The sequence below is a fragment of the Tachysurus vachellii genome, chromosome 4, assembly GCF_030014155.1.
Source record: "Tachysurus vachellii isolate PV-2020 chromosome 4, HZAU_Pvac_v1, whole genome shotgun sequence".
Classification (NCBI taxonomy): domain Eukaryota; kingdom Metazoa; phylum Chordata; class Actinopteri; order Siluriformes; family Bagridae; genus Tachysurus; species Tachysurus vachellii.
The window spans coordinates 15,349,358-15,464,458 of NC_083463.1; the positions used below are offsets into that span (position 1 = coordinate 15,349,358).

General features: G+C 37.7%; 7 protein-coding genes and 2 long non-coding RNA genes across 13 annotated transcripts; all 9 read right to left on the reverse strand.

Moving 5' to 3' along the window:
- Positions 1-384: 384 nt before the first annotated feature.
- LOC132843952 (G-protein coupled receptor 22-like) lies at positions 385-17,384 on the reverse strand. Its single transcript, XM_060867095.1, has 2 exons — positions 16,917-17,384; positions 385-2,172 (listed from the first exon to the last, which is right to left on the reverse strand). Exon 2 carries the CDS (start codon positions 2,036-2,038, stop codon positions 569-571), a length of 1,470 nt encoding a protein of 489 aa, XP_060723078.1. The 5' UTR covers positions 2,039-2,172; positions 16,917-17,384; the 3' UTR covers positions 385-568.
- A 4,869-nt stretch (positions 17,385-22,253) lies between these two features.
- Positions 22,254-26,564, reverse strand: cidec (cell death inducing DFFA like effector c). 2 transcript variants are annotated; one of them, XM_060867988.1, is made up of 6 exons: positions 26,386-26,564; positions 25,741-25,843; positions 25,430-25,571; positions 24,520-24,669; positions 23,311-23,501; positions 22,254-22,722 (listed from the first exon to the last, which is right to left on the reverse strand). In XM_060867988.1, the coding sequence occupies exons 2-6, from the start codon at positions 25,788-25,790 to the stop codon at positions 22,533-22,535; spliced, it is 723 nt and encodes a 240-aa protein (XP_060723971.1). In that variant the 5' UTR covers positions 25,791-25,843; positions 26,386-26,564; the 3' UTR covers positions 22,254-22,532. The 2 variants fall into 2 exon arrangements, with proteins under 2 accessions (XP_060723971.1, XP_060723970.1); XM_060867987.1 differs by having other exon boundaries at positions 26,376-26,563.
- Positions 26,565-32,214: 5,650 nt separating this feature from the next.
- On the reverse strand, positions 32,215-33,610 carry LOC132843953 (urocortin-3-like). The gene is made up of 2 exons (XM_060867096.1): positions 33,402-33,610; positions 32,215-32,937 (listed from the first exon to the last, which is right to left on the reverse strand). The coding sequence occupies exon 2, from the start codon at positions 32,908-32,910 to the stop codon at positions 32,521-32,523; it is 390 nt and encodes a 129-aa protein (XP_060723079.1). The 5' UTR covers positions 32,911-32,937; positions 33,402-33,610; the 3' UTR covers positions 32,215-32,520.
- A 3,784-nt stretch (positions 33,611-37,394) lies between these two features.
- On the reverse strand, positions 37,395-43,244 carry LOC132844495 (cytochrome b-c1 complex subunit 1, mitochondrial). Its single transcript, XM_060867989.1, has 13 exons — positions 43,094-43,244; positions 42,027-42,167; positions 41,786-41,872; positions 41,575-41,704; positions 40,946-41,144; positions 40,772-40,851; positions 39,953-40,068; positions 39,666-39,809; positions 39,340-39,500; positions 38,744-38,829; positions 38,163-38,251; positions 38,012-38,087; positions 37,395-37,904 (listed from the first exon to the last, which is right to left on the reverse strand). The coding sequence occupies exons 1-13, from the start codon at positions 43,154-43,156 to the stop codon at positions 37,840-37,842; spliced, it is 1,437 nt and encodes a 478-aa protein (XP_060723972.1). The 5' UTR covers positions 43,157-43,244; the 3' UTR covers positions 37,395-37,839.
- A 1,903-nt stretch (positions 43,245-45,147) lies between these two features.
- On the reverse strand, positions 45,148-49,491 carry LOC132843955 (uncharacterized). The gene is made up of 3 exons (XR_009648320.1): positions 49,441-49,491; positions 46,298-46,465; positions 45,148-46,058 (listed from the first exon to the last, which is right to left on the reverse strand). It is a non-coding gene; the product is annotated as an uncharacterized LOC132843955 (long non-coding RNA).
- Positions 49,492-51,019: 1,528 nt separating this feature from the next.
- On the reverse strand, positions 51,020-51,894 carry LOC132843954 (uncharacterized). Its single transcript, XR_009648319.1, has 2 exons — positions 51,474-51,894; positions 51,020-51,224 (listed from the first exon to the last, which is right to left on the reverse strand). It is a non-coding gene; the product is annotated as an uncharacterized LOC132843954 (long non-coding RNA).
- Positions 51,895-55,282: 3,388 nt separating this feature from the next.
- rbm38 (RNA binding motif protein 38) lies at positions 55,283-63,179 on the reverse strand. 2 transcript variants are annotated; one of them, XR_009648347.1, is made up of 5 exons: positions 62,704-63,179; positions 61,209-61,332; positions 60,998-61,052; positions 58,705-58,814; positions 56,987-57,113 (listed from the first exon to the last, which is right to left on the reverse strand). XR_009648347.1 is itself a non-coding variant. In XM_060867990.1 (4 exons), the coding sequence occupies exons 1-4, from the start codon at positions 62,914-62,916 to the stop codon at positions 56,792-56,794; spliced, it is 714 nt and encodes a 237-aa protein (XP_060723973.1). In that variant the 5' UTR covers positions 62,917-63,179; the 3' UTR covers positions 55,283-56,791. The 2 variants fall into 2 exon arrangements, 1 of the variants encoding a protein (XP_060723973.1); XM_060867990.1 differs by lacking the exon at positions 58,705-58,814 and having other exon boundaries at positions 55,283-57,113.
- A 2,138-nt stretch (positions 63,180-65,317) lies between these two features.
- On the reverse strand, positions 65,318-72,282 carry rae1 (ribonucleic acid export 1). 2 transcript variants are annotated; one of them, XM_060867992.1, is made up of 13 exons: positions 72,174-72,197; positions 71,474-71,585; positions 69,870-69,974; positions 69,668-69,760; positions 68,616-68,702; positions 68,314-68,400; positions 68,043-68,114; positions 67,646-67,753; positions 67,253-67,359; positions 67,087-67,162; positions 66,620-66,814; positions 66,333-66,418; positions 65,318-65,728 (listed from the first exon to the last, which is right to left on the reverse strand). In XM_060867992.1, coding segments are annotated over exons 2-13 (1,107 nt in total). In that variant the 5' UTR covers positions 71,564-71,585; positions 72,174-72,197; the 3' UTR covers positions 65,318-65,727. The 2 variants fall into 2 exon arrangements, with proteins under 2 accessions (XP_060723975.1, XP_060723974.1); XM_060867991.1 differs by lacking the exon at positions 65,318-65,728 and having other exon boundaries at positions 66,329-66,418; positions 72,174-72,282.
- Positions 72,283-75,763: 3,481 nt separating this feature from the next.
- LOC132844498 (potassium voltage-gated channel subfamily B member 1-like) lies at positions 75,764-114,487 on the reverse strand. 2 transcript variants are annotated; one of them, XM_060867994.1, is made up of 3 exons: positions 114,183-114,487; positions 112,682-113,510; positions 75,764-80,285 (listed from the first exon to the last, which is right to left on the reverse strand). In XM_060867994.1, exons 2-3 carry the CDS (start codon positions 113,234-113,236, stop codon positions 78,384-78,386), a joined length of 2,457 nt encoding a protein of 818 aa, XP_060723977.1. In that variant the 5' UTR covers positions 113,237-113,510; positions 114,183-114,487; the 3' UTR covers positions 75,764-78,383. The 2 variants fall into 2 exon arrangements, with proteins under 2 accessions (XP_060723977.1, XP_060723978.1); XM_060867995.1 differs by having other exon boundaries at positions 112,682-113,337; positions 114,183-114,239.
- Positions 114,488-115,101: the final 614 nt, after the last annotated feature.

The following is a 115,101-nucleotide window of genomic DNA, read 5'->3' on the forward strand; positions in this document are numbered from 1 at the left end:
ACAAATAAGCTGCTTAATTGGCACACCTGTGCCATTCTCCATTTGACTGCAAGTTGCAAATATTGCAGATTAGCTTATTACTGACTATTATACAATTCTGTAAAATATCTTATGATATGCACAGTTATGCCTAAATAAATAAAATTCATATTGCACAATTTCAGTTTGTATATTACAGTATATTACATAAACAAACAAACAAACAAACAAACAAATAAATAAATAGGTACTGGTGTTTGCAATAAAAAGGTATACTACAAATTAAATCAAGTGTAAAATAGATCTTTCAGTAATATTCCAGCTTATTGTTAAAAGTTTGACATTTAAAATAATGCTTTCAATATGAGCAAAATGATAAATACGTGAACATTGTTAACACTGTAAATCTGCACAAACTTGCAAAGAACCCACTGATTATTAGTCCACTGATTGTGTTCATTGTGACCTCTTTATTTAATAGGGGCAGCCCACTTTAAACTCTGCCTAATAAGGTCACAACACAATTTCTTTTCTTGATGTTCTGTCATTACTGGACGAATATACGAACCAATGTTCTTGATGCTTGATTTTAAAGTGGTTCTGTTAGACACCGATCTGTAGCATCACTGCCTTCTAAACGAAACTTACGTCCCTGTCTTGGCTCTACCCAGGAATTGTGGATGACAGTTCCACCTGGGGAAGGGTCCACTTGTAGCAAGGACACCACCCTCTTCTTTACTTTGGCCCTGAGAGCCCGGCGGAGCTTCTGCCTTGTGAAGGCATACAGCATTGGATGAGATATGGTGGTGCCATAGGCCATGGCCAAAAACCACAGCCGCACTCGAACAAGAGCATCACTGGGACCTAGAGACAGGATGAGAATGTTTGCCACAGATATAGGTGCCCAACAGCCTAAGAAGCTGCATATAATAATGAGGGACATCCTAAAGACCCGTCGCTGACGCTCTCGCCTATCTCTGTGCCGCCTTACTGCTCTGCGAAGAGCAATGATAGCTGAAACCGAAGCCTGAACACCTACGGCTGGAGCAGGTGGTGTCACAGTGCTGGCACTAACCAGTGGGGTGGAGGACAGAGGTGGAGGTGAGGTTGCTGTTGGGGTTGGAACTGGAGAGGAGATAAGCGGAGGATGTGTCAGTTGCTTGGTCTGGTTAGTTGCTTGGGCTCCTCCCTCAATATCTGCTGAGCCCCCCTTTTTTTTCTGTCTCCTCTTTCGCACTCTACAGGTTGTTCCGCTACGACGCTGACTTCTCCTCATATGCGATCCAATACGAATGTTGAGTGCTCGAAGAATTCTTGAATAAGTAAAGAGCATGACCACTACTGTTACAAAGAAAATGGGCACCTGCAGTATGATGTGGTAGTACATTCCGAGGGCTGAGTAATAACCTTGTCCTCCCACACAAAGTAGTGTCCTGTTACGCCAAACTGGTGCCAAGGTGCTGCTCGCCAACCCATTCTCTGGCTCTGATGAGAAAAAGTCCACCTCTATGAATGGGATAAAGAAAACTGCAAGAGACACGGCCCATACAGCAGCCAACAGGAGCGCTGCCCATCGTGGAGTGAGGAACCGGTTAGCAGGCCGCACAGAGATGTCATAGCGATCCAAACTGATGACTAGTACATTAATGGCTGTGGAGATGCTTGCAAATGTGACACAAGCTTCATGGAAGCAGCAGATAAGTTCCAGGTTGCGACCCGTCGGCAGCAGCACAACAACAATTGTTAATGGCACACAGAGCACACACACAACAATGTCTAGGACATGTAGGTTGACCGTTACCATGTTACTCACAGAATCGACCAGGCTGGACTGGGAGCAGTAAAGCACTAGCACTGTCAGGTTACTGCTAAAGCCCAGCACCAGCTCCAGTAAGAGAAAGCAGGTAAGTGACACCTGGAAACCGACAGGATATGGCATGTGCCACCCAGTGTCAACACTTTCTCCTATTGGCCCTTCCACCCTGGTGATGCTACCCATCGTACCAGCCCCATCACTTGTCTCCAGCTGGAGCTGCTGAGTGTAACTCTCTGTCCCCATCTTGTCTGGGTGCTGACCTCATGCACTTTGACAAGTCCTGTCGCCCCTCAGGCAGGACCATGATGGCTGGCCAACAGCATAATGGGATCTCGTTGCCAGAGCGCCATGCAGTCAACAAGGAAGGGAAGGGAGTTCTAGAATAATAAAACACAAGAGATTTAGGCAGATGAACCACATCACATGCTGACAATGAGCAGCTATGCAGTTAACCCTGATCATGAAGGATGAGCTGAGAAAAAAAATCCCTAATTAATGTAATTCTTGTACTTTAGAGTGAGAAGTCTGATTAGCAGTTTTGTTTCCTGTCTGTAAAAGAACTGCTGCTGTGTCAGGATATAATCTTCACACTAGCAATCTATTCTCTCTGGGTTTTTCTCTATTATTCTCCCTTGGTTATCAAAGAAAGATTTGTGCTGATGTTAGTGTGCACAAGTGTAGCCTTACAAAAACAGACACAGCCTCATTACTGTATTACTGAATTGCTCTGAATGCACATAATTGCTGAGGTATCCATAAATTTTGGTATTTTTCTACTTTTCTATAGAGATGATATAGTGTTCATGTCTTGCAGTGCTACACTGACAATTCCCCATCTGCTACACATGGCGCTGCCATTCAAACTGCTACACACCTACAGAATAATGAGTATCAGATGTTGCAGCTTATGGGGAAAGGTTGCCAAATTTATTGCCAAACTTTCATCCCATGCTGCCTTTAACTGCAGAGACAAGCTAAATGATGCAAAAATATGAAATATGTAAATAGAATGTGACATGCTTTGGAATATTGAAGCATCGCATTGCATAAATGTAATATATATGTAATGTCACAGACCCAGACTGTTAAAAAGCTATATAAAAAGCTGTATTAACATGAATATTAATGCACCTTCATCGTATACAATATAATAGCATCATATATAAAAGCTCAACATTTGGAACAACACATTTTTATTTCTTTGACTAATAATAGTACCAAAAGCAGAAGACTCCTGTGCAACACTAAAAGTACAAACAGTAATAGTTATATGATTTAAAGCTCATATGTGACACAGGCCTACATAAGATAAGCTATAAAATCAAGTACAAGTTTTAAAAAATATACCTTCATTTTAGACAACTGTTTAAATGTATATAATAAAATTTATATATGGTGGTTCTCACAAATGTACATAGATTTACATATATATTTTTATTTTGAAAAAATCTATATTATATATTTTGTAGATATATTCTATATCTATAACAAATATATTTTTATTAAAACATCACACACAAATTACATTATTAACAACTAAGCACAATCTGTTATGCACTTTAAAATGCTTTATCTGTTCATGAATAGTAGTAAATATGAGACAGTAGGTGAACCGAACATCCAATGTGTGAATAAAATGTCTCAGTTGCGCCAATAACACAAAGTTGCTAAAGGATTCAGCATCTTGTGTCATTATTGTTATTTCATTTAAAGAGTCTGCAAAATGACATCCTATGAACCACAAAGAGTCACTTGCCAATGCTCCAAACTAATGTTTTGTACTTATATATGCATGAACCAAATAAACATTTTCTTAGACTGATAGCCTACTATTCACTCCTATTATCGTTGCCATAGCAACAGGGCTAGGGGGTGATCTTAACACCAGGCCAGATGTGGCTGAATGTTGCTAATGTGTTCTGCTTTTATTGTTTGTATCATATTACCAAAGTATCATTGCATGGGTAAAAAGGATTAAAAACAGTTTAACTCTGGTAGCCTCAGAACAATAAATATAAAGTATTCCTTTCTTCAGATGCAGCAGGACAGAGCAAATAAGTCAATAATAATGCAGTACAAGTGGGCTGAATAATGGAGAAATAATATAGTTGTATAGAGAAAATGTGAGGGAAAAAAATGTGCTTGCTGAGAGATATGGTTTTTCAATCTCTTGTTTTGCCTCTTATCCCCCTCTTTACCCCATCCTCATCTGTCTCTCACTTGGTTCCTTATTCCCATTCTCCCTGTATCCTTTCCTGTTTCTCTGCCTCTCTGGCTCCTTTCTTCTCATCACCAGTTGATCCTCTCCTCTCTCCCAGCTTGCAGTGCAGATTTTTAAGCTGGCTGAGAGCGTGAGTGGACTGCCTGATGTTTGCTGTGTCAGAGATGAGGATGCAGAGACAATAACTGACAAGAAAATGGGCCTGGTGTTTTGTTTTCTCACTTCTATTATGATGAGGCCAGTGACAAAGCACATTTGATGGGTTAAGTGTAGACATCTCCATTATTGATGCATTCTGACAGCGGAATTGGCTTTGTGATTCTTGGTCTCAAAACAGGACAATATGAAGGAAAGCTGGGGGGAGAAAGGGGGCTGGTGGTTAGAGACATCCTGAAAATGATGTGATGGCAATCTCATTTTACAGGTAAACATGTAGCTCCAGGAGTAAAAATGCTTCTGTGGTTTTCTCACTCAGACTGATGGCACAGAGCTCCCAAAGGCCATACTCTCTTCCCCTTCCTTAATCTGTTCTGTTGTGATAAAGCAGCATTATCGTCAGAGCCACAGTGTAGGTCAGACCCAAATCGAGCCAGCCAACCTACTCCAGACCATCTGGATAAAGATACAATTTGCAATACAACACAAGCCAATGATTTGCCAAAGGGAGAGTGGTTAAGTGTTGAAATTGCAAGGTTAATTGCAGTGGGTGTTTAAATGTTAGACAAATCATAGCTTAGGGGCAGGACCTACTACAGACCTCAACTGATAAAACACCCAGGCTTGTAGTAATGTAGGTCTGTGTATTTACATCAGTGAAGTAAAAGTAAACACTCAGAGACAGAGAGGTGAAGTTAGAGAGGTTCTTTCTGAGGGATAAGAATAACAGAATTAATCCCATAAGTGAGTTCGCAAGATTACGCTCGAAGCATATTAGAAAACTGTTTACACATTGTCTAATTTGTGGCTATAGCCTCAAGCTCTGTTTCCTGTGAAAAGTTTAAGGTATAAATCACTGCCACTTTTATTCCACACGGTGCTTACAAATGAGAGACAAGCAGGCATTGATTTTCTGATGGCTTAAAGTCTGTGACTATGAGAGAATCCAATCTTAGCTTCCTCCGATTACCCCCACCCCCGTCTCAAATTAGTACATATAAAAGGTGACTATGTATATATATATATATATATATATATATATATATATATATATATATATATATATATATATATAGATAGATAGATAGATAGATAGATAGATATATATAGATATAGATATATATATAGATATATATATATAGATATAGATATTGCGTTTATAATTTTGTTCAGTGTATATATAGATATAAGACTCAAAGATCTAAGACTTTTTCTATGTACACAAAAGGCCTATTTTTCTCAAATATTGTTCACAAATCTGTCTAAATCTGTGTTAGTGAGCACTTCTCCTTTGCCATAATCCATCCACCTCACAGGTGTGGCATATCAAGATGCTGATTAGACAGCATGATTATTGCACAGGTGTGCCTTAGGCTGGCCACAATAAAAGGCCACTCCAAAATGTGCAGTTTTTATCACAAAGCACAATGCCACGGATGTCGCAAGTTTTAATGGAGCATGCAATATTCCTGCTGACCGCAGGAATGTCCACCAGAGCTGTTGCCCGTGAATTGTATGTTCATTTCTCTACCATAAGCCGTCTACAAAGGCGTTTCAGATAATTTAGCAGTACATCCAACTGGCCTCACAACCGCAGACCACCTTTAATAACACTAGCCCAGGACCTCCACATCCAGCATCTTCACCTCCAAGATCGTTTGAGACCAGCCACCCGGATAGCGTCTGCAACAATCGGTTTGCATAACCAAAGAATTTCTGCACAAACTGTCATCTGCATGCTCATCGTCCTCATCGGGGTCTCGACCTGACTGCAGTTCGTCATCGTAAACAAATTCATTGGGCAAATGTTCACATTCGATGGCTTCTGGCACTTTGGAGAAGTCACTTCACGGATGAATCCCAGTTTTCACTGTACAGGGCAGATGGCAGACAGCATGTATGGCGTCATGTGGGTGAGCGGTTCGCGGATGTCAGCGTTGTGGATCGAGTGGCCCATGGGTGGTGGTAAGGTTATAGTATGGGCAGGCGTATGTTATGGACAATGAAAACAGGTGCATTTTATTGATGGCATTTTGAATGCACAGAGTTACCTTGACAAGATCCATCAACTTCGCACAGCCATTAAAGAGGAGTGGACCAATATTCCACAGGCCAAAATCAACAACCTGTTCAACTCTATAGTTTTCTGACCCCCCAGACCCCCAATACAGTAAAACTGCACATTTTAGAGTGGTCTTTTATTGTGGCCAGCCTAAGGCACACCTGGGCAATAATCATGCTGTCTAATCAGCATCTTAATATGCCACACCTGTGAGGTGGATGGATTATCTTAGCAAAGGAGAAGTGCTCACTAACACAGATTTAGTCAGATTTGTGAACAATATTTGAGAGAAATAGGCTTTTTGTGTACATAGAAAAAGTATATATATATATATATATATATATATATATATATATATATATATATATATATATATATATATATATATATATATATATATATATATACTTATACTTATATACAGACACACACACACACACACTATATATGTGGGATGTGGTAGCCTAGTGGTTAAGGTGTTGGACTACCAATCGGAAGGTTGTGAGTTTGATTCCTACGTCCACCGAGCTGCCACTGCTGGGGCCCTTGAGCAAGGCCCTTAACCTTCAGTTGTATAAAACTGAGATAAAATGTAAGTCGCTGTCGATAAGGGCATCTTCTAAATGGTGTAAATGTAATGTGTGTATATATATAATAAAATACTGAGCTAGACATTTTAGTTACATTTTTCACCAAGTTACGAGAGAGAGAGAGAGAGAGAGAGAGAGAGCTATTTGTTACTTGGTGAAAAATGTAACTAAAATATCACTTAGCCACAATATCACTGTTGTTCTGTTTCTAAATTCTAATGGATCCATCCACAATTCTCCCCTACCTGCCAGAGGGAGCCATCGCCTGAGTTTTGACCACTTCCGAGTCACACTTGCACTGCCGGTATAATGTACAATTAACACAGCTTATACATTGTCATTATGTGAGGTACTGTTAGTTTGCCTATCATACCAAGCTGTTCCATCATCTTTGCATCTGTTTTTCTGTTTGCTCTTTTGGATTGTGATTTTGGCTTCGCACCGTGGACTGATTATCTTTGGTTTTTGGAAATTGCCTGTTTTCCTATGTTAGATATTTCTTTCTGCTTTGGATTGTTTGCCACTTTGTGTATCCTAATAAAAACCCTAATAGATTCCGCTGCCTTTCTGTCTACTTACATATGTCCACAGAATACTGCCAATGTCACCAGCCAATCCAGCAAATTTATTGCAGCTGCAGGCCATTTTCAACCATTATAGTGAGCTCCTTGTGCCCTACAAAGGACATATGACAGTGTTGCAGGCCACCAATGTCCACCTCACCCAGATATCTTAGACTGACCCTCCCTACAGAGCAGACCCTACACAGATGGAAAAGTTGATGACTCCTCCAACAGGTGTCGTGGGTTTTATCAGCAGTGCAACATATTCTTCACCCATCAGCCTGAGACATACTGGGTTGAGGCCACCAAGTGTACATTTCTGATCACCCTGCTCAGCAGGAAAGTCTTGGACTGGGCCACTGCAGTATGGGACAATGATACCCAAGTGCAAACCTCTTTCACCAATTTTTCTCAGTCGCTCAAAGTGGTATTTGAATACCCTGCCAGAGGGACGGACATTTCCGTACAGTTGTTGCAAACAAGGCATCCACCAATTACACCGTGAAGTTCCACATCCTTGCCAAAGAGGGTGGAATAAAATGGCCCTACAGGCGGTTTTCAGTGAAGGACTGAACCCTAGCCTTTAGCCTGAGATAGCGTTCAAGGATGAGGCGCAGTCACTGTCTCAATACATCACCCAGGTGGTCCGTTTAGACAATCTACTGCGCAACCAAAACCCTGAGACTGTCTGGGAACCAAGACGTACCAAGCAGGGGCCGGGGCTCCGGAAACTATGCAGTTGAGAAGAACAAGGTCCCAACAGCACCACCTTCTGAGACAGCTGTGTTTCTACTGTGGCCAAGCGGGACACAGATGCGCCTCATGCCCAGAGAATCATAGCCAATGCTTGCTACTACTGGTCTGTGTGTGCTTTTCTATCTGGGTTTGTTCTGTCTCAGCCCTAGTGGACCCTGGCTCACCCATAAATCTACTGGTTGACGGATTTCATATCCCCACTGTGCCATGTACCGCTTACCTGAGAATTACTGCTTAAAAACTGTGTGACTGTCTACATAGATGATATCTTGATCAATTCCAAAACTTTCAAACTTCATGTGACCCAGCACGTTTTAATCTAACTCAAATAGCACCATCTCTCAAGGCAGAGAAGTGTAAATTTCACAAAATCACAATCTTCTTCCTTGGATAAATCATCAACAACCTAAAAGTCGAGATGAATATGGACAATGTGTGGGCTGTCACGAACTGAGCTCCTCTGACCACGGTCAAGGAACTGCAAAGGTTTCTCAGGTTTGCTAACGTCTACAGGCAATTACAGTATGTTAGTGGCCCCCCTTACGATAGGAGCTAGCATCTCTCAAAGGAATGGAAGCCCCAGCACACTGTTTCCTTGTGCCTTTTATTCTCAGAAACTAACCAGTGCATAAGCTAATTATGATGTGAGGAGACAGAGAGCTACTAGCCATCCAGGAAGCCTTTGTGGAATGGCGACACTGGCATTAGGACGCCACATGCCCTTTCCAAGTAATCACTATACACCCTAACCTGGAATGTATCAAAAAGTGGTCCTTATTTTTATTTATTTAAATTCACAGTCACCAGGTTTTAAAAACAGTAATGCGGACGCTCTCTCTTGCTGTGATGGCACCATGCACCTTCTGCGTACCCCAGAACCCATTTTACAATCTTCGGCGATTATCATGACAAAATGCTGGGATTTAATAGAAAAAATCTTAGAGGCCCAACTGACTAAGGCTCCACCATTAGAGTGTCCACCCACCAAGCAGTACGTCCCCACAAAACTTGGTCAATTAACTATTTAGTGGGTCCATAGTTCCTCAAGCCAAAGGCCCTCTTCAACCATGTGTTCTGAGACTATGGCCTCCCTAAGAACATCGTATCTAACCATGGGACTAAGTTGACCTCCAGAGTATGGAATTTTGACCACTTCCATGCCACACATGAACTTCTGGTAGAACAATTACGCAATTACGCAAAGTACTTTTAGCTTGTCTACCATATCAAGCTGTTCCATTGTCTTCTATGCCCATGTTTCTCTGTGTTCTGATCATTTCCTGTTTATCAGTTTTGCTCTGTTGGATTGTGTTTTTGGCCTTGTTTGCATCTTTGAATGAGTTTTGCTTTGGACTGTTTGCTACTCTGTGTTTCCTAATGAATCCACTAATGGATTCAGCAGCCTTCCGTCTACTTCATCACAATTGTTCATGTGATGCATAAATTTGCTCTTTAGGAATATGCTAAATACAGCACAGAATATGTAAGTATACTTACAGTATAATGGTCACATTAAATAGCATAAAATAAGAGATGCTATTATAAACACACTATTATAAACTTAAATGTTAGGTTAGGTTAAATGTAACCCCAGCATAAAATTATGTAAAATAAATAAACAGCTTTGGGAGAGCGGTCAGTGACCTTACTTAGGGCATTATAATGGATCTTACTTTGAACATTGTTCTCAATTACTTTGTAAGTCCTACATTATTCATATGATCTGGTTTCTACCTTCTTTATGTGTGTCAAGCTACTAAACTCTTTGACTGGGCATAAGTATATAATTGCTTAGTATCTAAACTTAGACATGCACTGCTAAAGGCTCTAAATTCTTTATTAATTCTGACACAGCCAAGCCTTTTACCAGCAAATGGAAACTGGATATACAGCGACAGCAATGTTTTGTCGATTGTGGTCTTGTTGATAAGGCTGCTTGTGTGTGTGTGTGTGTGTGTGTGTGTGTGTGCGTGTGTGTGTGTAGGTGTGTGTGAGAGGCCCAGGTGCTGTTTCTGCTAACATGGACTTCTTAATGAAGTCCCAAGGTGTGTAGGTACACTTTAGGCCAAATGTACACTAAATGCCAAAAGCAAACTGCAATTATTTAAAAAGTTTTAAAACATGCTTTACAGTTAGACTTCTAACAACCAACACAGCACATGTTGACTGACATCTAATCAAGGTGAAATCAAGTGTTTAGCTCACAACATTTCTGAATTTCTCATCAATAGAATATGCTGTAGGGTAGGAATGGATTTAGCAAAAAGATGTTAGGATACACAAGTAACACACCTGACAAAACTTCACAAATCGAAAGCTCGGGCTATTTTTTAAAGATTTTGTAAGATTTAATCTCATATTTTTCTTTTCTTTTTTAAAGTTAGTGTTACTTCCAAATCTTTGGCCTGTAGTGTAGGAGAGTCTTATTTTAGATACCAATTTTAAATACCTCTTCTTTTCCATTCCTAGTACAAATGTTTCACTGCAAATCTCACCATAACCACTTACAGAATGAGTCACATCATTTATTTCACTTCAAGCAGTCATGTTCAAGTCCAAGACTCGATGACACAGATGACTAAAGCCTCTAGAAAAAGACTAATTATCTCTCTGACATATGTAGTACAGGGGCATATGTGGTGTGTTGTGTTTTATATTACACTGACTTCATTTTAAAGATACAATGCAATTGCCTGAGATGCAGTCTCTGTTTCTGTGCTGTTGTGTCAGGGCAGTAAAGAGTCTTTAACAGTGCACACAAAAAACCTACTAAGAGCAAACTGAATGTTTTATACTCAAATCACAAGTGAAATTTTCCCTTTATTCCCTTCCCGTTTTTTTTAAAACGATATCCACTTTAATGAGATGTTAAGAGAATTATGGCTTTTTGATGCACTGTGAGCTTGCCTCCTCATAAAAGAATGACCTCCCTCCTCTCAAACTGCCTGAGAAAGCTGATCATTCTGACATGCTGTGTTTTACAATGTCTATTTTGTTCACTTAACCAGATGGTGAAGGAGCTACAGACATGTCTAACGCAGTCTTTAGACACATGTAAATTAAAAAGTAGCACTGGGACCTCAGCTTCCTGAAAGACACAGTCTCATTAAAGGTTTCTTAGAATTCTTAATCGTTTTCTTCACACACACATTCTTCACAATTAATATCCACTGACTGCAAAAGAGCATGATAAAAAAGAAAGCTTGATTCTTCTCCTGAATGTAATGATATTTTAATTAAGAAACAGATGTACATTCATTATGATACAACAAAATGTGTCGTGTTTTCAAATTATAGATGAAACACTGGTAATTCTTGCAGTCAGATGCATTCAGGGGCAACAGAACGATAGAATAATAAAGAGTAAGAGGTAAATATATAAAAAAAGTAAGTACAGTGTTATGCTGAACTCATCTGCCCTGTGCTCCTCCATACACCTCCTACTCATAAATCTCTCCCAGAAAGAGAGAACGAGAGATAGAGATGGCAGCCCACACAGACGTGTAGGCACAATATTTCATTACAGCTGAAACTCTCCGCCATAAAACGTGATACCACTCTGCATCCTCGTACAAGAAAATAACAACACCATAAAACACAGTGTTGATGAGGGCAGGCGGGCCAGTATGTCATATTTCTAATTAGGTGCTTTGCCCTAATGACTGATACAACTAAATAATGTCTCAAAGTTCATCATATGTACTAACTATAAAGAATCAAACCAACATCTATCCACAACCAATTATAGAAACAGCACCATAAACATCACCAATTATAGAAACATCACAACAACCACAACAGGATAACTCTGTATGCTAGACTCCTGTTACTGAGCTCTTCTTTCATCAGTGAAACTCAAATGACTGCTTTCACAACAAATTGTGTTCTGGTAGCATTGCCCCTGTAGTCGTACGTGTTATGGCACACTATATCAACCTAATGAGTTATTAAAGTCTACATTCACTGTCAAACCATATGACATATAGACAAGGTGGTGTTTCTTTTATAAAGCTCTGAATGGATTTTATATATGAGGTTTTCTTCACAGCTAAGAAAGAATAAATTTCTGGACATATTTAGAAAGCTTATTGTGTGGCTCAGATCAAATGCATGGCAGATGGCTGATTGCACTCAATTTACTTTCAAGGGAGAGACTGCTATTTTTGGTGTGCTGGATGAAACCAGACAAAACATTGTCCCCTTAAGTCATAACATTTTTCTATTAATGACACCATTTATTTCTTATACAGTGAATAGTGATATGATTTCTTCCCTCCACACTATGCCACAATGCTGATCCCACTGGTGATGTCTAGTGACGGTCAATAAAGTATGGTTATTAATACTTTCAAATCCATACACTTTCCTGTCTGAGTGAAGCCCACAGATAAGATCCGATTTGCCAGTAATGGCCCATTTTTGGAACAGAAATAACAATTCGATGAGACATGAACCCTTGAAAGTGTTCTAGTCATTTCAAGCTTTCTCCGGTCACATTCAGAGAGTGTAGTATGAACTTACATGCAGTGTGGCTTGGAATAGTCATGACCTTTTCATCCACAGTGTGAAAAAAACAGAAAACCCAATTACGCACGTCTGTGCACAGACAAATTCAGTGAGAAAAGCGCATGCTAAAGAAACCTGCTTTTCTTTTCCTGCCACTGAAATAAAGGCAACTAATCATTGTACTGTATTACTATACGATACATCTTCATTATTTACCTCATGAGGATTACAGACAGTAAACACTGAGCAGAACATCAGCAATACTGATAGTGACAGATGACCTGCAGATAATCATTGTATACAAAGGAAAATGTCCTTGGGTACCAAATAGGACATAATCCACATGGTGTTTTTCTAAAACAACCACTCAACAATGTTCTATAATTATCAGACATAGTATAATACCACTTTTTCTGTTCTAATAGCAATACTTATACCTCAATATTAATTAATACTCATACCTATATGAATACAAATATGTTTTCTTTAAAAACTTTCAAATGATAGAAGCTTTCAAAATAATTTTTAAACTGAAGCACTACAAATACATAAAAAGTTCACGAAAATAATTAAACTGCAAAATATAGTGTAAACTGTAAACATAGAAACAGGATAAGTATTGTGTAAAGTATAACATAATCATATAGAATAGCACAATAATTATCCCAATACAAATACTCTTAAGCTTCTTTTTTTTTACATTTACTACATATATACTGTATATATACTTTTATTTATTTCCAATCCAGTTTCAGTCTTCCAATCAAATTGATTATTTATTTTCTGGTAACTGATGTACGATTTTCTGCTGGTATTGGCCTGATACCAATACTGGCTATCGGGTGCCATCTCTGATAATTACAGCTAAATGTGAACATGGAGACAAAATGAATCTTATCAATCAAATGCCCATTTTAACACATGCACTCAAACTCTGCCAGAAAACATTCAGAAAAATGTCTGTAAATCCAACGAGGCCAAGCTTTAACATCGAATCAGTAGGTTTTCTTACATAAAAAAGACAAAAGACATCAGATTGCAACAGCACCCATTGAAGAACACATCAACACAGGTAAGAGGTTTGATGTCTTATCCCTTGCTTTCAGATTATTGAACATCTGACAAGCCACTAGCTGTTTACACAGCGGGCTATTATCATTATCATTAACACACACACACACATACACACACACACACACACACACACACACACACACATACACACAGACACACAGACACAAACACACAGAAAAAGCTGCAACAAGGAACACAGCAGCCAAATATGTGTCTCTCTGTAGTAAGATCATTTCAGCTTATAGCCTTTGGTGAAAACATTCTAAAAAACATTCTTAACTACTGATCTGCACCAGGGAGTATTACATATGAAGACTATTAAAATACAACAAAAGAAACTATGAAATGATAAATTTATAGTCAGTGATGGCGAATTAGTAAGATGTACACAAGCATTTCAATTTCAATTTTAGATGCTGCAGAAATGAATCTCCAACTTTGAGGATCTTAAATACACATTAATAATACAACACTAAGCTTTTGTAGAATTTAAAATAGGAAATAGGTGGTATGCAAAAGCAGAGATTCAGAGAACGCGAGAAAGAGAGATAACGATAAAAAGAGTCTCGGACATGGAGCCATTTGGCTGAAATAATGAAGTTTCTTATCTAGAGAAAGAGGCAATTAGAACACAATTAATCTAATTCATCTCCTGGCAACGGAGTGAGCGAGGTAGCAAGGAAGAGAGAAAGATGATAGGACAGTTTAACAGTAATAGATGTCTCTGTCTGTCAAGAGGTTAACTTCCATTCATATTGGAAGCAGACAAGCAAGCAACCCTGTCATTGAGATTCCACTCCTCTCTCGAATATGCTTTTCACCTCATCATCTTCTGCATAACCCCTTCCCTTTCCTCCACTGCACATATCATTTTATCTGGTGCTAGCCTCCTTTGACTTTCCTTCTCCAACTATCAAGTATTTTGCTCTGTACCCTGGTCTGATTTGCCCTTACACTCCCTAGAACTTTACACCATCTCACATTACTGTATCTCTCTCTCTCTGGAGGTACAGAAGGGATCGCTGCTATTGTTTCATGCAAGTGAAATTGGAAGGAAGGCACAGATTCTTCACCGCAGTATGCAAAAAACAAACAAAAAAAACAGCCAACAAGCAAGTTGTGGAATATTGATGCAGTATCATATGATAGGATGTACAACTGAAACACCAAGGCACATACAGTTTAAAGTGTATATTTTATATTTATAATGCATCACATTAGATCATTCAACAGTTTAAAATTCCATTATCATGGAATGTTAAAATTTCAGATGTGTCTGTCCAGTCTCTTATACTTTCTTACTCCTGTTAACCTTTGTAGTATATTTGTTTTCCTGAGTATATAAAGGGCCAGGAACCTAAGTCTCAGAAATTTATGTGAAGGACATTTGGACTGTGGGCTGAGGAACTATGCATCTGTTCTCTCTGTAATCACACATTCATGCCCCTGGTGATGTATATTTCATTTACAGTGTCAGATGTACAGTCTATAATCATGTTATGTTTTCTCAGATAGATATCATAGATGTTAATATTAATTTCCTTTTTCTCCCTTAATCAAATTCTGATTTTTAAAACTGCATCTTTACTTCTAAGTCACATTGTGAAGTGAACCACTTACATGAAACATTAAGGCTTGTTAACCTTACATTACACTGAAAGTAGGGCTGAGTGATATGATATATTATAGATCTTGTGATAAATCATGCCACAGTACATTTTTCTTGAGGTTGGATATTTTCTGAGCAGATTTTATATTCTTGATCTTTTGTTTTTGAAGTTTAAATAAAAAAAACATTTTAATAGCACATAAATAAAACTTTGTACACTAAATCCTTTTGACCTAAACAGTAACAGGTTCTAATACAGTTGTTGTAAAGTGTTTTCATTTCTTTTCTTTCTTTCTTTTTTTTTTTTTTTTTAGAAATTAATAGGTTTTTGAATTAAAAAAAAGTTTAGATAGATGTTAAATAAAGAATGTTTTCTGATTTATGCTCTTATCACTACTCAAGTCAAGTCAAGTCAAGAAGCTTTTATTGTCATTTCAACCATATATAGCTGTTGCAGTACACAGTGAAATGAGACAACGTTTCTCCAGGATCATGGTGCTACATAAAACAAAGACAGAGCTAAGGACTTAAGTAAGTTAGTCCTAGATACGTAAAGTGCAACTGTGCAACCTGGTGCAAACAGTGCAAGACAAAAGACAAGAAGTGCAGGACAAAGAAAAAAAAAATAAAAGACAATATACAAAACAGCCCAGACCAGTGTAAATACTGTATGTTCTATATTGCATGTGCAGAAATACTGGAACGAACACAGTATTATAGCAGCAGTTACCTGAGATATTGTAAAGTATTGTGCAAAACAGCAAGCGACTGAAATGTGAGGCATCATGTGCAAAGAGCAAAATCTTTGCACATACTATAAATCTTTGTAAACTACATATTATAAAACATATCATATATGATTCATATCATTTACAGAAAAACGCTTCAGGAATTGCGAAATTATATTTTCGTCATATCGCTCATGCCTGATGGAAAACAATGCCAAATTGATTCTATTCTTGTGTTATATCTATCCAGTGAGTACTGGAAGTGTGTGATCAACCGTGTGTCCTATTGAGAGAATTTAAAGCAAATAGAAGCTGTGCAAATAAAAAACCTGTAAAATCTTCATTTGAAAACTTCATTTTTAACATGTCACTGGTTAGATAAGAACTCTCGTTAGTTTAGCAGTATTCAAAGGTTTCTTAGACTCCAACATGCTTTTCGTGCACTGTTTGCTGTATCTGTTGATCTGGATGAATACATCACTGCGCACAAATCATGCAGATACAACAAGCTACTCACTGAGCAGTGGAAACAGACACTACAGTGTAAATATGCGTTGTGAAAAACAAACAAACAAACAAACAAACAAACAAACAAACGTTATCTATGTACAAAAAGGTAAAATAACAATTAAATACAGCTCTTTTGCGGGATGAAAATATTATATTATTAACATTATTATATTATTATAATATATTGACAATTGAGAACATGCACACACACACACAAAAAAAAACAGACACCTGAATTCATGCACTTTTACTCATATAGCATAAATATCAGTTATGCAGGTGTAAGAGGTAAAATGCATGCCCGGTGTATTCCGCAGTGTTGTGTTGACAACTATCCATAACTTACCTCGCGAGCCCAGGAGCCCAGGAGCGGACGGTGTCCGCTACATTCCCGGACAGGTGGCTCTTTATGTGTCGTGAACCTAAAGCGTTAGATTTATCGTATTATTTCAAAGGATGCATCATAGGGTGCCGTATGGCAAGTTTAATAGCTCATCATATTATAAGAATATGATGTGACAGCGTGACATTTCACGTGCAAACGGTCTAAATGTGCGCTGTACGACAGGAGGCTGCAGGTATGCGCGTGCTGTAGGATCGGGAAGACTCTGAAGCACATGCACACTGCGGCGGGAGTAGCGCGCACCGGCTCTGTGGAGTGTGTGTGTGTGTGTGTGTGTGTGTGTACCGACCAATAGAAAGACGGCTGCAGGCACGAGGAGGAGAGGCCGCCCGCCGAGGTAACACTGCTGCCTTCACGTGCTGTCCAAAATGTCGAAAATACAGATTACGAGCCAATTAAAACAGGTCTACAGTGTGCAATTTCATATTACATACTAATTACTATATGAAATGATAGCAACACAATCTTGCCCGAAATCTATAAAAGACTGTCCAATTACACTTGTTCTCCCTTTCAAAATATATGATGAAAATCTTTTAATGATAGACTCAATTAACAATATGAATAACTTCTGTTTATGTCATCAGTTATCACAGCTGCGGAAAAAAGGAGTCACATAAACAGTAACAATCCTCAAGCTCAGGGTAATAATGAGCATTTCCTTTCCATAAATTCATTTTGTTTAATAGCATATTAACATTTGTACCAGTGTTTAAATGTTATGAGTACAGAAGTGTCAGCAGTAGTTTTTCAAAACTTCTGGTGACTTTTATTGAACAATGACAACAAACACAAAACCATAAATAATTCATGGAATTCATCATTTCAAGGCTTTATGTGGCAGCATGTAGTCAATGCAGTCTGTAGCCAGCATTTCAAAGAATCTGACTTCATTTATGCCATTTGGCAGATTTCCTTAAACAGAGCAACTTACATTTCTGTCATTTAATATAACTGAGCAGACTGTTTCAGTGTGTTGTTAAAGAGCCAACCAAGGGCAAGTCTGACCTGCCACTTACATAAACCCACTGACCATAACTAGCTGTAAGCTTATCAAGCTATCTTGATGGTCAACACCTCCCACAATCCCCAATTACATCTTGTTAGCACTGCAATATAGCATAGTGAGTTCTCTTCCCAGGCTATCAACTAATCTTTACTAGGCACACCCAAAACAGTTCTGCTCAAATGACAGAAGAGGCTCAAAGAGAGGAAAAAAAACTGATTATGACTGACAGAATAAATATAGTGGAAAAGAGCAAAAGGTGGTTATTAGTATTCAATTATTCAATTACTGTGGCATGATTTATTCAACTATTGCTTTTTCATAAAACATTACATTTGTTGTTTGGTTTAGACTAACAAGCAACGTTTGCAGTGTCGGCTGGTTTTATAGGTACTGAAATGATTATGTAAAACTGCATTAATACTATTACTATTAATCCTATTAAAACTATATGCATTCAATGCATAGATTCTCTTCTGTGAGAATAAGTGTTATAATAGTATTAATGCAGTGTTACATAATTGTTCAATGCATTAACAATTTACAATGGTGTTAATGATTTTTTTTCTTTTCAGTTCTATTAAAACGTGTACGTTTTACTGTTGTTTTACTCCCAGTGAAAATACAAGAGTGCAGTCTTTCAGCAATCAAACAGACGAGTCATGTCATATTTTATAAACTTCCACAGTGTGAAAGGCAGCAGCTCTTGAATGCAGCACCACACAACCGGAGATGGAGAACTAGAAGGAGGAGCTTCAACACGCACACAAGGTCACACGAGACACCTCAAGGGTGCATGTCTGAGGATTCTTAATTGCTGCAAATCACAATCACAGTATGGTTTAAAGACAGGCTTGTGGCCGTATGATGGCTAATTTTCGGCCTGATGGAACCATTTGTAATGTGCAAAAAAAAAAAAAGCCTATGCTTCAATAACAGGCATTGCAACACCGTCCAATAGAAGACATTATAAACTGAAATGTTCTTATAAATATTATCTACATTTATACTAAAGAGAACATCCATGATACTTGGATATAGTCAGAGTGTTTTTTATAGTTATATTCTTGATACACCAAAACCATTTTTTTTACCCCTGTTTGAAGTAATTCATCCATCTTCAATAAAACCTCTAAGGTGAGGTGGGTATACAGTACTGGATGGTACATCATCCCATTTCAGGCCACCATGCACACATTTATATGCTTATAAAAACCTATGGGCAATTTGTAGTCTGTCCACCTACATGCATGTTTTTGGTTTGCAATGGGAAATCAGGGAGCGTAGAAGAAAAACACGATAAAGAACAGGGTTAGGAGAACATGCAAAACCAGGCACAGTGAGGATTATGAGCTCTAGACTAAACTGGGGATCATGGAATGTCACTGTTGATTTTGTTATTTTAAATCCACCAGCATTACTATTCATGTTATGTTGCTGCAATGGCTGGAAGTGAAACGTGATTAGGTTCTGATTTCTTTTGTCTTGCCATTTTTAATATTAAATTTCTTGGTTTTGCTCTTAGAGCTCTGGGTCATGTTGGATCATGACCTACCATGGCATTTGATAACGATTCTCTTCTGTGAGAATAAGTGTTATTAAATGACATGTTCTATTAAGGCTACCCACAATCCTATTAATGAAAAAACAGAGAAACACATTTGAACTGGATGGAATTGGATGGCAATCTGTCTGCCACATTTCATTTACGCTAGTTCGCCTCTGAGCAGCAAACTGAATTCCTCATGCAGTATTATACAGCCCATTGAGAGGTTAGTCAAGGCTCAAATACATACTCTGACAAGATGAGTTTGTTAGAATATTGTCTGCTTATTGAAAGTCTGGGGACACTTAGCTTTTCAAATTGTTCACAGAAAATATACAGCACATAAACATCCTCTCTAGAATGATTGGCACCCTTCAAAAACATATATAAAAAAATTGTGTTTAACATAATATAAATAACATAAATTGTGTTGTTGTTTTTTTTTTTACAATCTTAAAATAAACAATAGGAAAAACAAAATGATACATATATCTTTGTAATGAGAAAATTCTCATCAGAACTATTTGAAAAGTATTTTCATGCCATTTTAGTTATGCCTTTAACCATGTCCTGATTTCATGGGGTATGAATATGAGGTTACACACATGTAAAATCATCTATTGTCATCTATTGTGCTGTCACAAAATAGACAAGTGGTTATTGAACTACTTAAATCAGGTAATGGATCTAAAAATACATAAACCTAATTAGGGTCATATCCAAACTTTCACATATCTGAAACAGTTGGAAATCTGGTATATTTTTGGCACTTTTATTAGAGCAAGATGGCTATGCAGGAAGCATTTCCTGAGAACATCTCACAAAATGCCACTGCTGAGCTCAGGTGTCATTAGAACTATATTTGGCTTCCTGTATTGTAGGCAGATGACTCAAAAATGAAACTTTTGGTCATGCATATCAGAAACATTTTCAGAGACAGTAGCAGACTGTGTAGCACTTGATACTCAGTGTAAAATATGGGGTTGGATTATTGATGCTTTGGGGCTGTTTTGTGGCTGGTGGTTCAGGGAATATTGTGAAGATTGATGGCATGAAGAATTCTGCTAATTACCAGGACATTTCAGCTCAAAATCTGGTTGTTTTGTGTTGGAAGGGGCTGGTCTACACATGCACACAACCGCAAGACGTTATCCAGGTGTATCCCACTGCTCCTGGTCATTATTCAGTGCTCATAGATCCATAGTTAATAGAAGCGCATATGTAATAAGCAGAGCAACAAGCTAATCAATATAAAGCTCGGAATACATAGGCTACAGGAAGAAGGGAGTAGTAGTAAATTTTAAAATGTTTTTGTGTGTAAATGGATGTGTTCAGCAATGCTTATAGGTGGAAAACATGTACACATATCAACCAGATATAAAACAGATAAAGACATATGAAGGGCAAAAACAAACAAGTAAATGAGCTATAGTGATGACCATATGTAGCTGCCAACCTTGAAAAGAGCTTGGCCACCTTAACTGCCACTCCAACTGTAACCTAAAATCCCACCTCACTATGAGTTTCATTACTCCTGTGTAATTCATGCAGACTTGCAACATATGGTATCTGGTGAATGAAATTTTGAATAACAGCTGAATCATTATAGGTATTTAAAATATAAATCCATTCAGTAATAGCAACTACAGAATAACTATAACCTATGACCTATACAGTGATGGTATTTTGTACACATTTATATTCTGTACATGCAATATTTTCAAAATATAATTAGCCTCCATTTCCTCCAATCCATGTCTAAATGTCAAAAAACCTGGACACACCACTGACATGTGCAAGGATAAAATTATATGGTTAAAAAAAGCACATGCCTGATCCTGGAGCACTTATATTCCACTTTAGCAAACACCTGGCTTGGACATTTCAGAGATTTTAGATCTTGATTAGCTAGATCATGTGCTACAGGGCATTTGAAACCTGGGTACCTCTAGATTGTAGCATAACTTTAAAGCAGCTGCCTGAACTAGAGAGAAATATTACATTAGGGAAATTGAGTATTGGGGCAACACAAGGAATAACTTACTGTCATCTGCTTTAAATACCTCTGCTCCAGAATACAGGAACATTTAAGAAATCTTGTTATCTTTTGATCTCACTAGTCATCTCTTCGCCAGTTTGCCACGAACAAACTGACCAGTTGGTGGTGAGGCTGTGGTTGGAGTGTTGTGCGAGTGAATGGGCATGATTTGGAAAGGACACTGAGTGGTATAGAGTGGTGGGTACAGGATCCAAATGCGTCATCCACTCTCCGTTCTGTGAAAGGGATTATTTCCGTCCCCTCCACTTTACTACCTCCAGCTGTGCCTTTCTACAGTCTCTCTCTCCTTCTCTCCTTCTTTCTTTCTATCTCTCTATATTTCTTCTCTTCTCATTTATCTCTGTTTCTCATGCCCTCCCTTTTCCCCCTTCCTTTCCTAATTCTAATTCTCTCTCTCTCTCTCTCTCTCTCTCTCTCTCTCTCTCTCTCTCTCTCTCTCTCTCTCTCTCTCTATCCTGTCAGGACTTTTCTTGCACTTTCTCTCAGAGGCAATTACAGGCTGATGTGGGATTAGGGAAAGCACCCATTCATTGGTCAATTACAGCCCAGGCCAGTTAGACTTATCATGCTACCCCCTTCTCTCCTTATTCTTTCCTCTTCATGCAACACACACTTACATGCAATTTGAGACTCATATATTCATAACTATACTCTGATAAGAAGTCTGGGTGAAGCTTTAAAACTCAATATTTAATTCAAGGAAAAATACAACAGACACTATTCTTAACAGTTAAAAATAGGAATAAATATTAATAACTCCATTTTTTGGGCAATGTATCTAAAACTAATACGTGCAAATAGCAAAATATAACAAACACAGTAGATTCAGGATTACTTTCATAGCAAAACCTTTGCTCTGAAAGAATGCATGGTGTGTATGCTTCTGTGATTATCGTCCAGTAACATAGGTAAAATAACACCACAATGGTTTCCAAGGCACCCAGATTTCTAGTTAATGTGATCAGCTACTGATTTCTTCCATTGGATGGCCTGAAAGAGTTTGTTTGTCTTTCTGGAAGCAATCAGTTGTGCCTCAGCTTTTTCATCCTCGTCAATAAGATTTTGCATATAGTATGAAGTACCCAGTAAAACGTGACCAGTGGCTTGCATGCTAAACAGAGTCCATCTTAGAGCCTCCCTGTACACACAACAGAAAAAAAGACATCATTGTTAATGGGTGAGCAGAACGACTGTCTGTCTGTTTGTCTGTCTTCTTTTCCCTATTTTGGTTCACTAAAGTACTTTGCAGCATAAACATATTCTTTAGACAACTGAATAAAACTGTACAGAAAATCTCACATGTCTGCAATCCCTTGCTCTTATTTAGTGAACATGTCACATGTTATACATTTGGTTGCTTATATACCTTGATAATTATGCTGTGAAATGCCCTGTGACAATAACATAGAGCAAAGTTTTAGAACTGTTCTACAGTCAAGTCAAGTCAAGAAGATTTTATAATCATTTCAACCGTATACAGCTGGTACAGTACACAGTTAAATGAAACAACTTTCCTCCATGAAAATAGTGCTACATAAAACACAGAACTTCAGCAGACAACACAGAACTAAGTACACTACACAGTACTAAATAATACTGTGTGTGCAATGTGTGTGCAAATGTGTGTAAACATGTCTTCACCTGCAAACAAGTCTACACATGATAAGCGATTACAGTCATGGCCTTGAAACAATCTTTGGCTGTGACATAGAATACATTTTCTCACCTCAACATTCTCTTGGCATGGTAGCACTGCAGGTCATATGACATTGAGTACATCCCATAGAGGGTCATCTGAACATTCAAGCAGCCGATGAATTCCTTTGGGTGGTTTTTGTAAAAGTCAAGAGTCAGTTTGGCCAGGTCTTTCCTACGCTGTGTCCTGCGCTCTGCAGCTTGACCTCCTAATAGACTGCTCTGTAAAGACATCACGGATTTCTGAGTGCCATTTTGCATTAATATTGCAGAGGAGTACTGTGTATTCTACAGTCTAAAACAATGAGGGATTTGGAGCTTGAAGGACAGACCTTCAAAACCATCATAGGTTTCAACATATTTCATGTTGCACATCAACATGTTTGATGTGCAACACATCAGAAGAAAGCCTAGAGCAAAGTAAGAGTGAAAATCCAGTTCTGGAGATGTGTTTGTATTTAACTTTTTTAAGTATATGTCTAAAGTTGATGGATGAATGTAAGTGCAGGGTCAGTTTGCCCCAATCAACCTCCTTCTCCTCTCCTCTCCTCTCCTCTCCTCTCCTCTCCTCTCCTCTCCTCTCCTCTCCTCTCCTCTCCTTTCCTCTCCTCTAGTCTTTTGGTTTGCTACCCTAAAAATTAATCTGATGTTCATTCAAATACAGATTAATGCATTTAAACTAATGGGTGATAGCGAATGATGGACATCAGAGAGAGAAGGAAAAAGCGTACACTAATGTGACAAGCTCAGTGTGACAAGAACCAAGTAAACACGAAGGTTAATGGTATTCAGGTACCGGCAAATCATTACAGACATAATTAAGTGCGCATGTAAATTACCTGCTTTGGACAAACAGCATACAAATTAGAGAAGCTTTAGTACGCTGCCTAAATGGCACTCTTATTAAGACTCGCTGGCCAGACTGAAGCAGAGGAAATTAAATCACTAGTGTTTACCTGTATTGCCACTGGGCTTGTGGCTTTTTCAGTAGTGCAACATACTATAGTGAATAAAATGATTACATGGAATTAATCATCACAGACTAAGAAAGCACATTTGGTACTTTGTATTATGTTTAGTTTCATATTTTTTGTGGTGAAAAAAATTCTATTGCCTAACATAACAGGACATGATGACTGTGTTGACATAAATCTGCTTTTCTAAGCTATTCCCTGTCAACATCTTTACCAAATCATGTTGTAGATTTGTGTGTCAGCATCTGGAAATCCAGGATTAGTACCTGTTGAGGTGTCCACTTTTGTCCTTTCTCCAAGACCATTAGCACAGTGCTGTCCTTGAGAGTCTGGAAGAAGTCCTCTGTGTCCACTCCTGTTCCATCTTCATCCAACACAAGGCCTTCTACGCAGGACACACTGAACACATCCATAGTCTGAGGGTCAAATTGCAAAAGAGTTGCCAGTCAGAGAATATGATTCAGGCATGTCAGAGTTCATAAGTCATTTCCTTGGCAATATTCAAAAGGCCTCCAAAGTCATTACAAACATTCTAATATTCCTCATTTTACAAATAGAAATGTACTGTATAGATGAAATGTCTAAAGACTGAAGGTCGGGAAGTTTATGAACCTGGAATTGCACACTTTAATATTATGTTTTTATTTTTTTAATATTTTATTTTCACAATTTAATCATAGTTGAAGTCTGCTACAGTAGATTAGCATACTTCTTTAAAAAAACATGATAACTAATAAATTACTTAAGGATTTCTGTAATCTTCTTAACAAGTCAATTTTAAATAAATACACTGCAAGGTATTCCATTAAATATCAGTTTTAATCAACAGTAGTGGGTTATTTATAATCTTATTCACATACAGTCTACTCTTTTCCACTCCTGTTTTGATCTCCCTTTTCACCTGTAATCAAGCATGACAAAGTGGTACAGTATAGAAATCATAGTTGAATCAGGACAATGTGAGTACCAAACTTTAAATATTTTGTCTTTTATTATTGCCTTTCTGTGTCTGAATCTGAGTCTTGCTTGTTTCTCTTTGCTTTCATAATTTTCTGCATCTTAGAGATGAATTTTGAGGAGCTGTCAAAGATAGACTATTCAAATGTCCTTCTATTCCTTCCCTTGCTCCCTGTCATCCCCCAGTCCCTCCACCTTTTCCTCCACCCATTTCCTCACCTTGTTCATTAAGTCTCTCAGTCCATCTGCCATAACGCCTTTTTTTAAAGAACGGTCTGAGTTGGTGACCCGGAACGGTCTGGGGCGCGGGTTAAACTTGGGCAGGACAGATGCACTGGCTGCTACACATCTGCTAGATATACTATAAACACACACATGCACATGCACACACACACACACACACACACACACACACACACACATATACACACACAAAGTTGGCTTTTTTAAAAGGAGATAATGCAGTACACATCCTTTAACAATGATAATGAACAGTGGAAATACTGTAAAGACATTGGCAAAACACTCACTTGGAGAGCGAAGGTGAGAACAGATTGAGAGACTTCTTGGCATAATCCATTCTATTCACCCAGCAGATAGTCTGAGTTTGGAAAAGCGACAAACCCTAAATAGCTGAGACAATAGAAAAAGGAGTGAACGATAAACAGAAAGGTGTAAATAGATGTATGAATTCAGCAAGAAAAAAAATGTGATGCCTTTCCCAGCTAGCACAGTTAACAGTTAACGATCCCCAAACAGTATTTCATTTGTCACTGCTCATCTAATCAGAGCAATAAGTAGTTAAATATTGAAGAGTTATAAATATAATGCTCAATAACCTCAATACCTCAACTCATAAAAAAATTAGAAGTGATTTTAGAACTCAGAATTCATAATAAAATTCATAATAAAAGTACATGATTTTTTAAATCACAAATAATTACACAATGTACTAATTTTAATACATGTTTTAAAGTACACCCTTGTATAAACATAATCATAAATTCCCATCACCAAGCAAAATGCAAGGCTATACAATGGACTGACATAGAAATATAAGAAAATATTTGAGTTTTCTGTACAGCCTCATGCCCAGGGTACTGGATCCACAGCACCCCTAATCAGAATAAATCAGTTACTGAAAGTAAGTGAAAGTTTATTTTACCTTGATGTACCTATATATCTGGTCTTTTTTCTTCAGTACCTATCTTCTGAGGTTCCTCTCTTGTGTTGTGTTGCCCAGTCAGATCACTCTGGTCCTGAAATGTCAGTGTATTCTATGTGTATGCTCTCTTTCTAGTGCTGTAATGTCCTTGCGTCACTCATTCTTTGACCTTTGCTCTAGTCTGACAGCAGGGAGGATATGGGTTACAGTTTTGTTAAGCAAGGCTTTGTGCCTCCCACACACCAAACATCATATTATAAGCTGTGTCAGAAGCACCTGATTCACCTGTCACTTATTTCCTATGACACAGAAATGATGGGTTTCAAAGGTGTTAAACTGTATCATTGCTTCCTATTAAAGTAAACAAAAATTAAGGGAACTTCATTTGTATTTTTCCACTTGAGAAACGTGCGCTTTTAAGAGTCAATACAAATATAGAAGCATTTAATATTATATCATATTAAAGTAGGCATTAAGAATCACTGACAACTTTTACAACATTTACTTTCTCAGGGAAAGATATAGCAGTGCTTTCAAAGTTTACAGAGTGTACGAATGTTTAAATGTTTGAAGTTAAGTTAAAATTGAACACTCATAACCTTATTCAATCTTACATATATTTTTAAAAACAATTACTATTACTATTAAAGTAAACAATTACTATTTTTTACCAGTACCAACAAGAGAAATTTATTCAAAAAATACATTTTTACATAATGTAATAAACTTTTAAAAAAGTTACAAGGGTGATCTTGGCATGTAGTCATAATTAGAGGTTGAAGTGTATTTATTTACCAAACTACATCTAAGGGTAATGTAAATGTTAAAAAAAACACGTGGTCCACAACCATAAACCTGTCCATAAAGAGAACATTTCTTCCTCCATTAAGACCAAAGTCTGGTTGTGATGTCATCAGACTGAGAACATAAGGCACCATATACTGTATCCTGACTCCTTATCACGCGTCTTTTATCTGGTGTGTTCTGTAAAGATCTGACCTCATTGTCATGTGACCATTCTTGCAAGTGTAGAGAATTATACTTAAGGTGTGGTCTTCTATCTCCAACCTCATTTTAACACAGAAGCAAGGTTGCATAAATTCAGACAACACGAATTATAAATCTACGCCAATATTCAGGTTCTTATGAAACATATTCCTCAATATTATTTTGCTATATTACATGTAATTAAGCTGTCTGTCAGACTCATGATTGATTAGGACTGGATGGAGAGAGATTACTTAGTTTTGGGGTAATGGGAAGCATACCACATATCAGGGTATAAAGCCACATTGTTGTTTCTTCATCTTCTTGCAGATGACCTCTTAAGTCAGGGCCAATCCTGGCTGATGATTTGTTGCCTGAGGCAATACTTTGGCCTAGTAGAGAGTTTCTTTCTCAACATGTTCTCTACTGCCAGGACTTTTAGCACAGTCTGTAACCATGGATAAATGTTTAAAAAGTCATACACATATACACACATACACTTCTGATGCTATTTTTGTAAGTTTTCAAATGAACTCTCTCGAAATGTGGCTTGTCTGGGCTTACACTATAATTCAAGCTTTAACTTTAACCTCACTGTACAAAACCTATATAATTTAATAAAAGTAAGAATTTTCAAAACAGTTTGCCTATTGATGTTATTGATTCCTTAAAGCACAACCAGGCATGTTGGTTTTATTATTTGTTTTGGAAAAAAAATAATAAAACCAACATGCCTGGTTGTGCTTTACTTAGGTTGTGATGTCTAAGTAAATATATATATATATATATATATATATATATATATATATATATATATATATATATATATATATATATATATATATATACGTATAAATATATATACGTATATATATATATATATATATATATATATATATATATATATATATATATATATATATATATATATATATACGTTGATGCAGTAATAATTGTGTTAAGCAAATTGGGTACATAAAGTTTCCAGTAAATACAGGACATTTCAGACAGAATAACAGCGCTACTGCTCATCCTATGTCTATTTATATGTATTAGCCCACTACCATAAGGGACTGTACAGATATTTGGTCCTCACACAGAGCTAAAAACACACCCCCATACACACCAATCTCCATAAGATGTTAGTAGTATAACAATCTTTTTTTTACTTCAGGCATGCAGCCAAGTAAATTATGCATAGCGCACTGATAATGAGAGATGCAGTATATCTACAGGGATTTGAGGAGAAGATGATGCATTAAGATGACAGTGTCACTCTTATATTATGACCCTCTACCACTTCACACACATACACACACACACACACACACACACACACACACACACACACACACACAAACACACACACAAATAAATAACCTCCAGCTCAATACATTCAGAAAAATTAACCATTAGAAAATAGAAAACAATCAGCCAGCCTATGACAAAAAAGTATATCACGTGACGCATATTAATCACTAACAATCCTTAACATGTGGCGATGTTGATGAGTAACACCAGAGATTGTGATTATGATAAGGTGCAGGTTAGAAGATCTTCAGTAACATCTGTCATTGACAACGGACTCTGTGGCAACCACCTGCTTCAGCTCTAGTGGAACTAATGACACCATGTGGAGAGTAAAAAGCACTTCAGCCCTTTCTATCCCAGGAATTTCAGCAGACCCTGGGTGACAATAAAAACAAATTGTGTGTGTGATTTAAGTAAAATAAAAATAGAATTAAAAATAAAACTTGGTATGCTGAAGAGGCAAGCAATATCTAGCAAAATGCTTAATGCGTGTCAAGGTTATTTTTGCCATACACCCGGCACGCCATTCATCTCATTTTTCATCATAATGGGGAAGGTATTCTGATTTATACCTAATGCTGATAAACTGAAGAGGTTTCACAAAATACCAAAGCAAGCCTAAGATAGAACAATAGAGGAGGTGACTAAAAAACATTTAGCCTTACCTTCTAACCAACAGACAACAGCAGAAACCCCCTGCTTGGTGACTTGATGGTGCAGTATGGTCTTGGTGGATTTAGTGGACAGGATTTCTAATTTTTAGGTCCTGAGGAATAATATTAATATTAATAATATTTATATTTTATATAAACATAATGTATTTATATAAAGACATTAAATATATTTAAAGGTGAGTAATCAAATGGAACATTAAAAAACATTTGGTCATTTTAACCTCATTAACCTCTGCTGCCACCAGCTGATGCAAGCATTTCTGGTGGTACATATGCCTTATGGGTTGCCTTTTAAAGAAATTAGGACAGAGCTGATCTGCTTCTTCTGGGGTTAAGTTCATTTCATGCAAAAAAAAAAATATTTGTATACAGTACGTTTCTGCCTTTGACAAGACGACAAAGCCAAAGAAAACTCAAAATTTCTAACTGTGACCCCAGGGTAGGTTTCTAAACTGTGAGTTTCTCCAAATTCAAGGAGTGACATCAAATTAATATATCTGCCCACAGCATCAGAAGTAAACACTGTAGCACTGCTTACCTTTTAATGAGTTAGGCTGAATATATGTACAAGTATTTGCTACATACATACATATACTTTTTATTTCTAGAAAAAAAAATGCCTATCTCAGTTAGCTGACTTGCTTGTTGCTAACAAAAGATGAACTTGCAGATGGCATTTGCATCTTGAACACAAGAGCTGTCATTCTGAGCTTTGAGGACCAAATTATGTTGTAAGTCAAAGGCAGTATAATTAATTTAAAGGTTAACATGAGCTACTTTGTTTACTTTGAGTAGGAATGATGAGTTGAAAGGTCATTCAACACTCACACAACTCAGCACATTATATAACTCAGAATTATTCAAAACTCCAACAAGGAAAAAACTTAGATATGTGCTGTAGAGTTATGTGTTGTAGTGGACCACAAGAAAGAAAACGATCCAGATCCACTGTATGGCAATTTGTCAGTTCAGTTTTTCTAAATTATTCTGAACTTGATTATTATGATATTATACAGTTGTAAAAACCCTACCTTTCAGAGTACTATAACCTCTTAATTTATCTATTAATGTATACTCATATTTATCTATATTATATATGATATAATTATACTATTATTTAGGCCATAAACAGGCACTGAGGTTATATGAGATGAGGTGTCTTATCAGGTATGTGAGAATGAGCAGATAATTGGTTAGTGCTAGTTTGTTGCAAGTGTAATTTGGGAGAAGGTCCAAAATGTCATTTTGTGGTTGAGTGACTCTTGAAAATGTATTTTCAAGTATTTTAAGCAATATTAAAAAATAAGTAACCCATCATGCTACCCAGATGACTGAAAAGTGCCATACTAACCTTCCATTAGATTAGCTAGGCAAGTATCATGTTTGCTAACATTACCTTACATGATTAACTTTGTAACCGAGGAGAAAATGAGATTAACAGTGTAAATACATTTACAGTGCACTTACAGTAATGCTGCTGCATTTACCCTTAGGATCCTGAGGAGTTTTTGGATCCTAGAGACAAATTGACATGCCCTGATGTTGCTGTTGTTGTCCTTTGGCTGCTCCCTGGTCGGGGTCGCCACAGCGGATCATCTGTATATTTAAATTAAGCACGGGTTTTATGTTGGATTTTTTTATGAATGCCCTTCCTGACGCAACCCTCCTATTTTATCCAGGCTCAGGAGACGACCTGATATTTGTTCATATTTCAGTTGCTTATATCACATAAATAGCAAATGTCTCTTTGCACAAATTGTGCTACAGTAATATGTGAGTAACATGTATGTACATGTTTGTATATTTAAGATTATCAAGTTTAAACTTGGCTTGTAAAAAATATTTGTAAGTACTATGAGATAAACATAAAGCACATACTAAATATATTTTCATGTCTTTTTGAGTACTAGATTATGTAGTGTATGAGTCTTTGCTACAAGATTTTGAGAAAAGCATTATGTTTGTTTATTTAGATAAAATAATATACTGATTTAACTTTTGTGTGACACTTTTATTTTAGTTTTTACATCATGTGGCAAAAGTGCAACACAGTCTAAACACGCGACAGTACAACAGTACAGCTAAAGAAAATCTATGGCTTGAAATGGCTAAAAGTTTTTTAGGCTGTGAAGAGAATAAAGAAATGTAGTGCAACAACAAAACCCGCTGTTTGTATATCAGATCAGATTATAGGAGAAACCTGAGACAAATACCGGTTTTCAGCCTAACAGTAACAACACAGGAAGAGGAGCATTATGCTTGATTCCACTCACTGAAGATAACATGGAGAGAGTTGGTTGGTGTCTGATCTCAGTTACTGATATTGCATTGAAGGGCAAGTGATGATTAAGGGATTCATTACTCCTATGCATATCCTTATGTCTAAGCACATTTTATTGATGCATATGCATATCCATATCTGGTGTTTTAAATAGGCTAATAAAAATGTATGTGATGCACATTAGTCAGTAGAGACCCTGTGTTGTACACAGATGTCACTCCAGTTGTCATGTGGCAGATGATTAACATTAGCTTCTGACAAAAATATAGATAGAATGTACTTGATTTGAGAACAAATAGTTTTTATTTAATCTAATACCCCCAAATTATTTTTTTTATGACTGAATCACACATCATTGCATGCAATGTTTATGGACGTTCATATTTACGAGTTTAATTATTGAAACGTGATCTTTCACAATACTGCAACATGTCATAGCACTGTGGAGACAATATCCGTCCCTCTATTGTCCTGCTATCTGTCACACATCACCACCCATTGCGACCATTCAATCTTCTTCATGTATCATCTTTGTAAATAATACCATGAGCATGACATGGGCAACATAACAACAAGCAGACACAAACACAGCCAAATTAGCACAATTTATTATACAAGTATACACATAACAAATGAAGAGATCTAGATAGCATGCCTTCATTTTAATTCTGCTGGTGTCCTCTCTTTGGCTGTTATACTATTCAGAAAAACACACTGCTCCGGCGTGGCTGATTAGACAAACACACTTCTAAAGTTTCTTTTTTTCATTTAATTCCACAGAGTTGCCAAATGCAGGTTCAGTACAGTTGGGTATATAATATGCCACCTTGTTACTTCACTTCATCCCTTGCTTTGCTGCTAGTCTGTGAGTGAAGTCCACATCTATTTGTCTCTATTTCCTTTTACCAATGCGTGCCATGAGCTCGGCATTGGCTGCAGCCTTGGCCCGCATGTCATGCTCTTTGGCCATGTCTATCAGGACACTTAAAATGGTGGTTGGTACATCAAGAGAGAGTGCAAAACGTGAACCTTGCATTGCTCGTTTAGGGATTGATGACACTGGACGCATGTAATGCGCTCCCCGTGGCTCAAGGCGCTGTTTTGGTAGGAGTTGGGCACTTTCGATTCCAACGCGACTCAGGACATCAACAAACATCTTGTTGCGCTCCCCCTCATTCTCCTCTGTTACGGCATTGTAGCTCTGTCTTTGACCGAAAGACATGTAGGGCAAAAGTAGCAGGAGCAGCAGATAGGAGCCCATCAGTGTTGTACGCATGGTCATCTCTTAGCACAACCAATCCACACACACCTTCAATGATGGAAAGAAAGGAACATGAGCATGGTGAGAAAGAGGAGATAAAAAACATCATTGAACATATTCAGAATGAAACAGAGATGCAAAGGCCTTACACTTTATATTGTATATAACTATGGCTATTAGATATATTAACTTCTTGCAGATGTATTTTTACCTTTAATATCTGTCTTCCACCTACTCAATAAAAACGCACAAAATCTTTATCTCAGTAAGTGGCACATAGTATTCCTTAGCTTAGTTACTTCTACATAAACATACCAATTGAACTGATTTGAGGTATTTAAAAATGATCTGAGCTTGCATCATGGAACATGGAAGGTATTTTCATCATGACTGCTACATGCAAAACTAGAAGTTGTGTATAAATTCACCTACTAACTAACTTTCGTGAGGTGAAAATTACCTACACAGATCAGTGCAGTAGCTCCATTATCTACTTACCCAGCACTACTTACCTGAATTGTTGCAGTGCAGTATAAACTTCTGACTTTCCGTTTTTTGTTTGTTTATTTGTGTGTGTGAAATTATATAGGGCTCACTTTTCTGTTTGTTAAGCTTTCTCTCAGTGGTCACTTTCTTCTGCTTCTCTGAACAGCTCACTAGAGCCAAACCTTTACCACAAAATGACAAATCTTCCTGTGGAGTTCTTCGTCCTGTGCCAGTCATCCCCACTCCCACCCTTATTTTCTCTCTTGCTGCCTACGTCTTTCCGCCCACCACCGCATCACCCTGTTTTTCACCCGCCCCACACACTTTGTTTATCTGTTCTATCTTTCCTCTTCATGCTCCTTACCCTCTTTTCATTTCCCCCTCCCTCATCTCGCTCTCATTGTTTGTGTAAAAATACATATCAGAGTGATTTTAGATATTCTGTATTGTTTCATGGGTGCATTTAATAAAAGGGACAAGCTGCCCTCTTCTCTTCTTGCTTAAACAGCAGCCTGTAGAGTGAACCTGCAGCATCCTCTTAGTACATAAATATCTACTGACGTCTCCTTCTCAGAGCAGGCTTATTCATAGGCTTTTTTAATGTTGAAAGAATAACACTGGCATCACCTGAATCTTGCTAAGTGGTTCTGGATCATTAGTATTATATCCATCTTATAAGCTCTGAACCATTTTTCTAAAGCTGGCTATCTATCCCTGGCTCTGCGTAAATGCAGTGTGACTATTCTTTACTCTTAAACAAGTACTGACGTCAGTTGATCAGGACAAAGGCTTTACTTCTACTTTAGTATCATTATTTTACTTTTGTTTCTGTCTAAACTTAAATTAGATATCAAACTAAAACAAAAAACAGACACTTTCTCGTTTCTTTCCTGCCCACTGTTCATGGACCTGTTGATAAGAGGCATTCCAATTACACACTGCTGCATCACTGTTGTTTTGCTGAGATGGTTACACTCTTACACTACTGGCACTAATGATGACTCTAAAAGCTTTTTCCAACTTCTGTGAGTTCATAAAAAAAAAAAACAATCCCTGGTGAACCTCAAAGGATTTGAGACTTGTCTTTTTTTAAACAATTTTCTTTGTCTGAACAAACAAGACTCTGTAAGGATTGCTGGGGTTTTATCTTGTAACATGCAAGTCCTTAAGAGCAGTACTGTCTTCATGTTTATAGTTTCTAAAGATAATATAGATATGGTGTGGATGGAGGTAACTGAATATGAATATATTTAAACAGATAATGCACCATAAATTAATACAAATTCAGATACATACAATAGGCAGAGTTATTCTTGTTTATTTTTGTTAAGCTTGCTAAAGTTTTTCTAAAGGAAGCTTCAGACTAGGTGTGTGCATTGGGAACATGATCCCACATGAAGAAACAAAAAAGTCATGTTTGTGTCATGTCTTTACTGTAATGTTGAGTTTAAATAACAACCAGGTCATCAATGAGGACCAATAGGCTATTTTCTCCAGTATGAACAAGATAGCAATATTCTCCATTAAGACATTTACAGCATTTAAAAGACACAATTATATAGAGTGACTTACAGAATACCTTTCTAGTTTCCATCAAAAATACACCCTCAGTTAATTAGTAATTTACTAGTTAATTGGGTCACTGTCTAAAAATACCATTGAGCTAAAACCCTATAGGAGGAAATTAGTATAGCATGAAAGGAAACATAACACAAAGGATTATCATTTTTTAAATAGAACAATTAACATAAAGTGGTGACTCTTTAGTCTTTGTTTGAAGATGTTCAGACTGTCAGATTGCAAAAAATATGAGCAAGTAGAAATACCTTTGATATAGTTATATGTAGCTAGAATTTCCTATTAGTTTCCTTTAATTTATCAACATCTATATATATAGGAAAAAGCTGTTTCTTGGCTCATTTGGTGTACAACAAAAGGTGTTAAACTGATATACCCACTCACTGAAGAAAAAACTTTATTTACCTAAAATGAATTTTGTTGTTTTGAGCATAGCCATATTTTCTACAAAAACAATGTGATAAATACAAATCATACAATGATTGTTTAGGTCAAATACATAGTAAAGTGAAGTCAGGGCTCCTATGCAGGACACTCCAGTTTTCCACTAAATCCTTGGCAAAGCATTTCATTAGAAAACCTCATGCACTGTGGAAATGTCATGATCTAATGATGAATTCCAATAAAAGGAAAATCTTAAAAGCACACAAAAGAATAAAATACAAAGACAATCCATACAATTAATTGCTCACATCTTTGTCAATAGAGAACTGGTCCACATATGGCTATGCTGGTCAGGTGTATACATAATTTTGGTCACATCGTTATGATGGGTGTATTTTAATCACAGATGATCATTACCTACATCAATATCTGCTTTTTGTAAAATTAGGTTCTAAAATAAACACCCTAAATAACATGGATATATTCAACTTAATAGAAGAACCCATCATACACTGATGACAGTGTGGGGCTGTGGGAGGTGTCTTAGAAATGGTCACGCTCAAAGATGATAAATTGCATTGACGCAGGACATGGTCACAACCCAAAAGATGATGGCTTGAAGTGACTCAACACTATTCAGTGCTATTCAATCTGTATAATGACATCACAGCTTTGAGTGACAATGTTTGGTGGAAATGCAATTCAGAACTCAATACAAATTCCATTATTAAAGATGTAATCAGTAATAAAAATATTCAGATTACTTAAAAGGTATAACCCTAATCTGATTATTTTCTATTATTTTTGAGTACATCTGATTTAACTGGTTTATTTGGTTTCTTTTGCCATGTACAATAATCTTGAATTGCAATGGATTGGACTGAAAGTAATTACTAAATGCAAGTTTGCTTTCATCAGTGAGGTATAATGTTTCACATAATAGATTGACACTAGAAACCTTCTGATTTTAAAGAGTATGGAAATGAACACTAGTTAAATCTGTCTGCCAAGGAGGTGAGAATCATCTGGATACCATTTCCACCTTTAGATTTATTTTTTTTTATTTAGACCTTCAGACTTGATTTTTTGTTAAACTGTATAAAAGGTAACAATTATTATAATGTAGAGTGATACAGAGGTAGCGCAATAAAATTACATATAGCTATCAAAGATCTATTAAAAAAACAGGGCTTCCATTTTTTATAGGAAAACAATTTGCAAATGATGACAGCTTGAAGTCAGTGATCCATAAACATCCAGACATCCAGAAGGGTGTCTTCACAGACGATATTCTGCCAGAAAAAGGTTGGATTGTGTTCAAGAAATCAAACTAATGAAGGGAACCTGTTCTCTGATGTGGCAGCATGTCAGACAAGGGAAGCCATTAAAAAATGTCTAAGCAAAAACAATAAACTATACAAAAAACCCAAAAACAGCAGCATGAAAAGGCAAGGTTAGCTATTACATAGGAGATGATTAGTAGAAAATAGTCGCCAAACCTTTATACATTATGCATAAGAAAATAATTTAAATATTTAGTTATATATTCTGTAGCCAAAACCACTAGACCTTTCAGTGCTTTACCAAATGTCATGCCTTAGAGGAGTCACGGGTGCAGTGGAATAGATCTATAGGTATACTTTTGCAAAAATTGAGCATTACTGCTGTGTTCAGGGATCTGATTTGATCAAGTCTTACTATACTTGAATTCTGTTGTAAAGAACAGATTCGATGACATTGCTGCAATGAATCTCTTTGCCTAACTACATTTCTCCCCCACTCTCATTATTTCAATTCTATGACCCAGTTACATTTTGAGGAATGGAGAGACTGATGGTCTTATTTATACAGAGTGTGAAATTCAGTGGATGGACACGGTCTGATTGTTTAACACTGCTGCCTGTTTATTTTTTATCGCCTGGATTGGACATTGCTGCAAGTACCTCATTCTAATAAAAATGTTGAGATTGGTCATTTGTTGATATGTTTCTTTTCTGAAGAAATGACAAAATCAATACTCTAAAGCAAACAACGAGGTAACCAAAATAATACATAACTTGGTGTTTACAGTATTTTATTGGGATTCAGAATGGGAGCTTCTGTTATGTACAATAAAGGACAGAAACAAAACATCACATTATTTCATAAATACTTCAGATGTTTTCGACAAGTTGGACAATTTCCCGCATCTTCTTTCTAAATGTACTCTACCCCCCACCCCCTCCTTTAATTACATTTTTTTTCTGCATTGAAATTCATCATCAAATGCAAATCAATTATGCTCTGGTTTACACACACACACAAACACACTCAGACCTACAAGTCTGTGTGTGTAAGCTTTGTGTCTATACCTGATAAAGAGGTGAAGAACCAGGAACAGGGATTTTCATTGTCAAAGGGAGGAAAGTAGGGGTTGAAAGGTGGGGGAAATGTTTGTAGAATGGGAAGCAGAGTATAAAAGAAATAAGGAAAACGGGAAATTTGGTAAAATTAAATGAGCATTTAGAACCGGAGCCAGTACATAGCACTGCGCATTCTGTTGTAGTCAGGAAGCTGCTCAATTGGACCTGAAGAGGAGAAAAAAAATTATACTGAGTAATATCAAATCAGGAAGTTTACCCAAAAATTGCAGTGTTTAAAATGATCAAATGTCTCATGGAAAGAAACAACTCACCAACAGCAGCAACAGCAGGGCATTTGTCATAGATGTATTTGGAGCAAACATCGCGCACCATCTTGGCTGTCACAGCCTAAAAACAAGAATTTTATTAGACCTCTAGAATAACAGCAACATCAATAATATTTTGTCAGGACAGTACACCTACATCAATCTTGGCATCCCATTCAGCCAACGGGATACGACGGCCATAGCTGAGAACGTGCCTGCCAATGTCATCACAGGCTGGTGTGGTACCTGAAAAGGCAGTGTGTGAAAATTAGAAACAAAGACAGAGTTCTGAAATTTAAAACTTGAACTTTTTAGCCTTCTAGCCAATGATGGCTGGTGCATTGTTGGGATTTTACTCGATCTCTGGATAATGGAGCAAACAACTGGGAGCTTTTTATATTTTTTATTAAGAATGCCTACCATGCATCTGTAAGAAAATTGGGTGGTGGATCATAGTTAGTACAGCAGTGACATTGACATGGTAGTTCATGGAAAAAGACTAACTCTAGTCTCACCTACAAAGTGAAAAATTAGTCCATACATTGAACTAACTGTGTCTAATAAAGAACTCCCTTATCACACCAGCTGTCTCTCACAGAGCTTGCAAGCAGTTAAATTTGCAACCATATAAAAATGTAACAACACATTACCAATTTAACTGAAGGTATATAAATATATAAATAAATAAATAAATACAGTATGTATATATAATTATAGTTGTGTGTGAGCGTGCCTTACCATTCAGCTGTCCTACTAAACTAGCTTTCAGAGCATTCTTTGCTCTGGCTACATCACTCTCAGTGACTGTGGTGCACAAGTTCATCCTGTGATTAAAACAAACAAAATCACAGGCCTGGGAGGACACAGTTACTATTTTAATATAGTGAACTTTCAAACATTCATGTAACATTTTAGACTAAATTTACAGTAAAACAAACAGTGGGAAAACAGTGGGTAGGTAAGCAACAAGCTAACCAGGGCACAATCGTAGCTTGGCAACAAACTAACACTAATGATAGCGAATATGAATGATTACCTTCTTAAACTAGCAAGTGACCATATTAACTTAACATATTAACATACAGTATTAACATAGATTTATGTAAGTACAGTGTGTGTATACTAGTTGATTTAAAACCAATACTGCTATAAAGGTATTTAAAAGAAAAGAAGGGGAACTTTACCCAGTTTGTATGGTTTATTTGATGTATGAAACTGGTAGTAAAGTTGGCTACCACAAGTGGACTAGTGATGAATTGTTTCCTAGTTTACCTGTTTTTTTTTAATGGTAGTAGGTAGGGAACTATAACATTACTGCACAAGTTCTGCCTTACCATGCATTCTGAGCCCAGTGCATCATGTCCTCAATCTTATGTTTGTCTGTGACAAAATAAATGCCCATCAGTCCAGTGTCGCTGTAGGAGGTGTGGAAAGACTGGAAACTATGGCAAAGGTTGCCCTCTACAGCCAGACTTGCCAAGCGACTGCTCAGATACTATACACACAAATTTTAACGCAAATATTATTAATATTTCTCTACAAAAGTTTCAATATGCACTTGAAACAATTCATAATGTAAAAAAACCATTCTCTGGATATAAATAAAAAAAATAAATAAATAAAAATGCTGGAGCACATTCAGTGATGCGCTGCAACTAACCTTTCCACCTCCAAATGTGAGGTCATAGCTGCCAATGATGGAATTAGCAACCATAAGTGGCACAATGTCAGGACTGGCAGCCCCAGCCCCCTCTACTGCAATAGCAATATGTGCCAGAGGAAGGGCATCATCACGCATTCGAACCTAGCAACCAACACAAGAAGCTAACAAAGATCAGCATGAACTCCCAATACATTTATTTGAAATTCATCATAATCATCTAGACATATCTAACACCAAATGTACATTTCTGCCAAAAAGGATTTCTCACACATACAGGGTCTCACCTCACTACCAGTAAAGCGGCAAGGGGACAGCAGGGGCACAGCATCATCCTGATACTCAAATGAAATGCTGCTTAAGTGCTGCTTAGCCAGACCCACCAACTCCTCATGGTTCACACCTACACCAAAGCAAAGTGTAAACTTACAGTTTAGCAATATTACAACGATGTTCTGATTCCAGTCCACTTTGGGTTCTGTTTTTTTACTGTACTACTTAAATTCCTAACCCAAAAACACTTTAGCAATTTCATTTTCTAAACAGTCTGCAACACCATTGAGGATTTTAGTACATTGATAACATCTTTACAAGGTTTTTGTTTAGTTAAATATCTAAATGCAATTAAAAAAAACAAGGTTGTTACAAAAGTATAAAATGTGACCACGTGGTGCACAACAGGCCAGCTGTATTACATAAGTTTGCCCTGCAATAAAAAGATCTTTTTTTTTAAATTGAGCTTTTGCACATATAGTGATTTGGTTTGTAATATAGAAAAGTCCATGCACAGTACAACAGACCTCCCAGAAATATTTTTTGTCACGGGAGCCAAAGATAGCAGCACTTAATAGCTTTTTCATATCCACATTTGAAATGTCACCATCTTGACCTGTTTCTCGCATATGGGCCTCTCATTTAAGCAGACTGATGTAGAGAGTAGCCTGGCCTTATGACTGAAAACTTCTGCTCAAGAGTGGTGCCAAGATTAAATCTGGTTTTATTTGGTTCTGGTACTCAACACCTGAGTGTTTGTTTCCATTTGCAAAGAAAAATCCACTTTTTTTTTTAAATTAGAGCTCCTTCTAAAGAAGACACTTGTACATTACCTCCAGCAGCAGCCAGGACCATGCGAGGAGCTTTGTAGTGACTGTTGATGTACTCAACCAGATCCTGACGTGTCAGAGTCCTTAGAGAGGCATGGTACAAAGGACCGTCAGTTAACTAACCAGCCAACCAACCCAATATACCCGAATTTTGTGTGTGTGTGTGTGTGTGTGTACCTGGCATTCTGAGAGGGTCCAAGGATACTCTGGCTCAGTGGGGTGCCTTGGAATGCAGTGGCATGGAGCAAATCCAAGCAGACATCCTGCAGACTGGCCTCCACCTCCTCCAGCTCTCGAAGCACCACACCCCTCTGCTGCTCAATCTCAGCCTCACTCAGAGATGCACTCTGCACCACCTCAGACAAGAGCTCCACCGCTACACACAAGTCAATGTGAAAATAAGAGATTGACTTTACTCCAAATAAATACTCCATATAATTCATAAAGTGTGAAATTAACACTTATGTTATAGACATCTTGTAAATAAAATGACATTTTAAATTTCTCATATGTACTGACACTATTGGGAAATCCTGTTTAAATAATCCCTGTTAAAAAGGATCTTAGCCTGATTGCTACTATTAATAAAACCAGTGTTGCAAAATATAGATATGTATATACAGTCATATACATAATACAATAAATGTATTATCATTCTGGTTATGAACATCATGTTTCCGAATCATAATGGATTTATGACCTTGGCAGAAAATCATGAATTGTATTGACATTTCACAAACTGCACTGTTCTGAATAGGCATATAAATGAATTGAAGACTAGAATAATATCTGCAGTCTCATCCCACCTTTTGGTAGGTCCTTAGCCAGGGCTTTCATGTAATAGGCAGTGTGTTCACGAGAAGTGTATCCACTGAGATGAGCACCCATTGACTCTACTGCTTGTTCAAGAGCAGCCTGGGAGTGCTTCTTTGTGCCCTAGAATTGAAAGAAGTAACCGTCTGTGACTAAAAGATAATGAACAAGATAATATATAAATATATAAAAACACATCTTTACCTTGAAAGCTAAATGTTCCAAGAAAAATCCAGCACCATTATTCTTCTCAGACTCATATCTACTACCGACATTGATCCACAGGCCAACCTAGAAGGCAAGCAAGGTGTAAATACCAAAGAAGTGTACAAACAGACTACAAACAGTTTCACTTATAAATAACTTATTTGATACTGGATACTCAGGTCCATGAGGGAATTATTTTTGTATAGTAGCTGATAAAGATAAAGCTGATATTTCTCACAGTGCAGGTGCCATGACCTGTTGTCTCAGATGCCACTCTCAGCCCATTCTCCAGCGTCGTGACCCGTGTCTCTGGAGCACTCAGCAGGCTTTGAGCATAAGACACAGATGCTTGTCCCCTTCTCAAAGAAAGCAAAACAGGCTAGAGAAAGAGACAGAGGAAAAAGAACAAACATAGAAAAATGAGCGATTTCATGTCATCTTAGTCCCAAAACTGGAATAATTAATTGAAAAAAAGAAAATAAAACTACGTTCTCTTTGCCATGTTAAAATTGTACTTGTTCCAATCTATCAGAAAACAAACCAAGAGCGTTTTCAAAAATCTCAGTTGAGTTTGGAATTTGGGAACTGCTGTAATAAAATCAATCACACTAGGTTTTTTTTCCCATGGTTACTGAGTATTAACATGTACAAAGCAAGCATTGTCAATAATGTATCTAATAAGCTATGGGGTTCATGAAAAACTCGCTGAAATGGTAAAACCACTGGAGAATAAATGGTCTTGCGTGTGAACACTTTAAACCAGTTAGTCTTAATGTAGCTACAGCTGAGATAACAGGGGCATGTTGTTTGACCTTGTGTGAGGTTTGTGAGGTTTTACACACCCAATACTAGTCTTTAACCCAGACGCAAATAAAAAAAAAAGAGCTATTAGTTTGTCCAGAGTCACCGTGCTGGTGTGTGTCGACACCGAATTCAGTCTGTAACAATCCGGTGGATTTGTTGACCTTCTAATGTTGGCTTGTTAGCATTAGCTACACGGACCAGCTAGCTAGCGACCAAGCTACCGAGTCCAGCGTTCTTTAGTTTTCACTTTAATCCACACATAATCATCGTACTGAAAAACATTCTGAAACAAAGGAACAGCACAATTTCTGCTCGGCGGTTTCACACTTTTGGACGTTATTAGCTTTTAGCTAGCAGGAGCTAGAACTTAGCCGAGGTCTAACGGAAGTCATGTGAATGACAAACGTCTACTCGAGAAGCCGATAACACGCTTTTAGCTTCAAATGGCTTGCTAAAAGATCCGTAACAGTTTTCTGATAACTAAACGGACAGTTTACTTACACTGCGAGCTTTAGCCAGAGCTTGGCCTACGGCTCCCCCGAACCTGCACACGGACGCTGCCATCTTTTTCCTGTCGGCGGACTGAGAAGACGTTAACGCGCGTGCTCGCCTTACGTCACGACCTGACGTCAGCTATAACGTCACTCAAAACAAATATTTCAAATAGCAGTTTGTAGTTAGATATCTGGTAAAGATTTATTTTTTTGTTATATAAAAATAAGATTTTGGAGCAAAATTTGGTGATTCACTTAATAATTATGTATGGAAAATATCACGTACACAAACAGAAATGGAGTAATAATAATAAAAAACCTAACATTATATTATTAAAAATTGAACTTATGCATTATATTGAGGCCATAAAAGATGCAAGAAATAAAAAAAACACTCTGTAGTGATTTGGTTTGTAATATAGAAAAGTCCATGCACAATACCATGTAACCATGTAACACAGTACCATGTAACACTTCTTTTTGGAACACTCTGTAATTTTTTATTTTATTTTTTTCTGTTGTTTCCTTTGATGCTATTATGAATGTAATACATAATAGTTGAACACACTGTGATCCTCTGTATGTGTTATTGTTATTTTTCTTGTTAGGCAATAAAAAAAACAGTTTGTAGTTAGGGTTTTGCCTATAATATATATATATATCTATATCTATATCTATATATATATATATATATATATATATATATATATATATATATATATATATATATATATATATACACATTATATACCATTATATGCATCTGTGATCTGCAGCACTGCACTGTAATGAATCTGATAGTTTTAGGCTTCAGTTTATATTTGTTTCTGGACCATAAATGACCCATGCATGGTTAGTCTGATAAACTCAGGCTGAGCTGGAAAGCTGTTTTTTTTTTTTTTCTTACAGTTGTCAGAAACCCTTTAATAATGAAACCCTTTAATTTCTACCAGCATTTACTAGCTGGTGAAAGTGGTCTACCTGTTTGACCAGCTGGGCCTGTGGTGTGGCAGCTGCCAGCTGCCCAGACCAACCCGGATTTTTCAGCAAGTTGTTGCTTCTGTTGCTGAAACGATACCACTAAGCTAAGCACGTTTTGTCTTCATAAAAGACAACTCACTATACATATATAGGTTCCCCGATACCCTGGATGCAAGGTGCTAGTCTGTCACTGAATCCTCGCACACACATTTGCATACTTATTCTCACTTAGGAGGAATGTAGAGTAGAAAATCCACCTTCCAGCACGTTTTAGAAGGCGAGAAGAAACTTGAAGAGCCAGAGGAAACCCACATCTAGTCATCACAAACACATACAGTATATACTGCACAAATTGTACACGATGAGTTGTTTTTTAAGCAAACGTTACACCAAATACTAACTTTGTTTACATTATATCTGTTACTAATTTCTTTTTATAATCTTTTGTTAACATAATAAAATTATATTTCATTTGTCATTAGGAACCAGGATTTAAACCTTTTTAACCTCAAAGTGAAAAGTTCAGCAAGCACTTATGTGTGTGATGCATGTCATGTGTTTACATACTTCTGACCCTATAGTGTACATTGGTCACATTCCATCTCATCTTTTCATCTCAATGTCAGCAATAATTCTGATAGGTCTATAATTCACAAGTTTTAATGAAACATATCTAACTTGGTTTTATTTTAACCATTATTTTATTTAAAATATATATATGTATGAACGGATTAAGGTGGCTTGTATCAATAAAATGACCTGTATAGAAATTATAGACAACCATAATATCTGTAAAAACAAACAAACAAACAAACAAACAAACAAACAAACAAACAAACAAAACATTGCAACCAGTAAAACAATTTTCCTTGCTCCCAAATGCAATATGTTTATATTCGTTAGATGGCGCAATTTGCCAATTATTTTGACTTAGTGGTACAATGGGTGGAGTCTAGCAAATAGTGGACGGGCTAGGAAATGCTGTTGCTGTTATATATTAGAATATTTTGGATATTTTAATACTGTGTATTCTAATTGTCGAAGTAATTCCTAAACCTTGGGCCTGAACCAGACCCAAAACCTAAACTTGAAAAAACAACAACAACAAATAAATATCCTTGTCAATGCTGGGTACTCTCCAAAAGAATAAGAGAACCTCACTCTCACAGAAGGATGAATAAGCCATAGTACATAAATAACGTCGTCTCATATTCCATATTAGGATTTATGTTTGGTTCCATTCCTCAGGGACACTGATTTGCCAGATACAGTCAGAATATGGGCAAAAAAGTAAACAAAACAAACTTTACTGGCTATTAATGATTAAGGTAGCAAGCGACATTTACCCCAGAATTCATTAGTGAACAGATTGAAGATATGGTGCAGCTTCACATACAGTCCACTTCAGGGCAAATATGGAACTGCAGGAGGAAAAGTACTGGGTTTTAATGCCTGAAATGTCAGAGAAAGTGGGCTTAGATTGTTTGATGATCAGTAGATGAGAATGAAAGAAGGTGAGGAGGTGCCTAGCTACAAAGTACTTTTTTGTTTATATGGGGAGGAAAAAGACTATATTCACCTATTGTTTAAAACCAGCAGAATAGATGAATAGGTGGTTAAAAGCCTCAGGCCCAGTCATTAATGCTTTGCTTTGCCTGTGTATTGTTTGCTGTCTTTAAATGTTAAATGACAGGCAGGCAAATTTCCTATTGAGCCTGAGCTCCTCTTTTTGGAGTGATGGTATCATAATGAGGGGTTTGTTGACTCTATTGCTTACTTCTCTACTCACCTGCCTTATTGCACAGGTGTTTCAACAGAGAGACACGTTTATGCAACACGGCGCCCTCAAGACTCACCCTGCTCCTTCTAACTAGAAGCTAGTGTGTTTGCTTTTGTGTGTGTGTGTGGGCTTAACTTTAGCCTGTTGTCATAGCTAGTAGACATTTGAGGGAGGCGATGTATAGGTCTTTCTTGGGAGGAAACTTGAAGAGCTGATGATGAACAAAGAAAAAAGTTGTTGAATAACAGTACTGAGTTGTCAGTTTGTAGAGAGAACTGCTACTTATCTGTAGGTAACAATGGGGGAATATATGGCTGCATGGACAGTCTAGTCGAGACGGCGTGTGTCTGTCTGTATGTGGATAACATAATGTATGTACACTATGTAGCTGGCTCTGTATATACAGTACATGTGAGTATGGATGTATGATGATAAGACTGTGTGTTAGACCTTTGTATGAGAGCTTGAGAGAAACATCTCCAGTTTTCCTCCTACTCCACCTCCATCTCTGCATTCCAGGGAGTGAGAGAATCACAGAAAGAGAGACAGAGACAGAGAGAGAGCCCTCTGTGTAAGGAAGGTCGCTCCCCATGTCTTGTAATCACAGAGCTCCATTGTCTGAAATTGAATGTTTCAACAATTGTGATGTCATAGTTTGTCATTCCCAGAGCTGGGTTGTACTGGGGAATAAACTGGAGCTCTGTGTGTATGTGTTCCTGCTGGAGCATTTTAAATAGACAGCAACCACAACAGAGATGTAATTAATCAAAACACTTTTCTGTTTTTAGTTTCTAATTTCTATGTTTTTCTTTCCCATATATTTTTCCTTATTTCAGGAAGCACACTAACCTGAAGCACGTGAACCTACCTATACTTGGCTTTGTCTTTTTTTTGTTTTTTTATTGCATGAATAATAAGTAATCCACCTGGGGTGGTTGATAGGCCACACCTTTTAACCCTCTCCTCATTGGTCGTCATTTGAATATGATTTGCATGCAATTTGAATGGCAGTTGAAAGGTTTCTGTGCTTCCCAGTTAATTTGACAAAGCATGCAAATGACAATTTCTCTCTTTTTAATAGGACATGTTTTGGTAGGTCCGCATTTATTTTTTTGAGACGATGGGACTACAGTCATTTCCAATTAATATTTGTGAGTGACAGCATGAATGGGTGTTTGTGAGAACCTTATTTTCATAAAGTCTTTGCCAAACTATGAGGTATGTTGGGCTGATGATAAAAGTCAGTGAGAATATAATATGCCTATGTTGATAAGCCAAGAGAAAAACATTTGTGTTTGTGCTTGCATGACAGTGAATAGCCACATAATCATATGAACATAATATCTCATTAGTGCAACACTCACTGGTTGCATATGGATGGACCTATGGATAAATAAATATATTTCAGGGTTATATGTACAGCATGTATGATTATACATGTATGTATTTAGGTATGTATGTATAAAAATAAATAAAACCTCTATAACAAAAATACATAATACATCTATAAGAATAAAGATATAAGGTGTCCTTGAAGAGACACATTCTGGCACACAGACATCATTCATGACAACAAGGGAAAAAATGTTCAAAACAAGTACCACCTGAAATGAGTGATATCTTGCGTATATAAGGTGACTGTGTTTTATTTTATTACAATAATTCCTTACACATACTATGAAAACACTACAAAACAGTGATTTCAAAATGAAGTTTCAAAATCATCAAGAAGACCAGTGCTTTATCATTTAAATACCCAACCCACTTTACAGTAAGGTTTCCATGACAACTGAATCAAATCTCTAAATCCAGCTAATTGAGACAACTGGGATCCAGTAAGTGTGTGATTTGTACCATCTATTGTTTTGGCTTGAGTACATTAAAATTAAATGATTTCAAAGTAATCCTTCCTTACTTTGGGAAATAGATATGTCTACCACACTCATCTCTCTCTCTCTCTCTCTCTCTCTCTCTCTCTCTCTCTCTCTCTCTCTCTCTCTCTCTCTCTCTCTCTCTCTCTCTCTCTCTCTCATATATACATATATGGAGTGTATGTGTGTGTGAACTGAGGACAGATCTGGCAGCAGTTGAACAGCTACCGTTTCCAACCAACACAGAACTGTGGTTTGTTAGTGTCACCAGGGTAATGAGGCATAGATAAAGGAAACCTAAAGATTTGCTCCAGCTGAGTTGGTGCCACCTTGTTAAATCATTTGTTTGCTTTGCAGTATATTTGGCTTATATGGGTCATGTCACCTTGACAGATAGATAGTCATACTAAGATTAGGCAAGTGAGACTCTTAGATTAGAGTCTGAATGAGTCTAAATTGTTGCTTGAGTAATTGCAAAATCCTTGAGTAATATGTTATATAGCTACCTTTTTGGAAGCAAATCCATGACTGTCGGAGCACAAGAAGAGATATTATTAATGGAAATCTTATCTCTCATTTTTGAGTCCAAATACAAGCCTCAGTTTCTTGAACGCCTTCTTGTGTAGGGATAATGCTGATGCTGGTGCTAGTGATGCTCCCGTGCTGTGTAGACCAGAGGAATCCTGAGACGCCTTCTACGAGCCTGGCTATTATCTTGTGGATTATTATTATTATTATCATCAGTTACGTACTCTCTTCTCTGCCACCCACAGAGAGAAAGCATGGAAGAGAGGGAGTGAAAGAGGGATGGAAAGGAAAAGGACAGAAAGGAGGAGAGGGAGAGAGAGGGAACAGAGGCACAACAGAAGTGTTCTAAATTTAGTGCCGGCTGGACATTTTTCTCCCTGTCCTTATAAAGCACTGTGGTGGAATTGGTGTGTGTGAGTTTCTGTGTGTGTGTGTGTGTGTGTGTGTGTGTGTGTGTGTGTGTGTGTGTGTGTGTGTGTGTGGAGTATCCCTAGCTTCACTGGCCCTTGTCAGATAGGCAATACAGGAACAGTCTGTTTGAACAAGCTTTACCTTTTGCTTTGCTTTTGGAAAAAGCAATGATGGAAGTTTTACTTTGAGTTAACAGAGGCAAACAATATAAGGAGGGAAAGGCTAAATTAGGGAATGATCAAGAGAGGGGTTAGCGGGAAGAAAAAAGAAAGGGAGTCAGGAGTGCACAGGAGAGAGATAGAGAGAAAATGAAACAGAGAATAAGATACTGTAAACAGAGAGCTATGTAGTTCTGGCATTGTAACAAGGAAGAGATGCCTTTGGCTTCTGTGAGCAGTTATGCTGTAACACAGCAACATGGCTTCCTTCAGGGGATTCTTTTGTTGTCTTTGTTTAGAAAACTCCGTCATGTTTGCTCTTTAAAATGTAACTTAGCTCAATTTGGTTGTCCTTGCTCGCTAAAGGAGATCAAAACAGCTATAGTCATGTGTACCCATTTACAAGCAATTAAAAATGCCTCTTTGTCAAGAATTAGCCTTTTTTGTCAATGATTTGTCCACTATTGTAAAGCCTAATGTACAAGAATACATGTTTAATAAAGACATGATAGAGAAAATACCATCACCCTTCAACCATCAACCTGTGTAGGTTGAATAATTTTGACATAAAGAGGACTTTTAAAGGACTCTGCAATAAATGAATAGAGGGAAAACACACACACACCTCTAGCAACCATGATCCTCCAAATGTCACAACCCGCCTTGTGCAACTGCCATTTCCAGATGATTAGTAGTGACAGGAGGCAATTGACACAGCTGTTTCTGAAAGACAGCAGTGACAACACTAAAGTGTTTCGAAAAAGGTCTTCCTTCATACACCTGTTGCCATGTTCTGCCATTTTGTATTAATTCACAGGGTGGTCTCTCTCCCTAAAAGGCTAAAATGGCTTTTCAGAATAAACAAATGTCCTGCTGATTTGAAAGAAAGAAAGAAAGAAAGAAAGAAAGAAAGAAAGAAAGAAAGTAGATGGCTGCTGGTATATAGGTATATAGTTATATATATGTAATGCTTACAAATATCAGGTATCAGGATTGTGTCGTGTTATATTTATGTGATGTATAAATACTCTTTTAATTTTTTTTTTCATTCTTGTCCTATCTTGTCTTTTTATCCTATATGGCCTAGGAAGAGCAGATAAAAGTTAGCAATTGGCGAAATCTGACACTATTACATTACAAATACTATGATATTTGTAATGTAATAGATAAATGATATAATAATGTTAATTAAAATGTATTTGTGATAAAATAAAATAAAACATGTTTGTTTTATTTACTTTACACCACAAAAATAGGTTTTTATTTTACTAATCAATATCATGCTTTTACTAATATATAGTTCATTTTATTTTATGGATTTTAAGACTGAAAAGTAAAATAGGAAAAAAACTGCAAAGTTCTCTGCCCTTTTGCCTTTCCTTTAATGGAAAACTTTCACACTGATATAAAGCCTTGACACTTGAGACTCTGTCAATAAATGTTAAATGTTTCTTTACAGATAGAGATTACTATAGTTAACCATATCAACAAGCATATGTTTTTCTTTGCTAATTTTTTATTTGAAACATTGATTATTATTGTATTATTAGGTGTGATGCGGCATCCAACATACAAGTAGATTAGAAGCCTTTATTTTGTCACATATACATTACAGCATAGTGAGATTTTTTCCTCACTTACACCAACTTTCAGCCATGATACCACACCCCTGGATTAATTAGGGTTAAGGGCCTTGCTCAAAGTAGCTTGGCAGTGCTGGGATGCGAACCCCACTCTTTTATTCAACAACCCAGAGCCTTAACCACTTGAGCCACCAAAGTCCCTGTTCATGAGCTGTTACCATAGAAACAATAATTTATTAGAACAAGTGCATTGCTATAAACCTGTGATTTGAACGTCAGTCACACACATGTGTGCACACACAATTGCACTACAGAATATCAAACTAGCATATATCAACCTTTTATTGTAGGCAGTTGCTACACTGTGATGACATTGATCTGACTGGTGATATGTCCGTGTCCAGTTGTCCGTGTGCATATACATTTACCTAAATTGATACTTGTTCCTGACTACACAAGATATGAACATTGCAGCAGATCTATATTAAAGCATTTAATAAGCTGAGTAGAAGACCATAGGTTTGTATAGGTTATACAAACCTATAACTTTAAGCTGTCTTTCCAATAAAATTGTAGTAATATCACATAAATGGTCTAGCCACTTCTTTGAAGAAGCATAAATCAGATAACAATCAAGTGTTTATTTGACATTTCTTGGTAGTTAGAAAAGAACAAAAAGCCTGTTAGGCATAATAGAAGGTCTTACTAAAGTACTTTTGTCTAACTTCATGAATTCTAGGTTGTGTGTTATCCATGTGGGTTGTGTTAACAGACACACAACTGCTTAACCACATAACCAAAGATTCCTCCCACTGAGTAAGGTCATCTGAAAGACAAATTATAGAGACTTTTAGCTAAATATATAAATTTAAACTTTAAACTGTACACTGAATGAACCACAAATGTCTCATCTAAACATTTATTGTCTTCCTTTAGAATTACACATGATTTTTAAGTTTACTTTTTTTAGTAAAATATTGTCCATGATAATCACGCATTATAGATAGATAGATAGATAGATAGATAGATAGATAGATAGATACATACATACATACATACATACATACATACATACAGGTCAGGTTGACGAATTCTGGCATGTTTCTTTAATGTATTTTGAGTCTGTGTGAGTCCTGAGTAAATGTGGGTGTGAAAGCACCTGTCTGTCCTCTTCTCTTGGACTCGGAAGCTTAATCGGGGAAGTGCAGAGGAGGCCCTGCCTGCCCTGAACACATGCTAACCACAGATAAGGATATGGGGAAGAGCATAGCAAAAAAAAACCTCTGTTGAGGTTAGAAGCATGGCTGAAAAATGAGAGAGCAATTATATCTGCAGAATTAAAAGAGGTTACATTAAGTTCTATACATCTGCATCACCAAGCTGGGGAGAATATTCTGCATATACACTGACCCCAAGGCTGAATCAGCCCTTCCTTATTAGACAGGAAGGACATGTACATCAAATTCAACTCTGTTCACAGGAAAGACACAAACACAACATTTGTGACAGTTTTTTTTACTAGTACAGTAGTCTATTTTAATACAGATGAACTGAATGACACACTGACGGTAGACTGATGCTACAGTACATATTTCCTTTCCTATATCACAGCTTCTGATTACCTGATCCCACACAAAAACCACATTATTCTTTTTCTTTCAAAAGAAATAGTATGTAATGCAAAAACAAGATAATTTTTTGAATCACAAAGCAATAATCAAATCTGAGAGGACACAATCCTCACATTATGGCCACAAACCCTAATTTACCTCTTACCGCATGTTCTAAACTACCTATTGCTTTCAAATTACAATTTAAATACCTTCAATTCTGATGCTACATTTTCACATCACTGTTCACACAGTTAAAGCACAAGCTGCTTTATGAAATGGCTACAAACGATCAAAACTGAATGTAAAAGGAATATTTAAAAATCAGAAGTGAAATGTAAGAAGATTTGTATGTCTGAGTAATAATTTATATGTTACATGATCTAGAAAATTTATAAATGTGACAATTCCTAATTCATTAAATCAACTCATTATTTTTGACAAATAATACACAGCTTTGTATATATTCTTTAATATTATACTTAAACTAATAGGAAAGGTATTTCCTCATTATGAATAGAAAGTGTGACTGAGTGCTTGACAACATTAACAATTGAGAAACACAATGGACTGGACCCATTGACTAACCTGTTCGACGCATGCAAATGTGTTAACAGTGGTGTTATCCACCATGCAGGAAAGCCACAAACTATTTCTGTTTATGACTTGCAAAATGATGTCTCTTACCAGCATTCACAAAAAATTAATTGAGTCATTATTTGTTTGCACTTATTAGGTCTCATTAGCACTCCATCTACATAAAGTATGTCCTTTTCTCTTTTTTGTCACCCCATCATATGATTTTTTTTTTACTTATCCATTTTAAGATTAATATGTAATCCAAGCTGCACTGCACTGGATAAAAGGTTTAGATAATATTCACAAAAAATTTCTATTAAAAATTCCACCATCAAGTGTGACCTAGATGAATATGGGTTTTCTTTGGAGTCTGGTTCCTGTCAAGGTTTCTGTCTTGTGTTACTTCAGGGAGTTTTTCCTTGCCAATGTCACCTTTCATTAAGGATCCTAATCTACATGATTTCTATACATTATATATATATATAAAATCAATGTCTGTTTTAAATGCCACTGTAGAAATAATAATTAAATTGAAATGAACTAGATAAATTATATACTGGCAGATGGTGTCATTTAAAGCATTAAAAATGATTACATACAGCATGTTTTTAATATTATCTGATTTAAACGTATCTGATTCAAACTTGCTTACTTATCTCTCTAGGAATAGTAAATACACCCCATTTCCTACATTTAGGTAGGGTGTGAGATTGCAAGAAACTAAAGCATGAAAGGAAAGAGTATGTAGAGTGTGACATAAGGGAATGACTTAGCATATATGTGTGTGAAAGTTTAATTAGAAGCACAGATAGTGTGTGTCTATGAGCTTTCCATCACCATGCACCCAATCCAAACCTAGAAGCTTTATCTCAGTTAGAAAGCCAGTGAGAACAGGCATAGTCAATAAAACAAGGTGGGTTGGTGTCGCCATGTTTGAGTGCTTCACTAAATATAGTATCTATGCTATCTCACACTCATGCTGAGTGTCTCCGGACGTTAAGCAGATTTGACCAATTCTAATCCAATGTCCCTACAGCAGGATTAGATCTCCTTTGACCAAGGTTGAATTAAAGTCAAATTAAGTTATACAGGGGCTCATACACAGTATAGACATACTTCTTAAGCATCAGAGACCAATATTTACCTTGTGAATTATAAAAAAAATGGATTGGGCGGGATTAAGAGAGGATATGATTTCTAAGACATTAAAGTGCTTTTTTGCTAATGATTCAGTTATTAGGCAGTGTGACATGATGAAGTGTGACTTTGATAGCTCGGAAATACCAAGCCTAATAGAACACAGTGGTATAAGTATGTGAATGATTCAGCATAAAGCTCTATGTGTTTTGTCAAGCTGGCACCCACTTCAAGACTTCTGTTGTAACTGTATGGCAAGGAAAGCAGGAAGAAATGGTAAACTGATTAAAGAGAATAAGGGAAGTAACATAACAGTCAGAGTGTGAGAAATGACAACGGGGGAGTGCAATAAAATCAATTCATGTCAATGAAAATAGAGTTGTTAGGAGTGAGGAAAAAGAACTATTATAAGTCAATTCTATTAAGAGAAAGAGACCAAACATGCACAGCTGAGCTATGAAACAAAGAATATGCTATACAGAACACAATAATATTACTAAATGTTCCATTCAGCCTAACAAAAGCATTTTGCATTTGAGGTAATCCCTGCAAACAATCAGATTCAAACCAGTGACAGAAAGAGATCTGAATGTTCATTCCAACGGCCATAACTTCATCTTGAGTACAAACAATGAGTGAGTTGTTTATTTAAGCCAACACCATGACTCAATTACACCATAGCAGCTTCACAAACTTTTTCACTCTTATTTATCTCGGCTCAACAGGGCATACAGCTACCTCCAGATTGTCCAGAAAAACCTGAGTGATGCATTTACATTGGAATTAAAACTGATCACACCGACCTACAGTTAGTAGAGAGATTGGTATGTTTCAAAATGCTTAAAATATTTGCTCACTAGACAAAGCTCTTCTTGTGTGGTAAAAGTAAATAATTTTGCTTATTAAGAAAAAAAATAGTATTGTGTCTTGGTATTTTCAGTGTCTGGCAAATAACAATGACTATGTAAATATTAATGCCCTGTTTATATAAACCATAATCATAACCAGCCTCCCTCTAAAAAGCTGGCAAAGGCAATAGTGCACGCGCCCTGGTAAAGAACATTGCATGCCTGGGGCCACTGTTCATGTTAAAGCCTGATAACCAGCAAGGCCCCTTCCCTATGACCCAACCAAACATCACACACACTCCACACACTCGCAGAGCATGCTGATATCACTCAAGACAAGAGTTTTTTTTACTGCAGTGTTAATCAAGCTCAGCATTTTAGGTCATTTATTACATTCTGCAGTAAACCTGTGAAAAATGTTGTCTTAAACAAGCCCCAAAGAAAAACTCCTGTCCTGTTGTTTACTTTTTATTTCTATGTGCTTCATGTAACTATTATAACAATGAAAACTAAGCAAGGGAATGGTAGATAGAAACAAGATTAGTTGCTGCATTTAGTTTAAATTTGGTACTAAGTAATATACTTCAGGTATATTACTGTAGTCTTGCAGACTGCTATAACAACGAAAAAAGAACAGACTGAAACATATTTCCCCCTAAACAAAACAGATGGATGAAAACAAGAGCATATAAGAAAACCGACTGCATTCCTATTTTTAGTATAAAGTCTTTATTTTTCCCCAAGACTTTTCTTGGTATGGCTTCTTTGCAGATAGTGAAATGGTGTGACAAATATGCTTCGTAGAGCATTTATGTGCCAGGTGCAAGCCGAGGCTCAAAAAACTTAAAAATATTAGGTGCATGTGTAGATTAGTATATGATGAATGCTAAATCAACTATGTACACAATCTTATTTGGCAACCAGCAGCCTGAAACATTGTAGGTTTTGCATGTCTGGTATACAGAGAGACCAATTTATACATGTAAAAAAGATTTATACCACAGATCACTTAAATATCTTAACATAAATACTGCAAAATGCTTTAAATTGAGACAATGCTGTACATAAAGAACACTCCTGTCAGAGATATTCAAAAGGATGTTTTACAATTACTTTTAACAGTTATACAAAACTGATGTACTGTAGGTATCAGTGTCAGCTACCATACATGTTAAAAACCAACGTTTATTGCATCATATAATGATTATCTCCATTCATCCATAAGCCAAACAAGCTGCACATTCAATGCTTTGCCTGAACTGGACACCTGGATCCAAATCAGTTTTGCATTATGGCATAAAGACACATTCATCACCATGGACAGAAACCTGATCAAAATCTTTAATTAGCACCCTTACTCTAAAATACCATATCATAAGTCTTTGGACTTAAACAAGTCTGAGGTCTGTAGACTGGGGTGTATTTTGTTTGGAAGCAGGAGGTGGCTTATTCACAGTTCACCCTAAATACAAATGCTAAAATTGTCATTTAAACCTAAAGAAATATTCTAGTTTTAAGGCCTCTTCTTTATTTAAAAAAAAAAAAAAAAAAAAAAAAAAAAGGTAGTCCTGGGAGAGTTTGGATGTCTTTAAGCAGTAACAGAAGCTTGAAGTTCTCCATGTTGTCCTAGATTTAGTACCAACTTCTCATGATGTTGTGCATGTACAGGTGTGCTCTTGCATCTCCATTTCCCACCTCTCTAATTGTGTATTCTGCCCTGCCTATAACCTTAAATCCTGACCTTCCATTCTCTCAAATGCTTTCCCTGGTGATTTTAAGCAGCAATACCCACATTTAAAACTTCTTAAATCTCTCCATGTTCAGTGTATGACTGTATAGTCTTCCTTAACTTATAGTTTCCCACTCTATACAATGAGGCGCCTTACATTGATTGATCTTAACAATATAATATAAGCACAAAAAGAAACATTAATACAATTAAGCATATGATATGAATAGCATGACTAATAGTGAAGACAGTAATAAATGTTGAACTATGTAAAGTAAAAAAAAAAAAAAAAAAAAAAAAAAGAAAGAAAGAAAGAAAGAAAGAAAAAAAAAAAAAAAAAGCATCAGTGCTTATGGAAGCTCTTTTAAAGCCACTGCACAGTTTCACTGTCTCCGGACTCAGCTGCCAGAAGCAAATCCTGATGTGACAGTGCAAATGTTTTTATGTTCTTTTTCAAGGGGTCACTTGGCTCATCTGGCCCATCTGGCCCTCACTGCATGCGCTCAGCTTGCAGATGCTGCTGTGGTGGGTACTGGATGAAAGCAGGGGTGGCAGCATTAGGCGCATTGGTGAGGGTCTGGTGCAGTGAAGAGGTGCCTGAGGGTGGGCCGGTGATGTGGCTATTTGTGTAGCCATAACCCATGAAACCTGGGGAAGAGGCATAAGGGTAGTGCTCAAAGGCTGCTGAAGTACACTGGGCATAGGCAGCAGTGTAGTCCACATATGGTGACGTGAGCGAGGAGGCCACTTGAGAAGGGAGCACAAGGCCGGGCTGTACGAAGGCTTGCGGGTATACATACTGTGGCAGCAGCCTGCACACACAGAGATAAGAGTGAACACACACAAACAGACCACACAACACCATTCTTTATACTTGGATCAAATGAGAATTACGATTTTAAAATCCTATAAAGCAATCTCCAACTTATTTATGATAAGACCATATTCTTGCATCCTTACATAATAAGAAAGGAAACAATCAAAGCTGGGAAAAGGCCAAAGTATAAACATTCATTCAACCCATGTCTTATATTAAAATGAAATCAGAAATAGACAAGAAGGGAAATTTGCTCTGCATGTTTTTGGAGCATCCCACCTACAACAGCAACATGTGTACTGTGTAAAGTCTTGATAACTGGAACAGGTTCTTAGTAGGAGAGGTGGGAGACAGATGCTTCTGGCAGCTTCTCTCAACCAACACCCACAAGTGTTTTAACAGCTGCTACTTTTCACTCATTCAGTGAGAGCTCAGTGTTTCTCTCACACACATGCACTACACACACTAACAATGAGATCAATGCAATGTGCCAAAGACAGGCACCAGTAACAGCATGACTGAAATGGTGAAAGTGTAGCAAAATTCACAGGCCAGCTTTTAGCCCTTCAAGGGTAATTAACAGTGTGGAGAAAGGACAGATTCACTTCTCCCTTACAGACTCTTGTGCTATTATTAACAGGTTCTGAATATACCCCATGAGTCCCTTTGACTGGAGAGAGTGAGTCTGTGTAAGGGGGTGGATTTATTACACACACACACACACACACACACACACACACACATCACTCTCTCAGAATGTAGGGAGTTGTGGGAAGGTGTGGTGAGCCGAGGGTCTCAAGATGCGGCACCTGGAAACAAACAGAACAACCCCCAAGGGAAATGGCAAGATATGGCATCAGGGGACCCCGATTCCAATAGCAGGAACAGAAAAACATCTTTAATCACAGTCAAGATTCCTGCAATTTTCTGTCTGAATGTGGTAAAATTATAAACAGACATTTCCTATAATACTAATTAGTTGCTAATAGGAAGAGCCATATTATAAGAGAGAGGAACAGGTTTGATTTCAATTGCTGGGCTAATTTACATGGTCATCTCCGGGGTTTTTTTTTTTTTATCTAGTAAACACCTGAAAACAAAAGTTATACAACTATCGAAATGTGGAATCATTTACACTGTTCCTTCCAGAGGTTAGGAGAGTAAAGTGGGTATTTTTATTTATAAATAAACAAACATTGTTTGTATAATATATTATTTAGATACATATTCAATTCTCAGACATTGCGACCCCAACACTACAAGTAATATATTCTTATAACACAGAAATACTTTTAGAATTACTTCTGTGTGCATAAATAAATGAAAGAGACTGTACACACCATGGTTCAACACAGGAAAGTGTGTGTGGGTGGAGAACATGTGCAAAACATCCAAGAACACCCCTTCCCCCATACACACACACACACACACAGTAGTAAATCACTTCAGTCAGCACTGCAAACCAAAAACCATGCGAAGTTCAAAGAATGAAAGATTGAGCAGCAAAAGTTTTACTGTCATACATGCAAACAGCACTTCAAACCGTCATAGCACACTACACTGCACTCTCAAGCCATAACTGGCACCTTAAGTGGGGTGGGGTCAGGGTGAGCAGCACCCAATCTGGACTGCCATACAAGGCTGAGTGAAGCCAGGAGCTTGCAGGTCTTCTTCCTTCAGTAATGCGCTCCATCAACTGGCCAAGTAACAGAGCATGAATTGAAGAGTGGAGGTTAGAGGAACACTTGATTATATATTGAATTAGATCAGAGAATGAAAGAAAATACTGCCTCTCTCTCTTGCTCTCATGGTCTCACAAACTTTGTATCACAGCAAAACAGAAACAGTGGCATTGTTATACTCAATTACTGCACTAAACTTACAAACTTTGGACTGAGTAAAGCATTGGCCAGCTTTGTTTGAAGTCCAGAGACCAGGCTTAGCTGATACAATGGTCAAGGACAGACAGAAAGACACACGCGTGCGCATAGGCACACAATTTCACTAGGCAGTTGCCAGGTCACATTTACACACTGGTCTCTTGCTCTGTGCATTAATTATCTGGTGGCAATCACTACTATTTAAATCCACATCATGAGAAAATGGTCAAATATGACTTTGCCAAATAGCAGCCACACACTGCTGATCACTACTAAAGTCAAACAATCCTAAAAGGTAGCTTATCTTTAATCCTACATGCACAGTACACATTGACAGAAAATAGCCTGCATAAAATTTTTACTTTTTCCTTCTAATGTGTACTCAAAAAACAAACATGGAAGAAAAAGACAGAGGTATTCACATATAGTGTATAAGCCCACACAATAATAAGAATGTGCACTGACAGTTTGCAACATTGTCCTTTATCATTGGCATACATCCTTACTGTAGACGGAAAGTGTCAAACTTGTCGAGAGGGAGTGACATTTCATGGAGCTGTATGCTGCTAAACTGCTCACACATCTAGTTCAATGTTCTTCACTCACTACACTAAACAAATCTCCTTCTCTTTCTGCTCATATCACCTTAACATTTCCATTCTTCTATTTACACAATTCACAACCCACTGACCCTCACAGCCCCTCCTTTAACACCCCCACCCCCCCACCCACTCTCACTATGGTGTCACTTTTCAGGGCCCCAGTCTAATCACCAAGCTGACAACATGACCGATTTCACCTGCTTAGAAAACGTCACACAATACTGTCAAGGCAGTCAATGGCCAATGACTGTAGGACCATTAATTATCTAGACAAAAGCACAAAATGAAATGGCTGTGTTATGTACTCAAGTTAGAAATTATGCTTACAATTTGAGACTGAGAAAATATGTAGCAGGGGACATGAAAGTCTAAAAACCTGTTTAAATAAAGGGGGAATGAGACAACCTCTTATAGCAATTCTAGCACTCCATTTCTGAGCAGAAGTAGACAAAGAGCTCCATGGGGGAAAGCGACAGGTGTGCAAGTGTGTATAAAAGGGTGGGTAGAGGTGTATGAAGCTTGTAATTGAGGAAATATGAGACAACACCTGTCACAGTCAGAAACGTGGGTCCCCCACCTCCCCCCAACAACACAGCTCCACCTTGTTACTACAGCAACTAACTCACTGTCATATGGAAGGTTTTAGGTCCTTCTCATGTGAATGTGTTAATAAGCAGGTAAAAATTTGTTCAAAACCAGTCTGTCGCCATGGCAAACAAAATGGACTATTTAAAAACTATACCATTAACATTAGCGAGCCAATAAAGGTTTGTATCCGTTGAAGGGTTGCTAAGAAACAACAGTTGGTGTTTATTCTTATTCTAACTACAATTGGACAAATAAGACAGTGATAAAGACATGTCAACTGCCTTGTCCAAAACAATGTCTTGAAGCCATGGAATAAACACACAAGGCAGGTTTTTGTCAGATATGTAGGCCTTGTAGTTTCATATACATTTAAGCAGCAAGCCTTAAGGGCAAAATACACTCAGAGAACCAAAGCCATATAACAGGCTTCAGCTTTGGATATCCAAAGAATACATGCGCACCATCAACCAAAAGACTTAAATAAATAGTAAACAGAGAATCGTAACACCAAACATGTTTAGAAATGACTCCATAATATAAATTTAGCAATCTTACTGACTACATCTAATTGACTGGTCAATAGAAGAAAAAATACTTTCAAGAACTTGCTGTGATAGAAATGAACAATCTTACTGCCAGACAAAAGACTAGACCAGTCAAGATGAGGAGCACAAGGAACTTGTTCACTTTCCTTTGTCTGTCCTGTCATTGTTAAGGTCCACTGGGCTTTGTAAGACACTGAATGTGTCTTTGCTGTAGTAACTATAACAGAATGGAACAGAACACACAGACACGGACATCTGACTTACCCATACTGCCTTTGAATAAGCGCTGGATGAATAGGTTGCACACCAACAGATAAGCCTATGAAGCACATGAATTATGAAATGATAGCATTTTGATATTGCATGAGATTCATTTGACATGTTAAGATCACAGGTGAATTTGAAAAGAGAAAACTGAACTAAAGAAAATAACTAATAAGTTCAAGGATTCAATCGGTTATGCCACCGTTCTCACCTGTCTGAAGATTACGTGGCTTGGCACCGAGGTAGGCCAGGTTGACATTGGCCTTACGACCATCGATGATCGGATTTGGGTCTTTACAGGCTCGTTCTGCTGCTAACCTGTCAGTCATGGTCACCTAGAGGACACATAACATACAACAAAAAGAGCAAAATAACTTTTTTTTTTAAACTTGGGTAACGTGGGTTAAAACGTACTGACTGCAATGTAATTTCACTGCAGTACACTACAGTGACAATGTCATAGTAGTAACTAAAAATGATATGCGAATAGACACCAGAATAATACCCAGAGAATTTAAGAGGTTAACACAGTTGTGTACCTGTTTACCTTGTTTGTAATAAAAAAAAAAAAAGGAAGCGTGCATAGTTTGGCAACGGACAATCTTTTTCTCATAGTCTCAGGAACAGGATCGACAAGTCGATCCAGTTAACAGGAAAAAATAAGCTTTCAGGGAAAACAGGTTTTTATTAAGGGATCATCACCCAGACCACAAAATACTCTAGAGGCAGAAGCCCTCATTACTCAGAGGCTGCCAAACTTGCATTGCCTCACATATAGCCAAGAAGAGCCATTTAAGCAATATGGCACTACCCTCTTTGACCTCTAGCCACCATGTGCTGCATTAAGAACATCAAACCTGTATAAGAAACAGACCAAAGACTGCCACATAAGCACAGTCTCCCAGGTCATTTTTTTTGTCTAAAGCATACATGAGAAAAAGAAGGCACAGTTTGGTACACTTTTCTGAGATTATATGGTAATATTAGAGTTAAATATTAGAGTTTTTGTTTGTTTGTTTAAAAAAAAAAAAAACATACAATACAGAACACAATTTGGAATACAAAAGTGTAGCTAAGCGACCAGGGCATGAACTCCAGGAGAAGATTTGAGAGGAAGGAATATTGGAGAAATAAGATCTAGGCTAGTAAGAGCACATAAAGCTCCATCTTAGGCCAAAACAGTCTGCCAGTCACTGAGATCCTGTAAGATCCTGTAAACATTTCTAGGCGGTTGGGTGCTGCCGAGCTTCATTAATGTAGCATGAATAAGTAGGAGGAGGAGAAGGAGGAGGCTTGGAAACCATCATTTAGAAACTTCACCATATAAAGCCCTTACATTTGTTGGCGCTCGCGCTGCCCAGTTGAGGACAAGTACATCTTTAAGCTTGAATAACCATTTGGAAAATTATTGGCCCAAAAAGAATTCAGCAAGTACACCTTCAGGAAACGTGAATGGCAGCTGGATTAGAGTGTAATCTTTAACTTGATTTCTTCTTTTCTATTGATATTACGGACAACGTGCTTATCTACCCAAAACAAACACGAATGCGTCTCGTGCGCGTTTTACGCACACCACGTACCCATAGGTCGAGGAGTCTGCTGGGGTTTATAAAAATGGTTAACATTCGTTAAGATCTCCGCGTTACAAAGTACACAGAGTCACGAAAATAAACAAGTAGTTTAAGAGCAACATGTGAATGACTTACGAAGCCGTAGCCTCTTGACTTCCCCGTCTGTCGGTCCGTTATGACCACAGCCTCATCTATTTCTCCGTACGCTTCGAAGTATTTTCTCAGAGACGCATCGTTTGTGTGGTAGGGTAAACCCCCTACAAAGATCTTCGTGAACGTAGTGTCTTTTTGGATTCCCGTCGGATGCATAGCTTCGAGTGTGCTGTTCATAAACGGATGTAAAAGCATCGGATACACAAAACTCTAACGGAAACCTAAAAGCAGCGTTTTTTCCCCCTCCAGCCGTTTAAAAATATCCTGGCATGTAAAAAAAAAAAAGAGTCAGAATCAAAATATGATATTTCATATACAAGAAAGCTCGATTGTCCAGGCTTTGAATTATTTCGTCCTTAAACCTCTTATACAATACGAATCATCTCAGTGGTAGTGAACGCGCTCCCTGGTACACGACCGCCACAACCAGTCAACTGTGTTAAGCTACCATCCCTTTCTTTTCTTCCGGGCGCAGTTTATTTATACAATCTTGTAAAAAGCCACGCCCATTGTTCATGCCAGCCAATGGTGTGGAACTTCTATTGTTAAAAAAAAAAAAGCTAGCAGAAAACTTTGTTGTGACGCACAGTCTCCTCCCCTGCGTCCGCCCTCACTCAAACTTGCACCTGCTTTTGTCCTTGCGCCAAACAAAGAAAAAACGGCCACACTGTAAACTAAACAGCGTAAAGTGTTTTATTCCCACAGCCGAATAAACTTTATCCTGCAGCTTTTAATTTAATAAAAAAAAAAACCTGTATGAACTTTCTAAAACAATTACTTGGTTATATTTACATTTCTGTCATTTAGCAGACACCCTTTTATCTAGAGTGACTTACAATTTATACAACTGAGCAATTAAGGGTCTTGCTCAGGGGCCTCACTGTGGCAGCTTGGTGGTGGACCAGAGATTTGAACTCATAACCTTCTGATCAGTAACCCAACACCTTAAACATTAGGCTACCACCTCCCTTATATCACTGCTGTTGTATAAGTGAATGTAAAATTCTCAGTTCAGTTTAACAACTGCCAACATTGAAGTAAACTGCTTTACAAACCAAAATTCCTTATAAAATAAGTCTGATTGCGATTGTGTGGCCAGGAACATGATCATACTATCTACACTGACAGCAAATGATTCCCCACTGTCTGTTCTACTGTTCAATTTAATGCTAATTGCCACAAAGGGGATGAATTTACACAGTACACTAATATTAAGGATTAGAGCTCATGAGAGTAAAATTAGATGTCTTTTGGAAACCTATGCTTTATGAATTAGAGGTAAGTGCAGACAACGAGTATCTAGGGGTAATGAGATGAAAAAAGATTTACCCCAGTTGAGCCTAATATGTCTCTGACATTGAGCCAGGATTATGATCTTCATCTCCTTTAAACCAAATCTATAGTTACAAAAACTATTCAGAATAGCATCAATCAGACAGGCCTCTAGACAACAGGAAGAACAGGCCAGGGCTTGTATCACCACTGACAACCTTTCACTCCTTGACTCATGTAACTGTGCCAGCTGTAGTGCTGTTTAAATATGTTGTGCAAATAGCTTCAGTGCTTTAAGAACAGTCCTCTTTTGGCTCATTAATAAAGTGGTGTTAGCAGTCACTTAAAGTATGGGTTCTCACTCTTTGCAGTCAATTATTTTAATCGTAAAATCATTTCCAGACCCACTCAGTATAAATTAAGTTTCCATTAAGATATTAGGCTTAATCTTTAAGTAGTACAGTATTTTGTACAGTAGTATCCTGGCAATTTTTTGGAGATTTTTATTTCTGAGCTTTTCATTGCCAGAACACATTAAGCCAAAGCTGACATTATATACAGACCTTGTTTGTGGTCTTTGGATTAGACCTATTAAAAGAAAGTAACCAGGCTAATAACTCACTCAAGAACTCAAGAAATCAATCATAAATTCAACAGCTTTGACAGTGAATCATTACCACCTCTGTAACAAAAAAAGTTATGCAAAGGAGTGTATCCCTGGCTTCCACTTTGAAAACTCCTGAAATTCTCATTCTAAAGGAATCACAAACTGAAGACTGTCCCCGTTGTTTCCCACCTACAGCCTATTGAAGTCTCACTGCTAAGTGCCAAAACCATCTGACAGTGAGGTGATTTTCTAATGACCACAGCAAAGTGGAAATTCTCACACCTCTACACTCAAGTCATGCAAGTCTTCTCACCCCTACCCTTTGTAGCTCCCACAACCTGCTCTTCATATCCTACTGATAAGTTCCCAATGTTTCTCTGCTGCATTTTTTTCCAGACTCACCTGATGCACTCACTCACTTTGATCTGTGTGCTTTGATTCTGCCATACTATAACACAAAGCAGAGAAGTGTTGCCTCCTAGTGGTCATTAATCTTAATTGCAGAGTTGCTGTGCTTTTACAGTCTGTAATCACAAGTTCTGAGATATAAAAGTAAACTGTAATAACTTTCACAGTTAAAGTGCAGTCAGTGTATAACAAGATGCTTTGAACTGTCCCTGGTTATATGCCCCATCTAGATATTTCAGTATCATCAGCTTGAGAAGCACATATCCATCAGTACACTTTCATATCTCGAGAGACCACGAGAACAAAATGTCAAAATGCATTGTCCTTGAGACATTTATTGAATTCATGTAATGAATAGAATCTACACCATGTTGTGACAGCAAAAAAGTGGTGAAAACGTGTGAATAGGTTTTGCTTTGTAAAAGCAGTGTAAAAAAGAAAGAACTGCAGTTATGAAGAATAGCAAAAAAAACAAAAAACAAAAAAAAACCACACAAATCACATACACCAAGAACATTAATACATGGCTTCTCTCATGCAGCACAAAGCAATTTGCTGTCATCACCATCGTGTAGGAGTGGCTGGCCCTTTCTGATTGGTCCATACAATGTATGCAATGCCACGTCATTGGTCCAGATGTAAGCCATAAGACGGTCTCTCACTTTCTCCCGTATTTAAATGCTAACGCAGGTCTTCTGAGATGCAACAGCTTGACAGGATCTAAAGACAGGGGAGGGCAAGTGGTCAGTCATAAGGCATAACAGCAATCTTTTTCTTTTTTTTAAAGTCATGTTTATTGTTTTTCTTCCCACCCAAAAAATAAATACAATTTTCATTTCCAACAAAATCACTCTCTGGCATTTCTTTCTTTTTTAATGAATATCTTTGGTAAGCTGAAGCTACATCACAGAATTTTTTACCCTTCATTTTAAACCTGAATTCATCTTAATAAATACTCCATCAACTGTGATACAGCTTTGTTTCAGAAAAATAAAGTGCCAAGTGTAGCTTCAATCAGTATGTGCATCACTAATAGTTAAGACCAGTTAAGCATAGCAGCTTCTCCTGTAATAAGTTCCTCCAATACGCAAAAATAAACCCACTAAACTTCAATGTGGGTAATCTGTAGGATTTTACAGAATACATCATCCAGGCTCTGAGAAATATTTCCCATTTCCTACACCTAAAAATTCCACCTTTTTTCATTCATGCAAAGCATACAGGGATGCTGAAGAAGGCAAGTGTCAAAACAACACAGAGAGGAGACCACAACGAAGACTGGCGACAGACACCATCTCCACGGTAACGGAAATCCCACTCTCACCATTTCTTGTTCCGAGGCTTGAGTTCCTCAGCAGCATTTCGCAGAAAAATGTAGTTCTTCTTCTGGGGGTTGTAGTACTCATGTCCCTATTAGAGGGAGATCAAATATTATGATACACTATAATAAAGGCTTCCACAACAGATCAAATAGGGAACCATTGTGGTTTAAGCCCATGTCTAATTCACTCATTTGACACACGTTCTGATTTGTAAATTTAAAAGAAATGACGACAGTCCCATACTAATAAAATGGACATCACTGATGTTTTGTCAATAGACATCTCATACCTTGGACCAGTCATAGCTGGAGCTGTAGGCAAATATGTTGCCATTGTTGTTAAAGCAGCAAGCTGTGATTGGCTGATCAAGCTGCTCAGAGGTTTTCAGCTTTGTGCGAGCGTCCTTATCCCAGAAACTGAAGCGGCCGTCTGAGCCCACTGTGGCCAACGTGCCGTGCACAGGATGGAAAGCAATGGCATTGACCTTGGAGAGAAATATCAAGAAGAGGGGGAGGAGGAGAGAAGAGGAGAGAAGAGAAGAAAAAAAACAAAAAAACCACACACTTGTAACATCAGAAGCTGTTATTTGCACATACAACTTAATAATGCAGATATCAGCATTTCTTTCTAATGGCTAGTTTCAAATGTCTTCTGTAATTTCAGTGTACAAGCTAAAATGTTCTAATCAAGACTGCATATAGGACACACAATATATCACGATGATTAATATTAAAAATAGCAGATTAGAATACATACAGCGTAAATATCCTGGGGTGTGGTGGTGTTTGTTCCATTAGACCTATGGCACTTGAAGGTGAAATTATCCTTGGCACTATGAAAACAATAACATGTTAAACAGTTTCTATATCTCTTGAGGTTGTGGACCAGCGTAGTAAAATGAGGCTTGTTTTTGTAAACTCACGGGTTGGGTGGGTTAATGTAATGAATGGCCACTCGTCCCTCAATACTGCCCAGTGCAAATCCAGTGGGTTTATTTTGTTTGTCCTTAAAGATGGCCACACAGCGGTGCTGTACATAACAAAGACCATAAATTGAAATCTAAACTAATTTCACACTTGATTGGCCAAACTGTAGTGCAAGGGAGGAATTCCAGCAGCAATCGATCAAAGCATTGAAAGAAGCAGCAGCTCAATTTATTTTATTGTATATCCTCACAATCTGAAAGGTAATTATAATAAATCATGCTTAACACAACATGCTAATCAGCTGTATTTACATTAAAAAAAACTACATAACTTGTGTTTAAGTCACATGCTGTTCAACTTCTACAAAATAAAGAACACTTAGGACAAACCTGATGTTTCAGAGGTGAATCTATACGCCGGAATTCAGATGGCTGGTTCTCCAACTGGTACACGATTAACCCTCGTTCTGCAGTGGCCACCACAGCCATCGGATACACCTGTGTATAAAGAGAGGCAAAGGCAGAGTATCAGTACCTTGAACAACAAACATGACATCAAATTACACAAACTGGTTTTTACATCTCTTCACTACTAAATATCAGAAAATATTTTTACAGTAAGCTAAATAAATCATTTTAAGAAATAAATCATTAAAGAAATTCAATCTTCATTGCACCTTTAATGAGATCCATTTAATCAGTGTGGCCTTTATGCAGTTTTCTAGTCAAATGTAACATTTAGATATTTAAATAAAAAAAAGTGTAAATTACATAATCACTGCCTTACCACATCAGAACAGTAACATCTCTCAGGCATCTGCAGAGACATCATGGGGTTTGGAGAGCGGGTGTCCCAAAACTGCCAGTATTGGAGAAAGCAATGTGATCAGTCCTTCAAACATGGTTACAACCGTACAGCATAGACAGCAAAAAGCTGAACCAAACAGGCCAGGGGCATCAAAATGTTATGAAGTCACTAAATGAGCCCTTATAATAAGCAAAGAAACCAAAAGATGATAAAGGAGTAAATTAGAAAATGTGTTTGTAACATGACGTACTTTCAGCGTTTTGTCCCAACTACCAGTCATCACACAGTTGTAGTTTGGTGCTTTTATCCAGTGGATTGTCCTGATTGGACCTTCATGCTTAAAAAAAGTAAATAAGAGTTACATACGTGTTGGTCATTATTAATAAAATAAAATGAAAATTAGATGTGTGTGGGGTATTGTTGTTTATTTAATATGTAAAACACTACAAAAATGTAAAATTTACTTCAAGAGTGCATTAATCATCAATGAGTCATCCATTATTTAGGAACAAGTGTGCGAGCAGCGGAGGACTGGAAGGAAACATGGCTTACTTGTGCTATCTGCATGGCCTGGTTACTGTTCAAATCCCACATTTTGGCAGTTTTGTCACAGGAGGCTGTAAAGACTTTACTTCCATCCTGTTAAAATGGGACATTACACGTCAGACTTGCACACTGGGAAGTATTGTATAGTGCAGTACTTTCAAACAGCAGTTATCACATTATTTATTTGTAACCAATTTATTATTTAAGTGTACAAGAAGTGTAATTTTAGTGTTTCCTGGAATATTAGCAGATGCTATTTCTTGGATAATTCAATAAAATATTACCTATACTACACTATAAAATCAATGTACAAGCCTACATTAGCGTACGTTACTTCTATATTAAAACACCACAGTGCAATTATGGTGAGGTTTTTCTTCTTCAAAACTGCTTTTGCAGAATTAATCCTAAAATTGAGAATGCTGGACTTTTCAAGCCTTTATCAGTATGTTTACTGGTGTCTTCTGTGGGATAAACAGGTGTGAAGGTGCACACTGACAGTGAAGCATGATACAGTGTATATGTAGAGTAAAAGAAGAGAGAGAAGCTGACCGTTTGCTGACAGCACCATATGGAAGAACTTTACAATAGTGTTGTAGTTCTGTAACCCCTTTCACATTTACAAAAACCACAAGCACTGGTCTACAGAAATAAGGGGGAAAAGTGCCACAAAACGTCACCTTATTTGAAAACATATGGGGGTTACAGAAAAGTATAAAAATAAAAATTGAGAGAATTATCTGTTGAAAAAAATTTGTAGAATTTATGCCAAGCTCTTGGGAGCCCTTCGGATTACACAGCAAGCTTTATGTTGTGTGTACACTTTGTCACCTGTTTGTATACTACATCTACCCATGGTATAGGTAAGATGAAAATGTGAGTGTGTGTGTTTCACTTAATAAAGCAGCATATAGCTAAACAGCAGTATGTTAGTACATCTTGTCCAAGCCTTCAGGATCCAATTAATAGTGGCAGCACTAATTGTAGATTATGTTCTGGGCAGCACAATCAGTACTTTGGGAGTGCTCTCTTTATTTCGGTTTATACTTATGTCTCACATCACTCCAGCAAACATCCAGCACAGGGCCTGTGTGCATCTGCTGAGCTTTAGGGACTGTCTGGCCATTATCTTGAACTTCCCAGCATCTCACCTAACAACAAAGAGCATTAAAAACGAATGAAGGCAAGTCTTTAAAATGTAAATTTAAAATGCAAGTCTTTAAAATGTGTTCAGCACAATTTATACTAATAATAACATACATCATTGGCCCAAGAGCCACCAATCAAAAAGTTTCCAGGCAATGTTGGAGGGCTAAAGGCCAAGCAGCTGATGCTGTCATCTGGTGGTGACGTCACTTCAACATCCTGCATCAATAAGATGTAACATGTTTTAAAAGAAAATAAAACAAACACACACCCATACCCCCTCACACCGCCCCTACACACCCTCACTCACACACACCGCCCCTACACACCCTCACTCACACACACACCCCTACACACCCTCACTCACACACACCGCCCCTACACACCCTCACTCACACACACCGCCCCTACACACCCTCACTCACACACACCGCCCCTACACACCCTCACTCACACACACACGCCCTCACTCACACACACACGCCCTCACTCACACACACACACGCCCTCACTCACACACACACACGCCCTCACTCACATACACACACGCCCTCACTCACACACACACGCCCTCACTCACACACACACGCCCTCACTCACACACACACGCCCTCACTCACACACACACGCCCTCACTCACACACACACGCCCTCACTCACACACACACGCCCTCACTCACACACGCCCTCACTCACACACACACACACACACAGACGCCCTCACTCACACACTCACACGCCCTCACTCACACACACACGCCCTCACACACACATGCCCTCACACCCCCTCACTCACACACCCCATCACTCACGCCCTCGCTCACACACGCCCTCGCACACACACGCCCTCGCACACACACGCCCTCGCACACACACGCCCTCGCACACACACGCCCTCGCACACACACGCCCTCGCACACACACGCCCTCGCACACACACGCCCTCGCACACACACGCCCTCGCACACACACGCCCTCGCACACACACGCCCTCGCACACACACGCCCTCGCACACACACGCCCTCGCACACACACGCCCTCGCACACACACGCCCTCGCACACACACGCCCTCGCACACACACGCCCTCGCACACACACGCCCTCGCACACACACGCCCTCGCACACACACGCCCTCGCACACACACGCCCTCGCACACACACCCCCTCGCACACACACCCCCTCGCACACACACCCCCTCGCACACACCCCCCCTCACTCACACACACCCCCCCTCACTCACACACACACCACCTCACTCACACACACACCACCTCACTCACACACACACCACCTCACTCACACACACACACACCCCTCACTCACACACCCCTCACTCACACACACACCCCTCACTCACACACACACCCCCTCACTCACACACACACCCCCTCACTCACTCACACACACACACACCCTCACTCACTCACACACACACACCCCCTCACTCACTCACACACACACACACCCTCACTCACTCACACACACACACCCCCTCACTCACTCACACACACACACCCCCTCACTCACTCACACACACACACCCTCACTCACACACACACACACCCTCACTCACACACACACACCCCCCTCACTCACACACACACACCCCCCTCACTCACACACACACCCCCTCACTCACACACTCACACACCCTCACTCACACGCACATACCCCCTCAAAATGACTATGAGTGCTTTGGGCTGAATCTGTTTACCTTCATTGGATTATGACTGTCTGTTGTGGTGGTGCCGAAAACACCTGTGCCTCCGGCCCCAAATCCAGAACTTGAACCGAACAAGCTCATTGTAAGTTATTGACATAGATAGCTGTGGACAAAACCAGCAATAATAAATAAATAAAAAACCTGAAGCACAAATAGAGCCAAAACGTGCAAAAAAAATCAGAACGATGTATTTTTCCCGCAAACTAGCACGTTTTCCCCACTCGTATTCAGGTTAAACGCCTCTTCCTCGAAATATCACGTTTATGTTCCAAAGCAGTTCGCTGATTGGACAAGTACATTTAATAGCAAACTCTCCAAACCAATCATAGACAAGGAGGCGGGTTTTGTAGGAATACGGGTAGGAAAAAAAAGACGCAGCCAAGATTGCTAACACTCAGTTAGCGTGTAGCAAAATAAATGTACATCATTTATTAACCCCGTCTTAATAAAACACTCATATACCCGCCGCCGTAACAGCTTTACTTGATAAACAAATGTACGTCACCCATCTTTGGGTAGTAATATTAAAAAAGGTTATGTCGCATGCGATAGCTATGTAGAATGCTAACTAGCCAATAGCCGAGTCAAAACACATTTTAGCTAACTAGAGAATTAGAAGCGCAATCCAGCCTAATACAGAGGACGGAACAACAGGTAGCATACAAGTCACGTTTTATCTGTTAATAACAACCTAAGCAGTCTTTTAACAGGCAAATAATGAAGAAAGCCCCAAAATCACCACCGACTCAGGACTTTTGACGCGCCATGAAAACGAACGCACTGCAGAAAACGTGAGGCGCACTTTGATGATGCTAAATTCGACCCAATGACGTCATTGTCAATTCGCAACAATTTCTCTTTTTCTATTTTACCTGTTCGTTAATTAGTTATTTCAATGAGTTGGTTCGTTTTAATACATTGACATTTATACGACTAACATCAACGTTCGCTATAGTTTATTAATATTAATTTGATTGGTTCAACAGCTCCCCTAGAGGAGAAGGATAGAATTACAGAATTACAGAATTTACATACATAAACTGTTTTATGGGGGGCACGGTGGCTTAGTGGTTAGCACGTTCGCCTCACACCTCCAGGGTTGGGGGTTCGATTCCCGCCTCCGCCTTGTGTGTGTGGAGTTTGCATGTTCTCCCCGTGCCTCAGGGGTTTCCTCCGGGTACTCCGGTTTCCTCCCCCGGTCCAAAGACATGCGTGGTAGGTTGATTGGCATCTCTGGAAAATTGTCCCTAGTGTGTGATTGAATGAGAGTGTGTGTGTGCCCTGCGATGGGTTGGCACTCCGTCCAGGGTGTATCCTGCCTTGATGCCCGATGACGCCTGAGATAGGCACAGGCTCCCCGTGACCCGAGGTAGTTCGGATAAGCGGTAGAAGATGAATGAATGAATGAAAACTGTTTTATGCCTGAAGACCTTTTTGGCATGTTGGGCAGGCACCTTAAGTGAGTTAAAAACTGTTCTGTCTTTCATTCAAATGGGATGACGTGTATGTTGAGTATTGACAAGTTTGTTTTGTTATTTGGTTGGAACAATTTTTCAACAATTAGTTTTAATTAAAATGAAAAGAAAAAATTCAAATAAAGTAAAATCCTTAATTGTTTGGTTTAATAACAAATTAGATAAATGTATATATTTATATATGATATTTAAAAAAAAATTATGTATAAAAATATATTTAAAAAATATAATGGCAATATCTGTCATGAAAAGTTTCCTCTCTCTCTCTCTTAAGTAAAACAAAACAAACAAAAAAACAGCATCAAAAAACAAAAAACAAAACAAAACAAAACAACACAGGAGATACAAGATGTAATACATTATTATTGACTGAAACAACAATAATAAAACTCATTTCTATTTTTAGAGTAACACGGTCTGTGTGACCAAATCTATAAATTTCATAATCTTATATGCAAATGCTGAACACCGCATTTTGAGGATTCTTTGGAATTATTATAATGATCTCAGGAAAAATTTGTTATTGTGCTCATCTGAGTGTGTATGAATATCAATTTTATGACACTTGCCAAATCACATATAACCAAATCACATATCTAGGTAACTCATTAGATTAAGATTTAGCTACACTGGTTATGTTAATAATTAAGCAGTGAGCTTAAAGTACCTCAGCATTTTACACTATAGCATAGTGCAATGCTTCTTACTGTGCTGTGATGCATTCACCTTTTGAAATAGTGTAGCTGTGTGTCTTTGTCATTGTTTACATTCATCGATATGTAAACTATGAGATGGCAACTCAGCTAGACAACAAATTATCACTCGTATCTTTAAAAACTATTGTTATATTTATAAAAAAAGATTTTTTAATTTTGATATTTCTAATTTTATTTTGAAATTTTGTTTTATTTAGAAATTTTGATAAAACCTCTGGTTTCTTGTTTTTCTAGGCATTGCTTACTCTAAATATTCCACAGCTCCACCATCCAGCAGACATATGGCTTTCATGGGTAAGTGATTTCCCTCATGTCATGGTCTGTTTATTGATGAGTGTGCTAAATTGGATACCTAGCTTTGGAATTGGGGTCTGTTTTCACGCCACATAACCTCTAGGTTATTCACTTGGGGTAAATGTCTTTTATAGTCTGCATCACACTGAACCTTGCTGAAATAATTATTCTCTTGGAAGTCAAATTCAGATTTAAGAACAGCTTTACTGGCACAAATGGAAGTTAACTGTTAGTTATGTTGACATTCAGAAAATCAGAAATTGCTAATATGGTATATTATGTAGATACCTTCCCACTAAGCCCATTCCATAACAACCATGTGTCTTTACATAACAACTATGTCTTTATGGACCTTGCTTTTTGAACAGGGGCAATGATGAACCAAGATTTGTGCTTTTAGAATCAAATAAAATAAACTGAAGATAATTGTGTGCTTCCTTTATGGCAACAGCTTTGGAAAGGCACATGTATAGCTGTGATAGTCAGGAGTCCACATACTTTTGGTAATATAGTGCATTAATGAACTGCTTCTGCCAGAGATGCATCAAACTGTTGGTCTGACATTTCTTCAACAGAATGTGAAATCTACTTTAGATTGCTGAAAGTGTATGCATTTGTATGGATTATTTAATAATAAATTAAACTTTGTCATTTCTAGTTCTGTTGTGTGTTTTTCCTTACATAACACATTTCATAAACTGGTATTTAGAAAAGTCTTTCTTTTATTATTTTTATTTATTTGTTTAATTTAATCAGAACTATGAGTGCATGACTAATGCATGATCATTTGAAGACCCACTGCCATCCTGTCACCACTAAATACCTTTTGGATTTTTATAAATATTGTTTTTAGAAAATTCTAATGTAAATCACATACACGGCACATACCTTGTCTCCTACTCAGGCCAGTAATGGAGTCCCATTATCTCAGCCATTTCTACTGCAGATAAAATATACAGACATCTTATTTTCTTCATTTATGTTTCTGTGCTTTAGCTGCCTTTTCTGACTTTATGTCATACTACATTTCTAGACCGCCCTCGTGTGGTGGCCAGGTGGAAACACACAAAGGAAATATCTTAACAATTACAGTTGATATTTCTTTTGTGTGTTTCCACCTGGCCACCACACGAGGGCGGTCTAGAAATGTATTTCAAGCCTGGGAGAGTAACCCAGTCCTGTAAGTAAACAGAAATGGAAAAAATGAGCAGAAAAAATGAGCAGACTCTTAGTGAGGTTCCACATGAAGTGCTCTGCTACACACTCTCTCTCTCTCTCTCTCTCTCTCTCTCTCTCTCTCTCTCTCTCTCTCTCTCTCTCTCTCTCTCTTGCTGCGTGTTTAAGAAGAGGAAGAAAATGAGAACTCCTGTAATGTAGCCCTGCTGAATCAGCACAGAATGCAGTCTACAATCATATAAGCATTCTGATGTGCATTAACTGGTATGCAGTCAGTGCAGTCATTATCCTGCCAGGATTCAGTGTAATCTTACCCTGACAGTGTATCGTTGGATGCTTTTGCCACTGAAAGCTATTCTAATGAAAAACTGGTTAAATACATTTCTGATGGATCTTGTTCTCTTTCTTCCTTTGTACCATTTTAATACAAAGAAATGGGAGTAACTCATAATTCTTTTATCTGGCTTTCAGGCGCTTATCATATTTGGACCATACTTCTTGAGAAAAGGCATTTCTTTACACTCCACAGTAGGTCAGACAAAACATCATCTTTATTTCCAGTCTTTACATTGATTTTGTGGGCAAACAGTAATGCTCCAATAAAACAGTAATGTGTGTGGTTCATGAGGGATACAAATGTGAAATTTAAAATGACTCTTACTAACATTCCTTCATCAAAAGTGGTCATCATTTTGGTGCAGATGTTAATTGATGTTAATGTTGTCAGAGTTTTGTGGTTTATTGAAATACCTCTAGCGTGACTTTTTTAATGCTTTAATTGCTTGCTGTACTTGTTCATTTAGATGCTCTGTCTTTAGGTAAACATAGACAAGGTGAGAACGCATCCACTTCATTTAATGTAAAAACAGCCAGAAAAGAAAAGAAGGAAGTATCATGTAAAATTCTTTTTAAAACCTGAATTAAACTGACAAAATCTGACTTTTAGTCCACCTCATGCACAGAATTTTAGACATAGAGTTTTAACTTTATATAATGACTTCTCAATTAAATGCCTTCCACTTCTTGACATAGATATTACTTGGGCAAATCCATAAAAATGCAAGTAATCATCCTCACCATTAGTCATGCACCACTCTGAGGTCAGGCTACAAATTAACACCATTTGCAATTAGCACCTGTGCTAATGGCTTTAGTATGACTGGCAGTAAATCTTTCATTTGATGGGGAGCAGAAAAGAGTTGGATCAATTAGATGAAATGGATGTGACCTAAATCTGTCAGACACAGGGGCAGGAGGGACACTAAGACAGTCTCAAAAAGAGTCTTTCCCTAGTGAGTGTTTAAGTTGATTAAGCCGTAGTAGTTTCTGTGTGCAATGGTTTTGTGAGTACTTGTGTGCTTATAAGTTTATACAATGCGTCTCATTGCAGTGTTGATTTACAGGTTGGTGCATTATGTGTATTGGTGTATTATGGCTTCTAAGGCAGCAAACACCCTTTTGTTATTGGAACATACAGTCTGTCTATCTTAATATTTTTATTTCTGTTTTTTATATTTTTGAGAATTCTTTGATGATTTAAGGCAAGGCAGTATTTTCTGCAGATGTGACATGACAGAAGTGTTAATGTGCTGTAATTCTAAGCTTTTAAAGCTCTATAGTCCTGTTTATTGAATATTTCATGAATTATGTATGACAAATAGGCTCAACTAAATTGTTCCTCATTTGTGGCAGTTAATTGTTCCATATGTAAGGTAAACTGTATCAAAAATCTCCCTAAAATATAGTTTATGAAACAAACAGGTTCCATTGCTTTAGGGTGCTCTAGAATTTTAGACCTGTTTAGAGAGACATTACAAGTGTGTGTGTGTGTGTGTGTGTGTGTGTGTGTGTGTGTGTGTGTGTGTGTGCGCGTGTGTGCATGTGTGCGTGTGTGCGTATGTGCGTGCGAGCGCGTGTGTGTGTCAGCCTCATTAGTGTTCATGTCTTTGGCTTAATTTATCATACAAAGGATAAGTGAACAAAAGGACAGAAGTATTTCACAACATATACATAGACATATAGGAGACAGTAGCAAACAATACAAAGAGGTTTTCCGTCTAAATTATTTAGTAAATACAATCCCTTTAAAATAAATATTTTATACTATGCAAAACTAAGAGATTCGCATAATTTATTCCATTCTCTACTTCCATTCTCTAGAAAGTATTTTAAAAATATACATTTACAATTCTTCACCCCACCCACACCGAAGTCTATTGTAATTCACAACTGCTGAAGTATCTAACTATCATTTAGAAGAGTATGTGACTCCCATCATTGTTCTTTATACAATCAGCAACATCAAACTTTCCGTTGTCATTCCCAAATGCTGTAAAAAGTGTTTTCAGTGCTGTCCCATCAGTTCTGGAAAGAATGGTTTGTGCTCCGTGTTGATAAATATTAGTCAATCAACTGAAGAGCATGGCTTCAACAAATGCTTTAGACAATGTCTTTGTGTTTTATAAGCATTTGAAGAGTAATTCCACAATTAATATTCATACATCCATAACAAAAAAAAAAAAAAAAAGAACTGTATGCATAATCAAATAAGAAAAACAGACACATTAGTTCCTCTCAAGAGTGGGTTGTAACATGATTTGACCAAAGACAGCAAATCACAGTGCCTATATCCTCTGAAATCACTCTGCTTGCATATCTCCTCAGAGGAATATTTATAAATGGTTGGATTAAAGAGATGGGAAAATGTAGGATCTGTTTACACAAAACAGTGTCTTTTACATGTTGTCAGCTGTTTACATGTTCCTTTATCATTTTGGTTTCTCTTCTCATTGTCATACATGCAATCCCTTTGTGATTAAATACACAGACCTGCAACATGTACTGGTAGTACAACACATACTACTCTTACTGCTCATACATAAAACTAAGGCCAGTTTTGAGGAAGAATCATAGTTCAAAAATGGCTCTTTGCACTAAATGGCTTTAGGAAATACCTAATTCAACAATTTGTGTTTGGAATCTATTGGGGTTATACATTTCAAGCTTTAGCCATTTTAATTAGCAATCCTTGAACTGCATTTTGGCTGGATGTTTCTGTAATTCCAACAGCTTGCTGTCTTGAGCAGCAAATGATCTAAAAAAATTTTTCTACTGAATCTACTCAATATTCTGTCCATGTTTAGCATGGAAACTCTTATGATTTGTGAAGATTTAGAATAATGTTAAATTATAGTCATCAGCTTTCTATAATTCCAGTTGTTATAGGCTACATTCCCTGTTTTATTTATTTTCAGTTAATGTTTTAGAGTGTCCTCTGTCTCCTGAAATCATATGATTTTCTTGTCCCTTTGAACGTCCCTCCAGGGAGAATAGACTGTTTTGGCCCAGCATTCTCTGAGACAAATCGAGGTGGTTTGCTCCTCTTTGGTAAGAACTGTTGGTGAGCTTGGGGCTTGTATTACCTAACAGACGTTCAGAAGGACTAGAGTCTGGTCCATCATGAACGTGGTCATCATCATCTGTATCCGCATCAATGTACTGGCTGATTGATGCATCATGAAATGTGAAAACAGTTGGTACAAGTGTGTCAGGAGACTTGGGTGGAGTCTTGGTGCTGGCAGTGGTATAGACAGACACTTCTGGACTCATAATGGACCGATCAGAGCTTCCAGAAAGAGCAGCAGTGCCTCCCACCTGATCAGAACCTGTAGTAGAACCTGTTGTTTCTCCTGAGAAGAAGTTGACCTTGAGAGACCTTGTTTTCAGAGGGTTGTTGATGCGGAGCCCACGTGGACTGTCAGAGAATAATGTTCGTCCAGGCTTGGGTGGACCAACAGGCTTATGCATGGTCTCATGCTCGAGGGTTGTCTCAAGTCCCGGATTGACACTGACTCGGCTAGGTTGGTTTGAGATGGGACTGTGTGAAAACCTGGAGCTTTCCAGAAAGTCTGTAGCACAACTGATAAAGCTGTCAATACTTGACATGCTTCTCATATCCATCACTCCTTCTATTGTGGTGGGTGTCTGATTTACAGGAATGCTTCTCATTTCCATTTCATCTCTTCTCTTTGCTAACTTTGACAAATTGCCTTGTTCCTTACTGTTCAGGTTGGGCTGGGACTGAGTTTTGGCCATTTTGCTGTACATCTCCTCCAGCTTCTGGACATTAAGGTGTTGGGGACTGATTGGGCTGGTGGCTCTAACTGGAGATTCTTGTTCCTTTACAGTGAATGACTTATTGGAACTGGTTTCTGAGATAGTGCGCTTAGGTGTCCATTTCCAGCGGGTGGGTGACATGTGACAGTTGTCCTGCACTTTATCTGCTTTTGCCATGTTTTCATCTGTCTTCTCCATCACTACTACATCCATTAGCTCTGCATTTCGAACAAAAGCATCTTTTATATTCATAGATACTATACTGCCATTTCTCTTGGCTCTTTCCAGAGCCTCACGCCTTTTGATGGCTTTCTCTTGTCTTTTCTGTTCCTTATAGAACTCAGAAAAGTTGTTTACAATTATAGGAATGGGTAGGGCAATGACTAATACTCCTGCAATGCAACAAAGTCCCCCAACAATCTTTCCTAATAATGTCTTGGGGTAAATATCTCCATAGCCCACAGTTGTCATGGTAATGGTTGCCCACCAGAAGGAAGCTGGGATGCTTTTGAATTTTGTGTCTTCTTCATCTTTTTCTGCAAAGAATACCAAGCTAGAGAATATCATGATGCCCATTGCTAAGAAGAGGATTAGCAGACCCAGTTCATTGTAACTGCGACGTAATGTGAAGCCTAGTGACTGTAGCCCAGTCGAGTGGCGTGCCAGTTTGAGGATTCGCAAAATGCGCATAATCCGAAAGATCTGCACCACTCGACGTACATTCTGGAACTGCAGCACACTCTTGTTGGACTCTGTCAAGAAGATGGTAACATAGTATGGAAGAATGGCTAGTAGGTCAATTATATTCAATGGGCCTTTGAAAAATTTCCATTTGTTTGGTGAGGAGAGGAAGCGAAGAAGATACTCCATGGTAAACCAAGCGATACAGACTGCTTCTACATGGGCTAACTGAGGGTTGTCAGTTGCTTGCCCAAACTCGTCTATGTCCTGAAGCTCTGGGAGGGTGTTGAGAGACAAAGCAATGGTTGAGAGAACAATAAACAGGATTGAGATGATGGCCAGAACCTGTGAAAACACAAACAAAAAAGAACTTGTCAGTCTTATAGAAAATATTATAAAGCCTTATAATAATAATAATACTAATACTACTACTACTACTACTACTACTACTAATAATAATAATAATAATAATAATAATAAAGAAAGAAAGAAAGAAACAACAACAACAACAACAACAACAACAACAACAACAATAATAATAATAATAATATATAAAGTGGCTCAGCAGTTTAGGTTTTGAGTGATTGAGTGAAGTAATTGTTCAAATCTGGAGCAAGGCCCATAGCATTCAAATGACATTTGACACCCTTATCCAGAGTGACTTACAATTTTATTTCAATGTACACAACTGAGCAATTGAGGTTTAAGGGCCTTGCTTAGGGGCCCAGCAGTGGCAGCTTAGTGAAAATGGGATTCGAACTTATGACCTTCTGGTCAGTAGCCCAACGCCTTAACCACTAGGCGACCACATCCAACCCCCCCCTTAGGCACTGATGTCAGGTGAGAAGGCCTGGCACAAATTTGCATTGCAGTATATCCCACAGGTGTTCAGTGGGGTTCAAGTCAGGGTTCTGTGCAGGCCATCTAAGACTACTTGGTTTCGGTGAAAGGAAATCTTAATACTTCAGTACACAAAGACCTGCTAGATTTTCTTTTTCTTTTCAACTTGGAGGCAACAGTTTGGGGAAAAATCACATATGGGTGTTATGGTCGGGTGTCCAAATAGTCACATAGTAGACAACCTACTGATGCAACCATTAAACACATTACATTTAAAGAATTGTTCTAAAACTTTGATTAGCCGTCACAGTGGAAGATATACAATACCAATGAAAACCCTATTTAAAAAGAGTCTAAAAGAAATCCAAAGCTTGCATATTCTGATGTGTTGTTTCCTTGGTAACCAGCTCTGGCACAGAGCATAATGTGCGCGTGTCTGCCCGCATGAGTGTGTGATTGTGTGTGTGTGATTGTGTGTGTGTTGGACAGTAAGAGTGCAGAGCTTTGGACGTTGCACTGGGATGATTGGATGAGGGAGATGGAACTTGTTTGTGGTGACAGCAGCAGACTGTGTGGAGAGGCACTGCCTCTTCAGAACCGAGCTGTTATATATGCTCTCTATTCCTCTCTTTCTCCTGTCTGTTTGACTTGGTCTTATAGTTGTTCTCTTTCTACTGTTTTCACTCTTTTTACTTTTACAAATGCCATGCTCCCACTCTCTTTCTTTCACTCCTCTGTTTTCTTTTTAGTCAGAGACAACTCACTCCGCTCGGCTTTGGGGAGCTTCACAGAGATGCTAGCATGGCTAAGGATTCAGCTCAGAGTGGGCACTATTTTTTTTGATGTATGTTGTATTATGCCTTTTTGTGCTAGAGCAGAGTCACTATATCAGTCTCATACATAACTCTGACATGAGTCAACACCTATTATCTTAGATCTGTTTTGATAGCACAGAGATAAACAGAGAGAGCAACAACTCTGTTCTCGTACTTCCCCTGCTCAAGAGTAAATGATAGTACATGACATAGTAAATGGAAAGTAAAATGGTTTCAGATTTTATTAAGGCAAATTCTCTGACAAATGAAAAAATTTGATTTTTTTTATAGAATGTCATTACTATTGTAGTATCCTATTAGAAAACGATCAAATTTTATATAAACACTATGAACAGATGCAGCTATCAAACATATACCCCAAAGGATGAGGTTAGTGAAATATTTTTATCATTTAGTTTAAGCTGTCTAGTAGCTGTCAATATCTGTCACAGCATGTAGTCTTCAGTACTAAAGTCAATGACTGATTAATTCGATATCCAAAAGTAATATTTTCATTTTAATTTAGTCTTTGAGTTCTTTGTGATATTACGGTAATTTCTTTGCCCTCTGACCTCTACTTCCTTTTGGACTCAACATTCAAAGGACATTGTGGCATTTTTATATAATACTGCATTTACTGGATTCAGTTCACTTTTGCATTCATTTAATCTTATTTGTTCTAGAACAAAGAACATGGAACATGAGATATTGTGTCCTTCATGTGAATCACGTGGTGATGTAGTATGGCACACAGACATGACACAAGGCAGATGTAACCAATATGATATGTGAGTATGTGGACACAGGTCAGAGGGACACAATATCCTTGGAGGATGTATCCTACACAATATCCTTCATGAAGTGGAATCAGACACACACGGCACACTTATCCATATTACAATCAAACTGGATGTTAGTCGGACGTGACACTGTGGATGTATAGTCAGGAAACGCACAAGGCTTGTGTACAAATTTTAATTTTTAAAGTAAAAATCAACATTTGTTGCCTAGAGTGAATACCACTTAGCCTGGCCAGGGAGGAACAGGATAGAGCAAGCTGTTTTGCACAGTGCTTTCAGAGAGGGAGAAAGAGTTTCACTGAGTCAGTGTAGTAGGTCACTAGAATATTCAAGAGTGGTGTTGAGAGAGTTGCACCAGCATCTCACAGCACACACTCATCTTTTTGAGGACTCAATTGTGACCTTATTTTTCCAAAGCACTTTTCAGGTTCCATCTGTAGAACAACGACACACACATACACACACACACACACACACACACACACACACACACACACACACACACACACACACACACACCTTCTGAGTGCAGAAGCCCCTTGAGAAGATGAAATATTCAGGTGTGGGGGTGTGGTATTACCAATAGGTGTGTGTGTGCACATGTTTGCATACATGTGTGTTTGACATTGAGAGGAAGAAATAGATGACGAAAAATGTGTTGCTACATGAAGGATTGCACGGCAAGGGAGGAGGCCAGGTTCCTTGTCTCCCCCTCAACATCCCATTTTCTTTCCTTTATCTTAAAGTCATCACTGTTTTGGAGTGGACACAAGCTCGGATATGATTATATTATTGTTTTGTTTGCTAAATGATGATCCAGGCATATCTGCTTTAGCTCTTTACTTTTTTGGCCAGTATTAATATTAATATGATAAATTAAAAAAATTGGCATCCTTGTAAATAATTCTGTACTTTTAAAAACATTGGATCTTGGTCTTGGATCATGTTTACCTGAGTAATATAAATGTTATTGCACATATATAAAATTTTTAGATTTTATTAATCATCATATGAAATGGCTGAAAAATGCAAGAAGTCACAAAGCACAATCAAACTGTAGATAGATTTGTTCTAGATAGACCTGTTGTAAATTTTCTTAGAACCAACTCCATATGAACAAGTCATATGAAAGGTATGAAAAGCACTTATTGCACATCTCATAAAATGCTTTGGCTGACCTTTTCTACCATCATTAGAAGCTACATGTGGTATTTTGTTTTCTGGTCATATGTGACCAATCATTAGTATGACTATTTTTGCACCAAAGGTTGCATAAAAAAATCATTAGTGCTTGAAAAATCCCTGTGTGTTTAAGCTTACATGACAATTCGTTGCATGTTCTTTTTTTCATGAAGGGTGCTAACTAAAGTTGACTGAATGTTTCTGGAATTATCTTCTCTGTATAGACAGTAGCTTTTGTGTATATGAGCCTGCATATGTTTCTGCATCTGCCTATGAATCTCTGTTGTATAATTTCATATAAATTAGTAATATAATCAAAATCTCTAGGAGAGAGCACATTGTCTCATTTGTTCTTGGTAAGACTACTACACTGTCAGTGTAAGGGGGCAAATGTGGAGTTTTGTGAATATAATAAAAAGCAAAAATGTCTGAAGTCCAGAAACTGCAAGAGAGAAAGAAAAAGGAATGTAATTCTTCTCCTGCAGTTTTTTTTTTATTTTTCAGAAATTATGGGTAGCAAGGAGCCATGTGAAGATAGCAATACTACGGGTTACTGGGTAAGAGAAAGAGAGTAAGAGAATGATGGCAGTAGTAATAAATGTGTGGAAACATCATGGCTACCTAGGGCAAAGGATGACAGAGGATAAATATAATAGGATTGCATTACTATTTAAAGCTGTCTTGGACAAGAAGTTTCCTCAGAGGACGTGGCTGTCTCTGAGCCTCAGTTACTGGGCAAGGAGTGTGTTTTTCCTGTGCGCGTGTGTGCGTTTGTGTGTGTTTGTGTGTGTCTATACACAATGTGTTCCTCTATGTTCCTCTCACCTTCACAGCCTTCTTGTCAGCAGGGGGTGTGTAGGGAATTCTCTTTCCTCTCTCTGATCTGCCCATGCTATTTAGTTTTTAAAGAATCACAGATGGAAGGATCTAATCCTGTTACTTATGCTTCAGTTGTTGTCTACTTAATGGTATGTATTTTTAGCTCTCTCTCCTGCTCCTTCTTTAAGAATGGTGGTGTGAATTTTAAGCATGAATTAATGTTCCTTTCAATAAAGTTATTTTCCCCAAACAAAAAGACTCTCAGATATACATTAGCACATTGTAATCACCAAGGATCCTAAGTGAAGCTGTAAACACACAATAACATAAGGGTGAACAGCTAGAGAGGAGCTTTATTTTTACACTTCTTTTTTTTTTTTTATCCTCTTATACTTTTAATCAGTATTCTTTGTTGCCCCAACTGTAAAGCAGGCATCAGCACTCACAAATGGACTAGCTGTCTTTTTTCAGACAGAAGGAGCAAGAGATTTACAGGCTGACAGACAGAAATGTGCTTTGGTGCAAAGGAGGATCCCACTGCAATGCTTTAATTGGTGAAAAAAAGTAACCACACAGAAAGTAAACAGCGATTCTGCATCACTATAAGATGTTGTAATAATACCACCAAGGAAGAAAGCTGTCCTTGTCCACTCATCTCCTTACAAACCTTCTAATAAATCAGGTACAAGAGGGTCGGGCTTCTGTGGCCTTTACCCAGTGTAGCAAGCCATTACTTTTAGATCTCTTTATTCATTATTTATTTATATAACTACAGTGAAGGCCAGTCTGCAGGTCTGTGCTTGACTTATGGTAATTATTGGTGATTTGACAGGAATGGCCTTGATGATGAAGCCTTGTTGCTAATTTGGTAACACTGTCTATTTAGTGGGGTAAGATTAGAAAGCTTGTAAGTTATGAGTCTATATTTGAAACACAATACTGGTACAGCAGACTTGTCTCTGTGTAGACCACCCATCCACTGCCTGTACAGCCCTCACTGTAGTGTGTCCTCACACCTGCTTCACACCACCTACTTCCACCAGCTGCCCACAGTTAATGAGGTTGATGGGATTGTTAGAACCACTCATTCATTGCAGGTGACTGAGAAAGTTGCATTACTGCCATTATTCACCCATGGCACACACACACACACACACACACACACACACACACACACACACACACACACACACTGATTTTCTGTCTCTATAAAGTGATAAGTAAGTGCACACAAGCATTATAATACTTCTAAAGGTGTGGCATGGTGACACTGCTTCAGAAGTACCATTCTTATAGAAAGCTGTGTGTGTACTCTTGTCTCTGTATGCTTTATGTATTGTAGTATAGTAGTGTGACATTGTGTAGTACATTAACTACCTGAACAGTTATATATATGCAAAACAGAAGCATCTCCCCATCACAGAAGGGGTTTCTTCTGGTTTCCCCTTTAAATCATAATGTCTACACAATAATTCACAAAAAACTCATTCCCATGTGGGAATGAGTGTGTAAATGTGTGTGGGGATAAACTGGTGTCACGTTCATTGTGTATTGTTGCCTAATGCACAGTGGTCAAACAACTCCAAGATTTAAAAAAGTTACTGAAAATAAATGAATGAACTGATATAATTGGTATAAATAAATGAATAGTATGGGCATGTGTGTGAAGTTGGTCTGTTGGTATCTGAAAAATCCTAAGCATCTGCATGTTCTCATTAGAAGGTACATGGAGAGTCGAGTACCACAATGGGTGCTTGGTGTGTGTAATTTTGTCCCCTCCTCTCATTATTGCTCTGCACCTCTCATGGCCTGTGACAAAATCTGTGATGACACTAATAGGGGTTCTAATTTTACATTCCACTTTCCCCAGAAATATTCTAGGGCACAGATTTAGTACCACTTTCTTTTTTTTCTTTTACACTTTCCTTTTTGTGGGGCAGTGGTGGCTCAAGTGGTTAAGGCTCTGGTTTATTGATCGGAGTTCAAGCCCCAGCACTGTAAAGCTGCCACTGTTGGGCCCCTGAGCATGGCCCTTAACCCTAATTGCTCCAGGTGTGCTGTATCTTGACTGACCGACCCTGCACTCTGAACCCAACATTCAGTTGGGATATGCAAAGAAAGATTTTCACTGTGCTGTAATGTATATGTTACAAAATTAAAAAAAGGCTTCTATTCTTCTCTCTTCAAAGTTAAGATGCTTTCTTGCCAAACATTTTGCTTTGCTTGAGAATCTTGTGTATTTTGTCAATAAATGTGGCTAAGAACTGCTATTTACTATAGTCCTACCACAGGTTTCTTCTCTACAACATCAGAATGATTCGGCCATTTTTTGCTCAGGTACTTGTTCAGTCTATTGTCATCTCAAGACTGGACTACTGCAACTCACTGCTGGCAGGTTTACCTATGAATGCAATTCATCATCTGCAAATGATCCAAAATGCAGCTGCACAACTTGTTTTCAACCTGCCTAAGTTCTCACATAGCACCCCACTGCTACACTCCCTCCATCTTCAATGGAGGCTATCTTCAAACAAGGGTGAAGACCTACCTTTTCTTGAAACACTTCAACTAACACTTTTTCCCCTGTTTGTTGTTCCCCTATTGAACCAGTGGTAATGTATTCATCCATAGAGAGCTTTTTTACATAAATGACCTGTTGTTTTTTGTTGTTCAAATGTTTGTTCTTCCACTGATGTCTGGTACACAAAAGTACAGAGAGCCAATCCATTTACAATCTTCAAGATACTGCAGATTATGGTTTGACAAGATATCAAGATGCTCTACATCCGAAGAGTGGAGTGTCTGAGATTGAGACTAAAGTGCTTTTAGTTGATTCTTGTTGGTGAATACCTCAATCACAATAATGACCCTGGTTACCACACAATGCACAGTGATAAGGGCAGAGAAACCCCAGTTACCTCAAAGGGAGATTTAATTTAATTACTGCACACAAGGTATACGTTTAATCTAAGGCATAGTGGAACTTAAAATGATATCTGTTCATCTGATATCCCACAAAAAATGGCACCTGCAACAAACTCACTCAGACAGTGGTTCAAACAAACAGGATGAGAATTTGATAGCACACTAGCTGTGCTTAGAACTGGTTGGAAGCCTGGACAGTCTAGGAGGCTTTTCTCTAGACGCAGGGATTGCAAGTAAACACACCACAGATGTAGGGATGAGTGGGCATACAATGAGCTGAGGTTGTGTGAGGTAGGCGTCTGGGTGGACCTGGAAATAAATAATACCAGGAGATCATATAAGTGGAATGCAGCAATCTGAACTAGGAATATGTGTTTAGAAATGTTAGTAGAATTCATGTTTACAATTCTCAAGTAACTTACTATTAATACTTATTTATGTATTTATTTATTTATATATTTATTTATAAACCTAATTTATGCTCTTATCTGTATTGGGCTTTTGAACTACTGATCCTACTATATATGAATTTATGTATCTCATTCTTGTTTACAAGCAATTTGTTTTATAATGCTTTATTCCTATTACAGTTGTGTTTAATAATCCTTAACGTTTTTTTCCTTATCAGTGAAGTTCAATGAAGTTACCACAAATTTAATTCCCATCTGTGCCTATCGGTTGCTTATTGTGCTCATATTTTTGTGTAGTATCTTGTGTAGTTTCTTTTCTGTTGGACTCAGTAGCAAAAATCATTACTCCTTACTACTTGAAAATCAGAGGTGGATAACATTAACACTCTAGACCAAATACTGTTTATCCAAGGACCATGGCTCCCCAACTGGGAGTAGTATTACTACACTAAGACCCAATTTAGATATAATAATTTGCATGTTGCAAATTGCTTTTGCGAAACATGTTTTTGCAAAAAAATCCAACTCCGCTTTTGAGTCACAAGGATACAAGAATGTCTGGCCTTTTTCTGTAATCAGAGTAAGGCACTACAGCAGTGTATGTGCATTCATTTTACTACATGCAGGATCAAGTGACTGGCTCATGTGTTTAGGCTCTTATCACTGCCACTAAAAGGTGGTCAGGTGGCATAGCACAAAGTATTTCTGCATATCTTGGATGACACTGTATGGCCATTATTGTTATAGATTTTCCCCATATTACATCGGTGTAAAATGATCCCAGTGTCAGATGTATTCCTTCAATGTGAGGCTGATTGGATTTTTCAGAAATGTTTTTTATTTGTCTGGACACATTTTTATGTGCTCTTACAGTATGTCTGTCTGTGGATTTTGAGGCTTCTCCAGCTCTGGCAAACAGTGCAGGGTTCCCTTGCTGGCACAAGAGTGTGTGAACATACTGCCATGAAAAGATCACACTGGCCCGCCTACTATCTCCATGACAACCTGCTTACAGCTCACCAGGGTATGATGACGGGCAATGATCGTCTGCCACAAGCCTGGCACTTACACTACCTGCTTGTTTTTTTCACTGCTTTCCCCATACCTCTATTTCCTACACAACTTACCTACAGTCTTCACTAGTCATTGGCTGATATAGCTTCTTTGTCCATTTATTTCTGTCTCACTTTTTGTATTTTCTGGCATGATTCATTACTCCTGATCTTTACTCATGAGCCAGTTTCCTGCAAATCACAGCCACTTAAATGTCAGAAAGTCTCTCTGTTCCCTTGGCCCTGTTTTTCTTTCATGACCTAATATTCCATCTTTGTTATAGCCAATTTTTCTGTCAATACAATGATTAAAGCCCAGACCAGAGGCAGATATTGTATGATCCATGTACACTACTTCATGAACACTGATTACTCTCTCATTCAGAAATCATTGGCTGAAGCATAGTCATGAAGAGACAACAATCCTCAGTACAATTAGGTCTCTTTTCAATGCAAAATAGCATGCTGATCTCAGAAGTTCTTGGTCATATTTCTGAGCTCTCGTCCTATAGCACATTAAAAAAGTCTTATATGGAAGCTTGAAAACTCACACATCCGAACATATGAATCATAGCACAGCTTTAAGTTATGTACCCCCTATGGGGCTTGAAGTCTTCGATCCAAGTGCATCTATTTATGGGTTCTAGTGGTTATTTGCAGTGTCTCCCTTTCCAATGAATTCTTTCTTATCCACCTCTTTGAGCAGAACCATGTAAAAGATAGGGATTTAATATAGAATAATAAGCAATAAGCAGCTACACCAGTGAACACTTTGGTAGGATATTATGTCGGAAACTGAAATAGTTTGTAACGAATTTTGTTTAAGTTTGGATTATTAGTATTAGCAAGTAAAACATAACCTTGAATTATCTGCATTACAGCTGCTGCCTTATGCTTTCAGCAGAAACAATCCTCCGGATACAGGGTCAAATTAAAACTTCCCCATCTGTTTTCACTTAATCTTATAGTGTTAATTAGACATTAGACATTTGTCTAAATCTCAGGTGATCACAACTTTTCAGACATACCAGCTGTCTAAAAAACACATCAACCAAAATATGCAGACATACACTGTGCCAGTATGCCATGTAGAATCCACATGAGTTTGAACACAAATTCAGATGAGGTCATTACATAAAGATTCTAACACAGACAGGTGACACATGAATGACGATGAATGAAACTCAAATGACGATGACTCCCTTGATGTTATATGCTCCACCAATATACACCCTCCCCCGCCTCCTGAGCTTAATAATTAATGTACTGGAGATTACAGCAAGTTGGAGATCCATAGCACTGTGGCTACATTTGACTCACTGTGTCCTGAGAGGCAGAAACAGAGAGAGAGAGATAGAGAGAGAGAGAGGCTTCCCTGAGGTCAGATTGATTCCACCATACTGGTGTTTATCGTTATCTGTTTACAAGGCTTGAAAGCTGCAGGCAGATATGATTTCAGGGATTGTCCTGCACACTCGCACGTCTAGACAATTTGCAAAAAAGGTAATTGTCTATTGTTTTTTTTAATTTTTGAGATATCTTGCTAACATAAGGCTTGTCTAGCAATGATTGTATGCAGGCAATCATCGATATGACAGAATATTGTTTGGTACATAGTTAAATGTCAAAGCCCAGAAAGAGGATGGAAGAGACTGAAAGGCCTTCAATAAGAACCAATTTGTCAAAAACCTACACAATACTGTCTTAAGTTTAATTCTAGAAGATTACTGTGTATTGATGAACAGTTAAAAGGCTGATCCTTGGCTGGAGTAGTTGCCAGAACTAGGAGCTGAATATGTTGAAAACACAAAAGATGACTATAAACATCAATATAAACTTCTTTTGTAAAACTAACTAAATAAATAAATAAACAAATAAATAAATAAATATTACTAGCTGTATATGGACCTTGCAGTGCTTTCCCACAAAACATGACATGCACAAGTTACAGCACATTATAAGGTCTGCTGAAAAGTATAAATCAACCCACTCTTCCTGACCTGTTTAACACCAGAACCAGAAGGCGAGCCAAGAAAATCCCTATTGAACCCTCGCTATTAAAATTCCTTCTCTCAGGCAAACGAGTCAGTCTGATAAAGATCAAAACAACCAGACACAGAAACTGTGAGACTGATCTGTTGTTTTTTATTTTTTACATTACCATCTGCTCAGTATACTTCAAACCATTGCTTAGTAGATTGCACCTAATCTTTCTTATGAATGTGTTTCTGTTCACACTAGCAGGCTTTGAGACTGTTTGCAGTTTGTTTCTTCTGTGTGTGTAGCAACCGCTATTATTGTGGCTTGTAGACATACACTAGCTGACTTTTATTGTATTCTGATAAGAGAGTGTTTAAGCTAAAATGTACACAGTCTTCTGTGTCCTTTAAACACACCACTGTCTGTTACTTTTGTTGGTCTACCTTTTCCTGAGTATGAATAGTATATCTCTGTTTATATATTTCTAACACTATTGTATGTTTAACTACACTAATTTTGTCTACATATTTCCCAAAGGTTTCCCATACACAATGAATCTGGAAACCGAGAGGCATGCTGGGTATGTGCACTGGGTGTATGACCAATTTTAGATAATTCCCACCAAGATGACTTGCATGGGTATCAAATATGTTGTTTTATTTTATTGCCAATAAATAAGAGTGTATATACAAGAATTCTTATACAATCACAGTAGCAACTGTTTTGACCCACTTACACCTTATACAGTAGCAGCGGTGTGCAATCTTATCCGGAAAGGGCCGGTGTGGGTGCAGGTTTTCATTCCAACCAAGCAGAAGCCACACGAGTCTACTAAAAGCCAAGAACAACTGATTAAACAGGTGGAATCAGGTGTGGCTTCTGCTTGGTTGGAATGACAACCTGCACCCACACCGGCCCTTTGTGGATAAGATGGACACCGCTGCCTTATAGGATGAGTTAATTCACTCAAATGGGTAGTCTATCTATTCAAACAGGGAGATGTAGGAAGATCTTTGTTGAAATGACTTTGTTATTAATGTATATAATATGCAAGACAGTGAATAAAATACATTACAGTACATTACAGCATAATGTAATAGCTTAATTAATCACCCTAGCATTATGAATTATTTATATTTACTCCAGACATCTTTCACTGTATAGAACTGATTATCCTTCCTGATTTTTCATCTGTTCAAGGAAGTTTAACACATCAGCATATAGTTGTTTTTGGTTGATTTACTTGATCTGAGGGAGCAAACTCTCTACACCTTTTCCTGAGGTGAAAGTGTGTCAGTCCTGACTTCAGTTTGCCTTATAGCTGGTGTAGTTACCCTAGCTATTTACCGGCTAAGAGATGTTTTTGGTGTGTTTTTCTTTACGTCACTTACTATACTATCTTTCACACTTGTTTATACCAGGGAAGTTAACTGAATAATAAAAAATCTATGAAGCTTATATGTTCATAGCACTTCTGTAAGCATGTGAGGACAACAATAACAGCAGATTACATCCCCAGAATAATTAATAATTGGTGCCTGTACCAAACAACATTCCACCCTACTATATAGTATGCTAGATCTCCATGCACTATGTAGTGTATAGAATGCGTTCTGGGATGCAGTCCTGAATTCTCATTAAATGTACATTGCTTGCAGGCATCAGATTAATCTGCATGTTAAAGAACAATGGTTCTGCATGTACTTCACAGTAACATTTTATTACCAGTGAGGATAAAATTCCAAAGCCTCACAGGCTGCAGCTTTAAGTAAATATTCTAAACAGTAATCCTGGTCTCTTAACTATCTTCATTATTCATTATTTCATAAGGAGCCTCACATATCTAGTTATGACGTGTATACATAAATGTTTAATATGATGCCACATATGTCTTTGGCAACAACCTTTTTGAATATTTCAGCCTCCTAGACAGAACCATTCTACATAATGAATGCTATCCCTGTGGTGTATTCTGAGTAATAGGCTTAAACACTTGGCTACATCAGGGATTCAGAGCTATAAAAAGATGAAGACAAACCATAACAAAGAATAAACTGACCAATAATAATGAAAAAAAGATTCATATCACAAAATATCATTTGGTAGATAACGCTAAAGGAATATAAGGAAAAAAAAAACCCAAGCATGTGTTTTAATGAGAGTGCTCTGCTCTTAATAAATACAGGATAGCTCTCATATTAAAGCTCATGGTTGTCATGGTAATAATCATAGACTGCATCAGACCCAAAAACAAAAACATGTAAAATGAGGGCAAAGGCAGGGAAAAGTACACTTGGGAAAATTGTAGTGCAACATAAGTCTTGAGATTCTCTAACTTCACTGGTTCTTAAAGTGATCACCAGCTTTGTATCATAAGTATCATAAGAATGAGCAACAACTGTTATACAAAACAAAGTGCACACATTTGAATTTTCTGTTTAAAGATTAGGATCAAAGATTCTATAAAAAATTAAAGTGCTATAAAAAAAAAGTAAGAAAGATTACACTTTGGGAAAAATATCAGCCAGCAGGTCCCAAAGTGTTTTACTCTTGGAGTTAAGAATAAGTTATAAAGTTATTTATAACTAAATAGCCTTGCATTGTATGGAGTCTTTTAAAGCGAGAGGCACTTAAAAAGACATTAACAATACAGTTACTTGGGGAGTATTAACTTCATTGTTAATCAACTCAAATTAAAGCAAATTAAAGCAGAATAAAACTCATTTACATTGTCTCGGATCATAACAGCAAATATATGTTTTTTTTTATCTCTACGCCATAAAAGGACAAGAGATTTAATGCAAGGGAAAATGCGAGTATAAATTGGTGAAGTGAGGTAACAAATTACTAAAATGTGGCCATGTATATTAATATGTCATGGGAATTCATTCTTAATTCATGGTCACAATATGTTTTTTTTTTACCTGCATGTGCAAGGTTAGTTTAGTTATAATTAATGATGTGGAACATTCACAAGCCTGTGTTATAGCAGCTATGAACACAGTTCCCTATCCAGTCTTTTTTCTCTTTTTAGTTTATACAACAGAACAATATGCAAAAAGCAAAAAGTCCCTTGTCCTAAAGAAAACAGTGGAGACTCTTTCCATACAAATAAATTGAATTATTATTATTATTATTATTATTATTATTATTATTATTATTATTATTATTATTATTAATAATAATAATAATAATAATATTATGTGATGTATAGTAATAGTATGTATCATATTAGAACAAGTGCTTTAATATTAACCTGTGATGTTAATAATAGCCAGTACTTTTGTCAGAGATGCTATTTTCATAAATGAATCCCCATCTGACCAGAATTGAGAATTCAACGTCACCATGATATAAAGGTGAATAACATCATCTATCATTAATAAACTAATTTGCAAGTTTTCTAGTTGATTATGTGAAAACCTAATATTTATGTTCCAGCTATAACTTACACCTGCTCCAAGATGTTCACATTTTCACAGAAACTAAACAGATGCCACATTTCCCACTAGACTGTAGATGTGGAGTTCTGAGACTTTAACAGAAGACCCCATGCAGGAAGTAAATAAAAAAGTCCTTCTGTTCTCTAGAGAGATACCATTGAATGAGGACTAGAAAAGGAGAACTCCTTTTCCAGGAGGAATTTGTGTCTCATCTTGAGCCTGTGCCCTGGAGCGTATAATTAATTCTACACATAAGAAAAAAACCTGACGCTTATCAGGACCCTGTAGGCTCATCACGCAGAAACATCTCTTTTTGCTTTCCTTCTGCTCACATGCCATCTTTCTCTGTTTACTTAATTAGTAAAATTCTGTTTGGAAGTGAAACAGTAACTTTGCTAAATGTGTTTTTTTGTGGACATGTGAACCTTTTCTCAGTTCTCTGGCCTTTCTTCAATTTTGTTACCCTGTTTATCTTTTTCTAGTAGCATGTTGTCATTATTGTATAAAGAGAAGCAAACAGCAGCACTGATTTGCAAGTGGAACAAAACAGTAAATTGTAGCAGGGTATGCGCATCTAGCAGCCAGAGCATAGTCTTTGTACTCAGTAAAGAAAGTATGCCCTTTCAGAATGTTTATTCATTCATAGAAGTATTGTGTTATACATATGGGACTTTTTTCTAAAAATGTAAATTCATTTCAAATAAATAATCAAATTTATAATAACAATTTTAGATCTAATTTTAACATGTAAGTGACAGAAAGATTTAGAAGAGAACATCTCATATGGTCCTTAATAGTTAACTAAAAGCCCTCTCCTCCCCACCCCCCACACACCAAAACACACACTTTCACTCGTCAAACAGACGTCAGTGTGTGTGGGTGACACACAGCACGCTGCCCACATCCATTTAACACAGTGTAAACACACACTCAGTTCGGCATGCTGGATCAGCCAGGCTCTGCCATACATGGAGAGTGTGTTTCTCTGTGGCTGTGCTGTTACTGCACTCCACTCTTTGATGTTACAGACTCACTGGACTGAAAGGCCACTTTTACTCTAGTGGTGATGATATAGTGTTTTTAATATAGTGAATATTTTAGAAAAAATGCATGACTGTACATTACATGCATCAAATATCCATGTTGAAATTCCTCCTGTGCATGTGAGAATATATAAATATGTTCAGCCAGGGCCACAGCAGTAATCATTACTTTCTCTGCATAATAAACAAAGAAGCTGCAAAAAAACTGGTTGTGGGAGATAGCTTGTAAAAAAAATAAAAGATATTTTAAAATCAGTCCTGTTCTGTGTATGTTTATTCAGCACTGCTCTATTCAGACAGTCCATTTCCAAACTTTTATACACTAAATAATAGAGCATCGCCATCCACTGAGTCTTGGCACTAGAAAAAAATCAGAGCTCAAAATCTGATTAGAGAAGACATCCTGAGTGTGTTTCAGTGTAGATGACAGGAATAATCCTCATCCGCCATATTTGTTGAATCCATCATTACCAAAAAAAGAGTGACACATGCTGCTAAGATGATTAAAGGACCAGATTTCTTCCACTAAATCAGTTCAACAACTGCAAACATCTCTGACCTGCTTTCTTCACCAGAGTTATGCAGCACTGCAAAATCTTAAATGCCACTGTAGAAAGCAGCAGCATAAATCACAGCCTGTTTGTCCAAAATAACTGATGCCTAAACTTCAGAATTAGTGGCTCTTATGAAGTTTAATCCTCTATAAAATTTAAACTGGGAGATGTTAATGTACAAGAACAACAGATGTATGGTGACCTGTTTGTATATAAATATAATAAATGTATAGAATCTGTTTTACTTCATTTATAAGATAAGCTACCCAAAAAAGGATGCACCAGTCCTTGTTCAGACACCATTAGGTTAATAGATTTCAAGTCAATTATGTAGGACTCCCTTTCTTTAACCCCACAGGAAAAAGTAATAAAATCAATATCAATTCAATTCAGTTAAACGGTTGGTTGCTATAAAAATGATGGTTGTGAGATTAAATGTAGAATTAATAAAAGCTCAGTGAACTGTTTCCTTTTCAAGGCAAGTTGGTTGTGCTCACTTTGAAGGGTTGAATAGCTCCCACAGAGTTGTTTATAGAACAAAGCTATCATCTTTATGATCTCTAATTGGAAAAGATTTTAATGCTTTTTGAGGAGCTCTTGCTGATGACACAAGAGATTATCAGGACCTCTTTAGAACAGTTCATAAAGTTGATCGTCTCACAAAGCTAAATTTAAACTTATCAAAGCTAACCCAGTTCCATCAGTTTTTCCACAGTTTCCTTTTAATGAGTCGAGCTGCTCAGAAAAGTTACCTCTGTAAAACAAATATTGGAGCAATGGACAGGTAACACAATTTCCTAAAAAATCACCAAGCAATGGTCACATATGCTCCTTTACTGCTCTACTTTTTTCATGGAGTGCTACTGCTCAATGAATAATCACTTTGGTAAAATGAAACTAAAACATCCCAATAGTCATTTCCTATTTAATTTAAGTCAGTGTGTCTATTGATATGACCTAGATATAACAGATTTGAAAGAGCAGTTTGGAAAATTATGGTAGCAAATAATTACATGATAGAAGAAGAGTGCTTAAGTGCAATAACAATAATTCTTTAAGTTTAGTGCATGTAACACTGTTTAAGATGATGCCAGTAAACCTTGATCAAATTCTGAGGCAAATTATAGTATAGTACAGTGACAGTAGTTACGTGTATTGTACATGTATTATATGTTGGGTTCTACAATGAAGATTCTTTCAGAATAATCTTATGATGCAATATTGCTCATATTGTTGATTTTTAATCACAATTCACAATATTTTTTATTTGTCTACTACAGCATTATCATCTCTCACCTTTGGATAAAGCGTCATGGTGAGATGAGATGAGATGAGATGAGATGAGAGGAGATGAGATGAGATGAGATAGACACTGGTATCTAACCAGATGGGTAGGACATAAAGGACAAAGTGTGAAAAAAACAAAGCAGCGGAAGAAGCAGTGCAGCAATGATGGAAGCTCACCTGCTGTATATGGATGAAGACTTGTGCCTCTGCCTACAGGGAGTGCATCTTTGCTCTGCCTTTCTCATTATACCCTCTTTTCTCTCTAGAGAGGGTGCCTAACTTTGTACAACCTCTGTGTGAGAACTGTGGTAATGCTGGCCCACTTAATTATGACCAAAGGCAACATTCTGAAATGTCTCCGACCCCTTTCTAAATGTTTTAGAAGGTTGTGTGAAAATGCTGCACTAGATGCCCAAAACAGGCCATGTTTCGATGATCCCTCAAGAACAGACATCCACCGGGACCCACTAATGCTAAGATATGAATAGGCAGTATAGAATTACTAAAAGAGGGCATTCTGAAGAAACCACCCAGAGTCAGAAGAGATGCACACACACACACACACACACACACACACACACACACACACACACACACACACACACAGATCAGCCATAACTTTAAAACCACTGACAAATGCCATAAATAACACTCATTGTCTCGTTACAGTCACACCTGTCAAGATGTGAGATATATTAGGCTACATGTGAAGAGTCACTGCAAATTTATGTGTTGCGAGCGAAAATGGTTTGAGGAACATGTTAAAGAGACACATATACATGTACAGTATATGTATCCTTCATAAAGAACCTTTTCCTGTACATCTTAGAGCTTTGTGTACAATTCTGCTACAATAAAATTTCCTGTACCATTTGTTTAGCATTTCCTGCATGATAATGTGTTCTGTATTACACTGCACACTGGAGCAGAATCAGATACTGGAACTAATTATTAGAGAAAGGGTTTAAATGTACAGGTGTTTCTTGAAGCTGCATACAGTGAACTGACTAATGACTAAGAGATCATACTGATGTGTAGCTTACTGATATATCTGATGAGTCTCTTTGATTTATTGAGGTTCTAAATATAAAATCTTTTACTTAAGCTTAAACTATTAAATCTGTTTTTTTTAACATGAATATCAGTCAGATGTTTTGTATCCTAAAGCCTTTAAATAGAAGCCGGTCTAGATAGAATACAATCCAATGCTGACCTAGAAATATTTCCCTCTATTTCCTCATTCTCTGTCATGTCACCCATCCTGTATATGTACAGAACGTGTTCTTAAATATTACTGTTCATAGATAACATATACACACTGAAACACTTACACATGTACACAAATCCGTATTGCATTGATTGTATGTATATGTGTACTGTATATGACTAGTCATGTATAGAACCCATGACTTTAAACTGAAATATTTAGCCAAAATAACAATACATGCTATTTATAAATTTAAACATACAGTCATGGGAAAAAAAATAGGACATCCTATTAAATATTCAGCACTTATTAATAAATATCAACATGTATATTTCTGATCTTGTTTTAATTTGTGCCTGTAGAAGAAAGTGATTTAACTGAATGTAAACAACAAAAAAATCAGTTTGTTGTCACTTATTAAACAAAAAAAATCAACAAAAATGAGTTTTTCAACTGAGGAAAAAGTTATGACACCATATGCCCTAATAGTTAGTGTTTTCCCCCTTTGGCTGAAATAACAATTAATAATAATAATATTATTATGAAATAATAATGAGACATTTCTTGTAGCCATCTACGATTTTCTGACATCGACTGGAAGAAAGATTTCCCCACTGCTCATTGCAGAATTCTTTCAGCTGTGTGATGTTTGAGGGGATTCTTGCATACACAGACCGTTTCAAAAAAAACAACTAGATCACAATAGGATTTAGATCTGGGCTTTGGCTTGGCCAATCCAGAATTCTACATTTTTTACTTTACAGCCAGCCCTTTTTTGAATTTACTAGTATGTTTTAAGTCGTTGTCATGTTGCAAGATCCAGTTCTGCTTCAGCTTAAATTTTTTGACAGATGTTCTTACAATGTTCCTCAAGCACCTTCTGATACAATGTAGAATTTATAGTGGATTCTATGATGGTGAGCTGGCCGGGACCTGCTGGGGCAAAGCATCCCCAAACCATAACAATTCTACCTTCATGTTTCACAGTTGGTATGAGGTTCTTTTGCTGATATAATTTATTTGGTTTACACCAGACACGTCCTCTGTTATGGTGTCCAAATTATTACATTTTTGACTCATCTGTCCAAAACACATTATTCCAGAAGCCTTTGTCTCTGAGTTCTTTGCCAAACTTCAGTCTTACCTTAATGTTTTCCTTAGACAGCAAAGGTTTCCTCTTGCACACCTCCCATGATAAAAAAAAAGTTTCTTTGTGCAGTCTTTTTCAGATTGTAGATTCATGCACTTTGACCTCAACTGTATCAAGAGCTTGCTGTAGGTCCGATGATATTTTAGGATTTTTGGAGACTTCTTTAAGCATCTTGGAGTCTGCTCTTGGGGTGAATTTGCTTGGATGTCCTGACCTGGCCATGCTGGCAGTTGTTTTAAATGTTCTCCACTTGTAAATGATTTTCGGACAGTGGAATGGCTGATTACAAATTCTTTTGAGATCTTTTTATATCCCTTAGCAGACTTATAAGCATCAATAATCTTCTTTCTGACAGCCTCAAAGAGCTCTTTGGATCTCACCATGGTGAAACCTCTCACTTCAACAATTAAGAGCAAACCAAACTAAATGTCTAAGTAAAAGTCTAAGGCAAGTCTCCTTCAAAATGGTCCGTCTCAAGCTCTAATAATTGCCATCTGATGATAAATTTGTAGGTAATTGTATCCAATTTAACTAGTCTTTGGTATGTTGGTATGTCATGGATATACATTGTAAATTCATTGTAAATTGATTTTACTATAGTTTCTGTATTATTTCTAGAGTTTAATATATAAAATATGTTTCAATCAGATTTTGCCCTTGAAAATGATTTTTTTAATGATATTTAAAGAGTAAAGGGTCACAATCTATTGTTCTGCTACACAACAGAACCCAACACTCTCAAAGAAATCTCAAAAAGGACGACATACATTGTCAATCACTGGCTACATTACCACGCCTGATCAGGAAAGGTGCAAGCTGGTTTAGGCCTTGAGTCTCAACATCTCATCTCCAGAGCATCCTGACCCAATAACAATCCGCACAAACAATCTCTGGTCACAAAGATATTCTAGTCATAGACAACTTCTAGTTATGTACAAAGAATGTCAGAACTTCTTCTTTTAAAAGTTATTTTCATGGCCTATAGCAAAAGAAATGAGGTAATGGCTTTTACCATTTAAACATACTTATGATATTACATTGATCAGACCCAGTGCCATGCCTGTATTATTTCTCATGGACACATGGACAGAGCTTTGACAGTAATCAACAAAAGAACAATCTCTTAGGCTGTCTTTCTATCTTTCCCATCTCTCCCACCTATCCTGAGAACCATGGCTCCCTTAATCTCAAAGGTATAACATCAAAGTGCTACTAGTGTCTTTTATATGCCATTCCCATTAATCTGAGCAACTTCCTCTGGGAAATCAGTTGATTATGAGGTGCCCTGATGCAGTGTGACCAAATGATTCAGCTCCTGTCAGTACAAATCACTTACATCACAACCCCAGATTTGCTGTGTGAGTGTGAGACACAAATGTGTTACTTTATGAGGCATTTTCAGAAGTCTATGGGGAAAATGTGCCACCGTGGAGCCAGACACCCACACAGGTACCACATCTTCAAGCTGTATTGTTATCTTCTGACTTTCTCACTCTTTATTTCTTCTTCATCTCCTCCCTCACCTGTTCTCTTTTGCAAACTGAGGATCACAAAAAAAACACTTATTCCCCCACTGCACTGCTGCTCTCTGATCCTGACTCTATACTGTGGTGTTATCCCAGATTATGAGAAGAACAGCTTTTGATATTCCCCACGTAAACCATGTCACTCACTTTAACTGAATATTGTCAATGTTCTCACAACATTCAAGCCATAGTGTGACGTCCTTAGATATTTGATTTCCTATAGATTACATTATTGGATGGGGCACTGAAACAGAATCTCCTTTCTAGTCTGTGGCTTAGCCAGGCATCCTCTTGCTAACATCTTTATAGTCAGTTAATATGTTCTTTCCTGGTATTTGTAGATATTGCGGAACAGGCTGATCTACAGTACCTACATATGGATGACACATTTGCTTCAAGAATCCCAAAACAGAAAAAGAAATCTGGAACACAGGCATAGAGGGAATACTGAACCCGAGTAAAGCCTGCTGTACATTTTACTGCCACTTGTTTGCAATTACACTCAACACAATGACAGAAAAGTTTAAAAGAATCCCAGAAAACCCTTCACACCAAAAAAAAAAAAAAACTTAGATTCTCTCATTCACTCATTACACTTATTCAGCCATTCCAGGAGTGAACTTCTCACTGTGAGATACATAACAGGATTTAAAAAGTAAAGAATTACAATTAATCCTTAAATCCTTATTAGCTAGACAGGTGTGTCCTACTGTACCTAAAAGTTACAAGGGAACCTCCTTTTTTGTTTCATTCAGTTATTTTTCATTCATTTGTTTTACATTTGTTGAGAAATATTGAATATATATTGAATTATCTTTATTCAGATAAAACACCATTTATCTGAATTAAAAAATGTACATGTTAATGGTCTTTTTCACATTCTGACATGCTCATCTACTTCTGCTAAACAAACTAGCAATACATATTTCAAAACACATACAGTACTTACTGGATGTTCTATTATTGAGTTGTAATGGCTACTATTATGTGTGATAGGTTCTCTTTTACAGTTTGTATTTGAATTTTTAACCTCTCATGTAGCTGTTAAGGGGGGCACGGTGGCTTAGTGGTTAGCACGTTCGCCTCACACCTTTTTTTTCACGCATTTGTCAGATCATTATTCACCAAATGAAATAATTTAATCAGAGTTATGGCTGTCCAAGGGTAGATTGGCACAATCTGCTAATGAAGAGTGGGACTGAGGCAAAGGCTGGATATCAATCTGAAATTTAAAAAAGTTTGGTTAAACCAGGGGGGGGGGCAAGGTGGCTTAGTGGTTAGCACGTTCGCCTCACACCTCCAGGGTTGGGGGTTCGATTCCCGCCACCACCTTGTGTGTGTGGAGTTTGCATGTTCTCCCCGAGCCTTGGGGGTTTCCTCCAGGTACTCCGGTTTCCTCCCCCGGTCCAAAGACATGCATGGTAGGTTAATTGGCATCTCTGGAAAATTGTTCGTAGTGTGTGATTGCATGAGTGAATGAGAGTGTGTGTGCCCTGCGATGGGTTGGCACTCCGTCCAGGGTGTATCGTGCCTTGATGCCCGATGACGCCTGAGGTAGGCACAGGCTCCCTGTGACCTGAGTTAGTTCGGATAAGCGGTAGAAGATGAATGAATGAATGAATGTAGCTGTTAAACCTACAACAAGGTCAATTTTTTATTAAGTCTCATAGATTTTATAGATTAACAAATACACTGAATGCAAAACCCGAGTGTTCGATTTCAGTTGTAGACTGTAATGAGAATTACAATAGAGGAAAGTTTTCAAGAATATCAGAGCTCATCATTGTGTTTAATTTTGTTATATATTAAAATTTTAAATATTTTAGGACAAAAAGGTTTTTAGCTGTGGCATACCATCTAATAAATGCAGCCTATAAATTTTCTAGATGTAAATAAGATGTGGGCAGGTGTGAGAACAATGGTCTGCTTGAGCAACCAATATCTGTACAAAGTATCACACAATACAGATGTGGTTATTTTTCCTGTAACAACACGACACATCCCTTCAGACTGGAAAGTCAGTGCAAGGAATATTTCTTTGTTAATCACATACATTACACACATTACTGACAAAATGAAGTGTTCTAATATATAGTAACCCTATATTACAAATCTTAAATTTATAAAAGTGTGTGGTTAAGACATGGAGGTAAAAAATTCAGAATGTCCATTTGGCCTCATTAACTCATTAACCCAAAAGGTTTGGAAAGTTGTGGCCTTCAGTACTTATGCTTATATAAATGTATGTAAATGTGTCTTAATAATAGTAATATATGAAAGTCAACACCAGTGTAAAGTCTAAATGTTGGCTTATAACCTGTGCAGTTGTGGATGTAATTTAGTCATGGATAGTCTGTTAGTGGTGCTTTTCTTCAGGGTGTCTGGGATGCAACCAATATAGCCTCAGATGTGTTGTTAAGCCTCAGAAAGTTCATACTCATTCAGGTATTTAGGTCAGTCAGGCAGTCAAGCAAGCAGTCTGTGTGAGGGGTCAGTTTATATATATACCACCATATATATAGATTTATATATATATATATATATATATATATATATATATATATATATATATATAATATTTTTTTTTTGCTTTGGTTGCCACACCGTAGATTTATAGATTTATATATAATATTAGATTTATATATATATATATATATATATATATATATATATATATATATATATAAATCTAAATAATTAGCATAGCAATAGAATTGAAGAGCATGCCACCTGATGATACTGCCAAATGGGGACTGTGTATAAAAAGTATTACAGCAGTCCAAAGACTGAATCTTGAAGAATACCATGAAGGAGGCAAGTGTGAAAAAGTCTGACCTAACCTTGTCAACCTTTCCTGCCAGAGAGATCAGAACTAGGAAAGAAGAGTACCACTAGTGCCACATACTTTTTTCATGTTAGTGGATGAATATATGTAGCAGGATATGTCATACCCTGATAAGTGCTGTTTTACTACTATTGTTTGTCTTAAAACTAACACTCCTCAAACTGGTTCTTATAAGCTCTGTATGCTATGAGTTGTTACTGCATAGACAAGTAGCTTGCCTGAAAAACGTGAGTTAGAAATAGATTGACTAGGAAATTATTGTGAAGTTTCGTAAGGAATTCACATGCTAGTTTGACGGAAAACTTTGCATAGTTCATCTGAAGACTTTTCTCACTTTTCTCACTTTTGTAGATCCCAGAATGTGTAGGCCCCAGGACTCAGACAGTCAATTTAGGTTTCACTATTATAATATGTTGTATTGTTTCCATGAGTTGACCGTGCAATAATTCTGCTTGTCTATGCTATCTCATTTCAGGTGTGTGATTGTGACCATTGGTTCCACTGTAATATTATATGCCTGGTGTTTACTGGGTGAAAAAGGTTGGGATATTAACAAAGAGCAAATGTTTGCTAAGAGTTTTCTCTCTGTTTGTTTGGAAAAAGCTGAAGCCAAAGAGGCTTTCCCCATCTGCATAGCAACAGGGGCTTTTTATCACCCGCTCATCTGTGTTTGAGCTGAAGCTAACGCCACGCCACTGGTTGTGTAATTGGGTACACAGTGTGCTGTGATGCCTCTATTGCTGATGAGAGTGTCCTATGCTGTTCTAAACAAGAATCTCATGATAGCAGAGCCCTTGATTTTTTTCGCCCTATATTGGGGTATACTCACACTGATCTCCATTTTCCTAATGAATTTAATGAACAGCTAGACATAATGCAATACCAAATATGTTTTTTTGTTGAAGCATGATATTTGCAACGGCTGGTTTAACCACTCACTCACTCTCACTCATTTTCTACGGCTTATCCGAACTACCTCGGGTCACGGGGAGCCTGTGCCTATCTCAGGCGTCATCGGGCATCAAGGCAGGATACACCCTGGACGGAGTGCCAACCCATCACAGGGCACACACACACACTCTCATTCACTCACACAATCACACACTACGGACAATTTTTCCAGAGATGCCAATCAACCTACCATGCATGTCTTTGGACCGGGGGAGGAAACCGGAGTACCCAGAGGAAACCCCCGAGGCACGGGGAGAACATGCAAACTCCACACACACAAGGCAGAGGCGGGAATCGAACCCCCAACCCTGGAGGTGTGAGGCGAACGTGCTAACCACTAAGCCACCGTGCCCCCCCCCTGGTTTAACCAAACTTTTTTAAATTTCAGATTGATATCCAGCCTTTGCCTCAGTCCCACTCTTCATTAGCAGATTGTGCCAATCTACCCTTGGACAGCCATAACTCTGATTAAATTATTTCATTTGGTGAATAATGATCTGACAAATGCCTGAAATGACTAGGTCATTGTTCATGTCTGTGTCTCTTGGCTCCACTCATTCCTACAGCTGATATCTTATTTATCAGGACTGTTTGCTTTTTCAGAAAGGAGGTAGAAATTGGATGACTCACAATTTGCATCCTGTAATTACAGACTGATCAATGCTACACAAAACAGAATGATCAACTGCTTGACTGCTGCATCTTTTAGTCAAACATCAAATTAAAGAAAGGTTCATTTTTATGCAAGTGATTAGTCCAAAGTGCAGTTATAATGTTTTAATTGAACTAATAAAAATCCCCATAATTAATGTCCTTATTGTTTGTACACAAAAACACACTAAATATCTAGGTGTGCCCTATGACTTGATTAAGATGTTCTCAGTAACATTTGACCTCTGTGGTGTGGGATAGCCTGGACATAGCCAGTGATGCTCTTTCAGGATCTGATTGCTGATTGTCTTTCACAAAACATTTGTTAAAATAGAGGCTATCTCAATATACAGACACAGCAGAGTGCTTTGCGATGCTTCTGGATTTGCAGATAGGAAAAATATGGTGGACATTAATGGAAGCCTAAGGTTGTGTGACACAGGGAAAGGCTTAAAATACTGGTAATTGCAGGTAATTGAATTGTGCATACATAGAAGACACAAAATACATAGAAGACTCATCAATAAAAGTTATGTGTATGATATTTTTCAGTCAAAACTGAATGTCACTCATTTTTTGTGAGATTTTGGTCTGATGATGAATAAGAAACAAGGATATTTTTATGAAAAATTCAATTATGTTTTTTTCTATAGAGACAGGTGTCCTAGAACACAACACCATAGGATGCATATTAAAACCTAGCTCTTAATGTTTGCCATGTTGAAGTGTCTATTAATAATGCTTCTGCCTTCCTGCTGTTACAGTGACATAAGCAAATGAAAATCTGGCTAATCCTAATGTGGTGCTCTATATTTGCTTAGGACACTGAATCATCAGAAGATAGCAATGGAAGTCTTGATCACTGCAGTAATACAGATTTAGTGCTGGTGCATTCTGCTAGCCTGGTGCCCCAGGCTACCTTCCTGTTAAGTGCTGATATTGGCTTGGGAAAGCTAGTGAATGTGCAATACTTGAATCAACCTCTGCAGGGCATATTGAATGGTTAATATGTTATGCATATGCTCTGCTACACTTGGTATTTAATTCCTGTTTTATTGTGTAGAAAACATGAGAAAAAGAAGAATAAGTGTGGTAATTAACAATGATATCATTGTGTGATTGTTGTTTTTAAAGTTAATAGTAATTGTAATGATACATTCCTGAGTAATATTTACTCAGCTATATGTATAAAACTAGATGATTAGCTGCTAATTCTGGTTAGCTGGTTTAGATTTTATAGAACTGTCTAATCTTTCCATTTTAAAACTGAAACTTTTTCAGCACTTCTTTAAAAAGTGTGTGTCTGAATCTGGAACGTGACCTTTTTAGCTCACTTAGTGATGCCACAAGATAAGCTTTCTGGCTTTAAACTAATCACACCTAGGATGAAACATTTAGCTGAAGAAACTGCGTGCCAAGCTAAATATAGCTAGTTAAGTATTTCATTAATTAGGTAGACTAAAGTTAGGTGTTAAATGCAGGCTGGTTTATCACACAGGCACATAATTATTTACTAACTAATATATGTATGGATTTTGAAAGATAATGGCAAGTCTAATGAAGTTAAAATACAGTCATGATTGTTAGGCATTTAGAAAAAACATTCAATCATTTTTATTTCTTAAATATAATGAAATATTAAGGATTATGTTTAGGAAAATTGAAGATGATAGAACTACCAGACAGTGTACAATAACAATCAACAGCAATTATTGGCATTTAAACAAAGACAAATTTGGCTCCACAGACAAGCTCTTTGCCCTTATTGCTCATGTACTTAATTGTCCACATGAAAAGTATGTAAAATCAAAAATCATTAGACTACTAGAAAAGTGCATGCATGTGATTTGTTGATATATTGTTTCTTATTTTCTCCTTCCTTTAGTGTTTCTTTTTATTTCTGTGGTCTTTATTACCACAGCCCCTTTCCACACCTGTTCTGACTGATGTTTACAGTTATGGTTGGCAGCTCCACTGTAAATAATGAATGAAATCCGTAGACCAGCTGCCATCATGCCTGACCTTACAAGTCCCAGTCCAATGGCTTTTCATTCACCAGGCACTTCTTTGCTGTACTGTACTGTATGTCCCTCTACAATAAGTACTGACCTGGGAGTAGTCTTTAATGCTAAAATGAATGGCTAGTTACTTGCTGTTGTCAAGCATCTACAAACTTTCCACATTAACTCGATTTCAATTAAGAAGAGAAATGATCTTAGGTCAGGGAAGATAATGAACTGCATGTCTGCTGTTTTACTGACAGGAATAAATCCCTCCTGGTACAAACAGAATATGACTGACAGAACAATGGTCATGTCTTCACAGATTTTTGACCATATAATGAATATTATTGTTATTCAGTTCTGAAAATAATACATATATGTATGAAAGTAAGTGAAATGAAAACCTTGCGTGCAGCATAAATTAGAATCTAGGAAAATTACTCTCTAAAGCAAAAAAAAAAAATTAGACAGATTATGTATAAAAATGTTACAATTTTGTGACTAATTTGTATTAAATAATGCAAAATAAACATAAAGGTTTTCATTTGAGTCACCCTAATATTTGTATGTCCACATTTGAAGAAAATCTCATGGAAGGGGGAGTGTCTTCACTTTAAACCTGCTCTGTGCCCTTTTTAGTGATATGCTACTAAAGGTTGCATATCTCCCTGGCAACCTGAATGGCTGGCAGGCTCTAATATTCTAATACTAGAGCTGCTTTGCAGGAAGTCAAATGTGTTAATTACACTGAACTGCCTCTCTTAGCACGGACTCTCAACACAGATTTAATTGTAAGCTGTCTTTTAGGTTTATAAATGAATGAAATGTAAGAGGCGAAAGTTAAATGCTAAAGGATGAGGATGGTCCAGTCAAGAGAATCTCCTAAATGAGTGTACTCTTCTTAATTCTGTGCGCTTCTTCTCAGAAACCCCAAAATCAAGTTTTATAATCATTCTCCTTCTTTGTTTGATTTTTTCACAGACCAAGAAGCATTTTGTACGTGTTGTAAAAGTGCTTCACACGTTAATTAATGCATTATCTGAAGATGAAGCAATAAGTCATCACAAGCTGTACTTCATTCAATCTGTACTGTTTATGGAGGGCACTAACCATTGCTCACTGTAATTGGCTATGCACACTTTTAAAAAATTGGTGCAACGGCTTACTTAATAAGGCATAGGAAATAAATACAAGCTGTTTCATCAACTGTCTAAACCTAATTGTAGATTCCAGCTGATGCAGCAATTCACACTATTGAGTGTCAGTTCTTGTGAGTTGGTTCTTAACCTGCTCTTTGCTCATCTGTAACTATGGGATGCTAGTCATTGATCAAACCGATGTCAGGCTTTAACAATACTAATTTGTTTGTTGACGAAAAACCATGCCTCTTCTTCCCATGCTCATCCTGTCTGGTATTGTGTTCCAAATTTATGAAGTGAGATATAAATAGACTTCTTCCACACAAGTTCAGAGGAATAAGATGGATCATCAGAAAACCTGTCAGAGAAGCCTTGCTGTTGCCGGGTGAGGGAATAATATCAGATAGTGAATATTCACCAACGTAAAGCTACCTATCACTAAAACTATGCATTATCTGCCACATATTACACGACTACACAAACAACATAGTCCCTGAGTGTTCATGTTTTGAGTAAGTGTCTGGAAGAGAAAGGAAATCAACTCTCTCTGCTGACTTGCTGGTGTCTTACCATAATGTGATATATGGGAAATGAATTAACAGGGTGGTGAAAAGGCTGTCCTATAGATTTACAGGGAGGACTGAGACACACACTCACACACACACAAGCAATTATTCCTCTCACGAATCTTTTAGATTGCTTCACCGATGTAATACCATCTATTAATCTTTCAAGTATGTGAGTATGTGTGTTTGTGTGTATTTGATGTGCTCTTGGCTTCAAGCTTCATGGCCTTCCCCTGCTCAGTCCAGCTTTGTTTAATCCTTTAATCTCCCATCTTAGAATGTATATGATCTTATTACATATTTCTTTGTAACTACAAATTATTTAGGAATTATGGTGACATTAATAAGAAAGTTATATGATGAATAACAGAAACACTGGTAGCGTTTTGAGTCAGAAAGTGAGTTTTCAATATTTTCAGCTCCACTTTTTATATTGAAGCATAACTTTTTGTTTAACGGAAAAAGGCACTGGTTTTTCAAATTATGCTCAGTTTCCAAATATCAAATGTCTGAATCTGAAATCTAATTTCTATTAATGTACCAAGGCTAGGTGCATAACTCAAAGAATCAGCTTTCATTGAGTCTCTAAATGTTTCTTTTCCTCAAATGAGCATTGCAGTGGTTTTAGGTTCCAGTATTTGACTTTTAGAGGACAGAGTGTGCCTGTCTTCCACCAGTCCATGAGTGGAAAATTGTAGGTCGTCTCTGGGATAAGATGGCACTTGGTTTTAGAATCTGTGAAAGAGTTGACTGTGGTTGAAATCGAAACCTTTAATGGACATGTCATTAAACAAAAGAAGTGTTTGCTGAGTCATATCTATTTTTGTGTGTATTTGTACAGATCATGGCGTGTGTATGTGTGTACATATGAGCAATCATTTATAATCCACAAAACTCTAACTCTTATACTCTATTAAAGGCAAGTGAACTTTCTAGGCTTGGAATTGGAATAAATATGACCTTTTATTCTTTTTTTAGGTAGAAATTCATGACATTTAAGACACAAAAGGATAATCCATGGGATTGATTGTCATGACCTTTTTTGTTCTTATATTGCCCTGCATGTATTCATACCATCCACATGCAGTCTCGTATTGGACTCAGCCTTGGACATGCAATCAAAAAGCCTAACTTATGTGGGGTTTAGTCTCATACTAATGTCTGTCAGCAGTAATTATACAGGCATACTACACATTTTAAAGCAGCCAATTCATATTATATACAAAAATAATCTCAGATATGTTTTTAGGGATACATTAACACAGTTTTGGTCTGCATCATTGAATAAGATGCCCCATATTTGCACAAATTGGTGTAAATTGAAAATAACAGGCTACAAATCACAGGGATCACGTCACCTTTTCAATGGTGAAAAATCACACCCGTAGAGAATTCTGTCTCCTGTATGTATTTTGGGAGGTGATAACTCTACTATAATGCCAAAAGGTTGACAGTGAGCGTTATGGATAGTCCACATTGCACCTTCCCTGGCCTCGGCACAAAGTCGAGCTTAATTAATGTACCATTAAATATTCATCTTAGCTGAAAAATGAATGCAAAGGAATCTGCGGATGGGGCAAGCAAAGCAGAGCAGTTTTAGTCCTGCTGGCCCACAATTAAGCACAGGGAAACAAGCAAGCTGTCGGTCTGGTGCTATTAAACCTGCTGCTGACACTTTTATTGCCCATGTCCAATGTGCTGAGTGGAGAGCATGAGACTGGGGGCTTGTTTGTCAACATAAGCAATGAAATCAATGGCATCACTCTGGCACCAAGCTCTCACCCTCGCTCATTCTCACACATACACACACTTGCAATATAATTTTGTTTAATCAGTTATATGGATCTGCAAGCTGAATAATGCAAACCAGAGCTTCAAATACACAATAATATGCATTGGGCTTTGTCTTTAAAGAAAATAAAGGAAGTCCATTTCTCTCATTTTATACCATAATGTATTTACACTTATTCATTTCCACACAGTGAAATATACTTTGTGTGCTTTATGCTCATTTGCTATGAGGAAGTGAAATGATATGAGAGTGTGAGATAAGGCCCTATAGAAGTCATGTTTTACTCTGGGGTATGAGGGCAAATAGAGGATAGATTATCCATCTGGATCACATTCTAACACAGGATTTGCTCAGACTATTGCTTCTGGCTTGTTTGATGTCTTTTAGCTGATCCTCACTTACTTAGACTGTGTTTAGAAAACTGTCTGAGAGACAAACACTTGAGAAAAGTATGTGACTGAGTGCTGAAAAACACCTCAACGCTCCCAAGATATCATCTTCTTAGCATACCAAATACCACCTTCAAGTATGAAAAGAATATCTTGAACTGTGATTACAGACACTTCATCAGCTTCCAGAAGTATCCCTGTGCTAAAATACAAGTTTATCACTTCAGCTGACATAAATGTAATAGTAAGTACCATGTATTTTATCTCCTTCTCCCTCTGTCAATAATTCCAGATATTATACTGTTCTTGAGAGCAACTGTCTAACACTAAGATTAGCATATTGGTTTTAAAATGGATCAGCTTTTTAAGCTAATTGCAAGGTGATGCATGTCCCTAAGTGTGCAACTCACTGGCTAGCCCATGACATGAGTGTGCACTGATAATTACACTTGACTGTCATTTTCAGTACACATAAATTAATCACACTTGTCCCAAATTACGCACTTGTAGTAAAAGTATTATTACACTAAGATTCAAATTTTGTTGCATCTTCCATGTGTAATAGAAACTACTATCAAATATTGTATTGTAAAACAGATACTACACTACTTTATTATGTATGATCACAGAACTGTGGGAATGTCAGATGTCTACTCCATTTTGACTTACAGACAAGAGATCATAAAAATGAACAGTTTAAATCCATTAGTGGGTTAAGTGAACGTACCGTCCAATATTAACAAACTCTTCTCCTTTGGTGGAGCATGTTCTATATACACCCCTGGAGCTCCATTAGATTGATTCCAGAGGCCACTCAGGGATACTCTGGTGTATTACTTTGAATTCATCAGCATGCCATTTTGCAATTAGCTTGATGTGGAATATGATATGATGACACTTACTTAAAACACACCGAAGAGAAAATAATATACCAATTGTATATAATTCAAATGAGAGCACTGTCACTTTGCCCTACTCCAATGACATAGCGGCTATTACACCACCATTATTAGTGATTATTTTCCCAATATTCAAAGTAAAACAATGATATTGCCTACTGGGCTTAAATCTGGCTAAATCCAAGATTCTCAGCATCTGGTGACCCATATATTCTCACCTAATTCCCCTATGTGCAAACATTTAATACTGCTCACAAGATAATTAGCAAGCTGTTGATAAACTGAATTTGGGCTCTAGGTGCAGGAAAAACTTGAAACTGTGTAGCAGTTTTGGTTCTGAATAGGAGCTGGGAATCAACTAAATCAAGGGCTAAAAAAAGATCAGCCTAAAAAACAGCCTGCAGCACATCTGTTTATTAAAACTAGTGTTTTAAAACATGAGTCCACATAGACAAATTTGCACCAGCACGTACCTTTGCTGCTAGAGAAGAGCTGGGTTTCTCCAAGAGATCCCAAAGTTTCTTGCGCTTCTCTGTGCAGCATGTGTTGTCAAACTCCTCGCCCTCACGTTCACGCATGGTCTCTGCTTCACGTTTCAGCTCCTCATTCATCTGCTCCTTCTTCTGGTGATAGCGTGCTTGGCAGCATGACTCCAAGTAAATCTCATCAATACCCCAGAAGTCAAGCTCCTGGCTGAATGAGAGTGCACACATCTCCTCCATCATGTGAAGCTTACCCGTGCGATAGAAGTTCAGAATTGATGTAAATGCACCTGGGTGCCTGTCAAAGAAGTATTCGTTCTCCTCCAGGCTGTAGTCATCACACACCTCCATGATGGACTCATGTGTGTTGCAGTCCCGCAGCTTTCCAAGGCGTGTGCGTGGCAGCCGATCTAGTGTCCTCCACAGCACTTCATGCAGGAGACCACCAACATTCAGGCGCACACGGCGTGAACTGGCTTTGCTCCGAATGATCTCCACTGGCTCAGGCGGCACAGTGGAGGTAGAGCGTGACCCGGTCTTAATCATTTCCTATCTCCTTAGTGATCCCTTCTTACAGAGTAACAGTGTCTGAAGTGTCTGAGAGAACTACCGCCTTAATTTGCTTCTCTTCTCCTTCATTCTTCCAGCTGCAAAAAAGGAGGAAAATAAAACTGACTTAAACCCATAACTGAACGTGAAGAACAAGGAAACAGCTCGCAGCCCATGTTCGTTATCCGCTAATGAGAACGTCTGCCTCGATGATAATCCGCCTCTGTGTGGACTGCAGCGAACTTGCCTTGGAAACGATCGCTGTCCAGTGCTGAAACCAGAGAAACCGTTTTATTCTTGGCAACATGTCTCCACTTTTCTGCTAATAAACAAGTTTCTAAAAATGAGCCTAAACGTGAACCTTAGACGCTCTTTAAAGCGTTAGTGTGTTACAACTTGACATTTGAAGGTGTTCCTCTGTCTTACTCATCTTCCCTAAAGCGATCATGGCCCTATACTGGCTCACATAAGCAGGTTATGTTTATAATTCACTAGAGATTAACCACTAGGTGATTTTGAAAGGAAAAGCTCGTCGCTAGTTTGGAAAACTAGGCAATTTTTTTTAAACGATTATTAATAAGATCGTTTGGAGACAAATGTTGAAAAAGTTTAGAATAGGAAAAAGAAATCAAGCGCAATAACGCATGTGAACAGAATTTGTTTTATAGCGCATAGACAGTCGCTTTACCTTAAAGTTCTCAATTATGTTGAAAACATTATTTGTGGTCTAAAATAACCACAAAGTGTGTACATGTAATTAACATCCCAGAAACAAGAGAGTATTAGACCACACATTATCTAACATGTGTTTGAAAGCAAAGTGTTCGTTTATAATTTTGTATGCTGGTATATAACATATAAAACCACTAGAACTATATCGCCTATGTAGCTACGGTATTATAATAACAATAAAGGAAGTGTGAAATGTAACCGTGCCACTCACTCGGACAGATTGAAGGCGGCAGCGGAAAAGCTTCAGTCCGTCGTCAGGCAGGAGAAGGAGGCTGTGCTCTCTCTCTCTCTCTCTCTCTCTCTCTCTCTCTCTCTCTCTCTCTCTCTCTCTCTCTCTGTCTCTCAGCTTTTCCTTTGGTTTTTCCTCGGTTTCCGGAGCATCGCCTCTTTCACGGCATGCTCGAGCACACAAACTCGGTGCTCCATTCGCACTTAATTCTCATAAACGCGGATCATCAACAAGTAGTTTGGGATACGAAACCCATACGTGCGAGCTCTTTTCCCACCTGCTAATCAAGACTGTGCGCGCATGACGGCAGCAGCTTCCGCTCCGTTACATCTGCAGAGGGGCGGAGGGCTACAGCAACACAAAACACACACCCTCTCCCCTCTCTCACTCTGTCAATCTTTCTCCGTCTGTTTCACTGCTCCTCTCTTCTTCTTCTCCCCTCCTTTTCTTTTTTTCCTCTTCCTCTGGCTGTTTTTATTTTTTTTTCTACACCACTGGGACTCAAGTAGGAGTTTTGGGTGCCTTGATAAATTGGTACAGTATATAGGGTAAATCTTGCTCTGAGCATGTTTCCTCTCTGTTACCTGTATTTGTTCTGTAAGATCCATTTGGGTCCCTGTCTACTCTGGACCCCAAAATAAACCCAAGAATAAATCCTCACATTCCCATCACAGTTTTACCATCTTTCTCTCTAGAATTGTTAATGGTGTGGAATAGGTTTAGCCTGAACATGAAATGATTTACCCTTTGAACAATGTAAATGTTTGTGTTAAATACAGTTAGCCAAAAATAATACATACAATCTCTGTAATAAAGGTACCAAATGATTCTTCTTGTTGCATTGTGATATCATCAAGGGCACTTTATATTTATCCTTATACCTTTAAAATAATACAACATC

Bases quoted from the DNA above. Each gene is read 5' to 3' on its own strand.
- LOC132843952 (XM_060867095.1), bottom strand. From the start codon at position 2,038: ATGGGGACAGAGAGTTACACTCAGCAGCTCCAGCTGGAGACAAGTGAT.
- rae1 (XM_060867991.1), bottom strand. From the start codon at position 71,563: ATGAGCTTGTTCGGTTCAAGTTCTGGATTTGGGGCCGGAGGCACAGGT. The intron at 69,975-71,473 runs GTAAACAGATTC...TTATTGATGCAG, and splicing joins ACAGTCATAATCCAATGAAG to GATGTTGAAGTGACGTCACC. The intron at 68,115-68,313 runs GTACGTCATGTT...CAATACTGGCAG, and splicing joins GTTGGGACAAAACGCTGAAA to TTTTGGGACACCCGCTCTCC.
- LOC132844498 (XM_060867994.1), bottom strand. From the start codon at position 113,236: ATGATTAAGACCGGGTCACGCTCTACCTCCACTGTGCCGCCTGAGCCA. The intron at 80,286-112,681 runs GTACGTGCTGGT...GTGTTTTCACAG, and splicing joins GCTCTTCTCTAGCAGCAAAG to GTTCTGGCCATCATCTCAAT.
- cidec (XM_060867988.1), bottom strand. From the start codon at position 25,790: ATGGATTATGCCAAGAAGTCTCTCAATCTGTTCTCACCTTCGCTCTCC. The intron at 24,670-25,429 runs GTGAGGAAATGG...TTTGACCCTCAG, and splicing joins TGAGAGACTTAATGAACAAG to ACTATGGATGTGTTCAGTGT. The intron at 23,502-24,519 runs GTACTAATCCTG...ATGTCTTTACAG, and splicing joins AAAAGTGGACACCTCAACAG to AGCAGTCTATTAGGAGGTCA.
- LOC132844495 (XM_060867989.1), bottom strand. From the start codon at position 43,156: ATGGCAGCGTCCGTGTGCAGGTTCGGGGGAGCCGTAGGCCAAGCTCTG. The intron at 42,168-43,093 runs GTAAGTAAACTG...CTCTTTCTCTAG, and splicing joins CTCTGGCTAAAGCTCGCAGT to CCTGTTTTGCTTTCTTTGAG. The intron at 39,810-39,952 runs GTGAGACCCTGT...GTTGGTTGCTAG, and splicing joins GCCGCTTTACTGGTAGTGAG to GTTCGAATGCGTGATGATGC.
- rbm38 (XM_060867990.1), bottom strand. From the start codon at position 62,916: ATGCTTTTACATCCGTTTATGAACAGCACACTCGAAGCTATGCATCCG. The intron at 61,333-62,703 runs GTAAGTCATTCA...TGTGTCCTCTAG, and splicing joins AGTCAAGAGGCTACGGCTTC to GTGACCATGACTGACAGGTT. The intron at 61,053-61,208 runs GTGAGAACGGTG...TGTGCTTCATAG, and splicing joins GCCACGTAATCTTCAGACAG to GCTTATCTGTTGGTGTGCAA.
- LOC132843953 (XM_060867096.1), bottom strand. From the start codon at position 32,910: ATGACCATGCGTACAACACTGATGGGCTCCTATCTGCTGCTCCTGCTA.